This window comes from Somniosus microcephalus, chromosome 6 (genome assembly GCF_052327205.1).
Source record: "Somniosus microcephalus isolate GS21.2 chromosome 6, FLI_Smic_1.0, whole genome shotgun sequence".
NCBI classification, from domain to species: domain Eukaryota; kingdom Metazoa; phylum Chordata; class Chondrichthyes; order Squaliformes; family Somniosidae; genus Somniosus; species Somniosus microcephalus.
In genome coordinates this window covers 70,484,162-70,628,340 of record NC_140992.1, presented here as the reverse complement: position 1 = coordinate 70,628,340, position 144,179 = coordinate 70,484,162, and positions in this window count along the sequence as shown.

Genomic DNA, 144,179 nt, shown 5'->3' with positions numbered 1-144,179 from the left:
ACCCCTGAACGCTCCAGACTCTTCAGTTCAGCTTCCACAGCTGGGCGTATCGCGTATGGCACCGGTCTGGCTTTGAAAAATTTTGGGGTTGCGTTATCCTCAATCTTTATGGTTGCCTTTACTCCTTTTAGAGTCCCAAGTCCTTGTTGGAACACCTCTTCTCCATCAAATAGAATTTGTGACAGACGTCCAGGTGCGACGTCATCATCTTTTTTGTCAGTCACAGTTAGTGCCAGAATGGAATGCCAATCCAATTGTAGTCTTCGGATCCATTCACGTCCCAATAATGGTGGTCCTCCATCTCGTTATATATACATGTATAGTTTCTGTGTTTCCTTTCCGTTATATTCAACTGGCACCCTTATTTTTCCTCTGGGGTAGACCTTTTGCCCCGTGTATGTCTTCAATACAATGGACGTGTCCTTTAAGGGTATGTGTGAGAATAGCCGCTCATAGTCTTGTCGATTCATGACAGTTAGGGCTGATCCTGTGTCCAATTCCATCTTCACTGGGGACCCTGCTATCATGAGGGTGACCCAAATGGTTCGGTGATCTTCTTTTGCGATCACGTTGTGTAACTTTAAACAACTTAGTCGCCTGCTCCCGGAGCCCTTATCACTCTCCTGATCTTCTGAACTACCATCTGTCAGTTTCTTTACTTTCCTGTACTGTTCCTTAGTAGTTCTTGTCGTGTTGGTCTTCTTTCCCGACCTGCAGACTCTTGCTATATGTCCCATTTTCCCACATTGCCTGCATATTTTGTCTTTAAACCAGCAGTCCTTCTGCTCATGGGTTGTTCTGCCGCAGCAATAGCACTTTTCAGCTCCATACGCCATTTCATTAGCGCTGTATTCTATTGGTTTCTGTTGTATTTCTGCAGCTCCCCGTGCTGCTGCTTCATAGGACACTGCCACGCTGAAAGCCTGTTCTAGCGTCAGGTCCTTTTTTGAAAGTAGCCGTTTCTGGGTTCCTTCGCTCTGGAGCCCGCAGACAAACCTATCCCGTAAGGTGTCTGCCAGTCCTGCTCCGAACTGGCAGTGCTTCGATAACTTGCGTAGTTCCGTAAGATAGTCAGCATTGCTCTCATCTTTGTGCTGGTTTCTTTTATGGAACTTGAATCTTTCTGCTATCAGCACTGGTGTAAGGCTTAGGTGTTCCTGTAAGATATGAACAATCTCCTCAAAACTTTTCTCCATTGGTTTAGCTGGGGTAATTAAATTCCGCAATAGGCCGTACGTATTCGCACCCATCAGATTTAATAATACCGACGCCTCTTTCCATCGGCCACCTCATTTGCCTTGCAGTACACTTCGATTCTTTCTACATACGTGGTCCAGTCTTCTACCTCGTTGTGGAAAGCAGTGATACTGCCACTTTTCGGCATCTTGGGCAATTTTAAATGGCGCCTCCCGCGCTTTTGCTTCTTCCCCAACGGAATAAAATGGCGCCTCCCGCGCTTTTGCTTCTTCCCCAATGGGATAAAATGGCGCCTCCCATGCTTTTGCTTCTTCCCCTTACTGCCACGCTGCTCCTAGCGTTCTACGGGGTAATGGCGGCGACCCGTAGCTTCAGCGCATCTCGCTTTCCTTCCCCCCCGTTTAGTTTCTCTCCGCTGTCCTGTTCTCGAGCACCGACCGCGCCCTGTGCGCTCCACCCTCTCTCTCTTGTTTTCTTTTCCCGGCGACGCTGCGCGGCCCAATTTGTAGAGCCGCTCGATCAAGCTTGAGCCCGCCGCAGTCCGGAAGGGTCAGTGCGCTACCTGCTACCAGCACGATTCGCTGGAACCACAGTCTCTCCTGCAATTCTCCAAACACCGATGGATTCTTTGGGCGGTTGCCCTCGGTCGACGCCCGTTGCTCAGACTACGACCTTCCAGGACCTTCCTTTTAGGCAAGATCCCCGTGAGATGATGCCACACTGCAGGTGAGTTCGAACTTACTCGTCGCCACTGTAAAGTCCGTGCCTCAATAATACACGGACTTCGGGAGAACAGTTTAACAGGTACTTTGCTGAACAAGAGGCAGCTTGAAACTGAAACTACCGAAGCCTGCTAGGGCCTTTTATACAGGGGTGGTCACTGCCGGTACTGCAGCCTAAGACCAGTTATTCCCTTAAAGGTACATACACAACAGAAACAAAGATTAGAAAATAGACAACAAGGGAGTTTGGCAGTGCTAAATGGTATATACTTCAACGCAAGGAGTCTAGGGAATAAAGCAGATGAGCTGAGGGCACAGATAGCCACATGGGAGTATGATATTATAGCTATTACTGAGACATGGCTGAAAGATGGGCAGGAATGGCAGCTCAACATTCCTGGTTACAGGGATTTCAGATGAGATAGAGAAGGGGATAAAAAAGGAGGAGGTGTCGCAATATTGATTAAAGAAATGAGGCCATATGGGTTGAACTGAAAAGCAAAAAAGGGGCAATCACACTGCTGGGAGTGTACTATAGACCCCCAAATAGTCAGAGGGAGATAGAAGAGCAAATATGTAGGCAAATTTCTGAGTAGTGCAAAAATAGTAGGGGATTTCAACTTCCCTAATATTAACTGGGATAAAATTAGTGTGAAAAGTATAGAGGGAGCAGAATTCTTAAAATGCATTCAGGAGAACTTTTTTAGCCAGTGCATAGCAAGTCCAACAAGAGAGGGGCGGATCTGGACTTAGTTTTAGGGAATGAAGCTGGGTAGGTGGAAAGGCTGTCAGTGGGAGAGCATATTGGTGGTAGTGATCATAATTCAGTTAGATTTAGGGTAATTATGGAAAAGGACACGGACAGACCAGGAATAAAAGTTCTCAATTGGGGAAAAGCTCATTTTACTAAGCTGAGATATGATTTAGCCAAAGTGGACTGGAGACAGAAACTTCAAGGTAAATCAGTGTCAGAGCAGTGGGAGCCATTCAAGGAGGAGATAGTGAGGGTTCAGAGCAAGTATGTTCCCTTAAAGAAAAAGGGTGGGACTAACAAATCTAGAGCCCCCTGGATGTCAAGTGGCATACAGGGAAGGATAAAGAAAAAAAGGGAAGCTTATGACAGATACCGAGGACTCAATACTGCAGAAACCCTAGAGGAGTATAGAAAGTGCAGGGGTGAAATTAAAAAGGAAATTAGGAAAGCAAAGAGAGGGCATGAAAAGATATTGGCAAGTAAAATCAAGGAAAACCCAAAGATGTTTTTATAAATACATTAAGAGCAAGAGGATAACTAAAGTAAGAGTAGGGCCTATTATGGACCATAAAGATAACCTGTGTGTAGAGGCAGAAGACATGGGTATGGTTCTTAATGAATACTTTGCGTCTGCTTTCACAAAAGAGAGGGACGATGCAAACATTACAATCAGGGAGGAGGGGTGTGAAATATTATATTGTGGGGGACTACGGTCTCCCGCGTAAAGAAATAGGCAACACAGCGAGCTACAAGAAATAGGTCTTTACTCCAACTCTCACAATACAGTACTGAATTCGTAAAGCCTGCGAACCTGTGATGACTCATGGATTGGTCACCTGCTGGAACCTGATTGGTTTACCTTCTCTCACCAGCAGACAAGTCTGAACATGCTTTATTCCTCTCAGCTTGCAACTGTCTTGCGGGGGGAGGGGAATACAGCAGTTAAAAGAGGATTATACAGGTTTATCTACATACACACAGTGTTTCCCCAATGTGGCAACGCCACAAACGCCCCCCCAGAATCCTCGTTAACTGTAAAAGTCAGTCTCTGCGGAGGTTTGACCAAGCAGCCGTAGCGGCTGTAGTAGCCATCTGGCGTGTGAGGAGGGCTGTCTGGGAGGTCGGCCGGTTGGTTCATCGGCTGGTCTGGCGGCTGGTCTGCCGGTGGGCTGGCTGGACAGGCTGTCGGCGAAGGTGGGGCGGCGGCCGGGAAGTAAGGTTCTGGCGTGTCTTGGTCCTCTTGTGGGGCCGCCGCCAACGCGGGAGGTCTGCCCCGCCGTGGGGGAAGAGCCGGCCGAAACGGGAAGCTGAGGTCCAGGTGCGCCGGTTTGAGGCGGTCTACTGAAATAAGGTCCGGCTTCCCGCCGACGTTGATAAGAAAAGTTTTGTCCCCCGTCTCCAATACTGGGAAGGGGCCGGTGTATGGTGCCTGCAGCGGGCCTCTGTGCGCGTCCCAGCGCACGAAGACGAACTCCACATGTCGTAAGTCTCGAGGCACGTAGGACGGCTGCGGGCCGTGTTGCAAAGTGGGCACTGGACGGAATTGCTGGGCCGCGTCCTGGTGCAGGGAAAGCTGTCTGGCGGCCGACCATGGCTCCGTTGTCAGAGGGAGGAAGTCGCCTGGTACTCTGAGCGGTTGGCCGTAGACCATCTCGGCCGCGGAGGCGCGGAGGTCCTCTTTGGGCGCGGTGCGCAATCCCAGGAGGACCCAGGGTAGTTTGTCGATCCAGCTAGTGTCGGCCAGGCTGGCGCGGAGGGAGGCTTTCAAGGAACGATGAAAGCGCTCGCAGAGCCCGTTGGCCTGCGGGTGGTAGGCTGTTGTCCTGTGCAACTTGGTGCCGAGGCCGGCGTTGATGGCATTCCACAAGTGGGAAGTGAACTGGGGGCCTCTGTCTGAGGATATGTCGGTCGGCATGCCGAACCGGGCCACCCATGTTGAGATGAATGCTCGCGCGACGTCGGTCGTGGTGGTGGAGGCGAGGGGAACCACCTCGGGCCATCTGGTGGTGCGGTCGACGATCGTGAGCAGGTGTGTGAAACCGTGCGACGGCGGCAAGGAGCCTACCAGATTGACGTGGACGTGGTCGAAACGCCTCTCGGGCACCGGGAAACACTCCAATGGCGCCTTGGTGTGCTGCTGGACCTTAGCGCACTGACACGCCACGCATGTGTTGGTCCAGTCTCTCACATCCTTGTGGAGTCCAGGCCAGACGAACTTGGCGGACATGAGTTTCTGAGATGCACGCATCCCTGGATGTGAGAGGCCGTGGATGATGTCGAAAACTCGCTTGCACCAGGCGGATGGGACGACCGGCCTAGGCGAGGGGACTGAGACGTCGCACAGGAGGGTTGTGCCGGCTGCGTGGAAGTGGATGTCGGCCAGGGTAAGGCTGGTGGTTGACGTCCTGAGAGCCTGGATCTCCGCGTCGGCGGCCTGGTCTCTCGCCATGCTGGCGTAGTCGACGCCCAGGTGCACTGCGTGGAGCGAGGGTCTTGAGAGGCAGTCGGCCACCAAATTGTCCTTGCCGGCGACGTGGCGGATGTCCGTGGTGAACTCCGAGATGAAGTTGAGTTGGCGCTGTTGGCGCGCGGACCAGGGTTCAGTTACTTTGGCCATGGCGAAAGTGAGCGGCTTGTGGTCCACGAATGCGGTGAACGGCCGGCCTTCCAGAAGGAAACGGAAGTGCCGGATTGCCAGGAACAGGGCCAGGAGCTCTCTGTCGAACGTGCTGTAGGCCTGCTCATTCTTGCGCAGCTGTCGACTGAAAAATGCCAGTGGCTGCCACGCGCCTTCGACCCACTGTTGCTGGACAGCACCGACGGCGTAATCCGAGGCGTCCATGGTGAGGGCGGTCTTGGCGCCCGGGATGGGGTGGGCCAGTAGTGTGGCGTTGGCCAAGGCGCTTTTGGTCTGGTGGAAGGCTGTCGCCATCTCGCTGGACCAGGTGAGTTGCTCTTTGCCCGTTTTGCCCCTGGTGGCTTCGTAGAGGGGGTGCATGAGTGCGGCGGCCTTGGGCATGAACCGGTGATAGAAATTGACCATCCCCAAAAATTCCTGCAGCGCCTTGACCGAGGTGGGCTGGGAAAAGTCCGCCACCGCCTGCACCTTGGAAGGTAGGGGAATGGCTCCCCTTGGCGAGATTCTGTGGCCGAGAAAGTCAGTTTGGGCTGCTCCAAACTGGCATTTGGCCGGGTTGACGATTAGCCCGTGTTGGCTGAGGCGCTGGAAAAGGGAGCGCAAATGCGCGATGTGCTCGGCCTTGCTGGTGCTGGCCACGAGGATATCATCCAGATAGACGAACAAGAAGCTCAGGTCCCGTAGGACGGAGTCCATGAGCCGTTGGAAGGCCTGTGCGGCGCTCTTGAGCCCGAAGGGCATGCGCAGGAACTCGAACAGTCCGAAGTGGGTGATGACCGCCGTCTTCTGGACGTCTGCGTGGTGGACGGGAACCTGATGGTAGCCGCGAATCAGGTCGACCTTGGAAAAGACGGACTTTCCTGCTAGGTGTGCCGAGAAGTCTTGGATGTGCGGAATGGGGTATCTATTGGGCGTGGTGGCGTCGTTGAGCCGTCTGTAGTCGCCGCAGGGGCGCCAGCCACCACCCGGCTTGGGCACAATGTGGAGGGGGGACGACCAGGGGCTGTTTGAGCGGTGGATGATGCCCAGTTTTTCCATCGTGGCGAATTCTTCCTTGGCCACAGCCATCTTGGCTGGGTCCAGGCGTCTGGCTCGGGCGAACATTGGTGGTCCCGTAGTGGCGATGTGGTGCTCGACCCCATGCTTGGCTGCCGTGGCTGAGAAGGTCGGTTGTGTGAGCCTCGGGAAAGCTGCGAGTAGGCGGGCGTAGTCGTCATGCGCCGGGGCGGAGCGGGACCCGACGAGGGCCCCGGCGCATGACGACTACGCCCGCCGGGCTGTTGCTCTGCTGGCAGGCCAGTGAAGCGAAAGTTGCTGCGTTGATCAGGCGCCTGTCGCGGATGTCGACCAGGAGTCCGTGGGCGCAAAGAAAATCGGCGCCCAGCAAGGGATGTGCCACCGAGGCCGTCACGAAATCCCACGTAAATCGCTGGCCGTTGAAACAAACCTCGGCCCGTCGCTTTCCGAAAGTAGCGTTGGCTGCGCCATTTGCCGCCACGAGGGGTGGGCCGCTGCGGCCTGCCTGGATGTCGAGCTGGGGGGCAGGAATTATGCTGCATTGGGCTCCGGTGTCGCAAAGGAATCTGCGCCCTGAAAGAGAATCGGTTATGTACAGCAGTTTACCTGCGGTGCCGATGGCCATCGTGGCGGCGGGGGTGCGGTCGAGTGGGCCTAGGCGGCAGCGCGGGGCTGGTGCGTTGGGCCGGGCGGCCATCTTGGTTTGATTGAAAGAGCAGGGTGCTCTGCAGCGTTGGGCCTTGTGGCCGAAACGCGCATGGTAGTAGCATAGTTCTGCGGCCTGGCGTGGCGGCGCGCGCTCGGTGGTGTCGGGGAGCCTCGCGGCTGCACAGCCGAGTTGGGCGACGGCGAAGACTTTGTCCGTGGCGGCTGCCAGTTGTACGCAGTCCGTGATCGGGGACCCCGCGAGGGCAGTCTGTACCTGCTGAGGAAGCAGACTGAGGAAAAGGGCCCGAAACAAGAAGCACTGCGTTTCAGAGCCCAGGAGCGCAAGCATCCGGCTCATCAACTGGGTCGGGGTAGAGTCGCTGAGGCCTGGTAGTGAGAGAAGCCTGCGGGTCCTCTCCTCCCCGGACAGGCCGTAAGCCTGCAGCAAGCGGCCCTTAATGGTTGAGTACTTGCCGGTCTGTGGTGGGTTCCTCAGCATGTCGAGAATTTCGGTGGCGGTAGAGCTTGCTAGTGCTGAGACTATGTGAAGGTACCTTTCTTCATCGTCTTGAACCCTGCGAAGGGTGAATTGGGCCTCCGAGTGCGCGAACCAAGCTGGTGCTTGGTGTTCCCAGAAGGTGGGGAGCTTCAAGGACGCGGTGCCGGCCGACATCAGGCTGCTGCTGGTTGCCATTGGGTCGTTGCTGGCCTCTGTAGGGCTGCATGAGCCGGGGGCTTCGGCCGCCGACATTCGGGGTCACCAATGTGGGGGACCACGGTCTCCCGCGTAAAGAAATAGGCAACACAGCGAGCTACAAGAAATAGGTCTTTACTCCAACTCTCACAATACAGTACTGAATTCGTAAAGCCTGCGAACCTGTGATGACTCACGGATTGGTCACCTGCTGGAACCTGATTGGTTTTCCTTCTCTCACCAGCAGGCAAGTCTGAACATGCCTTATTCCTCTCAGCTTGCAACTGTCTTGCGGGGGGAGGGGAATACAGCAGTTAAAAGGGGATTATACAGGTTTATCTACATACACACAGTGTTTCCCCAATGTGGCAACGCCACAATATGAAATAAACATAGCGAAAGAGGAAGTATTAAGGGGCTTAGCATCTTTGAAAGTGGATAAATCCCCAGGCCCAGATGAAATGTGTCCCAGATTTTTAAGAGAAGTAAGAGAGGAAATAGTAGAGGCTCTGACCATCATTTTCCAATCCTCTCTGGCTACAGGTGTGGTGCTAGAGGACTGGAGGACTGCTAATGTGATACCATTGTTTAAAAAGGGAGAAAGGGCTAGACCGAGTAATTACAGGCCAGTCAGTCTAACCTCGGTGGTGGGAAAACTATTGGAAAAAATTCTGAGGGACAGGATAAATCTTCTTTTAAAAAGACACAGATTAATCAGGGACAGTCAGCATGGATTTGTAATGGGAAGGTCGTGTCTGACTAACTTGACTGTATTTTTTGAGGAGGTAACAAAGAGGGTCAATGAGGGTAGTGCTTTGATGTAGTCTATATGGATTTTAGCAAGGCTTTTGATAAGGTCCCGCATGGCAGACTGGTCACGAAAGGAAAAGCCCATGGGATCCAGGGCAAAGTGGCAAGTTAGATCCAAAATTGACTCAGAGGCAGGAAACAAAGGGTAATGGTCGAAGGGTGTTTTTGTGACTGGAAGGCTGTTTCCAGTGGGGTTCCGCAGGGCTCAGTACTGGGTCCTTTGCTTTTTGTGGTATATATCAATGATTTGGACTTGAATGCAGGAAGTATGATTAAGGAGTTTGCAGATGATACAAAAAGTGTCCCTGTGGCTGATAATGAAGAAGAAAGCTGTAGACTGCAGGACTGAAGGAAAAAACAGGGAGAGAGAGAGAGCAGAGCCCGAGCAGCAACCGGAGCACGGAGCCTGAAGCCGGAGAAAGGCCCGAGGAACCGGGCCGAGCGAGGCACCGGAGAGAAGGAGAGCGAGCAGCAACAGGAGTCGACCCAGACCGGGAGGAACGGCCCGAGCCAGTCAAAGAGGCGAGTGGAGAGGTAGGGGTGCCGGATCGGGTCGGGCCTGGAGAGCGAGCAAGCCCGGGGCCTGAAATCCGAGAAACTCCGGGGTCGGAGAGACTCGGCCGGGCCGGGACTGCACAGCCGAGCCGAGGGGCTGGGACCAGGGCAGAGGCCCGGAGAGCGAGCAAGCCCGGGGCCTGAAAACCGAGAAACTCCGGGATCGGAGAAACTCGGACAAACACCGGGCCGGGCGGGGACCAGGGCAGAAGCCCGGAGAGAGAGCAAGCCCGGGGCCCGAAACCCGAGAAACTCCGGGGTCGGAGAAACTCGGACAAACACCGGGCCGGGACGGGACTGCACAGCCGAGCCGAGGGGCTGGGACCAGAGCAGAAACAGCCTGAGACCGACGCGAGGAGAGAGAGGAAAACTCCGGGTCCGGAGGAAAAAAGCTATACCTAGATCTACCTAAATTTAGTTAACCTAGAAAAAGAACAACAAACCCGAAGAAAAAAAAAAAGAAAAAAAGAAAAAAAAGAAAGAAAGAAAAAAAAAGGAATAGAAACCAGAGAGAAACGATAAACAACCCGAACCAGGAACCTGTGAGAGAGAGAGAGAGAGAGAAACTTTTAAGAGCAGCTATATCAAAGATGAACCCCTGAAAAACTCTCAATTTTGGACCTAAAAGTGGGATAAGGTGGAACACGACACAAAAAAGAGAAAAAAAGTTATCTACCTGAGACAAAACAAACGACTACAATGAGCAGGGAAATGAAATATCCTGAGCAATGCACAAAAAATAAAGCAAAGGAAAAACACAAGGACATAACACTAAAAAGTAACCCAGAGGTCCTCTACGTTGACTATACCACACACAAAGGGATTAAGACGAAGAACAACCTCATATTCTACACCGACTCCATTCCCTCATGGAAGGAGACTTTACAAAAATACTACGCATACGTCTCCAGCGAAGGTATTGGCAGTGGAGGCAGACTGAAAATATGTAAAGATGGAAATCTAGATAAAGATGACCCCCTGCTAACCATAAGCTACTACAACAAAAAAGGAAAGATCATGATACAGGGGAATGTAGAAAGTCTGGACTCCTTCGAAAAGGAATTCCCCCAGCTGAAAACTAAGGCAGACACAAATAGGACCAATGGACAGGAGGCAAAAGAGAATCGAACAGAGGATGATGAGAGCCAAGCGGAGGAAGAAGAAGAGAGTCCAGCAGAGACACACACCTCCCTGACCATCTCCACCCCCCCCACACCTCTCAACGCAAACAAACTGCTGAAAGAGAGTCTGTCCAAACTAGAACTCGAATTCAACGAATACAGAGAAACACAGACCAAGAACTGGACGGAGGAATTCAAACAGCTGAAAATGGAAAACGAGTCCACCATCCACAATCTGAGAAAGACCGTAGAGGAACAAATAAATAAGATCCAAGAACTCCATACCCAACTAAACAAAATGACGGAGGCCGTAGAAAGGCTCAGCAGGCAACACAAACCTCTTAAGGTCCAAAAAACAACACACACAAGGACACAGAACCCGTCGGATGCCACCCCACACGAGGACACACCGAAAGCCACAAACCCCGCTCCTGCCACACAGCTCACCACAGAAACCCAGCCAACAACCAGCCCTCAGTCGAGTCCTGCCCAGACTACCGCTACCCAGTCCTCACACACAGGGACGCAGAACCCGTCAGATGCCCCCCCACACGAGGACACACCGAAAGCCTCAAACCCCGCTCCTGCCACACAACATATCCCAGAAACCCAGCCAACAACCAGCCATCAGTCGAGTCCTGCCCAGACTACTGCTACCCAGTCTGAAAAACCAGCCCCTCAGGCGGTCCTGCTGACCGACTCCAACGGAAAGTTTCTGGACCCCCAGAGGCTGTTCCCAGGTCATCAAGTCCTGAAAAAATGGTGCAGCAACACAGAACATGCAATGAAGATCCTGAACAAAGAATCCCTTGGAAGCCCCAAATGGCTTGTGATCCACACAGGCACAAACGACCTACGCACCCTACGGGAAGGCACTGCTAGGGCGGTGAGCAGGATGGCGGAAAAGGCCAGCAAGGAATTCCCCGAGGCGCGGATCGTGATCTCCACACTACTGCCCAGAAAGGACACCCCAGCCTATATAATCCACAACACCAACAGGGAGATCGACACGAGATGTTCTGTCTTCCCCAACGTCTACCTGGCCCATCATCCAAACATCAACACAAGGGACCTCTATGACGAAATACATCTACTCAAACAGCGGATGTGGGTCTTTGCAAAAAACCTCATAAACACTGCCAAAAGACGCAGCCCTCCCACCCCCTCTACCATTGGGAGCCGTAACCCAAACAGGACCACCAATGTCCCCCACCCCCCTTTACAAAACCAACAACAGAACCCAAGACCCCCCTCTAGACCACAGACTGTAGACCAAGAACTGAGAAAGATCATGACGATGCTGAACAGCCTGATAGAAAGCCGGAGAAATTATTAATATTGTTATTTATCATTATCATTATTGTTATCTTATCAGTATTATTACTACTATTAGATAGATATATGTGCATGCCTCATGAAATTTATACTAAATCATCATTTAGCATTATAGAAAATAGTGTTTCCACACTCATCCCACAAAATAGGTCCATTTTATTTCGTTTTATTGAACTATATAAATGCGTTCTTTCCACATAAGCTGCTGGAATATCCAGGGCCTCCGCTCCTCAACTTTTGGGATGAAGAGTACAGACCCTGAATTCCTAAAAGCTATAAAAGACATTGATATAATTGTGTTAACAGAAACATGGTGCCAAAAGGACATGCCGACCCACTGTCCCCCAATGTACCATGAAATTATTGTGCCTTCAGTAAAGAACATTAAGACACGCAAGGGCAGAACCTCCGGGGGAATCCTGGTGTGGTATAAAGGAGAACTGAACAAACACATCTCACCGATAAAACAGGGAAAATCACACGTATGGCTAAAATTAGATAAAAATATAGGAATAGAAAAAAACGATGTTTACTTATGTGCGATCTACATACCTCCAATAGAATCGCCATATTTTGAAGAGGAGATATTTGACACTCTCCACATGGAAATCAGCCATTTCCAGGCCCAAGGAAAGGTGCTACTATGTGGGGACCTAAATGCAAGGACAGGATGTGAACCTGACTTCATAGACCCACAGGGCAACAACCATGTGTTTGGCCAGACCCCTCTATATGTCACACCAGCCATCGCAAACCGAAACAACCTCGATTGTGAAATAAATAAAAGCGGTAGGGAGGTAGTGCAACTCTGCCGAGCCTTAGGCCTGTACATAGTTAACGGTAGGTTCAGAGGGGACTCCTTAGGGAGACTCACATATTCCTCAACTCTTGGGTCTAGTGTGGTGGATTATACAATCACTGACCTGGACCCCTGCGATATCAACGCATTCACTGTCAGGCAGCAATCCCCCCTCTCAGACCATAACCAAATAAATGTGTACCTTAAACTTTCTGCCCAAACTACAGACACAAAAAAGGAACCCAGTAAGCTACATAAAATAAACCAGACATACAGATGGGCCCCAGACAGTGGAGATAAATTCATCACAGCACTAAATTCACCTGATCTCACAAGTAAAATTTCAAAATTTAAAGAAAATCTATATGAGATCACCAGAGATGGGGTAAACATGGCCATAGAGGATATAAATATGATCTTTCATGAGGCAGCTGTAAAAGCCGACCTCGTGAAACAGAAGAGGAAGAGTCACAAAAGACAAAATAAAAATAAGAAATGGTTTGACCACGAATGCAAAAATGCCAGAAAAGACCTGAGAAAAATATCAAACCAAAAGCATCGCCAACCAAACAATCCGGACCTACGTACTAGATACAATGAAACCCTCAAAAGATATAAACACACCATTAGGAACAAAACACAAAACTATACCCACAAAATACTAGAAGAAATTGAAAACTCCACCAACCCAAAACAATTCTGGGAAATGTGGAATAACCTGAGTACAACACAATTGCAAGCATTACCAATCCAAGATGGCGACATCTGGAGAACACATTTTGAAAACCTCTACAAAGACATCCCAATAAACGAAACAAACCCAAGTCAACATCAGGTCACAGAAAACCTCCACACATTAGAAGCAACAATCAAAGACAACCAAAACCCTCTAGACTCCCCAATCACATGGAAAGAAATGGCCACAAAAACAAAATCTCTCCACCTAAAGAAAGCCTGTGGCCCAGACAACATCAAAAATGAAATGCTCAAGTTCAGCAATATGGAGATGCAGGGTGCGGTACTCAAATTATTCAACATCATATTACGTTCAGGCTGTTTTCCCGATATCTGGTGCCAAGGACTAATCTCCCCCATATATAAAAGCGGAAACAAATCAGACCCAAATAACTACCGCGGCATCTGTGTCAACAGTTGTCTAGGGAAGTTATTCTGCAGTATTCTAAATAGTAGATTACTTGATTTTCTTAACAAACATAATATCCTCAGAAAAAACCAAATAGGCTTTCTTCCAAAACACCGCACCGCCGACCATATCTATACCCTTCACACCCTCATTGAAAAACATATACACCAAACAAAAAATGGGAAAATATTCGCCTGTTTCATCGACTTCAAGAAAGCCTTTGACTCTATATGGCACGAAGGGCTCTATTATAAACTTCTTCAATGTGGAATAGGGGGCAAAGTCTATGACCTTATTAAATCAATGTATCTGAAAAACAAATGCGGGGTCAAAATTGGAGACAAACGCACCGATTTCTTCACCCAGAGAAGAGGCGTCCGGCAGGGCTGCAATTTGAGCCCGACCCTGTTCAACATATACATAAATGAATTAGCAGACATGCTGGAGCAAAGCGAGTCACCAGGTCTCCGTCTCCTAGATGGAGAAGTGAAATCCCTGTTCTATGCGGACGACCTGGTTCTGCTGTCTCCCACAGAACAGGGATTACAGCAACAACTAGACCTACTCGACAAATACTGCCAAAATTGGGCTCTAACAGTAAATCTAAAGAAAACCAACATCATGATTTTTCAAAAAAGGCCCAGATGTCAGGAAAACAAATACCAGTTTACCCTCAGTGATACCACTATAGGACACACTATGAGCTACACCTACCTTGGTCTAACTATTACAGCATCAGGGAGCTTCAGCATAGCAGTGAATGCACTAAAAGAAAAAGCCCGAAGAGCCCTATATGCAATAAAAAGAAAATTCTACAACATCCAAATCCCAATCAAAATCTGGCTCAAAATATTTGACAGCATAATCCTGCCCATTGCACTGTACGGTAGTGAAGTATGGGGCCCGCTAAATCACCAAAGCTACACTAAATGGGAAAAACATACAATAGAAGCCCTACATGCAGAATTCTGCCGAAGCATCCTTCGCACCCAAAGGAAAACGCCAACAAATGCATGCAGAGCCGAACTAGGCAGATACCCACTGATAATAAACATCCAAAAACGAGCACTAAACTTCCTAAATCACCTCAAATCTAGCTCCCCAGACACCCTTCATTTCAAAGCCTTTCAGACCCAAGAGCTAAACCCAGAAAAGAGTCCCCTGAGTCAGCTGCTACGGAAACTAAGTACTCAGCCGGACCCTGACCAGCCCCAGACCAACACAGCCGCCCAAACACCAATCCGAGTGAACCAAATCATTAAAAAATGCAAAGAAACCTACCTGGAACATTGGAACAAAATAACCGAAAGCCAAAGCAGATTAGAATGTTACCGGGCCCTAAAAAGAGAATATAAACTGGCAGACTACCTCACGACCATCAGAGACACAAAACAGAGACAGACCCTCACCAGGTACAGACTAAGCGACCACCAACTGGAAATTGAAAAAGGCAGATACAAGAAATCCTGGCAGCCTAGAGAGAATAGAATATGCGATCAATGTCTGGCTGGCGAGGTTGAAACAGAAATGCATTTCCTCCTAAAATGCAAAAAATTCAACACATCAAGAAACATATTATTCAACAAGCTAAGCCAAACAACCCCAGATTTCAAGGAATTGGATGATCTGTCAAAATTGAGATTAGTCCTAGGAGAAGGAGACAGACCATACCTTGGGGCCAAATATGTAACAACATGTCACAACCTGAGGACTGTTTAAAATTAATATTGAACGTACCAAATGAAGTACAAAGACTGTTTAAAATTAATATTGTTTAAAAGTAATATTGTATGTACCCAACAAATGTCAAATCGATTGACACCTACAGAATGTTGGAAAACTGTACCTTTTTGCTATGTAAGCTTTGGCAATATGGTTCTCTGTAAACTTTCATGCCAATAAAGCATTTTAATTGGAATTGGAATTGGATATCAATGGACTGGTCAGATGGGCAGAACAGTGGCAAATGGAATTCAATCTGGAGAAGTGTAAGGTAATGCATTTGGGGAGGGCTAACAAGGCAAGGGAATACACAATGAGAAGTGCAGAGGGTCAGAGGAACCTTGGAGTGCATGTCCACAGATCCCTGAAGGTAGCAGGACAGGTAGATAAGATGGTTAAGAAGGCACACGGGATACTTGCCTTTATTAGCTGAGGCATAGAATATAAGTGCAGGGAGGTTATGCTTGACTGTATAAAACACTAGTTAGGCCGCTAGAATACTGCGTGCAGTTCTGGTCACCACATTGCAGGAAAGATGTGATTGCACTAGAGAGGGTGCAGAGGAGATTTACGAGGATGTTGCCTGGGCTGGTTAATTTAGCTATGAGGAAAGATCGGATAGGCTGGGGTTGTTTACTTTAGAACAGAGGAGACCTAATTCAGGTGTATAAAATTATGAGGGGCCTAGATAGAGTGGATAGGAAGGACCTATTTCCCTTAGCAGAGAGGTCAATAACCAGGGGACATAGATTTAAAGTAATTGGTCAAAGGATTAGAGGGGAGTTGAGGAGAAACTTTTTCACCCAGAGGGTGGTGGAGGTCTGGAACTCACTGCTTGAAAGGGTGGTAGAGGCAGAAACACTCATCACACTTAAAACGTACTTGGACATGCACTTGAAGTGCCGTAACCTACAGGGCTACGGACCAATTGCTGGAAAATGGGATTAGATTGGATAGCACTTTGTCAGCCGGCACAGACACGATGGGCCAAATGGCCTCCTTCTGTGCTGTAAATTTCTATGATTCTATAACACGATACTGTAATAATAATATAAATTCAAAGGCCTAGAAATTGGGTTGGGACGCCAAAGTGGCGCCAAAGTCGCCTGAGCGCAGGATTTAGAGCAGCGTTTGAGGCTTTAGCGATCGTCAGATATTCAGTTTCATTGCCCCTAGAGGGAGACGGGGCGAGGCTCGAGGCGCTCCGCGTCCCTCTTAGGGCGCTGAAACTGAATATCGCAGCGCAACATGCCGCAGCGCCACACGTTGCGGCACGGCATGCTGCGGTACTGCAGGCCTTCCTCCCATTGTTAAGGGGGAGGGGCCTGCAACAGCGCGATCCCCGCTCGCGAGTGCCGGCAAACGAGCCCGGCACCAAGGAGAAGTGCTGGGCTCTCGGGAAACAGCCGGCAATGCCGCGGGGGGGGGGTCAGGAGGCCGGGGACGGAGGTGCTGGCAGGCGGCCGCCGAAAAAGGCGGCCACCCCGCACCTCCACCTTAACTTGCGCCGCTGCCGGCACAGCAAGGCCCCGTGAACCGGGCGCGGGTAGCGAACGCCGCTACCAAATATCACGAACGGGGCGCGAATGGGGCGCTGCACACACCGATGACATCATCGGTGGCGGCACAGCGCAAATGGCTAACGCCACCAGTAGCGCCCCTGCTGAATATTGCGGGAGGCACAGCCAGTGGCGCTACAGCCACTGACTGCCTCTTTAGGCGCTAACAGGTGGCGCTACTCACCCAATTTTTCCCCAAAGTATTACATATAAATAAGAACGGCAGATAGGACTTTTAAAATTGGGACTGAATTATGTTTGTGCACCCTGATTCAATTATCCCCTGCCCTCCCACCCTCCTGTACCTGAAGACTGTCGAGTGGAATCTCCTGTGTATTTGCGCCCAGAAACATGCAGATGTAAAGCAAATACCTGATGTAATAGATCGAGAAAACTCAAGCGCACATGTTATACATGTAATTATGCTACATTCAAATTTTAGGTGCAGCAGGAAACAATGTAGTTTTTCTGGCGTTTTATTGTGGGGTTTTTTTCATCTTTGCTGAGATCTGCACTGTTTTTTATTATGGCTCTTTGAATGCATCTTTATGGCATCAGTATGAGTCACATTAAAATTGAAACGCTTCCACAGTTGCATATATTTAAACCTGCTGTGCCTAATGTGCATGAATGATGGCTAGATGACTTGAAACATGAATTTTCATAGTTAAAGAAGGAACATATGGTGTAAGTTCCGTGCTTTCCCCGGGACTCCGACTGTTTATTGTGCTTTCTGATTGCTTACGCTGAATTGTACGTGTCAGCATATGCTAATGAGATTGGCAGAAAATGGGTATACAAATGGGCATAATTTAGGGCTTAAGTTTCCGATTATGTCCCCACAGGAAATTCCACCCCTGTAGTCGCCACAGGAAATCAACTAATATATCTTAATTTTTACAACCAAATACATGCTGCTCAACCATCTCAATTCACTGTTCCATAGCCCAACTTGTACTGAATTTTAGCCATGCTCTTTTGCATCATCTGTCCAAACCAAGGCATTGTGCAATAAAAAAGGACCAGTATCAATTCAGCAGTTAGATAATAAGGAATTCGCTCAGGATTTAAAATATTTATTAACTGGATTTCATTGTAAAGGATGTTACAATTAAATATTTTACTGTTAGGTGAGGGATTTGCTTTTTATTCTATTTTAAAGACACTTTTTTTCTCTCCTCTTTAATATTTTCAAACCATTATGCAGCATAGCAAGATGTATAAGGAGCCTTGCTACCAGGTCTTAGCCTTAGTTGAAGCAACCAAAGTTGAATGCATTATAAGAACAACTTGGTTGACTTAACTGCTGTGTTTTCCTCATTGCCTCCACTTGATGGGTTCCAAGTCACGCAGCTCAGAAATATGACCTGTGACCTACCGTGACCTGTGTCTTTGGTGCTGTGCAATGTACAAAGCACCAACATCCTGCACCTGTTGAGAATTTGCAGCATTTGACTGTAATTTGAAGCACTTTGCAATGTAGCACAAATCTTGAGCATGAGTGCTGAAAATCTCATAGCATCAGAGCCAATATCCGAAAAGCAGGGCAATTAAAACTGATACTGTTTCCCCAACCACATACCTCTTGGCACCATATTAAAGTTGTGTTCATTCTGTGCTTCATCTAAGGTTTCAAATACTGAAATTCACGGCATAAGGCTTTGATGCCTGAATGGCTTTAGATTTTAATGAGTAACAGTTGGTGCATTGTCATTGGACTGCTAATTAGAATGTTTAAAAAAATGCTTAAATAAGATAGTGAGATGAGACAAAAGATACAGTAAGAAGTAAATCGCAAATTAATTCAGTTGTGTTCAAGCAACTTTTGGTGAATTAATATTCACTGTTTGGTCCAATAGTTCTGTAATGTTGATTGGTACCATGGATTGAACAGTTTTTACTTTTTTCTCCTGACATCAAGTAGAATTATTAAATCTCAAGTGTCTGGAATATCAAGAAAGATTTCTTTCATATCCTGATTTACTCCTGCAGGCTCTGACCAGAAAACAAAATCTGCAACTCTTTATTCCAGTATTGCGTAAAAATTTAATTTTACTTGCATTATGTATTTTCTAATTATCTTTAGAAAATATTCTGGCTCTCCCACTCTATTTTATAAGCAACATTTCACAGTGTGAGGAATGAGTAGATGAGCCTAATAGTAAGACATAAGGACAAAAATCATAGGCATGCATGCAGCAAACAATTGACTCTTACCTTTTATTGATACATAATTTCACAAATTCATTGCAGCATATTTAGTTTTTTTTCACCCTTTCTGTCCCAAATGTGAGGACTCTGCTGGGATGTGGTATCATGGGTACCAGGACCTCATCCAAATTTCCATTCTTTATTTGCATATCTTGACAGTGTTGGCAAGCTCTTCAGTCATAGAGGATACCATAAGCAAGTCCAATCCTGTGCTCCTCAACATATGTACAAACACACACACCAACAGCAGCTTGCATTTTTATACCTCCTTTAATATAGAAAAACATCCCAAGGCATTCCACAGAGCTATAATTAAAAAAACAGACTCCGAGCCAAATAAGGAGATGTTAGGCGGGGTGACCAGACGTTTGGTCAAAGAGGTGGGTTTTAAGGTGGGTCTTAAAGGAAGAGAGAGAGTTGGAAAGGTGCAAGAGTTTAGGGAGGGAATTCCAGAGTCTGGGGTCTAGGCGGCTCCCAGCTTCACATTCAGGTAAGTATCTTTTATAAATTTACCTTTTGGGGGTGGTCTGTGGCCGTCCCTTTAAGGACCGCTGGTTATGCTGCATGTAGACCTGGTTTCCCTGAATGCAGCCCAGAGCCGACAGCATTCAGGGCAACCCAATTTTTCACAGGGGGGCCTCAAACAGACATTAGGTCCCTTATTGGTATATGCAAATAAGGGGCCTAATGACTGTTTCAGGCACGGTCTCTGGGCACCTATTTTTGCCTATACCAATATGGCGGGTGGCGCACTTCTGGCTTGTAATGAGCATGCGCTTTGTACCCACCATATTGTAAGCTTGGAGGCAATTTAACACCTGAAAATCTGACATAAGGCCATTGACTATCTAGGCTATTGTGCCTCAGATGTTAGCAGAATGCACCAGCAGATCCAGTTGACAGCTAACCTGTCTTCTTGCAGCCTTTGTTAGACCTGACTTACCCTATGACGTAAGAAAACTACTAGGCACTTGGTCTAAGCATTAAACAAAGCTTTAACCAACTGTTTTACAACATGGAAGTCTAGTTGTGTCCTTCACTAGTTCCTGTTAAAGAATGTTCCGAGCAAGCTGGGCCCATGCCCGAGTATTTATACTCTCCCTGGACAGCGCCACCAGCAGGCCGTCCAGTATTATTTCATAAGTCATTTCCACATGAATGACAAGATTCATGTCATCCTAAACATGGTTTTTTTTCTCCTATTCATTAATTCTGACCCTAGGAAGCAGAATCTCACCAGGCTACCATGGGAACTATTCCCGCAGACCTCAAATTTAAACCAGAAAACATGAGATTAATCATTAAAATATCCAAACTAACTTTCATTGTCTGAAGCAAGTTATTCAGATACTCTGAGTTCTAATCTGCATCTCCCAGCCCTATGAATTTAACCCCTATAGAGCTGTTTAACTCAATAGTAACATTGTTAACATATTTTACACCATGACCTTTCAATTGCCAATTGGCAGAAATCTCAAAACATGACAACCTTGATTTCTAGAAAACCTTTGATAAAGTGCTACGTGGGTGGCTATTATTGGGATTAGTGGTTAGATATTATAAGTGGAGTCTTCTTGGACTCCATGTTGGGACATTAATGGAACCATTAGCAAATTTGTAGATGACACAAAAATGTGCACAGGAGTTGGAAGTTAGATCAAATAAATAGGCTGCAAGCTGATTTAAATGTTAGGGAACTGCATCCATATGTGGCAGATACCATGCAATGTTGATAAGTAGAGTGTTATGTATTTTTGTCTGGCAAACTCCAGCCATATGCATATAATCCAGAAGCACCCTCTAACGGTTATTGAACAGGGAAGGGACTGGGGGTGGATCTTAGATAATACTTCATTGAAAGTCCACAAGCAGTTACAATACAAAGCTATGAACACTAAGACTGTACATGGCCTTAATGTGAACACACTTGGAATACTGGCTTGGAGTTTCCCCTTTGAGCGCAAACGGCGATCCGCGTGCAGATTGCACCCAAAATTGCATTAGTTTTAAGAAGTGTCTTTTTTTCTCAAGTTTCCCCTCACACTCATTTGCATATCGGTGAACGTAAAACCTGCCATGAACCAGCGCAATCGGGCAGAGATTTAGAAAGTAATTTTTTTTAAATTTTTGCTTTAAAAAAATATTCCTTGATATATTTCAGAGTGGTAATTTGGTGCAGTTCGATTAATACAGCTGAAAATCAGTTGATCATTAAACATAAGCATTTTAATCAGAGTGCACTGAAAATGACTTTAAAAAGCTATACAGAACCATTTGCTAGTTATATTGGTGTCAGTTCCTTAGTAAATTAAAAAAAATATATATTCAAAAGGTTTTAAAATGTGCCTATTAGTGTCCTTGGACCTAAAAAAAAAAAGCTTAATTTTAACAGCCTCCTCAAAAGCCTGCAAACGAGTACAATGAACGGAAACTCGCAATGGTGATTAATTTGATCTGGGGATGTGGCCAGTTTTGTGGGCGGGGCTGGCTTCCAGCGCAATGTTTTTTAAACCAGCGCAAAAGATTGCGGGAACTCGATTTGTACTGGATGTAATTTGCGCTTAAAATTTCTAAATCTTTTGTAATGGTTTGGCCAATTTCAGGCGAATTGTGCCAAAAAAATCAGCGCAACCGAGTGGAAACTCCTGCCCATTATGTCCAGTTTTGGTCCCCATGCAAAACATGGGGATATTGAAGGTACAGAGGAGGGTGCCTGAAATCATACACAGTCTCTGGGACCTTAATTCTCATTGTAAGCTAAAGGAGTTGAGGCAATTTTAATTAGATAAACATAGGCTTAGAGGAGATGCGGTTGAGGTTTTTAATATGATAATAGTATTAGATTCTGTCTGGCTGGATAGGTATTTGAGATGTATAGAGATGGGAGAACTAGGTGCACATCTATAAAGTACTTTATAAGGTGTTAGGTTAGACGTTAGAAAGTATTTCTTTTCAGAGTCATTGCTCTCTGGAGCAGATTAACGAAGCACACATGAGTATGGATTTCTCACAGTCCTTCCAAAGGAAGTTAGACAAATTTCTAAAAGAATTCCTGTTCTTATGTAGATAAACTGTACACACAAACAATAATGAATTGCCAGACCAGTTAAGTCTATTTTTGATTGAGAGAAGAATGTTGGCCAAGACGCTGGGAGAATTCGCTATTCTTTAAATAGTGCCATGCCATCTTTTACATCCACATAAACCACTGCAATAATGTGAATAACTGAAAATGTTTTGTGGGGAGGGAAGTCAGAAGGATGGAAAATAAATAAGGTAAATAACTGGGACTAAGTTTTTAGGGAGGGAAGAGTAAAGTTGGTTGCATCTTAAGCATGTTTTCTAAAGTGGTAGGTAAATATCACTACAAATCTATCTGTGAGACCTATATCTTTCAGCATCAATAACATGTGTAATATGTTTACGTCATGTCAGTACATGATATATTGCTAATCAGTTTGTTATTTTATAGTGATAGGCAAACCTCCATAGTGTTTAGGCTACTGCAGAGACATGGTAAGCATCAGAACCTACATTCCAGGTCCTGGACTACATCACAAAAGATCTACAATATTGTCTAACCATTGCAAGATTATACAGTTGAAAACAACCCTGGGGTTTTAAAGAGTTAAAAAAAGTCTCCTGCTGTAGCTGATCAAAAATATTGATTTAATGGCTGTACTGCGAAATATATGGACTACCTAATGATGAAATAGTATGCAGGTTTGTGAGAATTAAATCAACTTCTTTCCCTGTCAGTGTTTCAAAATAAATGAGCCTCCTGGGTGATAAAGTGATTGCCTTCCTTATATTGTCATGCTTTCACTTTGTAGTTTAAACCAGCATTGTAGAACTTGACCTTCTCTCTGTTAGAAATAATTTTATTTTATGCCAGCACGACCTTCAAGCTGCATAGTCATGACAATATTTTCCAGTCACATTCAGATCCATTCGTCAGTCAGCGATTTACAAAAATGGGTCTAGAAATTGGTTCGCACTGGAAATGGGCGCAGAGAATGATCTCTACACCGGAGCAGATCGGCCCAAGTCCCACCCGATATTGAGCCTCGGGCCACATTTATATAAGGCCGGCGAGCTGCAGACACCTGCTGGGTATCCCCAGGAAGCTTGTCAGAGAGGACGATTTGAATTTCAGTCTGGCAGTGGGCCTCAGGTAGGTCTTGGAAGAGGGAGGGGAGAAATGATCAGGGGTTGGGTGATTGGGAGAAGGTGGGGAGGCAATTGGGAAGGAAGAGGGGGGTGGCACTGCTCTGCATTTTTTAATTTGGAGCCTGGAGCGTGCAGATGCAATATGATGTGTCACACTTTCAGCTGATGGCACATATGTCATACTTCTAAAACAGCAGCAAACATGATCCAGTGAACAAAATCTACTGATAAAAAAGGCAAACTGAATGAAGCAAATTACTCAAAAAGTCAAAATCCTTTTCGGCACAACAAATCAGAATTCAGTTACTAGGAAACTGATATAAATGCCTCAATTTAAAAAATTGAGCCAAATCACTCATGTTTTTTTTTCAGAAACCTCTCATCAGGCATTTTTCTTTCTCGCAAACTCAAATATCTGGAGCTCAAAATAAGATTTCTAATATAATTCTTTCAGTGCACCTGGAGGTGTGTCTTTCCTCAGGCTATTATGGTACCTATGGGGTAGATCTTGACTTTGTACGATAGTGTAAAACGGGTGATAGTGAGTCGGCAGCCCAAACCTCTCCCAAATCAGGGCTGCCTACTCACTATTTTCCGGTTTACACTATCGCACAAAGTCCAGATTACCCCTATGTGTTTGCTTTACTGAATGAATCCAAATCAAGCTTGACCAAGAATTTTTGAACCAATTTTCAGGTAAATATTTTGAAATGCTTTTTTTTTACTACAGTGGGAGAGGTTGGTGAAAGAGGCAGTGGAAAAATGATGATTAGAGCAGCTGAGCTTTATATTTTTTATGCTGAGATTTCAAAATTAATTATTGTTTACACAAAGATTTGCTAAACTCTTTATTTCCAAGGAACTAATGAAAGTACACCTTCTTCACCTTCTCGTGGCAGAGGTCTTAGAAATCTCTTTCCAAATTGTGCACCTCTGCCCCCTTTCTGCAACACAACAGCCCTCCCCCTAACTCTCTGTGAGCAGTGCCACGGTAGGTCGGCTATGTAGCCTAGAAGACCAACTATGTTCAATAAGGAGTCCTTGGGAGGACATAAAATATTCAATATTATAACAAGAAAATATCAGGAGAAAGATATTCAAGTTTGGTGAATATCAATTAGTCTCAGTGATGGGCCGGAATTTTCCGAGGGGTCAACAGGGGGATCGGTGCCAAGTCGGGTGGGAAATTTTATTTTGTGACAGTGGTTTGGGAATCCGTTGTCATCCCACTGCAACGCGCCTTCCCCAATGGCGCGTCTGTGATCTCAGATCGGACCCGACCCGCAAAGGCGGGCAACCCAATTAAAGCAATTATTGACTTGTTGACAGACCCTTGATAATGGTTTTAACCTTACCTTTTAAATTTAACTGCTCACCCACGGGGTTCACACTGCTCGTGGACCACATCTGTTAACCTGAGGCAGGAGTTGAATGGCCATTGAATCAACTCATTAGTTAACAGCTTGAAATGTACTATAAAAGCTCCCAACTTACAGCTGTTCACGTTCTAAGCGCAGAAGCTGTTGCTTACTCCATTTGGAACATAGATTGAGCTTTACGCAGGCCGCAACTTGTTTGGAACAAACTCTCCATCCACTCTCACCTCATTGGAATAATCTCTCTCACCATTGACAGATTGCTTCTGTCATCTCAAGTTCACCTGCCATCTATTCCATCAGCATGGGTACATTTTATACTATTTCACCTTGGTCCTCAGAATCTGACCATGAACAGCCCCACCACCAGCAGCACTAGCAACAACAGCAACCTTCTCCGCAATCACCTGATGCTGCACAGAACAGAGGACATCAGCACCCGACCACATTGCTGCCCGGGACGCTAGGGATGGCCTCATCATGGCCAGATTTACTTCATTTTACGCTGTACATCCTGGCTGCCACATGATGCGCCAGGTTGGCACCACCCCACACCAACACCACAAAGCATCCCTACAATGCCCAAGCCATTCCTTTCATACTCATCTCCATTGCAGGGGGTACCATTATGTCTCACCATTCACTGCAACTCACTGAGCCACTTCCAAAGGTGCACACAAATCTGCCCAAGAATGCAAAGTGTTGAAAATAAACGTTTCAATGTTTGACAACACACTAACAGAAACTTTACATGAACATTGCATAAAACACTCAAGTGTCTACCCTTGTGTGTTGTTAGTTGGTATGATTGGACTGGGATGAGGGTGAGTGTGAGGGGTGGCTAGTGAGATGGGGATATGATAATGTAGATAGATAGAGAGGGATGGGTGGAGGTGCAAATTTAGTTGGTTTGTGTAAGGATGTGCAGGAGTAGGGTAGGGAAGGCAGAGTGATGGTGATGTGATGAGAGGCACAGCAGGATGAAGGTGAGTGTGGCTTTGTACTCATGTTTCCTGAGCTAATGAGATCAGTGAAAGGTTTGCACCACTGGACCCAGGTCCTCCTGATGATATCCCTGCTTGTGACCTCATGTGCAATGTGCAACCAGGCTGTGTTGGTGTCCTGGGAAAGTCTCTTCCGCCCATCGGAAAGGAAGAGGACCTCCCTGCATGCTCTGACTCCCTCCATAAGCTAATGGAGGGAGACATGGGAAAACCTGGGTGCAGCTGTGCACCTCTGTGCAGTGATTGTCAGTGTTTGCAGCACGTCAATGCTGTAGAACACTGACAGCACAAACGTCAAAGGTAAGGTGGCCATGGTTCCTTTAAGGAAACCGGCTCAAGACACATCATGAATGACGTCACCAGACCCGCTCCATCTAATTGGACCAGGAAATGCACTGGGTGGACTTAACAAGCCCCATTGAGCGTGGAGCAGCGGAGGTGGCGGCAGCATAAAGGGAGCTGAGAGGAGAAGGCCCAGAACACAACGCGGACTTGAGCGGGAGTGGCAGCAGCAGAGATGGTGGCAGCATAAAGGGAGCTGAGAGGAGACTTAAAAAGAAACAAGGAGTGACGTCACAGGACAGCAGGAGGCAGAGTATAAATTGAGCGGGAGGACCTGAGAGAGCGCAGACTGGAGCAGCAGCGGCAGTGAGGAGGCAGAGGATAAATTGAGCAGGAGGACCTGAGAGAGTGCAGAATGGAGCAGCAGCGGCAGCGAGGAGGCGGAGTACCTCCAGTGAACACAACAACAATAAAAGCAACAACTACAAAACAACTCAAGTGACGTCACAACCAGGGAAGGAGATGATTGGTGAGTAGCTGGTAACTGTTCCTAGTTAATACTCTATTAAGTAAAGGCATGGCAGGGCAGCTGAGTCCCGTGGAATGCACATCCTGTGCCATGTGGGGTCTCCAGGATGCTTCCCGGGTCCTGGACAACCGCATGTGCAGGAAGTGTCATCAGCTGGAGGAGCTCGAGCTCCGGGTTTTGGAGCTTGAGCAGCAGCTGGTGTCACTGCGTTGCATCCATGAGGCTGAGAGCTTCATGGATAGCACGTTTCAGGAGGTGGTCACCCTCAGATAAAGACTGTGCAGGCAGAAAGGGAATGGGTGACCACCAGTCAGAAGAGGAGGGCCAGGCAGTTAGTGCAGGAGTCCCCTGAGTGCATCTCACTCTCCAACCAGTATTCGGTTATGAGTACTGGTGAGGGTGATGGTTCCTCTGGGGAGTACAGCCAGAGCCAAGTCTGCGGCACCACGGATGGCTCAGCTGTACGGGGGTGGGGAGGAAGAAGAGTGGGAAAGCAATAGTGGTAGGGGATTCAATAGTTAGGGGAGCAGACAGGCGTTTCTACGGCCGCAGACGTGACTTCAGGATGGTATGTCACTGAGCGACTGCAGAAGATTCTGAGGCAGGAGGGTGAACAGCCAGAGGTTGTGATCCATATCGGTACCAACGACATAGGTCGAAATAGGGATGAGGTCCTGCAGGCAGATTTTAGGGAGCTAGGAAAGAGATTAAAAAGCAGGACATCAAAGGTAGTAATCTCTGGTGCGACGCGCCAGTGAGTATAGAAATAGGAGGATAGAGCACATGAATGCGTGGCTGGAGAGATGGTGCAGGAGGGAGGGCTTTAGATTCCTGGGGCATTAGGACCAGTTCTGGAGGAGATGGGGCCTGTACAGGCCAGACGGGTTGCACCTCAACAGGGCCAGAACCAATATCGTCGCAGGCAGGTTTGCTAGTGCTGTTGGGGAGGGTTTAAACTAATTTGGCAGGGGGATGGGCACCAGGGTGTAACATTAGAAAGGGGAAATAAAGTGCTCAAAGGATTGGGAGAGGCCAGAGAGCACTAAAGTAAGAAATAGTAAGGTATTGGGGGGTATCAAACTAAGAGAGAATTCAGGATGTGTTCACAGTGTATGTCTGTGAACGCACAAAACGTAGTAAACAAGGTAAGTGAGCTGCAGGCACAAATAGCCACATGGGAATATAACGTTGTGGCAATAACTGAGACCAGGCTCAAAAAAGGGCAGGATTGGGTATTAAATATTCCTGGTTATAAAGTGTTCAGGAAAGATAGGGAAGGAAAGATAGGAGGTGGTGTCGCAGTATTGGTCAAGGAGAATGTTACAGTGCTGGAGAGGGAGGATGTCCTGGAGGAGTCAAGGACAGAATCTACATGGCTAGAGTTAAGAAATAATAGAGTTCCATTACACTACTAGGTGTATTCTATAGCCCACCAAATAGTGGGAAATATGGAGGAGCAAATTTGCAGAGAAATTACAGAGAGGTGCAAGAACTATAGAGTAGTAATAATGGGGGACTTCAACTATCCTAATATAGACTGGGATTGTAATAGTGTTAAGGGCAGAGAAGGGGAAGAATTTCTGAAGTGTGTTCAGGACAACTTTCTTGATCAGTGTCGTGAATCTTAACCATTCATGTAGAAATGACTCATGAGATAACACTGGGTGGCCAGCTGGTGGCGCCATCCAAGGAAAGTATAAATATTCAGGCATGGGCCCAGCTTGCTCAGGATGTTTTTGTAACCAGGAACTAGTGATGTAACTCGAACTCATGGTTGTGAAACAGTTGATTAAAGCCTTGTTTTATACTCAAACCAAGTGCTTAGTAGTTTTCTTATGTCAACCAGTATGTTTCTGGCCCGACGAGGGAGGAGACATTGCTGGATCTGGTGCTAGGGAATGAGGTAGGTCAAGTGGAGCAAGTGTCAGTAGGTGAACATTTAGGGAAGAGTGATCATAGTGTCATAAGGTTTAGATTAGCTATGGAAAAGGATAGGGAGCAATGTAGAGTAAATGGCCTAGAAATGCAGTGGGCTGCGCCACCCGTTAGCGCCCAAAGAGGGTACTGAGTGGATTTTGCGCCATTGGCCACGCCTCCCGCTAAATTTAGTGGGACGCTAATGGCGGCGCTAGCCGTTAGCGCTGTGCCACTACCGATGATGTCATCGGTGTGCCCAGTGCCCCGCTACTGCCCCGATCGTGAAATTTGGTAACGCCCCCTGCTTTAACACCGGTCGCAATTTGTGACCGGTTCAGGGGGGCCTACCTGCAGTGGTAGAGGCGCTGAGGTGCGGGGTAGCCATTTTTTTTGCTGGCCGCCTGCCAGCACCTCTCCGTGCCGCCGTCCCCGGCCTCCTGAACCCCACCCCCACGGAGTGCCGGCTGTGTTCCATGAGCCCGGCACTTCTCCTCGGTGCCGGGCTCTTTTGCTGGCACTCGCGCTCTTTGAGTGCACTGCAGCAGGCCCCTCCCCTTTAAGAAGGGGAGGAACGCCTGCAGTACCGCAGCACGCCGTGCCGCAGCGTGTGGCGCTGCGGCACGTTGTGCTGCAAACTTCAGTTGCAGCGCCCCAAGAGGGATGCGGGGCGCCTCGAGTAGTGCCGCGCTTCCCTCTGGGGCGCGCAAACTGAATTTGCGACGGGCGGCCGTGACTTCTTCCGGGGCGCTACTTCTGGTGCCCTGGCGAGGCCAGTGAATTTCTAGGCCAATATGTTTAACTGGGGGAAGGACAATTTCAATGGGATGAGAACAGATCTGACCCAGGTAAATTGGAACTGAAGATTGGCAGGCAAAATTGTAATGGAACAATGGGCTGCCTTTAAAGAGGAAATAGTTCAGGTACAGCTGAGGTACATTCCCACTAGGGGGAAAGACAGGGCAACTAAAGTCAGGGCTCCCTGGATGACAAAAGAGATAGAGATTATGATGATGCAGAAAAAGAGTACGTATGACAGATGTTAGGTTGCAAATACTTCTGAGAATCAACTTTATGACACCTCATCGGGCCGGAAACATACCAATCAAGAAAGTTCTCCTGAACATACTTCAGAAATTCTTCCTATATATAGAAAGGTCAGAGGAGAAGTGAAAAAGAAAATAAGAGGGGCAAAGAGAGGGTATGAGAATAGAATGGCAGCCAACATAAAAGGTAATCCAAAGGTCTTCTATAGGCATATAAGTGGTAAAAAGGTAATAAGAGGAGGGGTGGCACTGATTAGAGACCAAAAAGGAGACCTATGCATGGAGGCAGAGGGTATGGCTGAGGTACTAAATGAGTACTTTGCATCTGTCTTCATCAAGGAAGAGGATGCTGTCATAGACATAGTAATGGAGGAGGATAAAAATTGATAAAGAGGAGACATTAGAAAGATATTAGAACCAGAACCAGATATTAGAAAGGCTGGCTGTACTTAAAGTAGATAAGTCACCAGGAGCGGATGGGATGCATCCTAGGATGCTGAGGGAATTGAGGGAGAAAATCGTGGAGGTACTGGCCATAATATTCTAATCCTCCTTAGATATGGGGGTGGTGCCAGAGGACTGGAAAATTGCAAATGTTACACCATTGTTCAAAAAAGCAACTACAGGCCAGTCAGTTTGACCTCGGTAGTGGGGAAACTTTTAGAAACAGGGACAAAATTAACAGTTACTTGGACAAGTGTGGATTAATTAAAGAAAGCCAGCACAGATTTGTTAAAGGCAAATTGTGTTTACCTAACTTGATTGAGTTCTTTGATGAGGTAACAGAGAGGGTTGATGAGGGTAATGCAGTTGACGTAATGTACATGGATTTGCAGAAGGCATTTGACAAAGTGCCGCATAATAGGTTTGCCAGCAAAGTTGAAGCCCATGGAATAAAAGGGATAGTGGCAGCATGGATACAGAATTGGCTGAGTGATAGGAAACAGAGAGTAGTGGTGAATGGTTGTTTATCGAACTGGAGGAAGGTACACAGTGGCGTTCCCCAGGGATTGGTTCTAGGACCACTGCCTTTCTTGATATATATTAATGACTTGGACGTGGGTGTACAGGGCACAATTTCAAAATTTGCAGATGACACAAACCTTGGAAGTATAGTGAACAGTGAGGAGGAGAGTGATAGACTTCAGGAAGACATAGACAGGCTGGTGAAATGGGCAGACACATGGGAGATGAAATTTAATGCAGAAAAGTGTGAAGTGATGCATTTCAGTAGAAAGAATGAGAGGACATATAAACTAAATGGTACAATCCTGAAGAGGGTGCACGAACAGAGAGACCTGGGGGTATGTGTGCACAAATCGTTGAAGGTGGCAGGGCAGGTTGAGAAAGCAGTTACATAGGATTACATAGGATATACGGCACAGAAACAGGCCATTCAGCCCAACCAGCCCATGCCGGTGTTTATGCTCCATACGAGCCAACTCCCATCTTTCCTCATCTAAATCTATCAGTATAACCCTCTATTCCCTTTTCCCTCATATGCTTGTCTAGCCTCCCATTAAATGCATCGATACTATTCGTGTCAACCACTCCCTGTGGCAGCGAGTTCCACATTCTCACCACTCTCTGGGTAAAGAAGTTTCTTCTGAATTCCCTATTGGATTTCTTGGTGACTATTTTATATTGATGGCCTCTCGTTTTGCTCTTCCCCACAAGTGGAAACATTCTCTCTGTTGCAGGGGTTGTTGGTTGGGTGGTCGGTTTGGCCCAGGCCTGACCCAGTGGACGTTTTTGAGGCGTCCCCACACTCCCACTTAGTTCTGACACTGGGATCCTACCAGGCAGCTGATGCGCAGAATAACAAGCTCGAGACAGACAAGCAGGTGAAAGGTTAAAATAATAACGGTTTTATTGAGAGAAAAATAAACCAAAACAAGCAAGCAGAGAAATTAATTGGTTCAACGATACTAAACCAAGGCTACAGCTCTATACACTTTAAAAAGAAAAAAAAAAGGAATACTATATATTCAAAACAGAGGGCACACGAGTGCGGGAAGGAGTACGACACATCGAGGGGTATCACACATCCCCACCTCCTACACTATCCCTAACCTAGGTCGAACTAAAGGGGGGTCAGACTCTCATGCTCACCCAACGCATTGGAACAAAGGCCTTTAGGTTGTCCTGGGATTGCAGCTTTAGTTGGTCTGGCCTGGTAAAGTTCGGTGTGCACTGGCCACACACTCTCCCGTCAGTCAGGTAGTGGATCTTCCTCCTTGGCTGGGCGAAAAGTCTTCCCTCCTGGGTCGGGCTGCGCCGTTTAGCGAGGCCCGCGCTGGGCTCCGGTCCGTACCGGGATGGTGCACTCCGTCCCGTGTCTTCCTGGTTCCACTCTGAATCCCTGCCTGAGGTGGTGGGCACGGGGGCGGGAACAGTCAGGTTTAAATCGGGAGGCAGTACGGACCGGGAGCTTCGCCTGCTTACCAAAGCATGGGCCTGCTGCGCATAGCCTTCCCCGTCTTGGAGACTGCTTCTCCCAGTAGAGTCCTTGAAGTTTCCCTTTTGCAGCGAAGTCCCAGGATGAAATCGAAGTGAAGTGTAGAAGCTGTCTCTCCTGAAGTGTGTTCCAAGTCGAAGTGTCTCCAACTGCCCTTTCTGTCTGCTTACTAAAAACAGTTATACTCTCTCGATCTGCCTTGCCTCCCCCAGATCGAGAGGTGTCCCAGGTTACTTCGTTAACTGTAAGTGGCTGCAAAACGGCCGATTTCCCACTAACGGCCTTATCACCGGCCCTCATTGTTTTTGGTTTCAGTCACACAATGGTGTCTCTGGTGCCTAGTCCTCTAAAACGGTTTCTGATATGATTGGATCTGTTAGAGAAATGGGCCCGATGATGGTTTTAACTAGCTTAACCCTGATTGCAGTGCAACCAGGTTCATTGTTGTTACCGGCCTACTGGCGACTTGCTATTACATATTCAATTCCATGTCTGGCCTGGAATCCACATAGGGACTGTGGAATTCCAGGCACTGTCTCCAGTCTTGTTGCTGGGGAGAAAAATGACTCGCTTCCAGCAGCTTTCTGGTCACGTGTCCCAGAACTCCATTTTGTACGTTTAAAAAGTGGCCAACTTTGTTTGATTCGGAAAGCAGGCGAGGTGGGGGAATTTTGCAAACTCCCTACACTGTATCCACTATCAAAATTTTTCATCATTTTAAATGTAAAGTCTGTGGGTTGTGCAGTTAATAAATACACAGACTTCAGAAATAACAACAAAACAGGTCTTTACTATTCGAAGGTCCGGGCGAATCTGCCCCAGCAATCATGCCACAACACTTATATACTGGTGTGGTCACTATCGGTATTACAGTATACAGAAGCCAAACAAATAGTGCCACACCTAAAGTAGTTCCCTTAAAGATAGACGGGTACATACACTACAATCCTCCCTTTTTAGCTTATTACTTACAGAGTCCCCGTTAAACATACATATCTTCAAATTTCTATAAAACAAATTACAGATATAATCTTGGTGGAGTCAATGTCATATAAAACAATTTACAAATATAATCTCGGTGGAAACAGTTCACAGGTTCAGTCTCTGCGGAAACAGTTCATAGATTCAGTCTCTGATCTTGACTCGTTCCGAACAACATTTCTTTGGTGTAGCCGGTTCACCTGGCTAGCGTGACTCCTCCATAGCCTTTTTCTTGACGTAACAGCTTGAACTTTCGTCCTGTTGAACCAGCAGTGCGGACTTTTACAACCAACTGGCTGTCTTGACATTTTCCAGTTTTTCAACTAATTTAGCTCCTTTCGTAATGTCCCGCCTGGAATGGTAGAAGTGCTAATATTTTAGACAGTTATTATCTTCTGCTTCTTCTTTTTCTTTTCTGCCTTTTTGGAACTCTCGGAGCTCCTTTCTCGGCTGCCAGCTGTAGCGCCACCAACTCTCTATGTTCCTTAGACCTTAAGTGCTTCATCCGGATTTCAGCACTTTGAGAGTTTTCATCACAAGCTGGGCAGACCACATCCTCGTAATATTCAGTGTCACTCAACAGGTCATGGTAATATTCAGGTTCGTCCTGAGTTAGGTCAGCGAGAGAGACTTCTTCTTCCTCCTCACCAGTCTGGACGTTAGCTGACGGTGGTTCCTTCCCTAAACATCTTTCTTGAAAAGCCTTCTTCATGCATTCATATTCATCCCTCTCTTCCTGGGTTATCTGCCATTCCTTCACGACAGACCTCATTTGTGAGTTCAATACCTTCCTTTCCATCGGTAATTGCGTTATCAGGCTATTTAACCCTTCTACTGAAATAACGGTTTCCACATTCTTCTGTTCACCTTGACGTGATTCAATGTACTTTTGGCATCCTTGTAAAATTTGTGTTGCCACCTCAGCTATCTCCGTGACTTTTGAGAGCTCCGAACTCGTTCCCCCTGAAGATTGAAGCTCGTGTTCAGATTGTTCCCCTTGCCAAGTCTTGTCCTTCAGCATATGAAGGAGTTGGCCGACCGTTAACTCTTCCCTGGGAACACGGTGGATCAGAGTCTTCTCCATTTCATCCACCTCTTTCTCCAATACTTCCACCTTATGTTCCTCTTGAACTTTGGCTTTCAGCGCTCGGCAAAGTTGCGCCCTGATGCTCTCTAGTTCATGTTCAGGGACCATTCTTACATTGTCCTGTTCTTCCACTGAAAGGATTCCCAGTTGAATCTGTTCTTCAAGTTGTTGCACCTCGGTCATTGCCGCCTCATACTTGTCTTGGGTGTCCTTCAATGTTTTTATAAGTTCTTGGACATCCTGTCTTTCATGCTCTGCCATGATTTTCACCTCTAATTGCTCATCTATGGATGGAGCTTCTATCGATGAGTCTGTCTTGGCCTTGAGTTCATCAAGAATTTCCTGCAGCCTTTGGACTTCTTGCTCATGTTCAACCTTTAGTTGTTCATATGCTTCTACTGAAACTAGCTTTTCAGAGGCTGCCGAGTTAACCCCCTCCAGAATTGTAGCCTGGGCCTGTTCATACTGTTCTTTCAACTTCTCACACTCTGCTTGTAAGGAGTCGTAGAGAAGAACTGGAATAAAATCCTGGCTCCCTGAAGATTCCTCTTCCTTTGGTTCATTCTGTAAATATTCTAGTTCCTGAACAGCATCAGGGGAATGTGATTGGTATTTGACCATGATGGCTCGATGGTCGCTCTCTGCTTGAGCTAGCTGTCTCTGTAGTCTTTCCAAGTTCCCCCATTCGGTGTCCCAGAACTTTTCCATATTTTTCATCTCCTGTACGAGACGGTCACTCAACTGTTCTAATTGTTGTCGTACTTTGACATAAGTTTGCGTCCGAGCTCGGTGTTCGTCCGTCATGGATGAATCCTTTGCTTGAACAGGCTCAGAATTCTCTGTCAACCTGGAGTTCTGCTCTGCAGCTTTATTCTTCTTGGTACCATAAGTCCTTCTGCATGTCTTCGTTTTCTTTCCCATCGTCGGCAAGTCCCTTTTAGCCTTGTCTTCCATTTCCGACTTGGTCTTATCATCATCCATTTCAGAATCTGAGCTAATAGCTTGCACCGAGTCCTCCCTCATTATGGCTTTTAGGTAATGCCATTCCATGTCTATTTTCTTAATCCACTCCCGTCCTAGAAGTGGTGGTCCTCCCTCAGATAATACGTACAAGTTCATTCTTGGGTGTTCTTTACCCCTATCCCTCACCTTGACTCTTATTTTCCCCACGGGGTATACGTTATGCCCTGTGTATGTCTGTAATACGAACTTGGTATTTCTTAAAGGTATGTGAGAGAATAGCCGGTGGTAGTCCCTTCGGTTGATGACTGATAGAGCTGATCCAGTGTCCAGCTCCATTCTTACTTGGACGCCAGCTATTTTTAGTATGACCCAGATGGCCTGTAGATCCATTGCTTTACCCACATTGTGGATTCTCAGACTACCCAGCTCCTGGTTGTTTGGGTCTGAGTCTGAATTCTGTTCGTCTGAACTCTTCTCAGCCACCTTGTGTACCTTGTTGTACTTTTCTTGTGGTGGCTTCCTTTGATTATTGGTCTTTTTCCCGGACCGGCATACCTTCGCGATGTGACCCAGTTTGCCACACTTCCTACACTCTTGGTTCTTAAAGCAGCATTGATTCTGGTCATGCGTTGTCTTCCCACAACGGTAGCATTTTGTTGTGCTTGAAGTAATTTGGTCCACCCCGAGTGCCGCCGCCTTTAGTTGCATTTCCACCGTTCCTTTCGCTGCGGCTTCGTGCGATGCAGCTATAAGGACAGCCCTGTCCAGTGTGAGGTCGTTCTCTTCCAGTAGTCGCTTCTGCGTCCCTTCTTTGGACAATCCGCATACGAACTTGTCCCACAGCGCTTCTGTCAGATTCCCTCCGAACTGGCAGTACTTCGCTAGCCTACGCAGTTCGACCAAGTATTCCGCATTGCTTTCGTCTTTCTTCTGCGTTCATGCGTAGAATTTGAATCGTTCAGCCAGCATCAGCGGTGTGGGGTTCAAGTGGTCCTTCAGCACAGCCACAATCTCTTCGAAGGTCTGATCCGCTGGTTTATTTGGTGCTATTAGATGCTTCAAGAGCCCGTATGTTTTTGCCCCCATCGAGTTTAGCAATGTTATCGCCTTGTCGTCTTCCTCTATTTTGTTGGCTTCGCAATAGATCTCTATGCGTTCCACGTACGTGGCCCAGTCTTCTATTTCAGAATTAAAGTCGTTAATATTCCCTCGCTTAGGCATTTTTCTTCCCTTGGGAGCAGCACCAGTATTTCTTTAAGTATTCTTATTTATTTGTTTGTTTCTAAGATGGCGGTTTTCCCGCAAAATCGGCGGTTTCCCGCTCTTTCCTTCTCTCCCCGCCCACTTCAATGGCGGTATGTCAATCAAGATGGCGGTTTTCCCGCGAAAATGGCGGTTTCCCGCTCTTCCTTTCTCGCCCCGCCCACTTCAATGGCGGTTTCCCGCTTCTGGCGTCTTCTCCGCCTAATGGCGGCTTCCCGCGTTTCTTCCCGGTGGAAGGTGTACGCTTCCCCCACAGCGGACAGGTTCAGCCGCTGGCTGGCTTCCGCACAGCTCCCCTTACTCGGCTATGTCTTTTCCTCCCGCCCGCACGGCCCAACCGGCGCTGGGTACACCCCGTTAACGGAGGATAGTTCAGCCGCTGGACTGGCTCTCGTGCAGTCTCTCTCTCCGTACCCGGCTCTGTCGCTCTCTCACCCGCACGTTCGGTGCTACCGGCCCTGGGTACCCCGTTGGTGGAGAACAGTTCAGCCGCTGGACTGGCTCTCGCGCAGTCTCTCACCCCGTTTTCGGCTGTGTCTCTCACCCACTCCCGCACGTTTGGTTTTGCCGGCTCTGAGTACCCCGTTGGTGGAGAACAGCTCAGCCGCTGGACTGGCTCCTCGCAGTCTCTCTCTCCGCACCCGGCTCTCACCCGCACGGTTCCCGTTCGCCTCCCCAGCCCTCTCGCAGACCGGTGTTTCCCTCCCCGGCTGCGGCTGGGTTTCTCTTCCCGTGCCTACTCGCAGGCTCAGCGCTTCGTGGCTGCGGTCGCTGCCCGGATTTTTCCCGCCGATCGCGGTCCGGCTGTCACCCAACGCCGTTGGACCCGACTTTTGACCGGCTCAGCTCCCCCTCGCCCGAGGTCGAGTGCTCTGCCCTTATCCTCCGGATATTCTCTACACCTTCCCCTACTCACAGTCTCTTCGGCCGCCTTGTTCCCTGCTGATCGGCTCACTCTGTACCGTGGTAGAAGGGTAGTCAGTGCCTGTTGCTAAAGTCTTCCACCTTTCTCCTGCTGCAGCCTCGTGTTTTCTTCCAGCAGCATGACGAGGGCGGTTGCCTCTCTTCGACGCTCTTCTTGCTTTGGTAATCTTGCCGCAGGGTACGATCGGACTCGTCGCCACTGTAAAGTCTGTGGGTTGTGCAGTTAATAAATACACAGACTTCAGAAATAACAACAAACAGGTCTTTACTATTCGAAGGTCCGGGCGAATCTGCCCCAGCAATCATGCCACAACACTTATATACTGGTGTGGTCACTATCGGTATTACAGTATACAGAAGCCAAACAAATAGTGCCACACCTAAAGTAGTTCCCTTAAAGATAGACGGGTACATCCACTGCATTAAAGACCTCCATTAGGTCACTCCTGAGCCTTCTTTTTTCAAGAGAAAGGAGACCCAGCCTGTTCATCCATTCCTGATATGTATACCTTCACATTTCTGGTATCATCCTTGTAAATCTTCTCTGCACCCTCTCCACTGCCTCTATATCTTTGTTATAATATGGTGATCAGAACTGTACGCAGTACTCTGTCATTCAAGGTTCGATACAGGTTTAGCATAACTTCCCTACTTTTCAGTTCTATACCTCTAGAAATAAACCCTAGTGCTTGGTTTGTTTTTTTATGGCATTGCTAACCTGTGTTGCAACATTTAGGGGGAAAAATTAAAGTGGATTAAAATTAAAACTAACTTTGCTGGGGCACTAACCCCAGAAAAATCAGTGTCTCCGTGGCCGAAATTGAGTGGTAGCGTCCCAAGAGGGCAGCGGGGTGCTACTGGAAGCACCCTGCCTCCCTCTTGGGGTGTTGTGCGGGAATATTGTGGCGCTACGTGCCGCAGTATTGCAGGCCTTCCTCCCCTTCTTAAAGGGGAGGGGCCTTGCGCAGCACGACCCAGGTCCCAGCTGGGCCACCGGGGTTCGGAGTGCTGGCAAAGGAGCCCGGCACGCAAGAGAAGTGCTGGGCGCACGGAGCGCAGCCGGCACTTGGCGGAGGGGCATGTCAGGAGGCCGGGGACGGGAGCAGAGGCAGGTGCTGGCAGGCTGCCAGCAACAGAAATGGTTGCCCGGCAACTCACCTTTAATTAACGCTACCCCAGTCGCAGGTAGGCTCCCCTGACCCCGTCGGACTCTTAGGGCGCTAACAGGAGGCGCAAAGCAACCGAATGTTTCCCCCTTAGTGATTTACGTATTTGTACTCCAAGATCCCTTTGTTCCTCTACCCCACCTAGACTCCCTCCAAGTGATAAGTGACCTCCCTATTCTTCCTACTAAAATGTAATACCTCACATTTATCTGTGTTGAACTTCATTTGCCAATTATATGCCTATTCTGCAAGTTTATTAATGTCCTCCTGTAATTTGTTGCAATCCTCCTCAGTATTAACTATCTCCACCCCCCAATTTGGTGTCATCCGCAAATTTAAAAATTGCGTTTTTGATTCCAAAATCTAAATCATTAATGTAAACTGTGAACTACGGTGGTCCCAGCACTGATTCTTGTGGAACACCACTACCCACCTTCTGCCACTGTGAATAGCTATCCTTTACTCCTACTCTCTGCTTTCTGTCCTGAAGCCAGCCAGCAATCCATTCTGCTACTTGTCCCCTGACTCCGCATTCTCTGACCTTGTTAAAAAGGTTTATGGGATCCTGGGCTTCATGTATAGAGATATAGGGCTGGATTTTCATTGAGGAGTCGGGTAGGCGGCAGGACTCCAACTTTCAGGATTGTAGTCCCACCTCCATCAAGTTCTAGCCAACCCATGCGATTTTGACTTGATTGACCTTGTTGAGCCCACCCAGCGGGCTCAGCAGGCCAATTAAGGGCCACCCGGCAACAGGTGACGTCACAGTATGATATTTCATCTGTCAAGACCTTTTGACAGATAAAATATCAGCGTTTCACAGCTGTTTGAAGCTGTCAAACACTGACAATCTGTACTCTAAGTTAATTCCTTCCTCTCAGGATGATTTAGAGATCTCCCCGGAACAGAAAGCTGAATGCTGGAACTTTTGACAGATCGTGGCCATTCTGCTTTCTGTGCCGGTGAGATGAGGGACTCCCGAGACCTGAGGGAAGGAAGGCTGTAAAGGTATGTAAATGTAAGTAAAACTTCTTTAAACACTTTAAACACACCAAACACACTTACCTCTGCACTCATGCACCCATCACTCACCTGAAGACTGGACATCTCGACCCCTCCAAGCCCTTCATCCCGATGGCCCGCCTCCTCTAACTTGGCGTGGTTTGGAGCCGTCGGGAAACCCACATTTCAACAATGTAAATAGGGATTAGGCTAAAAACTGCCTGTTAACTACCTGTTAACAGGCAGTTAATTGGCACTAATCCCCTTCCCGCCTCGGGGAGGCGGGTCCCAGTGCGGGTTGGGTACCCGCCTCCTTTGAAACTGGCATGGAGGCGGGTTGAGGGTGGGATGGGTTCGTGCCCCCCGATTTCAGGATTTTAACCCCCCACCCGCCTCCAGTCCCGCCTCCACGGCCCAATGAAAATCCTGCCCATGGAGTACAAAAGTGTGGACGTTATGATGAACCTGTACAAAACGCTGGTTCGGCCCCAACTGGAGTATTGTGTCCAATTCTGGGCATCGCTCTCTAGGAAGAATGTGAAGGTCTTCGAGAGGGTGCAGAAAAGATTTACGAGAATGATTCCAGGAATGAGGGATTCAGTTACATTGATAGACTGGGGAAGCTGGGATTCATTTCCTTCAGGCAAAGAAGATTGAGAGATTTGATAGAGGTGTCAAATCATGAGGGGTCTGGACAGAGGAGATAGAGAGAAACTGTTCCCATTGGCAGAAGGGTCGAGAACCAGAGGACACAGTTTTAAGGTGATTGGCAAAAGAACTAAAGGCGATGTAAAAAAAACTTTTTTATGTAGCGAGTGGTTAAGATCTGGAATGCACTGGCTGAAAGGGTGGTGGAGGCAGACTCAATTACGGCTTTCAAAAGGAAGTTGGATAAGTATCTGAGGGAAACAAAATAGCAGGGCTACGGGGAAAGGGCAGGGAAGTGGGACTAGCTGAGTGCCCTTGCAAAGAGCCGGCACGGGCTCGACTGGCCGAATGGCCTTCTTCTGTGCTGTAATCATTCTATGATTCTATGATTCTAAGTTCATTTTAGGCAACGGGATGGAGCCAGCAGCGAAGTCGCGACCCACCACCGACACCGGCCGCACCAGATCCACCAAGGTGAGCAAAATCTCGGCCATGTTATATTATTTTTTATCTACCAAAGCTATTCCTTATGTGAAGTAAGTAACAATTTGCAGTTTCTTAAAGATTTTGTTTAAACAAGTGAATATTGTAGTGTATGTATCTTTAAGAGAGAATTACTTTTACAGCTCCTGTATACTGTAGTACCGGCAGTGACCACACCTGTATATAAGCCTTGAGCATGCCTCTGTACCCCCAGTCTTGAGACTACGCTACTCCAGTAAACACCTGTTGATTGTTAAGTTACAGCATCCGTGTAGTTATTGAAAAACATCATACTCTCAGAATCACGGATCGAACAGTGGCAATGAGTGTCGATTCGAATCTACCTGCAACTCTGCATTTCCCTTCGAGGATTCGCTCCGGGAGGGCGGTGGAAGAAAGTCGAGGCCAGAAGCACGGGCGTCGACCACGAGCAACCGCCCAGTCGCCCGGCAGAGAGTGAACATTGCAGGGGAGGCTGTGGAGAGCCGGGCTTGGTTCCCCAGCCACGACGATCAGCAACAGACTGACAACAGATACAGCGCAGACCCTTCCCGGACAGCGGCGGCTGGAGCCGACCGACGCCAGAGAAAAAGCCAAGCAGCGTCGATGGGGTAAGGGAGAGGGTGAAGCGCATAGGGCACAGCCGGGGGTTGAAAACCGAGTGGCGTCGATAAAACAAAACGGAGAGAGAGAGGGTAAAGCAGCAGCCGGGTTCAGGACCGAGCGGCGGAAACAGGAAAGGCGCACAGAAAAAAAACGCACAGAGCACAGCCAGGGCTCAAGGGCTGAACAGTGTCCGCGGGGAGAAGAAGGGAGAGCGCGGGAGACGCCATTTTTAGAAGCCGCAGCGGAGCAGAAGGGCGAGTGCGGGAAGAAAGGAAAGCACAGGAGACGCCATTTTGTGCCAGCGGAGAAGAAGGGAGAGCACGGGACACGCCATTTTGACAGTTAAATCACACCCAGGGATGCCGACGAGTGGCAGTATCTCTACGTTCGACAATGAAGTCGAAGATTGGGCGACATATGTGGAACGTATGGAGGTGTACTGCAGGGCGAATGAAGTGCCAGATGCTAGGAAAGCACTGGTTTTGTTAAATTCCATGGGTGCAAAAACTTATGGGTTACTACGAAACCTAATAACCCCAGAAAAGCCCATGAATAAGAATTTCAAAAGCATAGTAGAAATCCTACAGGACCACTTAAACCCCACACCGCTGCTGATAGCAGAAAGATTTAAGTTCCATAAAAGGAACCAACATAAAGACGAAAGCAATGCTGAGTACTTAACGGAACTGCACAAGCTATCGAAACACTGCCAGTTTGGAGTGGGACTAGCAGATACGTTAAGGGCCAAGTTTGTGTGTGGGCTTCAAAGTGAAGGAACCCAGAAACGGCTTCTATCAGAAAAGGATCTTACGCTGGACAAGGCTATCAGCATGGCTGTATCACACGAAGCAGCTGCAAGGGGCGCTGTAGAGATACAATGGAGACCGCAAGAATATGGCACCAATGAAATGTCCTATGGAACAGGGAAGTGTTATCGCTGCGGCAGAACAACACACGACAGCGTCAGCGGGAATCCTGAGCGGCAGAGCGGGGCTATAAAAGTCCCAGAGACCAGGTAAGGCCTCACAGCGTCGGCGGGAATCTCGAGCAGCAGAGCGGGGCTATAAAAGTCCCAGAGACCAGGTAAGGCCTCACAGCGTCGGCGGGAATCCTGAGCGGCAGAGCGGGGCTATAAAAGTCCCAGAGACCAGGTAAGGCCTCACAGCATCGGCGGGAATCCTGAGTGGCAGAGCGGGGCTATAAAAGTCTCAGAGACCCAAGTAAGGCCTCACAGCGTCGGCGGGAATCCTGAGCGGCAGAGCGGGGCTATAAAAGTCCCAGAGACCAGGTAAGGCCTCACAGCGTTGGCGGGAATCCTGAGCGGCAGAGCGGGGCTATAAAAGTCCCAGAGACCAGGTAAGGCCCCACAGCGTCGGCGGGAATCCTGAGCGGCAGAGCGGGGCTATAAAAGTCTCAGAGACCCAAGTAAGGCGTACCAGTCTCCAGTCTGGAAGGAGAGAGGTAAAAAGTAATCCAAGTGTGACGTCACCAGAAAGCGGGTAAGTGATTGGTTGGTAAGTATTTCTCCCTTTTAAGCTTAAATCTCTTTGGTTTATAGTTTCTAAGGTGTGATATTCACCATCTAGAATCGGGGCAGAGGATATTTAAGAATAATATTAATAAATTTAATTAATTACATAGAATGGGAGATCAGGCGATGTGTTGCTGCTGAAATATGTGGGAGCTGGTGAACACCATTGATGCTCACAGTGATCACATTTGCAGTAAGTGTTGGCTGCTCGAGGAACACTGGCTCCGTGTTGAAGAGCTGGAGTCCGAGCTGCAAACACTGAGACACATCAGGGAGGGGGAGAGTTACCTGGACTCTGTGTATCACGAGAAATCACACCAATTAGATTAATTAATTCAGATGTAGTCCGTGGCCAGGGTCAGGATGGTGTGACTAGAAGTGAGGCAGGTACGGGGATCCAGGAGGTAGTGTTGGAGGAGCCGCAGCCCTTGCACTTGTCCAACAGGTTCGAGGCTCTTACTCCCTGTGGGGACAGGAGCAGGGACTGCAGGGAGGATGAGCAACCTGGCCACAGCACCGTGGAGCAGGGGGCCATTCAAGTGGGGGGAGTTAAAAGAAATGTCGTAGTGGTAGGGGATAGTATCGTTAGGGGGATAGATAGAGTTCTTTGCAGCCGAGAGCGAGAGTCCCGAAGGCTGTGTTGCCTGCCCGGTGCCAGGGTTAAGGTCATCGCCTCTGGACTGGAAAGAAACTTGGAGTGGGAGGGGGAGGATCCAGTTGTCGTGGTCCATGTTGGTACCAACGACATAGATAGGACAAGGAAGGAGGTTCTGCTGAGGGAGTTTGAGCAGCTAGGGGCCAAATTAAAAAGCAGAACCACAGGGGTAAGCCACGAGCGAATTTGGCTAGGACAAATAAAATTAGAGAGTTAAATGCGTGGCTCAAAGACTGGTGTGGGAGAAATGGGTTTTGCTTCCTGGGACACTGGCACCAGTACTGGGGCAGGAGGGAGCTGTTCCATTGGGACGGGCTTCACTTGGCCAGTGCTGGGACTAGAGTCCTGGCGGATCATATAACTAGGGCTGTAAAGAGGGCTTTAAAATAACTAGTGGGGGGGAGATTCCTAGAGAGCAAATAATAAAAATGACAACAGAGAAGGTCATAGACTTAGGTAGCAGTGGGGAAATTAAAAACCAGAGCGTGTCAGGAAGGGGCAGAAGGTATGGAGTAAAAGGTAAAGTAATAAAAAGGGCAAAAGCAGGAACTAAGTGTCACAAAACATATTTGAAAGTTCTCTATCTGAATGCACGTAGCATTCGTAACAAAATAGATGAGTTAATGGCACAAATAACTACATATGGGTATGATCTTGTGGCCATTACAGAAACATGGCTGCAGGGTGACAATGCCTGGGAATTAAACATACCAGGTTATTTAACGATCAGGAAGGACAGGCAGGAAGGAAGGGGAGGTGGGGTGGCTATGTTAATAAAGGAAGGAATCACTGTAATACAGAGAAATGATATTGGGTCAAAAGATCAGGATAATGAAACAGTTTGGGTGGAGGTAAGGAATAATAAGGGGAAAAAAACACTAGTGGGCGTAGTCTATAGGCCTCCGAACAGTGGCAACTCTGTTGGACGGAGTATCAATCAGGAAATAGTTGAGGCTTGTAATAAGGGAACATCTATAATTATGGGGGATTTTAACTATCATATTAATTGGACAAATCAAATTGGGCAGGGCTGCCTTGAGGATGAGTTCATTGAGTGTATTAGGGATGGGTTTCTTGAGCAGTATGTAACTGAACCGACCAGGGGGCAAGCAACCTTAGATCTGGCCCTGTGTAACGAGATGGGATTAATTAAAAATGTCCTAGAAAAGGATTCCCTTGGAATGAGTGACCATAACATGGTTGAATTCCATATTCAATTAGAGGGTGAGAAGGTTGGATCTCAAACAAGCGTGCTAAGCTTGAATAAAGGAGACTATGAAGGTATGAGAGTGGAATTGAGTAGAGTGGATTGGGAAAATAGATTAAAGGGTAAGACGATACATGATCAGTGGTGTACATTTAAGGAGTTATTTTACAACTTCCAAAAAATATATATTCCACTGAGAAGAAAAGGGTGTAAAAGAAAAGACAGCCATCTGTGGCTAAGTAAAGAAATTAAGGATAGTATTCAACTAAAAACAAGGGCATATAAGGTAGCCAAATCTACTGGGAGGATAGAGGATTGGGAAAACTTGAAAAGACAGCAAAAAATAACAAAAAGATTGATTAAGAAAGGGAAGATAGATTATGAAAGTAAATTAGCAAAAAATATAAAAACAGATAGAAAGAGTTTTTATAGTTATATAAAAAGAAAAAGGGTGGCTAAAGTAAATGTTGATCCCTTAGAGGATGAGACTGGGAAATTAATGGTGGGAAATATGGAGATGGCAAAAACACTGAATGAATATTTTACATCAGTCTTTACAGTAGAAGACACAAAGAATATCCCAACACTGGACAAACAGGGGGCTAAAGGGGGGGAGGAGCTAAACACGATCAAAATCACTAGGAAGTGGTACTCGGTAAAATAATGGGACTCAAGGCGGATAAATCACCTGGAGTTGATGGCTTACATCCTAGGGTCTTGAGGGAAGTGGCGGTAGGGATTGTGGATGCATTGGTAATAATTTTCCAAAACTCCCTGGACTCGGAAAAGGTCCCGGCAGACTGGAAAACTGCTAATGTAACACCCTTATTTAAAAAGGGCAGTAGACAGAAGGCTGGAAACTATAGACCGGTTAGCCTAACATCTGTGGTAGGTAAAATTTTGGAGTCCATTATTAAGGAGACAGTAACAGGACATTTGGATAATCATAACTTAATAGGACAAAGTCAGCATGGTTTTATGAAGGGGAAGTCATGTTTGACAAATTTGCTGGAGTTCTTTGAAGAAGTAACGTATAGGGTGGATAAAGGGGAACCAGTGGATGTAGTGTATTTAGACTTCCAAAAGGCATTTGACAAGGTGCCACACAAAAGATTATTGCTTAAGATAAAAAATCACGGGATTGGGGGTAATATTCTGGCATGGGATAGAGGATTGGCTATCTAACAGAAGGCAGAGAGTTGGGATAAATGGTTCATTCTCAGACTGGCAATCAGTAACTAGTGGTGTTCCGCAGGTGTCAGTGCTGGGTCCCCAACTCTTCACAATCTATATTAACGATTTGGAGGAGGGGACCGAGTGTAACATATCAAAGTTTGCAGATGATACTAAGATGGGAGGGAAAGTAGTGAGTGAGGAGGACATAAAAAACCTGCAAGGGGACATCGACAGGCTAAGTAAGTGGGCAGAGATTTGGCAGATGGAATACAATACTGGAAAGTGTGAGGTTATGCACTTTGGCAGGAAAAATCGTAGAGCAAGTTATTATCTTAATGGCAAGAAACTGGAAAGTACTGAAGTACAAAGGGATCTGGGGGTCCTGGTGTACGAAACTCAAAAGGTTAGTATGCAGGTGCAGCAAGTGATTAAGAAGGCCAATGGAATGTTGGCTTTCATTGCTAGGGGGATAGAATATAAAAATAGGGAGGTATTGCTTCAGTTGTACAAGGTATTGGTGAGACCGCACCTGGAATACTGCGTACAGTTTTGGTGTCCATACTTAAGAAAGGACATACTTGCTCTCGAGTCAGTACAAAGAAGGTTCACTCGGTTAATCCCGGGGATGAGGGGATGGACATATGAGGAGAGGTTGAGTAGATTGGGACTCTACTCATTGGAGTTCAGAAGAATGAGAGGCGATCTTATTGAAATATATAAGATTGCGAAGGGGTTGGATCGGGTGGATGCGGGGAAGATGTTCCCGATGATGGGTGAAACTAGAACTAGGGGGCATAGTCTTAGAATAAGGAGCTGCTCTTTCAAAACTGAGATGAGGAGGAACTACTTCACTCAGAGGGTGGTAGGTCCATGGAATATGCTGCCCCAAAAAGCTGTAGAAGCTACATCATTACATAAATTTAAAACAGAAATAGACAGTTTCCTAGAAGTAAAGGGAATTAAGGGTTACGGGCAGGAATTTGGACATGAGTCTAGGTTTGGATCGGTCATGGCCCTGTGGGTAGCGGAGCGGGCCCAGGGGCCGTGTAGCCTGATCCTGCTCCTATTTCATGTGTCTAATTCTGTTAGATTCAGGAGATGGTTCTGTGATAGTGGATTGGCGGTTAGGATCAGATCAGCCATGATCTTATTGAATGGCGGAGCAGGCTCGAGGGGCCGATTGGCCTACTCCTGCTCCTATTTCTTATGTTCTTATGACCAGAAGGATTGTTGGTTCAAGGACCAAGTGTGCAGACAGTGTGGAAAAGCAGGACACATAGCAAGAGTCTGCAGGTCAGGGTAGAAAACCAACAGCAAGAAATCTCCACAGGAGAAGTACAAAAAGATACATAAGGTGATGGACAGTAGTTCAGATGAACAGAAAAGTGATACAGACTCCGGAAGCAAGGAGCTGGGTTGTCTGAAACTACATAAGGTAACCAAAATGGAGGATCACCAGACTATCTGGGTTACACTCAAGATAGACGGAGTCCAAGTGAAAATGGAATTGGACACAGGATCAGCCCTAACAGTCATAAACCAAAGGGACTACAAGCGGCTATTTTCACATGTACCCTTGAAAGCTACAGAGATTGTCTTGAAGACGTACACGGGGCAAAAAGTCTACCCCAAAGGAAAAATAAGGGTGAAAGTGATATACAAAGGCCAGGAAATACCTAAAATGGAATTATATGTATTGCCAGATGGGGGACCACCACTACTAGGACATGAATGGATCCGCAAGATACAATTAGATTGGCATTCCATACAGGCACTGAAGGTTGAGGCCAAAAAGGATGACGACGTCACACCTGGATGACTGTCAAAAATGCTAACTGACGCAAAAGAAGTGTTCCAGGAGGGACTCGGAACACTAAAAGGCACAACAGCAATGATTAAAATAGAGGAAAATGCAAGCCCAAAGTTTCTTAAGGCCAGACCAGTGCCTTATGCGATCAGACCAGCCGTCGAAGCAGAGCTGGAAGGGTTGGAATGTTCAGGAGTACTGTTCAAAGTGGACTGGAGCGAGTGGGCTACACCCGTCGTTCCTGTAATGAAGAAGTCATTGAGTAATACGCCTGGGGAACCAAAGAAGGTCCGCATCTGTGGGGATTTGAAGGTGACAGTGAATCCAGTCCTTCACACAGTACAATATCCGCTTCCACGAATTGAGGATATTTTCGCCTCACTATCTGGAGGTAAACGCTTCACCAAAATTGATCTAGCCCAGGCGTACTTGCAAATGGAGGTAGAAGAAGCCTCGAAACAATACCTCATGATCAACACTCATAAAGGTCTCTACCAATACAACCGGCTGGTGTTCGGGGTAGCATCGGCTCTGGCTATTTGGCAAAGGGCGATGGATCAAGCCCTGCAAGGGATTCCAGGGACCCAGTGTTATTTGGACGACATCCTGGTCACGGACGAAAATGACAGTGATCACCTCGCCAACCTGGAGAAGGTGATCACCAGATTAAAGGAATATGGGCTACGAGCTAATCGCCACAAGTGCGAGTTTTTCCAGAATCAGATCTCGTAATGTGGCCACGTTATCGATGAAGAGGGGTTACATAAGTCCCCTGAAAAGATTGAGGCAGTAGTCAAGGCTCCAGCACCGGAAAATGTGTCACAACTGAGGTCGTTCCTCGGGCTGGTAAACTACTACCATGAGTTCTTACCAAATTTGTCTATGGTATTACACCCACTGAACACCCTACTGCAAACAGGGGTACCATGGAAGTGGAATGACAAACGTAAATGAGCTTTCCAGAAGTGCAAAGAATTGATCACATCAAAAGAGGTGTTGGCCCATTTCAACCCAGCACTACCAATTCGTTTGGCATGTGATGCATCACCCTATGGTATCGGAGCGGTGCTGTCGCACAAATTCCCAGACGGGTTGGAGAGGCCAGTAGCCTTTGCGTCTCGGTCACTAACCTCAGCCGAGCGCAACTACGCCCAGATTGACAGGGAGGCCGTCAGCCTAGTATGTGGAGTAAAAAAATTCAACCGCTATCTGCACAGGCAGAAGTTCACCTTGCTGACTGACCACCAACCACTTGTCTCCATCTTTAATCCAAAGAAGGGCGTTCCAGTGATGACTGCACAACGGTTACAAAGATGGTCCATGTTTCTAGGGGTGAATCAATATGAAATAGAATATAAAGGCACGAAACAGCATAGAAAAGCTGATGGGCTATCACGCCTGCCACTGCCTACTGTGGAGGAAGCACCAGCAGTGGACCCTATCGAGATATTTTATTCATCAATAATTGAACGATTGCCAGTAACTAACGTGGATATAGAGAAGGAGACCCGCAATGATCCGACGCTGTCTCGGGTATATGATTTGACGGTGAGGGGATGGCCGACACATGGCGACTCACTGTTGCCAGCAGTCTCACCCAGAAGAGAACAGCTGTCAGTATGCCAGGGGACAGTGATGTGTAGATCCAGAGTGGTGATTCCACCCAAGTTAAGGGAAAGAGTGCTAAATGAGCTTCATGAACGTCATCTGGGAGGGGTGAAAATGAAAAACCTTGCTAGGGCTTATGTGTGGTGGCTGGGAATCGATCAACAAATCGAGGACCTAACCAAGAGCTGCTCAGGATGCCAGAAGGTCCAAAATGCACCACCACATGCCCCTCTACACCCATAGGAGTGGCCCTCATCTCCACGGCAACGGGTGCATATTGATTTTGCTGGTCCATTCATGGACTCAATGTTCTTAATAGCAGTGGATGCTCACTCGAAATGGCCTGAGGTGATAAAAATGTCCTCAACCACTACAGAGAAAACGATTGTAGTCCTATGGACCATATTTGCCAGGAACGGCTTGCCAGAGCAGATTTGCTCTGATAATGGACCACAGTTTGTGTCCAAAGAGTTTCGGAAATTTATGAGAAGGAATGGGGTAAGGCATTACACACCCGCCCCGTATCATCCAGCCACAAATGGATTGGCCGAGAGGTTAGTACAAACCTTTAAAAGGCGATAAAGGCCATGTGCGACGATGAAATTCCACTACAGCATAAGGTGGACAATTTCTTATTAGCCTACAGAAATACGACACATGCAGTTACCAACCAGACCCCGGCCATGATCTTCTTTAACCGAAGGTTGAGATCTCGTCTGGATTTGCTCAGACCAAATGTGCGAAGAAATGTTGAGGATAAACAATTCCAGCACATCAATGAGAAGCCGACAAGGAGCTTCAACTTAGGACAACCAGTCTTGGCCCGTGACTACCGAACAGAGAAATGGCAACCCGGAATGATATGCGTAAGGCAGGGGCCATTAATGTATACAGTGGATGTCGGGGTGAACATTGTGAGACACCACGTCGATCAGATCTTAGCGTCACAGGAACGAGTCAACCCCATGTCTCACGTACCTGGGGATGAACCCGACATACCGGTAGCATCTACCTCAGAACCAGTAGCAGTGGAAACCGATGAACTAACTGACGAAAAGGGGCCAGAATCGCCTCCGCACCAAGAACAAGAACCGCAGGAAAGGCGCTATCCCGAAAGGATCAGGAAGCCGCCCCAAAGACTGAATCTATAAATGGACTATTGTTGTTTAATGTGCATGTTAAAGTGTTAATTGTTATTTGAATATTATGGGTACTGCTAATCTAAAAGGGGAGGAATTGTAGTGTATGTATCTTTAAGAGAGAACGACTTTTACAGCTCCTGTATACTGTAGTACCGGCAGTGACCACACCTGTATATAAGCCTTGAGCATGCCTCTGTACCCCCAGTCTTGAGACTACCCTACTCCAGTAAACACCTGTTGATTGTTAAGTTACAGCATCCGTGTAGTTATTGAAAAACATCATACTCTCAGAATCACGGATCTAACAAATATATCCCTCTTTTCCTAAGTAACATAAATCACAGGCACTTAAGCAGATCATTGCTACTACTGTCGCCTTCTTTGAAAGAAGCAATCGATCCATGATTTCATTTCCTTTGTATTTTAGATCCATTTTTTAATCTGTATGGCACATTGTTCAGACAAATGACATAAATATTGCCTGGAGTGCAACTATACTTCGCGGCAACAGTGGGCATAGGTGGCAGAGCAGGTCAGTGCTAGAAGCATTGCTCCAAGGACATGACTGCAATGCAGAAAAAAGTGCAATACCCTGACAAAGGTGACGAAGGCAAGGCTCCTAACTCATATCTTTCATTACTCTCTGTTTAGCCCTGCATCACCTTGTAGCCTCAGCACTCATAACCCTTCCATCTCCCATTTTACACCACTCTCCACCAATCACTGCAGTACACTTCCCTCCACCTCCTCCCACTGCTACTCCTTGAGCCACGTTTCCGTAATCCCAACCAAATCATATTCGTTTACCTCTATTTGCGCAGCCAATTCATCTACCTTATTACAAATGCTCCTCGCATTAAGACACAAAGCCTTCAGGCTTGTTTTTTTAACGCTCTTAGACCTATTAGAATTATTATTTACTGTGGCCACGTTTGATTTAAACCGTTGATTTCTCTGACTGCCACTTTTGTTTTTCTCCTTCCTATCTTTTGCTTTATGGGCAGTATGGTGGCCTCACAGCGCTAGGGACCCGGGTTCGAATCCGGCCTTGGGTGACTGTCTGTGTGGAGTTTGCACATTCTCCCCGTGTTTGCGTGGGGGTGCTCCGGTTTCCTCCCACAGTCCAAAGATGTGCGGGTTAGGATGATTGGCTATGATAAATTGACCCTTAGTGTTAGGGGGATTAAATACGTGGGGTTACGGGGATAGGGTGGGATATGTGTTGGTGTAGGGGTTACGGGGATCGGGTGGGATATGTGTCGGTGCAGGCTCGATGGGCCGAAATGGCCTCTATCTGCACTGTGGGGTTTCTGTGATCCTTGTTTTCCTTTCCTCTGTCTCCCTGCTCAGGTTCCCAACCCCCTTCCATTTTAGTTTAAACCCTCCCCCACAGCACTAGCAAACACTCCCCCTAGGACATCGGTTCCAGCCCTGCCCAGGTGCAGACCGTCCGGTTTGAACTGGTCCCACCTCCCCCAGAACCGGTTCCAATGTCCCAGGAACTTGAATCCCTCCCCCTGGCACCATTCCTCTAGCCACGTATTCATCTGAAGTATCCTTCTGTTTCTACTCTGACTAGCACGTGACACTGGCAGCAATCCTGAGATTACTACCTTTGAGGTCCTGTTTTTTAATTTACCTCCTAACTCCCTATATTCCGCTTTTAGGACCTCATCCCGCTTTTTACCTATATCGTTGGTGCCTATATGCACCACGACAACTGGCTGTTCACCCTCCCCTTCCAAGATGTTCTGCAGCCGCTCGGAGACATCCTTGACCCTTGCACCAGCGAGGCAACACACCATCCTGGAGTCTTGTTTGCGGCCGCAGAAACGCCTATCTATTCCCCTTACAATTGAATCCCCTATTAGCATAGCTCTACCACACTTTTTCCTTCCATTCTGTGCAGCAGAGCCTCCCCTGGTGCCAGGAAGTTGGCTGCTGCTGCCTTCCTCTGATAAGCCATCCCCCGCAACAGTACTCAAAGTGGTATATCTGTTGGAGAGGGGGATGGCCACGGGGGATCCCTGCACTACCTGCCTGCACCTAGTACTCCGCCTGTTGGTCACCCGTTCCCTTTCTTCCTGTCCAACCTCAACCTCTGGTGTGTCCAACTCCCTAAACGTGCTATTCACGATGTCCCGAGCATCGTGAACACTCCAGTATGCATCCAATCGCAGCTCCAGCGCCGCAATGCGGTCTGTCAGTAGCTGCAGCTGGGTGCACTTCCTGCACATGTAGTTGTCAGGGACACAGGAAGTGTCCCTGAGTTCCCACATCTCGCAGGAGGAGCAGATCACGGGGCCCGGCTTTCCTGCCATGACTTACCCTTTAATTAATTGTCCATTATAAAAGATGTAATAGCAGAGCACTTGGAAAGCAGTGACAGGATCGGACAAAGTCAACATGGATTTACAAAAAGTAAATCATGCTTGACTAATCTACTGGAATTTTTTGAGGATGTAACTGGTAAAATAGATAAGGGAGAACCAGTGGATGTGGTGTATTTGGACTTTCAGAAGGCTTTCGATAAGGTCCCGCATAAGAGGTTAGCATGCAAAATTAAGGCACATGGGATTGGGGGCAAGGTATTGACTTGGATAGAGAACTGGTTGGCGGACAGAGAGCAAAGAGTTGGAATAAACGGGTCGTTTTCCGAGTGGCAGGCAGTGACTAGTGGGGTACCGCAAGGATCGGTCCTAGGACCCCAGCTGTTCACAATATATATTAATGATCTGGACGAGGGAATTGGATGTAATATCTCCAAATTTGCAGACGACACAAAGCTGGGTGGGAGGGTATGCTGTGAGGAGGATGTCATGAAACTCCAGTACGATTTGGACAGGTTGGGTGATTGGGCAGAAACATGGCAAATGCACTATAATGTGGATAAATGTGAGGTTATCCACTTTGGTGGCAAAAACAGGAAGGCAGATTATTATTTGAATGGCAATAGATTGGGAGAAGGGGAAGTGCAAAGAGACCTAGGTGTTCTTGTGCACCAGTCGCTGAAGGTAAGCATGCAGGTGCAGCAGGCGGTTAAGAAGGCAAATGGTATGTTGGCCTTCGTAGCAAGAGGGTTCGAGTACAAGAACAAGGATGTCTTGCTGCAGTTGTACAGGGCCTTGGTGAGACCGCACCTTGAGTATTGTGTGCAGTTTTGGTCACCTTACCTGAGGAAGGACGTTCTTGCCATGGAGGGAGTGCAGCGAAGATTCACCAGGCTGATACCTGGGATGGCAGGAATGACGTACGAGGAGAGATTGTGTCAATTGGGCTTATACTCACTGGAATTTAGAAGATTGAGAGGGGATCTCATCGAAACCTATAAAATTCTGTCAGGTCTGGACAGACTCGATGCAGAAAAGATGTTTCTGATGGCCGGGGACTCCAGAACCAGGGGTCATAGTCTAAGGATAAGGGGTAAGCCATTTAGGACTGAAATGAGGAGGAATTTCTTCACCCAGAGAGTGGTGAACCTGTGGAATTCTCTGCCACAGAGGGCGGTGGAGGCCAGTTCATTAAATATATTCAAGAAAGAGTTGGATATATTTCTTGAGGCTAAAGGGATCAAGGGATGTGGGGAGAAGGCAGGGACAGGGTACTGAATTTGGATGATCAGCCATGATCTCATTGAATGGCGGAGCAGGCTCGAAGGGCCGAATGGCCTACTCCTGCTCCTATCTTCTATGTTTCTATGTTTCTATGCAGCACTCTGCACCTGCTTCTGAACACATTATAACTTCCCTCACCTCCACACAACTGTGCCCTCTTTCACACACCTGCAATACTATTCTACCCTGACGTGCACAACCTCAAAACATCTCATCACTCCCTTCTTTCTTGCAGGAAGATGGTACGCAATAACAGAGGAGGCCAAGCATCTATACACATGTTATCCCCTCTGGAAGAGACCCTCATAGACATTGTAGGCAGGGGGGGCGTGTCAAGAGTGTGGTTGCTGGAGGGGCTGGAGGAGAAGTCCTGCAGGATTTTTAGCCATCTCACCTCTATCCCTTCGCTTTGAAATCTCACCCTCACACAGTATGCATGACAAAGTACTGCTGTTTTCCAGTTCCTGTGCACCCTCATGGTGTAAGGTCTCCTCTGCCCTTCCCCCCTTCACCTAGCAGACATCCTCTGCTACCTTTCCTGCTGCCAGTGCTGCTGGCCCTGCCCTTCATGTCACAGCTCCAAACACAGACCAAACAGAATACCCATGTTGGGAATGCAATCCTTTGACAGAGTGCAGGACCTCCCAAAAATATCTCTCCGAGTTCAGCTCTGTGAAACAGGAGCCAAAAATACTGTCAGAAATCACCGAAACACTCATCGAGTCCAAGCTTACCTTAATGGGGGTGAGTATCCCTTTAAACTGTGCTTCTGTAAATGAAAGTCTACTAATGTTATACTACTATTGATTTCCCTTTATATTGTAGTAATGTTAATCTTTAGCCTTTGCCTGTTTAGCAGGGAAATCTAAGTCAATATAAATTACCACTGGGCTGCTGGGCTAAGGCTGTCCCTGCAGCAATGGTCAGTTTCAGGATGAAGTAATAAGAAACTTTAGTAAAGTGAGACTTTTAAATGCTTCTAGTTGCACCGTGGCCTCCTACTGAGCAGCCCGAACCAATATGGCAGGCAGTGCACTTTCAGTGCAGAATTAGCACATGGACAGCACCCGCCATATTAGACCATCAGGTGCCCATTTTACTGGCGTAAAACCTGTGCACTGCAATTGAATGTCTAGGGCATAATCTCGAGAGTAAAGGTTTGCAAAGTCTGATTTCATAAAAACAGTTATTTACCATTACATTTTTAAAATAAATGGCATAGCTGCTGGCAATTTACACACCACAGTATGTTTCTTGATTGTAAAATTACAGAATTGATGGGTTTAGTGCACCCATTGTAATCCAACCATAAAACTGATAAAAGTTACATAAATCAAAGTATTAAAATATAGTAATTACAGTATAATTACTTAACTACATATTGTTCATCGTAACCAGCCAAGGGCATTAGAAAAAATTACAAGCATTAAAATTCTAGTTACAAAATACAGCAAAGTTGAGTTTTTTATGTTATTTGATGTATTTGCACAGATAATATCTGACAAACAAAACAACTACCATAATGGAAAAATCTCTGTGATTGAGTGCAATGCCTGAAAAATACTATATCAATGCCAACCTTTTATATATCAAGATCCAGCCACTAGACCATGAATTATTTCATGTACCTAATGTATGGTTGTTTTTTTAACACAAGCTCTGGGCAGTGCAGTGGATTAGAGCACAGGTCTTTCACCTCTAGAACTTGAGTTTAATCCTGCCCAGACTGACAAGATGAAACTTCTGATGACTGCAAGGTGTTCAGAGAGAAATGAATTTGAGCAATCTCCTATTTGTAAGTCACTAAGAAATGACGCATCACCGTAGTAATTTAAAATCTAATTTTTGGACTGTCAACAAACGACAGTCCTCTAGAGTTCTTTTTTAAAAATGGACATGCTGTGAATGGTTAATGTGTCAGGCTATACATCCATGAGTATTCTATTCAGCACTGAGCATAAAATTGTCACTTTAATAGCATTAAAATATATTGGATTTTCATCAAATTTGACAACTATCTTTAACTTATCATTCTTTGTTCCTTTCAGCAGTAGATGAAAATGAGAAAACTGTGGCAAATGGATTTCAATGTAAGCAAATGTAAGGTTATCCACTTTGGGCCTAAAAAGGATAGAACAGGGTACTTTCTAAATGGTAAAAAACTAAAACAGTGGATGTCCAAGGAGACTTGGGGGTTCAGGTACATAGATCATTAAAATGTCATGAACAGGTACAAAAATAATCAAAAAGGCTAATGGAATGCTGGCTTTTATATCTACAGGGCTAGTGTACAAGGGGGTAGAAGTTATGCTGCAGCTGTACAAAACCCTGGTTAGACCACACTTGGAGTACTGTGAGCAGTTCTGGGCACCACACCTTAGGAAGGATATATTGGCCTTGGAGGGAGTGCGGCATAGCTTTACCAGAATGATACCCGGACTCCAAGGGTTAAGTTACGAGGAGAGATTACACAAATTAGGGTTGTATTCCCTAGAATTTAGAAGGTTCAGTGGTGATTTGATTGAAGTTTTCAGGATATTAAGGGGAACAGATAAGGTAGATAGAGTTAAACTATTTCCGCTGGTTGGGGATTCCAGGACTAGGGGACATAGTCTAAAAATTAGAGCCAGGCCTTTCAGGAGTGAAATTAGGAAACAATTCTACACACAAAGGGTGGTAGAAGTTTGGAACTCTCTTCTGCAAATGACAATTGATGCTAGGTCAATTGTTAATTTTAAATCGGAGATTGATAGCTTTTTGTTAACCAAAGTTATTAAGTGATATGGGCCAAAGGCGGGTATATGGAGTTAGATTGCAGATTAGCCATGATCTCATTGAATGGCGGAACAGGCTCAAGGGGCTGCATGGCCTACTCCTGTTCCTATGTTCCTAATGGAAATGAAAATCGGGCAGGGTGTAAAATGAGCAGCTGATTTGCTATCGCCCATTTTGCGCTATAGATGAAGACTAATTTCACCCCCATGAGATATCAATAAGGTGAAAACAAATTTTGTTGAAGAGCAAATTTAATCCCTATAGCCTGACATCATTTTAACTAGTTCTGCTTCATAATTTTTCAGTATCTCTTCACTGGTTTCTAATGAACAAAATGGAGTCAATTTGTACTCCAGTGCACAGGCACATTTTCAGTGTTCACAGAAGGTGATTGTCAGCACATTCTTAACAATGAGCAGAGATTTCACCTTTACTTTCGCATTCCCAACATGGACAGGAGATACAATAGGGTTTAGTCACATCTTCAGCTTGAGAAACTGTACGGAGATTAGATTCATCAAGTTCAGATCTGTGTACTTGAATGTTTGAAATTCATAATATTCAAATGTACCTGCTGCCTCTTCTGCCAAGACCAATGTTTTTTAATTGACACAAGATTATCAGAAAAAAATGTGTTGGGAAGAATTGACAAATTACAAGAGCTCTGATTTTAACTTGGGGCGGGAATCGGATGGGCAGGGGCCTGGGTGAGATAGTTTAAATCACCCCTATTTATTCTGGGCATTTATTTCTTTAAAATTCAGCATTTCCTGGCAGCATTCTACACAAATGTTTCATGCATGTATTTTTATTCATGTGAATTATTATTTCTTCGTTGCCCGACAGCCATAATAAAAACTTAACATTTTTTGATGTGCGCAGATGTAATTCCAATCTATTTCCGCTTAGGGGTAAAGATTACATCTGGGCCCATCTTCTGTGGGTCCTGGAAGAGAGAGGCCCGAGGCTGGCCCACAATTAGGCCTCGTGCCTCTTCTACACATTTCAAGGCTATTTTGGAGGTCAGGATAAATCATTTTATTTCATGGCCCATGGATCCCAGGGACGCATGCGGTGCAGAAGCATGAGCCTGGTCCTCCAATCACAAAGCAGAAATCTATTTTAATTATTTCCGAAGGGAATCCCCCAATTAGATATAATGGAATCCTGAAACATGATCTAATTATAATTTACAGAATTGGAATTCTATTCGTAATTAAATTCATTCCACCAAACTCACTAAAAATTATTTTTTTTGATAATAATTTTAGACATCATTAAAACTGTAATCCAGGCCAATATTTGAAGAAACTCATTTGATTCAGTGTATGTGTATAATTTACGATATGAATCTGTTTCAATCATGCCTGAAAAATCCTCTTACACTGATGCAAACAGGCGCTGATGCAAACAGGCCCTGTCCCTGTTTGCATCAACCATAAAATTTCCACGCGCAATTGCTGGCCAGTCAGTGGCCAAATAGCCCAACTCTGTGCCAGCGATTGTTTTTTTCGTGGCCCATGCAGCTGGCTTGTCAACGTGTACATTGACAGAATGCAAGTTCCGGATTTCACACATGCACAACCGCATGCGTAAATCCGGAACTTGCAGTGGATTTCAAAGAAGGTATGGTGGGATACTCTGAGGGAAGAGTGATCATAATATGTAGAATTTTATATTGAGTTTGAAAGTGATTTAGTTAAGTCCAGAACTAAGGTCTTAAATCTAAACACCATAAACTATATAGGTATGAGGGTTGAGTTGGCTAAGGTAGATTGGGAAACTACATTAAAAGATATGATGGTAGATAAGCAATGGCTAGCATTTAAATAATTAATACATAATATACATCAAATATACATTCCTTTAAGGCACAAAAACACCACAGGAAAAGTGGTCCAACTGTGGCTAAAAGACAAGTTAAAGATAGTATTACATCAAAGGAAGTGGCTTATAATGTTGCCAAAAAGAGTAGTAAGCCTGAGGATTGGGAGGATTTTAGAATTCAGCAAAGGAGGACCATCAAATTGATAAGGAAACAGAAAAAAGAACGTGAGTAAATAAGCAAGAGACACAAAAACAGATTGTCAACATTTCTATAGGTTTGTAAATAGGAAGAGATTAGTGAAAGTAAACGTGGGCCGATTGGAGGCAGAGACAGGAGAAATTATAATGGGCAACAAGGAAATGGCTGAGAAATTAAACAAATACTTTGGCCGCGATTATCTCATTGGTGTCGGGATGGGGTGGGTCAGCTGGTTTCCGGGTTCCAGTCCAGCCCCCAGCTGCCTCCACTCTACATACGTGATTTTCCCTTGATTGGCCTTGTTAAGCCCGCCCTACAGGCCAATTAATAGGAAGCAGGTCTGATGACATCATTAGCTGATACGTCATCTGCCGGTTTCCTTAAAGGGACCATGCACAATTTTCTTTTGATAGTTGATTTTTCAGTGTTTGACAGCATTGAGGTGCTGAAAACATTGACAATCACTGCACAAAGGTGACCTCTTGCACCCAGCCTCTCCATTGACTCCAATGAAGGTAAATCAGTGTCAGAGCAGTGGGAGGTATTCGAGGAGGAGATCCGGAGGGTTCAGACCAAATATGTGCCCTTAAAGAAAAATGGTAGAACTAACAAATCTAGAGCCCTCTGGATGTCTAGAGACATACAGGGTAGGATAAAGAAAAAAGGGCGGCGTATGAGAGATACCGAGGGCTAAATACTCCGGAATCTTTAGAGGAGTACAGAAAGTGCAGGGGTGCAATTAAAAAGGATATTAGAAAAGCAAAGAGAGAGCATGAAAAATTCCTGGCAAGTAAAATCAAGGAAAACCTAAAGATGTTTTATAAATATATTAAAAGTAAGAGGATAACTAAAGAAAGGGTAGGGCCTATTAGAGTTCATAAGGGTAGTCTGTGTGTGGAGGTGGGAGACGTTGGTAGGGCTCTTAAAGAATACTTTGCGTCTGTTGTCACAAAGGAGAGGGGCGAAGCAGACATTGCTATCAGGGGGGAGGAGTGTGAAATATTAGATGAAATAAACATAGTGAGAGAGGAAGTATTAAGGGGTTTAGCAGCTTTAAAAGTGGATAAATCCCCAGGCCTGGATGAAATGTATCCCAGACTATTAAGCGAAGCAAAAGAAGAAATAGCAGAGGCCCTGACCATCATTTTTCAATCCTCTCTGGCTTCAGGTGTGGTGCCAGAGGACTGGAGGACTGCTAATGTGGTACCCTTGTTTAAAAAGGGAGAAAAGGATAGACTGAGTAATTACAGGCCAGTCAGACTAACCTCGGTGGTTGGAAAATTATTGGAAAGAATTCTGAATAACAGGGTAAATCTTCATTTAGAAAGACATGGATTAATCAAGGATAGTCAGCGCGGATTTGTTAAGGGAAGGTCGTGTCTGACAAACTTGATTGAATTTTTTGAGGAGGTAACAAGGAGGGTAGATGAGGGCACTGCGTTTGATGTAGTGTATATGGACTTTAGCAAGGCTTTTGATAAGGTTCCACATAGCAGACTGGTCATGAAGTTAAAAGCCCATGGGATCCAGGGCAAAGTGTCAAGTTGGATTTAAAACTGGCTCGGAGACAGGAAGAAGAGGGTAATGGTTGATGGGTGTTTTTGTGACTGGAAGGCTATTTCGAGTGGGGTTCCACAGGGCTCAGTCCCTTGCTTTTTGTGGTATATTTCAATGATCTAGACTTGAATATAAGGGGTATGATTAAAAAGTTTGCAGATGATACTAAAATTGGCTGTGTGGTTGATACTGAAGAAGGAAGCTGTAGACTGCAGGAAGATATCAATAAATTGGTCAGGTGGGCAGAACAGTGGCAAATGGAATTCAATCCGGAGAAATGTGAGGTAATGCATTTGGGGAGGGCTAACAAGGAAAGGGAATACACATTAAATGGTAGGACACTGAGTAGTGTAGAGGAACAAAGGGACCTTGGAGTGCATGCCCACAGATCCCTGAAGGTAGCAGGCCAGGTAGATAAGATGGTTAAGAAGGCATACGGAATGCTTGCCTTTATTAGCCATGGCATAGAATACAAGAGTAGGGGGGTTATGCTTCAACTGTATAAAACACTAGTTAGGCCTCAGCTAGAGTACTGCGTGCAGTTCTGGTCACCACATTTCAGGAAAGATGTGATTGCAGGGTACAGAGGTGATTTACAAGGATGCTGCCGGGAGTAGAGAATTTTAGCTATGAGGAAAGATTGGATAGGCTGGCTCTGTTTTCCTTGAAACAGAGAAGGCTGAGGGGAGACCTTATTGAGGTGTATAAAATTATGAGGGGCATAGATAAAGTGGATAGAAAGGACCTATTTCCCTTTGCAGAGGGGTCAAAAACCAGGGGGCACAGATTTAAAGTAATTGGTAGAAGGTTTAGAGGGGATTTGAGGGGAAATTTCTTCACCTAGAGGGTTGTGGGGGTCTGGAACTCACTGCCTGAAAGGATGGTAGAGGCAGGAACCCTAACCACATTTAAAAAGTACTTGGATGTGCACTTGGGATGCTCTAACCTGCAGGGCTACGGAACAAAAGCTGGGAAGTGGGATTAGGCTGGATAGCTCTTTCTTGGCCAGCGCAGACATGATGGGCAGAAATAGCCTCCTTCCGTGCTGTAACTTTCTATGATTCAATAACTGCCTCGATATGCTTATGGAGGGAGTCAAGGGCGGAAGAAACCTCCCCAGGACACCAACTTACCTTGTACCTCCACCCAACCCTCTCTATCTACTTTATCACTTCCCCATCTCACTAGCTACCCCTCACACTCACCCTCATCCTACTGCAAGCATACCACTAACAATACACAAGGGTGGGCACTTGAGAGGTTTAGCCAATGTCCATGTGAAGTTTCTGGTAATGTGTTGTCATACAGTGAAATCTCGTTTTCAAAAAGTGCCCCTTATTGGACAGATCTGAGCGCACATTGAGAAGGGTCTTACTGAGTTCCAGTGATTGTTCAGTCATAACTCCCCCCCCACCCCCACCCCACCACACCCGCCCAACTATATTGATGTGTGTGCATGGAATGGCTTGGAATGGGATGCTTCACGGTGCTGGTGTGGGATGGTGCCAAACTGGCGCATCATGTGGCAGCCAGGGTTTACAGCATCAAGTGAAGAAAGTCTGGCCATGGTGATGCCATTGCTGGTCTCCTGGCCAGCAATTTTATCAGGGGATGATGCCCTGTGTCCAGTGCAGCATCAGGAGATGGCGGCAAAGGTTGGTGATGAGGTTGGTGATGTTGGTGTTGGGGATGATTGTGGAAGGATTCAGAGGACCAAGGTCTGTATGTTTCATTGGCTCTGATGTTGCTGGAATAGATGGCAGCTACAGATGAGATGACAGAAGTGATCTGCACTGGTGAAAGAGGTTCTCCCATTGAGGTGGCACTGGACATACAGTTGGATTTAAAAACTTGTAAGCTAAAGAAATCTCTATATGTATTAAAAATGCAATAAACAACATTTTCTTTGCTCTGAAACTCACCATGTGCAACATGGCATCCTTGACACCACTTCTGCAGCTGTCATCTTTTCACAAACATCAGACCAGACTCAAAACATGTCACACTTACCTGGCGTGTTGTCTGGACGTTGTAAAACCCGACCCAGAAGCTGGAAAATCGAAAAAGACCCTAAAAACTGCTCACAAGTACCTGGTCATAGGCAGTTAATTGCCTTTAATCCATTTCCCGCCGCTAGGTGTCGGGTCCATTCGCAAATCGGGGACTCGACACTTGGGAAGGTTGTGTGGAGGTGGGATGACAGCAGGTGTGGAGCCCGCCGTCAATCAAAATGACTTTAACCTCTGACCCACCTCCAAACCCGCCCTCTGAGTGCCGGCAAAATCGTAGCCTTTGTGTCTGTCTTCACAGTAGAAGACACAAAAAACATTCCGGAAATAATGGGAAACTAAGGGGGAGAAATTCAGTATCGCCCTGTTTGGGGGCGCAATTATCGGCCGAGCGCAAAAATTAGCGCATGGCACTAATTATCGCCTCCGACTGCAAACTTGGCTTTTATCGCCCCTGGAGGTGATTGGAGCGCTAAATCAGGCGCTACACACCTCTCTTAAGGTGCTAAGGCCGAGAAGCGAGGCGCTACCTCAGAGCGCGGGTGCAGCGCAGGTGCTGTCAGTTACCGATTGAACATAGACACACTGGCGCCGGTCAGTTCTTAAAGGGGAGGGTCGATCTTGCTCTCCAGCCACACCCTGCTCATTGGAGCCTTGACTCTTGGCCTGGACAGACCTGTGCCTAAATCTTCCAGCCAAGGACTATGGAGAGGGCCAGGGAGCGAGCACAGCGCTTCTGCGAGCGGACATTGGTGGCTTTGGTTGGCGCGGTGGAGCGCAGAAGATCTATACTGTACCCAGAGAGTGGCAGGAGGCCTTTGCCACGCGAGTACAGAAGAGTGTGGAGGGAGGTAGCTCAGAGAGTCTCCTCAAGCAGCATGGTGACCAGGACCCATATCCAATGTAGAAAAAAGTTCAACGACCTCACTCGGGTCGTCAGGGTGAGTGGCCTTTTTTCAAAACCTCTCCATCCCTCCATCTCAACCTCACTCTATGGCCAGAAGGTCTTAAAAGCCCCAATGCCCAACACTCATCCAACACCTATGGCCCTTTCATCAAACACACACGCACATTCCACACGTTGCATACAGTAAGGGCTATTCAACTATGGGAGGCACATCAGGCAAGACCATGGCTGCATAAAGTAAGGGCTATTCAACTAAGAGAGGCACATCAGGCAAGACCATGGCTGCATACAGTAAGGGCTATTCAACTATGGGAGGCACATCAGGCAAGACCATGGCTGCATACAGTAAGGGCTATTCAACTATGGGAGGCACATCAGGCAAGACCATGGCTGCATACAGTAAGGGCTATTCAACTATGGGAGGCACATAAGCCAAGACCATGGCTGTATATTTACTCAGACGCCGTCCTTTTTCTTGCAGGCCAAGCTATCTCATAATAGGAGAAAGCAGCAACAGACAGGTGGAGGGCGGCCTCAGCTGCAACCCCTCAGCGATCTTGAGGTGCACGTCCAGAGGATAGTGGCAAGCCGGGTGATCGGTCCCGTCGCCACTGGAGACGCCGACCCCATTCTGGACAGCAATGGTAAGGTCATCATCTTTTTGTCTTCTCTCCTTCCACTTGTTCCTCACAACACCAGCCTTTGACACTTTCAATCCAACTTACTAAATCGCTGGACTCATTCCTCCCTTGCTGCCACCCTGTCCTCATGCTAAAGCCACTCTTGTACCTCCCTGCTTTCAGATGGTGATTCACCAGTTGAGGAGAGGGGCCCGCAAGCTGCCAGTGGGAGTGAAGCTGATGGCAAGGAGGAAGAGGAAGCCGGAGCATCAGCACCACCCTCTCCCGAGGACACGCCTTCCCTGGAGGGGAGCAGGGGGGAGAGGTCTGATGAGGGTGAAGCTCCAGGACCCAGCTGTAGTGTATGTACCTTTAAGAGAGAACTACTTTTACAGCTCCTGTATACTGTAGTACCAGCAGTGACCACACCTGTATATAAGCCTTGAGCATGCCTCTGTACCCCAGTCTTGAGACTACCCTACTCCAGTAAATACCTGTTGATTGTTAAGTTGCAGCATCCGTGTGGTTATTGAAAAACATCATACTCTCAGAATCACGGATCTAACAGTGGCGACGAGTGTCGATTCGAATCTACCTGCAACTCTGCATTTCCCTTCGAGGATTTGCTCCGGGAGGGCGGTGGAAGAAAGTCGAGGCCAGAAGCACGGGCGTCGACCACGAGCAACCGCCCAGTCGTCCGGCAGAGAATGAACATCACAGGGGAGGCTGTGGAGAGCCGGGCTTGGTTCCCCAGCCACGACGATCAGCAATAGACTGACGACAGGTACAGCGCAGACCCTTCCCGGACAGAGGCGGCTGGAGCTGACCGACGGCGGAGAGAAAGCCGAGCAGCGTCGACGGGGTAAGACAGAGGGTGAAGCGCACAGGGTGCAGCCGGGGGTTGAAAACTGAGCGGCGTCGAGGGAAAACAAAACGGTGAGAGAGAGGGTAAAGCAACAGCCGGGTTCAGGACCAAGCGGCGGAAACGGGAAAGGCGCACAAAAAAAAAGAATGCGCAGAGCACAGCCAGGGCTCAACGGCTAAACAGTGTCCGTGGGGAGAACAAGGGAGAGCGCGGGAGATGCCATTGAGCCGCGGAGAAGAAGGAAGAGCGTGGGAGACGCCATTTTTACAAGCCGCAGGGGAGAAGAAGGGTGTGGTAAACCACTTTTATCGTTCACTATCGTTACACTATAGTTATCACTGTTATATCGTTACTCTATGGTTATCACTGTTCACACTGTTGTATCACTATACGAGGTCGCCTCTTGTCACGCTGTTATACCTGGGCTGACCACTGCTGACTCCGCCCACGGCTCCACCTACCTGCCCAGGTATAAAGGTGGTCGACTGGCTGGTATTCCTCCTTGTTGGATCCGATCACCCACGAGGGTGGGCTCTGTTATTTAGCCAATAAAAACCTATAGTTACTTTCTTAACTCGTCGCTTTTCATTGGATAAATTGATAGGTATATCAATTTTATTGGCTAAATTTTAAAATGTCGTTACTTGAGCAGCCAAACGAGCAGCCAGACGAGCAGCCAAACGACCAGCCAGACGCCCAGCTACAACAGCCACAGCAGCCGGCTTGGCTGCGAGCCCTCCGACCACCGTACCTGGATCTAAACCCACAGGCAGCAAACTCAGCCCTCGACTTCGAACACTGGCTGAGCTGTTTCGAGTCCTACCTGGGAGAATCCGGCGTGCCTCAGAAATCCAAGCTAAGAGTTCTGACCGCCCAAGTGAGCCCTAAAGTATTCGCACTCATCCGGGACCTTAAAACATATGAGGACGCCATCAACCGGCTGAAACGACAGTACCAGAGCCCGGTAAATTCCATGTATGCCAGACACCTCCTAAGATCCCGCCCGCAACAGCCAGGAGAGTCTGTAGATGAATTTTTACAGGCGCTACAAGCACTCGGCAGGGACTGTAACTTTAAAGCGGTAACGGCGGCAGAAAATACTGAAGACAATGTCCGCGATGCCTTCGTGAAAGGCCTGCAGTCCGACTACTCACGGCAAAGACTGCTTGAAGCAATGGACCTCGACCTGGACAAAGCTGCAGCCCTCACTCGCTCCCTAGAAGTGGCCCATCGGGACCTCGAGGCATATTCCAGGTACTGTAATTTGCGACCCTGGGACTCGGGACCGACCCCGACCGCAATACCCCCCGCAGCACCCCCCCTGGGACCTACCTCAGCGTCGGCGTCCCGGACCCGATCGGGACCGCCACCCCCAGTACCGGCTGCGACATCGGACCCCTGCGCTCGGGCCACTGGCTGCTTCTTCTGCGGCCAGGCGAAACACCCGAGGGCGCGCTGCCCAGCCAGAAACGCGACCTGCTCGAGCTGCCTGAAGAAAGGCCACTTTGCAAAGGCCTGCAGAGGGAGATCAACAGAGGCCAGCAGTGCCTCATGCGAGCTGTGGGGGCGGCCATCTTCCATCAAGGCCACAGAGGCCAGCATCCCCACATGTGAGTCATGGGGGTGGCCATCTTTGATCCAGGCAACCGACACCAGCAGTGCCTCATGTGAGTTGTGGGGGCAGCCATCTTCTCCGCCATTTTGTCCAACCTCGTGGGCGCCGCCATTTTACCCACCACGCTCGACCGCCACCGTGCCTCCAGACCCGACCACCGCCTCACCCGCAGACGACAGCAACTCGCTCAGCTATACACTAGCCTCCGTCACACTGGATCAAGCCCGCCCGCACCACCTGTCCAAGTCCATGATGGACATCAAAGTAAACGGCCACGCCACGACCTGCCTGTTCGACAGCGGAAGCACGGAGAGTTTCATCCACCCAGACACGGTGAGCCACTACTCCCTCACTGTCCGGCCAACGCACAACCGGATCTCGATGGCATCGAGGTCCCACGCCACAGACATCAGCGGCTACTGTGTTGTGACCCTGTCGGTTAAGGGCACGGAGTATAAAAATTTTAAACTCCTCGTCCTGCCCCAGCTATGCGCTGCCGTCCTACTAGGTCTAGACTTCCAATCCCACCTCCAAAGCGTCACGCTAGCATACGGCGGACCCCTCCCCCCACTCACAGTCGACAACCAACAGATTTTAAACCGCCCACCGCGTAACACCTGCGGCCTATCCACCCTCAAGGTCCCGCCACCTTCCCTGTTCGCTAACCTCACCCCCGACTGCAAACCCGTCGCTACCAAGAGCAGGCGGTACAGCGCCGGGGACAGAGCTTTCATTAGCTCCGAGGTGCAGCATCTCCTGAAGGAGGGCATCATCGAGGGGAGCACCAGCCCCTGGCGTGCCCAGGTCGTGGTCGTTAAGACCGGCAATAAAAACCGCCTGGTCATCGACTACAGCCAGACCATAAACAGGTACACCCAGCTGGACGCATACCCCCTTCCCCGCATATCTGATATGGTCAATCGGATCGCACAATACCGAGTATTCTCGACCATCGACCTTAAGTCGGCCTACCACCAACTCCCTATCCGCCCTGAGGACCGCCAGTATACCGCCTTCGAGGCGAATGGCCGCCTCTACCACTTCCTTAGGGTTCCCTTCGGCGTCACCAACGGGGTTTCGGTCTTCCAAAGGGAGATGGACCGGATGGTTGACCAGAACGGGCTGCACGCCACGTTCCCCTACCTAGATAACGTCACCATCTGCGGCCGCGACCGGCAGGACCATGATGTTAATCTGGAGAGATTCCTCCGTACGGCCCAATGGCTGAACCTCACCTACAATAAGGAGAAATGTGTGTTTAACACCTCGCGCCTTGCCATCTTCGGCTGTGTAGTAGAGAACGGAGTCATCGGCCCTGACCCCGAAAGAATGCGCCCCCTCATGGAGCTACCCCTCCCCCACTGTCCAAAGGCACTAAAGAGAACCCTGGGGCTCTTCGCCTACTATGCCCAATGGGTGCCCAATTATGCGGACAAAGCCAGACCCCTCATGAAGTCCACATCCTTCCCCCTTACGGAGGAAGCGTGCGCAGCCTTCTCCCTCATTAAGGGAGACATTGCCAAGGCCACAATGCACGCAGTGGATGAGTCCATCCCCTTCCAAGTGGAGAGCGATGCATCCGACTTCGCCCTAGCCACTACCCTTAACCAGGAGGGGAGACCAGTGGCCTTCTTCTCAAGGACCCTACAGGGCGCTGAGATCCGACACTCGTCGGTCGAGAAGGAGGCCCAGGCGATTGTGGAGGCGGTACGATGCTGGAGGCATTACCTGGCAGGCAAACGATTTACCCTCCTCACCGACCAGCGTTCGGTCGCTTTTATGTTTAATAACAAGCTAAGGGGCAAAATCAAGAATGACAAGATCTTGAGGTGGAGAATCGAGCTCTCCACCTATGATTATGATATCTTGTACCGGCCAGGTAAGCTGAACGAACCCCCTGATGCTCTTTCACGAATTACATGCGCCAGCGCGCAAATTGATAGACTTCAGACCCTCCACAACGACCTCTGCCACCCCGGAGTCACCAGACTTTACCACTTCATTAAGGCCCGCAACCTGCCCTACTCCATCGAGGAGGTCAGGACCATGACCAGGAACTGCCAGACCTGTGCCGAGTGCAAACCGCACTTCTTTAGGCCGGACAGAGCAAGCCTGATCAAGGCCACCCGCCCCTTCGAGCGCCTGAGCATCGACTTTAAGGGGCCCCCCCCGTCCTCTGACCGCAATGTGTACTTCCTCAACATTGTTGATGAGTACTCCCGTTTCCCCTTTGCCTTCCCCTGCCCAGACATGACCAGTACCACGGTCATTAAATGCCTGAGCGACATCTTCGCCTTGTTCGGGTTCCCAAACTATATACATAGTGACCGGGGCTCCTCCTTCATGAGCGAGGAACTCCGTCAGTTCCTACTAGCGAGAGGTATCGCTGCAAGCAGGACCACCAGCTACAACCCCCGAGGGAACGGGCAGGTGGAAAGAGAGAACGCGACGGTATGGAAGGCCGTCCTCTTAGCCTTAAAGTCTAAGGGCCTCCCAACTTCCCGCTGGCAGGAAGTCCTCCCGGCAGCGCTGCATTCCATCCGGTCACTACTGTGCACTGCCATTAAGGCCACCCCCCATGAACGAATGTTTGTTTTCCCCAGGAAGTCGACTACAGGAACCACGCTACCAACCTGGCTGACCTCTCCGGGGCCCGTCCTGCTGCGAAAGCACGTGAGGGCCCATAAAACGGACTCCCTGGTCGAGAGGGTGAACCTCCTGCACGCCAACCCCCAGTACGCCTATGTGGCATACCCAGACGGGTGGGAGGACACAGTTTCCTTACGAGACCTCGCACCCTCGGGCACTCCTGAGACACCACCGTTACCACCCCCCCCACCACCCCCCCAATGCCACCCGAGGTAGACGGCATGCCGGAACCCCACGAGCCTTCGCCGACCACGCAGACACCAGCATTAACACCGGATAATGCAAAACCGCCGCTGCGACGATCAGAAAGGCTTACGAGGCCTCCGGACAGACTGACATACCAGAACTGGTAGTACACTTCACCCCGCCGGACTCAAATCTAAACAAGGGGTGAATGTGGTAAACCACTTTTATCGTTCACTATCGTTACCCTATAGTTATCACTGTTATATCGTTACTCTATGGTTATCACTGTTCACACTGTTGTATCACTATACGAGGTCGCCTCTTGTCACGCTGTTATACCTGGGCTGACCACTGCTGACTCCGCCCACGGCTCCACCTACCTGCCCAGGTATAAAGGTGGTCGACTGGCTGGTATTCCTCCTTGTTGGATCCGATCACCCACGAGGGTGGGCTCTGTTATTTAGTCAATAAAAACCTATTGTTACTTTCTTAACTCGTCGCTTTTCATTGGATAAATTGATAGGTATATCAAAGGGCGAGCGCGGGAAGGAAGGAAAGCGTGGGAGACGTCATTTTGTGCCAGCGGAGAAGAAGGGGAAGCGCGGGAGATGCCATTTTTGACAGTTAAATCACACCCAGGGATGCCGAAGAGTGGCAGTATCTCTACGTTCGACAATGAAGTCAAAGATTGGGCGACATATGTGGAACGTATTGAGGTGTACTGCAGGGCGAATGAAGTGGCAGATGCTAGGAAAGCACTGGTTTTGTTAAATTCCATGGGTGCAAAAACTTATGGGTTACTGCGAAACCTAATAGCCCCAGAGAAGCCTGTGAACAAAAATTTCGAAAGCATAGTAGAAATCCTACAGGACCACTTAAACCCCACACCACTGCTGATAGCAGAACGATTTAAGTTCCATAAAAGGAACCAACACAAAGATGAAAGCAATGCTGAGTACCTATCGGAACTGCGCAAGCTATCGAAACACTGCCAGTTTGGAGCGGGACTAGCAGATACGTTAAGGGCCAAGTTTGTGTGTGGGCTGCAAAGTGAAGGAACCCAGAAACGGCTTCTATCAGAAAAGGATCTTACGCTGGACAAGGCTTTCAGTATGGCAGTATCACACGAAGCAGCCGCAAGGGGCGCTGCAGAGATACAACGGAGAACGCAAGAATATGGCACCAATGAAATGTCCTATGGAACAGGGAAGTGCTGTCGCTGCGGCAGAACAACACAAGACCAGAAGGATTGTTGGTTCAAGGACCAAGTGTGCAGACAGTGTGGAAAAGCAGGACACATAGCAAGAGTCTGCAGGTCTGGGAAGAAAACCAACAGTAAGAAATCTCCACAGGAGAAGTACAAAAAGGTACACCAGGTGATGGACAGTAGTTCAGACGAACAGAAAACTGACACAAACTCCGGAAGCAAGGAGCTGGGTTGTCTGAAACTACATAAGGTCACCAAAATGGAGGATCACCAGACTATCTGGGTTATACTCAAGATAGACAGAGTCCAAGTGAAAATGGAATTGGACACAGGATCAGCCCTAACAGTCATAAACCAAAGGGACTACAAGCGGCTATTTTCACATATACCCTTGAAAGCTACAGAGATTGTCTTGACGACGTACACGGGGCAAAAAGTCCACCCAAAGGAAAAATAAGGGTGAAAGTGATATATAAAGGCCAGGAAATACCTAAAATGGATATATATGTATTGCCAGATGGAGGACCACCACTGCTAGGACGTGAATGGATCCAGAAGATACAATTAGATTGGCATTCCATACAGGCACTGAAGGTTGAGGCCAAAAAGGATGACAACGTCACACCTGGACGACTGTCAAAAATGCTAACTGATGCAAAAGAAGTGTTCCAGGAGGGACTCGGAACACTAAAAGGCATAACAGCAATGATTAAAATAGAGGAAAATGCAAGCCCAAAGTTTCTTAAGTCCAGACCAGTGCCTTATGCGATCAGACCAGCTGTCGAAGCAGAGCTGGAAGGGTTGGAACGTTCAGGAGCACTATCCAAAGTAGACTGGAGCGAGTGGGCTACACCCATCGTTCCTGTAATGAAGAGGTCGTTGAGTAATATGCCTGGGGAATTAAAGAAGGTCCGCATCTGTGGGGATTTTAAGGTGACAGTGAACCCAGTCCTTCACACGGCACAATATCCGCTTCGACGAATTGAGGATATTTTCGCCTCGCTATCTGGAGGTAAACGCTTCACCAAAATTGATCTAGCCCAGGCGTACTTGCAAATGGAGGTAGAAGAAGCCTTGAAACAATACCTTAAGATTAACACTCATAAAGGTCTTTATCAATACAACCGGCTGGTTTTCGGGGTAGCATCAGCTCCAGCTATTTGGCAAAGGGCGATGGATCAAGTCCTGCAAGGGATTCCTGGGACCCAGTGTTATTTGGACGACATCCTGGTCACGGGCGAAAATGACAGTGATCACCTCGCCAACTTGGAGAAGGTGCTCACCAGATTAAAGGAATATGGGCGACGAGCTAATCGCCACAAGTGCGAGATTTTCCAGAAGCAGATCTTGTATTGTGGCCACGTCATCGATGAAGAGGGGTTACATAAGTCCCCTGAAAAGATTGAGGCAGTAGTCAAGGCTCCAGCACTGGAAAATGTGTCACAACTGAGGTCGTTCCTCGGGCTGGTGAATTACTACCATAAGTTCTTACCAAATTCGTCCACGGTATTACACCCACTGAACACCCTACTGCAAACAGGGGTACCATGGAAGTGGAATGACGAACGTAGACGAGCTTTCCAGAAGTTTAAAGAATTGATCACATCAAGAGAGGTGTTGGCCCATTTCAACCCAGCACTACCAATTCGTTTGGCATGTGATGCATCACCCTATGGTATTGGAGCGGTGCTGTCGCACAAATTCCCAGACGGGTTGGAGAGGCCAGTAGCCTTTGCGTCTCGGTCACTAACCTCAGCCGAGCACAACTACGCCCAGATTGACAGGGATGCCCTGAGCCGAGTATGGGGAGTAAAAAAATTCAACCACTATCTGCATGGGCAGAAGTTCACCTTGCTGACTGACCACCAACCACTTGTCTCCATCTTTAATCCTAAGAAGGGCGTTCCAGTGATGACTGCACAACGGTTACAAAGATGGTCCCTGTTTCTAGGGGCAAAGCAATATGAAATAGAATATAAAGGCACGAAATAGCATGGAAACGCTGATGGGCTATCGCGCCTGCCACTGCCTACTTTGGAGGAAGCACCAGCAGTGGACCCTATCGAGATATTTTATTCGTCAATAATTGAATGATTGCCAGTAACAAACGCGGATATAGAGAAGGAGACCCGCAATGATCCGACGCTGCCTCGGGTATATGATTTGACGGTGAGGGGATGGCCAACACATGGCGACTCACTGTTGCCAGCATTCTCTCCAGAAGAGAACAGCTGTCAGTATGCCAGGGCACAGTGATGTGTGGATCCAGGGTGGTGATTCCACCCAAGTTAAGGGAGAGAGTGCTAAATCAGCTACATGAAGGTCATCTGGGGGGAGTGAAAATGAAAAGCCTTGCTAGGGCTTATGTGTGGTGGCCGGGAATCGATCAACAAATCAAAGACCTAACCAAGAGCTGCTCAGGATGCCAAAAGGTCCAAAATGCACCACCACATGCCCCTCTACACCCATGGGAGTGGTCCTCCTCTCCAAGGCAACGGGTGCATATTGATTTTGCTGGTCCATTCATGGACCCAATGTTCTTAATAGCAGTGGATGCTCATTCGAAGTAGCCTGAGGTGATAAAAATGTCCTCAACCACTACAGAGAAAACGATTGCAGTCCTATGGACCATATTTGCCAGAACCGGCTTGCCAGAGCAGATTTGCTCTGATAATGGACCACAGTTTGTGTCCGAAGAGTTTCGAAAATTTATGAGAAGGAATGGGGTAAGGCATTACACGTCCGCCCCGTATCATCCAGCCACAAATGGATTGGCTGAGAGGTTCGTACAAACCTTTAAGAAGTCGATAAAGGCCATGTGCGACGATGAAATTCCACTACAGCATAAGCGGGACAATTTCTTATTAGCCTACCAAAACGCGACACATGCAGTTACCAACCAGACCCCGGCCATGATGTTCTTTAACCGAAGGTTGCGATCTCGTCTGGACTTGCTTAGACCAAATGTGCGAAGAAATGTTGAGGATAAACAATTCCAGCACATCAATGAGAAGCCGACAAGGAGCTTCAATGTAGGACAACTAGTCTTGGCCCGTGACTACCGAACAGAAAAATGGCAACCCGGAATGATATGCACATGGCAGGGGCCACTAATGTACACAGTGGATGTCAGGGAGAACATTGTGAGACGCCACGTTGATCAGATCTTAGCGTCACAGGAACGAGTCAACCCCATGTCTTGCGTACCTGGGGATGAACCCGACATACCGGTAGCATCTACCTCTGAACCAGTAGCAGTGGAACCCGATGAACTAACCGATGAAAAGGGGCAAGAATCGCCTCCGCACCAAGAACAAGAACCTCAGGAAAGGCGCTATCCCGAAAGGATCAGGAAGCAGCCCCAAAGACTGAATCTATAAATGGACTATTGTTGTTTAATGTACATGTTAAAATGTTAATTGTTATTTGAATATTATGGGTACTACTAATCTAAAAGGGGAGGAATTGTAGTGTATGTACCTTTAAGAGAGAACTACTTTTACAGCTCCTGTATACTGTAGTACCAGCAGTGACCACACCTGAATATAAGCCTTGAGCATGCCTCTGTACCCCAGTCTTGAGACTACCCTACTCCAGTAAATACCTGTTGATTGTTAAGTTACAGCATCCGTATGGTTATAGAAAAACATCATACTCTCAGAATCACGGATCTAACACCAGCGGGCTGCAGCAATGCGATGGGGGTAGGGAAGCTCGGGGCCTTCTCCCCAGAGGGAAAGTATGCCATCGAGTCCTACTGCACTGGACACAGAGGAGGAGCAGGTCCTCGCTGAAATGAGTGCCCAGGCGGAGCACAGACACACTGAGCTCATGGCTGCAGAGGCAAGGGTACCTGAATCCATTGAATCACTGGCAAGGAGTGTGGAGCACTTCACTGTAGCACAGGCAGATGCCACGCAAATGCTTAGTGCTGCAATGCAGTCACTGGCTGCTATGAGCCCACCTCAGACTACTCTCATGCAGACTCAGATTGAGGCCACGCGAGCACTGACTGCTGCCATCCTCGCTGGTTCGGACACATTTCCACGGGGCTCTCACCACACTGCAGCAGGCCAGCAATCTGTGCTCCAGCAGATTGCTCCAGATGCTGAAGTGCTGCCCCATGGGAGAGCCAGTGTGTCGGTCGAGCAGTGAGTTGCTGTCCTCTCTCAAGACGACAGCATTCCTGTTGCCACCACTGTCACTTCTCCACTGCACTTGCCACCGCCTGTAGGACAGACTGATGCCACCCATGCAGAGTTGGTGCAGTCTGCAGCCATGCCCTCCAGGCCCAGAGCTGGTCGAGGCCGTTCTTCAAGGGCATCTGCAGTCTCAGGTTGTGACAATCAGCAGCCTTCCACCAGCCTTGCTGCAGCCACTGGGCTCCCATTACGGAGGAGTTGCAGGGTGGGAAGGGGGGAACTGCACAAGGGAAGGAGATCACCCTCGAAAGGTAAAAAGTAGGAGGTGTGACAAAATGTTTTTCATTGTTTTATTAAAGGCCGAGGTTCGTGGTCAAATTTTTTTCACTGTTTTGGACATTGTCTCCAGGTTGTGAGAGCCAGTTATGTTAATGACTGTTTTTTGTTTGTGTTTCTTTCTATTAGTTTGTCATGCGGAAATGAGACACTCAGCCACCAGGCGGGCTTTGACGCATGTGGGGGGTTAAAATCGCAAAACCTGGGGATCGGGACCCCCCCCCCCCCGGCCTGGTTCCCGACACCTAGCCATTTTAACCCAGGCATGTCTGATGGTCCCGAAGCAGTCCCGCCTGCAGCAGGCGGGACTGGTCTTTAGGGCCCTTAAACAGCACTCATTGGCCTTTATAATCCCATTTTAACAGGCCCTTGCCTGTTTAACCCTTTTCCCACATAAAACACGCCTGGTGGGGTTCACGCCTGTGAAACTTGGCGTGAGCACTATTGGCTTGCTGACTATCAGCTGCAAGTCAACCATTAAAGAGGAGATTTGTTCACTCTTCATTTGCAGGTGGCAGGACTTTGTTGTCTCAGGCCTGGGGCAACTTTCACAGGTTAACCACACCTGTGGAAGGTTGGAGCCTCACACACTTCTCCAGTGTGACCTCCTGCGAAACCCCTCTCGCCAGTCTCACTCAGCGCTTCCTCAACTGAGGCATCTACCAGAAGCATGGGAGGCCTTTTTTCCCTTCCCTTCTCGGCATTAGAGGACCTCCAGCCCCATTCGCGAAATGACACACGCCACAACTGCAGAAGTTGCCATCAGAATTTTTATGCAAAATATACAACTGATGGCATTTTTACAGAATACACAGTATTTCACCCAAGTGACTCTACCCTTGTGACTATTTGTGCTTTATCTTCCTCTTACGCGTGCTCCTACGTAGTGGTTCTCCTGTGGCTTCAGCAGATGTGGAGGCCCCTAGCTCACTTTCCTGCTGCTCCTGTCTCGACACCTTTGGTGGGCGTCCTCTGGGGTGGCGAGCCTGTTAGGGCTTGTCAGCAGTCTGCTGCTCCTGCGACTGTGCAGGAGTTGAGACGTCTATCTCCGTTGGGTGTGGACTCCGGCGGGACTCTGACCAAGGGCTTTGCAGTGGCATGGAAGTGTGAGCGCTTGGAGAGGAGCCCCCACTTCCTTGAGGTCTGCCACCAACCTCCCTCTCATTGGTCAGGTCCCCTTCAGTGCCTGCAAGTGGCTTGAGAGCACCTTGCTGCACATCAGGGGGGCCATGGGGACCCGTATCTGCAATGGCAGTCCTACTCAGAAGGACTTCCATGAAGGTCTGGTTTCTCTGTTCAATAGATGCCCATCGCTCCTCAAGAGATGTCATTCTATTTTGAACACTCACCATGTTTTCCATACCCTGGCGACTAACCTCCTCCATGGCTGTAGCCCTCCTCTCCTCTACCATAGCCAGCCTTACCATGGAGGCAGCAAACATTTTCACTTAGGTAGCCATCCTTTCCGTGTTGATGCGTTCATGCGCCAATGACTCCACAAAGGCTCTGCTCATGTTTGCTATGGACTCCTCCATTTGCTCCACACTCGCAGCGACCCTGGAGACAAAACCTGCCAGAGACTCCTGCATCTGTGCATGGAGTTCCATCACCTCTGATCTTACGGATGGACCCAGAGGCAGAGGGTCAACATGCAGCTGAGCCGAGCTGGCAGAGTCCTGCGCCCTCCGATGAGGACTCTCCACTGCTGTCCCTGTCTCCACAATCTGCTGATGCTCACTTGTGAGCTGTGATACACCAGGTGACAACAGTACTCTATGTCCCGAAGGTCCCACCGAGGTGTGAGTGTCTGCGCTGGTGCTGGGAGCGCTTATTTCTGCTGACGCTGCACCCTCAGAGGTTGAAGATTCCTCTGAGGAGTCTGGTATCTCAGGCTCTTCCTCCTGCACACTGGGGATGGGGGCTCTCGGTGGTCCTGTGGGGGAGTCAAGAAAAAAGTTAGAGATGTGATGCCAAGGTTACATGCGCATTGCATTTTGCAGATGATCATAAGTCCATATGATGTAGCTTCAGAATCATTATCAGCGACTCATGCAATGCCAATGAGAGAGATGGAAAACTATTCTGTCACCAGTTTGTGGGGATGCACCTGTCTCTCCTTCCCCAACTTCCGCATCTCTGTCAGCCCCGACAATCTCCAGGATGCCTTCCGCCCAGGGGGTGAGCTGGGCTAATGAGGGCAGCCCTCCTCCTGTCCTGGCTCTCTTTCTCCTGTTGTGAGCTCTCTTTTCCTGCAATGAGGGAGACAAGTGGAGGTTGAGTGAGAATGAAGGAGTGAGTGCAGAGATTGCATAGCATAGATACTTAGAAGGAGACAAAGATGGAGTGAGGTTGCAAGACCAAGGGCCCTCCCTGTGTGTTGTCAGTTGTGTTCAAAGCATCAGAGTGAGAGGGAGGGTGAGGGCTGCATGGTGGAATAGTTATGTGAATGTGAGCATAGAGAGACAGGAAATGGGTAAGGGTGCATGGATGTGAGTGTCTAGTGGGATGTGGAGGAAGAGATTGCTAAAGCTGAGTGCTGGTGAGGAAAGGCAATGGGGATCAGATTGAGGGTGATGGAAACTTCATACAGTACTTACTTTTCCAGTTCGATGAAGGTCATGGAATCTTTTCCTGCACTGCATCCAGGTGCGCCGTGTGAGCCCCAAGGAGTTGACTTCACCAGCCACCTGTAGCCACACAGCCTTGGTCTGACTGGGAGGCCTCTTCCTCCCTGAAGAAGGGAACAAGACCTCCCTGTGGGCCCTAGCACCATCCAGCAATGCCTGGAGTGAAGCCAGATCAAATTTGGGGGAAGCTCTTGCCCTCCCGCTGGCCGTTGCTCCTGTAGGCTCCTGTGTCATCTCAATTGTGAAGTTTGGAAGCCTGCAGAAGAAGCAAGGCTTGCTGTGGACCTTAAAAGCAGCAGCAATGATGACATCATATTCTCCGACTTTCTGACTGGAAATACTCAATTGCCAAGGCTTCCCACACGTTGGAAATCAATTGGCCAATTGAGTGAAAATTGCATCAATTTCACAGACCCATTTAGATTTGTGTGGGAAACACTAAATTTGGGGAACCCAACAATTCCCCGCACCTGAGTTAAAATCGACCCCACAGAGTTTGTAAAATAAATAAGTTTTTGTATTCAAAATATACATGTTTGGTCTTTGCAATCATCGTTGTCTTGACCGGCTTAGGGGTTGCGGGTTGGTTTCATTCAGGTTGTTCTCAATGGCAGAAGCCATTTCCTCAGAAGGTGCCTAGAAGCAACTTGCTATGAGCCTTTGACGGACGGCCCTTCCACTTTGTACATTGTGTGCCTCCCTCCCACCTTGGTGCTGCTGATGATCATCCTCCTCATCTTCCTCCTCCTCTTCCACCTCCTCCTCTGGTGGTGCTCCAATGCCTGGTGGCATTGGCTGGGTCCTGAGGATTGCAAGGTTATGCAGCATGCAGCACACAACAACGAAGTGGGAGACTCGCTCAGGCGAGTACTGAAGGGCTCCTTCAGAATGGTCCAGACAGCGGAACCGTTGCTTGAGCACGCCGATTGTGTGCTCAATGATGTTCTTGGTAGCTTGATGACTCTCGTTGTATCACAGCTCAGCAGGGGTGTTGGGCGTACGGAGTGGTGTCATCAGCCAGGTGCACAGAGGATATCCTTTATCCCCGAGAAGCCAACCACCTGGGTGATGCGGTGCCTGGAAAAGGTCTGCCACAGATGTCTGGCGCAGGATGAAGGCATCGTGGCTGCTGCCAGGAAAGTGGGCATTGACAGCGAGTATCAGCTGTCTGTGGTCACAGACCAACTGAACGTTTAAGGAATAGAAGCCCTTTCGGTTGCAGAAATCCTCGGCATTCTCATGCGGCGTACGCAAAGCCACATGCGTGCAGTCAATGGCACCCTGCACCATGGGGAAGCCGCTATCATTGCAAAGCCCATTGCGCGTTCTTGCTGCTTGTCTGGGGTCATGGATCCAGGAGGGACTAGGAACACTAAAAGGCATAACAGCAACGATTAAAATAGAGGAAAATGCAAGGCCAAAGTTTCTTAAGGCCAGACCAGTGCCTTATGCGATCAGACCAGCTGTCGAAGCAGAGCTGGAAGGGTTGGAACGTTCAGGACTACTGTCCAAAGTAGACTGGAGCGAGTGGGCTACACCCATCGTTCCTGTAATGAAGAGGTCGTTGAGTAATACGCCTGGGGAACCAAAGAAGGTCCGCATCTGTGGGGATTTTAAGGTGACAGTGAACCCAGTCCTTCACATGGTACAATATCCGCTTCCACGAATTGAGGATATTTTCGCCTCACTATCTGGAGGTAAACACTTCACCAAAATTGATCTAGTTCAGGCGTACTTGCAAATGGAGGTAGAAGAAGCTTCGAAACAATACCTTATGATTAACACTCATAAAGGTCTCTATCAATACAACTGGTTGGTGTTCGGGGTAGCCTCGGCTCCGGCTATCTAGCAAAGGGCAATGGATCAAGTCCTGCAAGGGATTCCAGGGACCCAGTGTTATTTGGACGACATCTTGGTCACGGGCAAAAATGACAGCGATTACCTCGCCAACTTGGAGAAGGTGCTCACCAGATTAAAGGAGTATGGGCTACGAGCTAATCGCCACAAGTGCGAGTTTTTCCAGAAACAGATCTCGTATTGTGGCCACGTCATCGATGAAGAGGGGTTACATAAGTCCCCTGAAAAGATTGAGGCAGTAGTCAAGGCTCCAGCACCGGAAAATGTGTCACAACTGAGGTCGTTCCTCGGGCTGGTAAACTAGCCTATCTCGCAGCATTTCCTTCAGGTTGTTCCCATAATTGCAATCTTGTGCTAATTTACGCAACACCACTACATAGTCCATTACGCTCTCTTCCTCTTTCCTGTTCCTTGAATTAAACTTGAACCACTGTACAATCTCACTAGGCTTAGGGTTGAAATATTCTTTTAGCAAAGCCACTAATTCAACAAATGATTTGTCTCCAGGCTTTTCAGGACTGAGCAGATTCCTCATCAAACTGTAGGTCTGGCTTCCCACTGAACTAAGCAGAATGGCTTTCCTTTTTCCGGCATCATTTATTTCATTCCTTCGAAACAATAACCCCACACTTGATGGGCTGGATGGCCCCTCCCTTCAAGCAAGCCACAGCGCCTGCTTCTGTGGTCTGTGAACTCGCTCGTGCTGCAGGCTGAGGATCTTTATCCTCAGACCTTACCCCAACTGGCTGTTTTCCCCTTTCAGGCTGAAACAGTTTGCACTGGTTGATGTAACCAGCGGACTGTTTTAAAACCTGTGTGGAGGGCTCGCCCGCTGCCCCGAGCGGACCCTCCAGGGGCTGTCTTTTCTCTTTTCTCACCGGGACGGTCTTACAGATGGGATCTTGGATCCGGACCCACTTTGGGTCCGGGGCCAACACTACCACCCGTGTGCCTCCCTTGTCCCGGACTGCGGCTTCCGGACCTGCCCGACAGGGGTCCCGGGATTCTCCTTCCCCAGCCCTATCTATGGCCCTTTCTCCAGCGCGCACGGTCAGACCGAGGAATTTCATCTCCTGCTGGCCGATCTGCGCGTTCTTGGGATTCACTTTGAAACCCTTCTGCTCTAACAGCTCCAGCAGTTCAGCCAATAGTGGGCCATGCTCATCTTTCGAATCAGTGAACAGGAGCAGGTCATCCACATATTGTACCAACTGTCCGGGCTGACTAAAGTCCTTCAAACTGATTGCCATGCACTGGTGGAAGATGCTGGGGCTATTATGGAAGCCCTGAGTCAAGCAGTTCTATGTGTACTGTTGCCCTTTAAACATAAAGGCAAACTTGTACTGATCCTCCCTCCTTACAGGGACCAAAACCCATTGGAAATATCCAGCACCGTGAACGTGGTCGCGAATGCTGGGATGCTCCCTATCAGGTCGGCAACTGCTGCCACTGCAGGTGCACAGGCTGGGATGTTACTATTGAGCACCCGATAGTCCACTGTGGCCCTCCAAGAATTGTCCGGTTTTCTAACCGGCCACAACGGAGAGTTCACATGGGTGGCTATCGGCCTCAGAACTCCCTGCTGTACTAACGAGGATATGGCTGCTTCCATGTCCGGCTCTGCTTCCCTGGGGAAGTTATACTGTTTCTGTGGTCAGGCCATGGGGTCCCTGTCTACGCTGACCTCAAACCCTGTGACCCTCCCGCAGTTGTGTTTGTGAGTGGCAAATGCGGCCAGGTGGGCCTGCACAAATGCCTGGAACTCTGGTGGGGTGTTGCTGACCATGAGCCCGAGGTTATAATCCTCTTTGGGCTTCATGGTGCAGAGGGTCCCCTTCCCTTCCTTTCCCGGGATTACTACAATCTCACCGTTCTTTACCTTACCTGCCCCCCAGAGGCAGTGATTCCTTAAATCCACAAAGATCCCGTGACCTACGATAAAATTGGCCCCCAGGACCCCTCTTCCACCCTCCGCTTCCCAATTCATCAGGACACACGTCCACTTGGAGCGGAGCTGTCCTATCCGAATGGCGAGCGGGATGGAGACCGAGCCAGCCTGTTCCTTGCCCGTGAACCCCGATAGACTGTATGGGACGCCGCTAGAGAGAGGTGAGGTGGTGGGGTTAGCTGAGTAGATCACGGTGCGCGAAGCCCCCTTGTCCAACAGATAGGTCCCCGCTACCTTTTCCACCTCCATCTCCATCATGGGTCTTCTCCACTCATCGTATCAGAGTGAACACTGATACACAGGCTGCGCCGGCTCTAGTCATGGTTGTGGGTTGGGTGCGGCTGACGGGGTGAGAGCACTGAGCACCGGTGGTGGCTGCTACTCTCCCCTGGCCAGTCAGTAAGGACCTCATGGCGTCCAAAAGCGGCTCAACCTCTGCGGAAGGGGTCCCTACCCCTGTCTTTTGGGCTGGGGCTGTGGGATGCTTTCCCTTGTTATCCGTCCAAGGGTTCTTACACTCCTTCCACCAGTGACCATCCTTCCCACACCCGTAACAATTGGTCTTTGTGCTGGGGGGGTTACTCCCTTCCTGGTGCCACTCCTTCCTACCTGGTCCAGGTTTTACCTCATGCAGCTTACCCTTGGGTGGGTGTGCATCGGCTCCCCTACCGTTTTTATAGCCCAGAGTGAACTATCTAATTACCGTGACCTCTGTGGTCTGGGGATCTTTGGGGTCGAACCAGGCTTCTGCCTTGGCCCGGATCTGTGGCAAGCTTTTCGCCACTAAACAACGGAGCCAATGCGTCAGAGAATCCCCGTTCAGAAATCCCCGGTCCCGCGTCCCCGGGCAGGCTTTCCGGTATACCGGCCACAACCGGTCCGCAAAAGCCTGCGGGGTCTCCCCTGAGAGCTGTACCGTCTTCTCCACGCGGGAGAAAGGACTTCCCTCATCCATCCCCATGGCCTCCAGAACCGCGTCTCTAAGCTCCTTGTACCCGCTCTGTCCCCTCTTACACTCTTCAGAGAGGGATTGGAGGAGATTACTTTCCAGGGAGAATAGCAGCATCTTGGCCTTTTCAGCATCATCGCAGTCGTTGACGCTGGCGGCCTGGTCTATTTCCCTGAAGTGGATCGAGGGGTCTCCCTTGGTGGAAAGCTTCGGGACATGGTTGACCATAACCCTAAGCTGTTGGGTGTTAAAGGGTAATACGAACTGGTTTTTGAGGGGTCCCTCATCTTCGCCATTGGCGGGTGAGCCGAACCTCCGATGCCGCGCTGGGCACATCGGCTCCGGTTCCGACTTTTCGGGCGGGGGTTGTTCTACCTCCGCCTCCACCTCTGGCTCCACTCTGGGCTCCAGCCCCCTTTGCTGCCAAACCTCACTGAAACTTGGCGCTATGGGTGGTGGTCGTGAGGTCTCCTCTCTTTCAACCGGGTCATCTCTAGACACTACCGGTGACACAGGAACTGTTGTCCCCTCGTTCCCCATAAAATCTGCCGACCTGCCTTTGGGCTTATGAGGCACACCATGCCTTTTGCCTTCCGGAGGGCCTGGCTCAGATTTTCTATCCTCTCTTTGCAGGGGCCATGGTCTGCCTCCTCAAACCCCTGTTCATTAGTTAGCTTGTAAGCGGCTTTTACCTCCTACACTTTCTCTTCCTGTTCCCTAACTTGCCTTGCCATGCGGGCGTTCTTCTCCCGCAACCTTGACTCATTTCCCTTGGCCTCGGTGACTTGACACCGTAGTTTTTCCAACGGGGCCTTGTGTTCTCTTACTAGATGTATTCTTTCTTGGTTCAAAGCCTGCAGAGCTACTAACAACTTTTCCCCCGTGAGAGCCTTACCCTGGATCTCCAGGGCTGACTCCCTTAACTCGATTGCCTGTGCGGCAAAGAGCCCGTCGAGAAGCTGGATCTGCTTTTTAAAGCACATCAGCCAAACTCCTTTCTCTAAGGACTTCTTGTGTTCCTTTCCCTCTGTCCACTTGGGTGCTGCGCCTACCGGACGCCCAGCCTTTAACAGAGTGGTGATCAACTTCTTAGTGATAATCACCTTGCTAATAACATAATCAGAAATCCTTTCCTCCATCATGGTTTGCTCATCCGAACCACTGTCTACCGTATCACAACCTTGTTGCCGGTGTCCTGCCGCGGTCACCATTTCTGTAGGGGTTTTTTGCACAGGTGTGTTCGGGTCAGTCAGCTTTGCCTCTGACTACCTTCCTTGAGCGGTTCAAATCGACACCCCCTGGATTCTAGACACTGGACTTAGATACAGGCAGCGATACAGAGAAGACTCGAGTAGACATGTGGTTGGATGCAAACAAAACCAAGATTTTTATTGAAGAGGAAAACTTAATACAATCCTTTGGAAAATCACGAGTGTACACTTCTAAAGGCAAAAATTACAAGAGAGTCATAATAATGCTATATGCAGGGAAATGGGGAACACACGGCACATCAAGGGAAAACAATTATCTTAAAAATCTCCTTATCCTTATCCCAACAATCTCCTTATCCTTATCCCACCCCCTATACCTAACTAGGCTAAGCTATGAGGGGTCAGAATTCATGCTCACCAATCAAAAGGGCTTGTTAGACTCAAAACAGCGGTTGGGTTCGGGGTTCGCTCTTGGTGCTCTCTGGAGCTTGCCGTCGTCACGTGGGCTCCGGATGCTGCAAGGGCATTGTCCAGGTTCGAGTACCCCAAAGTTAAAGTCTCTGCTTGGGTACTTTGCCTTGCAGAGATGGTCCTTCGTCGACAGCTTGAGTTTGCATGAAGGTAGTCGCAGGTCAGCTGGGGCTGAAGGCCCGCTGATTCGAAGCCTACCCTCAGTTGGCCTTCCCTCCAGTGGTCTTCCCTCCTCCTCCCCTCATCGCATCCCACTTCGCCTGGCCTGAATTGCCCGTGTTCGCCCAACCCGGTGTCGGGGCTGTAGTGTATGTGCCTTTAAGACAGAACTACTTTTACAGCTCCTGTATGTTGTAGTACCGGCAGTGACCACACCTGTATATAAGCCTTGCGCATGCCTCTGTACCCCCAGTCTTGAGAATACCCTCCTCCAGTAAATACCTGTTTATCGTTAAGTTACAGCATCCGTGTGGTTATTGAAAAACAGCATACTCTCAGAATCACGGATCTAACAGTGGCGACGAGTGTCGATTCGAATCTACCTGCAACTCTGCATTTCCCTTCGAGGATTCGCTCCGGGAGGGCGGTGTAACAAAAAAAAAAGTCGAGGCCAGGAACACGGGCGTCGACCACGAGCAACCGCCCAGTCGTCCGGCAGAGAGTGAACACTGCAGGGGAGGCTGTGGAGAGCCGGGCTTTGTTCCCCAGCCATGACGATCAGCAAGAGACTGATGACAGGTCCAGCACAGACACTTCCCAGACAGCGGCGGCTGGAGCCGACCAATGGCGGAGAGAAAGCCGAGCAGCGTCGACAGGGTAAGACAGAGGGTGAAGCGCACAGGGCGCAGCCGAAGGTTGAAAACCGAGCGGCGTCGAGAAAAAAACAAAAACAAACTGGAGAGAGAGAGGGTAAAGCAACAGTCGGGTTCAGGACCGAGCAGCTTCGAGAAAAAAAAAAGAATGCGCAGAGCACAGCCAGGGCTCAAGGGCTGAACAGTGTCCGCGGGGAGCAGAAGGGAGAGCACGGGAGACGCCATTGAGCCACGGAGAAGAAGGAAGAGCGCGGGAGACGCCATTTTTAGAAGCCGCAGCAGAGCAGAATGGCGAGTGCGGGAAGGAAGGAAAGCGCGGGAGACGCCATTTTGTGCCAGCGGAGAAGAAGGGGAAGCATGGGAGATGCCATTTTTGACAATTAAATCACACCCAGGGATGCTGAAGAGTGGCAGTGTCTCTACGTTCGACAATGAAGTCGAAGATTGGGCGACATATGTAGAACGTATTGAGGTGTACTGCAGGGCGAATGAAGTGCCAGATGCTAGTAAAGCACTGGTTTTGTTAAACTCCATGGGTGCAAAAACTTATGGGTTACTGCAAAATCTAATAACCCCAGAGAAGCCGGTGAACAAGAATTTCGAAAGCATAGTAGAAATCCTACAGGACCACTTAAACCCCACACCGCTGCTGATAGCAGAACGATTTAAGTTCCACAAAAGGAACCAGCATAAAGGCGAAAGTAATGCTGAGTACTTAACGGAACTGCGCAAGCTATCGAAACACTGCCAGTTTGGAGTGGGACCAGCAGATACGGTGGCATAGTGGTTAGCACTGTTGCCTCACAGCGCCAGAGACCCGGGTTCGAATCCGGCCTCGGGCGACTGTCTGTGTGGAGTTTGTACATTCTCCCCATGTTTGCGTGGGTTTTCTCCAGGTGCTCCGGTTTCCTCCCACAGTCCAAAGATGTGCGGGTTAGGTTGATTGGCTATGATAAATTGACCCTTAGTGTTAGGGGGATTAAATACGTGGGGTTAAAGGGATAGGGTGGGACATGTGTTGGTGTAGGGGTTATGGGGATCGGGTGGGATATGTGTCGGTGCAGGCTCGATGGGCCGAAATGGCCTCTATCTGCACTGTGGGGTTTCTGTGATTCTTCTGTGATTCTGTGATACATTAAGGGACAAGTTTGTGTGTGGGCTTCAAAGTGAAGGAACCCAGAAACGGCTTCTATCAGAAAAGGATCTTACGCTGGACAAGGCTTTCAGTATGGCAGTATCACACGAAGCAGCCGCAAGGGGAGCTGCAGAGATACAACGGAGACCGCAAGAATATGGCACCAATGAAATGTCCTATGGAACAGGGAAGTGCTATTGCTGCGGCAGAACAACACATGACCAGAAGGATTGTTGGTTCAAGGACCAAGTGTGCAGACAGTGTGGAAAAGCAGGACACATAGCAAGAGTCTGCAGGTCTGGGAAGAAAACCAACAGTAAGAAATCTCCACAGGAGAAGTACAAAAAGGTACACCAGGTGATGGACAGTGGTTCAGACGAACAGAAAAGTGACACAGACTCCGGAAGCAAGGAGCTGAGTTGTCTGAAACTACATAAGGTAACCAAAATGGACAGAGTCCAAGTGAAGATGGAATTGGACACAGGATCAGCCCTAACAGTCATAAACCAAAGCGACTACAAGCGGCTATTTTCACATATACCCTTGAAAGCTACAGAGATTGTCTTGAAGACGTATACGGGGCAAAAAGTCTACCCCAACGGCCACTGATCTGTGGGAAAGCAGGCATAAGGATATCAATGAGAGTGAAACACTATGGCAGGAATTTTCAGGGGTGTCAGCGGGTGGGATTGGTGTTAGGTCGGGTGGGAAAGTGGTTTTTTTTGACAGTGGGTTGGGAACCCGCTGCCAACCCGCCGCAACGCGTCTTTCCCAAAGTTGGGTCTGTCGGCACTGAGCATACCCGACAGGCAGCAGAGTGTAGGGGGTGGCGCGTGGTGGTGTTTGGCACATATGCCCAGTCAGTTATGCCTTTGACTGTCTATGAGCAGTTCGAATCGGTCCCACGCCCCTGGGTTCTAGACACCGGACTTAGGTACAGGCGACGATACAGAAAAGACTTGAGTAGACAGGTGGTTTGGATGTAAGCAAAACTCAAGATTTTATTAAACAGAAAAATAACACAGTCTTATGAGAAGTTACCAGTGTAAAATTACAGGCGAATACAAATAACTATACTTATACAGGGAATGGGGAACACACGGCACATCAAGGGAAAACAACTATCTTAACAACCCCTTATCCTTATCCCACCCCCTATACCTAACTAGATTAAGCTATGAGGGGCCAGAATTTATGCTCACCAATCAAAGATCTGCTGAACTCAAAACAGCGGTAGGGTTTGGTGTTCGCTCTTTGTGCTCTCTGGAGACTGCCGTCGTCACGTGGTCTCCAGGTGCTGCAAGGGCGCTGTCCAGGTACGAGTACCACAAAGTTAAAGTCTCTGCTTGGGTACTTTACCTTGCAAGGATGATGGTTCCTCTTCCTCGGTTGGCAGTTGAAGTTTATATGAAGATAGTCACAGGTTAGCTGAATTGAAGGCCCGATCATTCGAAGCTTGTCTTCAAGCGTCTTCCCAATTCGGTTTCCAATTCGTCTCGCCTCCTCGCGTCCCACCTCACCTGGCCTGGAATGTCCGTGTCCGCCCGGTGCAATGCCGGGCATTTCCTGATGGAGTGGGGAAAGGCATGGGCAGAGGCCAGAGGGTAAGCGCGGGACGGGGAAAAGCAGCAACCACGAGGGCGAAGAGCAAGAAGAAGAGGCCAGAGAGCGAGATTGCTACCCGGGGCCTTCAGTTATACTCCTACGGATGGCCCTTATCTACGCACCAAATCAGGTTAGTTCTTCGTCTTAATCTTGGTGAGCTATTTTAAATAATAGTAGCAATCTACACTAACTGTTTTTAGATGGCCGGTAATCGCATCTACTGGCCTGATAATTGACTTGTTTTGTTATTAATACATCTTGATGGGCTTGTCAAGTCTTGATGGCTTCTGTTGAATCCGTGATTCTTAAAGTATGATGATTTCCAATAACTACACGGAGGCTGTAACTTAACAATCAACAGGTGTTTACTGGAGGAGGGTAGTCTAAAGACTGACAGTACAGAGGCATGCTCAAGGCTTATATACAGGTGTGGTCACTGCCGGTACTACAGTATACAGGAGCTGTAAAAGTTGTTCTCTCTTAAAGCTACATACACTACAATTCCTCTCCTTTTAGATTAGCAGTACCCATAATATTCAAATAACAATTAACACTTTAACATGCACCTTAAACAGAAATAGTCCATTTATAGATTCAGTCTTTGGGGCGGCTTCCTGATCCTTACTGGATAGCGCCTTTCCTGAGGTTCTTGTTCTTGGTGCGGAGGCAATTCTGGCTCCTTTTCGTCGGTTATTTCATCAGTTTCCACTGCTGGTGCTTCCTCCACAGTAGGCAGTGGCAGGCGTGATAGCCCATCAGCGTTTCCATGCTGTTTCGTGCCTTTATATTCTATTTCATATTGGTTCGCCCCTAGAAAAAGGGACCATCTTTGTAACCGTTGTGCAGTCATCACCGGAACGCCCTTCTTTGGATTGAAGATGGAGACAAGTGGTTGGTGGTCAGTCAGCAAGGTGAACTTCTGCCCATGCAGATAGTGGTTGAATTTTTTTACTCCCCATACTAGGCTGAGGGCCTCCCTGTCAATCTGGGCGTAGTTGCGCGTGGCTGAGGTTAGTGACCGAGACGCAAAGGCTACTGGCCTCTCTAACCCATCTGGGAATTTGTGCGACAGCACCGCTCCAATACCATAGGGTGATGCATTACATGCCAACCGAATTGGTAGTGCTGTGTTGAAATGGGCCAACACCTCTTTTGATGTGATCAATTCTTTGCACTACTGGAAAGCTCGTTTACTTTCGTCATTCCACTTCCATGGTACCCCCGTTTGCAGTAGGGTGTTCAGTGGGTGTAGTACTGCAGGCAAATTTGGTAAGAACTTATGGTAGTAGTTTACCAGCCTGAGGAACGACCTCAGTTGTGACACATTTTCCAGTGCTGGAGCCTTGACTACTGCCTCAATCTTGTCAGGGGACTTATGTAACCTCTCTTCATCAATAACGTGGCCACAATACGAGATCTGCTTCTGGAAAAACTCGCACTTGTGGCGATTAGCTCGTAGCCCATATTCCTTTAATCTAGTGAGCACCTTTTCCAGGTTGGCGAGGTGATCACTGTCATTTTCGCCCGTGACCAGGAAGTCGTCCAAATAACACTGGGTCCCTGGAATCCCTTGCAGGACTTGATCCATTGCCCTTTGCCAAATAGCCGGAGCCGATGCTACCCCGAACACCAGCCGGTTGTATTGGTAGAGACCTTTATGAGTGTTGATCTTGAGGTATTGTTTCGAGGCTTCTTCTACCTCCATTTGCAAGTACGCCTGGGCCAGATCAATTTTGGTGAAGCGTTTACCTCCAGATAGCGAGGAGAAAATATTCTCAATCCGTGGAAGAGGATGTTGTACCGTGTGAAGGACTGGGTTCACTGTCACCTTAAAATCCCCACAGATGCGGACCTTCTTTGGTTCCCCAGGCGTATTACTCAACAACCTCTTCATTACAGGAATGATGGGTGTGGCCCACTCGCTCCAGTCTACTTTGGACAGTACTCCTGAACGTTCCAACCCTTCCAGCTCTGCTTCGACGGCTGGTCGGATCGCATAAGGCACCGGTCTGGCCTTAAAAAACTTTGGGTTTGCATTTTCCTCTATTTTAATCGTTGCTGTTATGCCTTTTAGTGTTCCGAGTCCCTCCTGGACCACTTCTTGTGCGTCAGTTAGCATTTTTGACAGTCGTCCAGGTGTGACGTCGTCATCCTTTATGGCCTCAACCTTCAGTGCCTGTATGGAATGCCAATCTAATTGTATCTTTCGGATCCATTCACGTCCTAGTAGTGGTGGTCCTCCATCTGGCAATACATATAGGTCCATTTTAGGTATTTCCTGGCCTTTGTATATCACTTTCACCCTTATTTTTCCTTTGGGGTAGACTTTTTGCCCCTTGTACGTCTTCAAGACAATCTCTGTAGCTTTCAAGGGCATATGTGAAAATAGCCGCTTGTAGTCCTTTGGTTTATGACTGTTAGGGCTGATCCTGTGTCCAATTCCATTTTCACTTGGACGCCGTCTATCTTGAGTGTAACCCAGATAGTCTGGTGATCCTCCATTTTGGTTACCTTATGTAGTTTCAGACAACCCAGCTCCTTGCTTCCGGAGTCTGTATCACTTTTCTGTTCGTCTGAACTACTGTCCATCACCTTATGTACCTTTTTGTACCTCTCCTGTGGAGATTTCTTGCTGCTGGTTTTCTTCCCTGACCTGCAGATTCTTGCTATGTGTCCTGCTTTTCCACACTGTCTGCACACTTGGTCCTTGAACCAACAATCCTTCTGGTCGTGTGTTGTTCTGCCGCAATGATAACACTTCCCTGCTCCATATGACGTTTCATTGGTGCCATATTCTTGCGGTCTCCGTTGTATCTCTGCAGCGCCCCATGCGGCTGCTTCGAGTGATACTGCCATGCTGAAAGCTTTGTCCAGCATAAGATCCTTTTCTGATAGAAGCCGTTTCTGGGTTCCTTCACTTTGAAGCCCACACACAAACTTGTCCCTTAACGTATCTGCTAGTCCCACTCCAAACTGGCAGTGTTTCGATAGCTTGCGCAGTTCCGTTAAGTACTCAGCATTACTTTCGTCTTTATGCTGGTTCCTTTTGTGGAACTTAAATCTTTCTGCTATCAGCAGCGGTGTGGGGTTTAAGTGGTCCTGTAGGATTTCTACTATGCTTTTGAAATTCTTATCCACGGGCTTCTCTGGGGTTATTAAGTTTCGCAGTAAGCCATAAGTTTTTGCACCCATGGAATTTAACAAAACCAGTGCTTTCCTAGCATCTGGCACTTCATTCACCCTGCAGTATACCTCAATGCGTTCCACATATGTCGCCCAATCTTCGACTTCATTGTCGAAAGCAGTGATACTGCCACTCTTCGGCATCCCTGGGTGTGATTTAACTGTCTAAAATGGCGTCTCCCGCACTCTCCCTTCTTCTCCCCAGGCACAAAATGGCATCTCCCGTGCTTTCCTTTCTTCCCACGCTCGCCCTTCTTCTCCGCTGCGGCTTCTAAAAATGGCATCTCCCGTGCTCTCCCTTCTTCTCCCTGTGGACGTGGTTCAGCCCTTGAGCCCTGACTGTGCTCTGCGCGTTCTCCTGTGCGCCTTTCCCGTTGCCGTCGCTCGGTCCTGTACCCGGCTGCTGCTTTACCCGCTCTCTCTCTCTGTTTGTTTTCCCTCGACGCCGCTCGGTTTTCAACCCCCGGCCGCGCCCTGTGCGCTTCACCCTCTCTCTTACCCCGTCGACGCTGCTCGGCTTTTTCTATGCCATCGGTCGGCTCCAGCCGCCGCTGTCCGGGAAGGGTCTGCGCTGTACCTGTTGCCAGTCTGTTGCTGGATTGTCATGGCTGGGGAACCAAGCCCGGCTCTCAACAGCCTCCCCTGCGATGTTCATTCTCTGCCGGGCGACTGGGCGGTTGCTCGTGGTCGACGCCCGTGCTTCTGGCCTCGACTTTCTTCCACCGCCCTCCCAGAGCGAATCCTCGAAGGGAAATGCAGAGTTGCAGGTAGATTTGAATCAACCTCGTCGCCACTGTTGAATCCGTGAATCTTAAAGTATGATGTTTTCCTATAACTGCACGGAGGCTGTAACTTAACAATCAACAGGTGTTTACTGGAGGAGGGTAGTCTAAAGACTGACAGTACAGAGGCATGCTCAAGGCTTATATACAGGTGTGGTCACTGCCGGTACTACAGTATACAGGAGCTGTAAATGTAGTTCTCTCTTAAAGGTACATACACTACAGCTTCCTTAAGCTGTTCCCGATTATTTATGCAAACTGCTTGATGGCCTTAACTATATGCCTACCCGGGTTTTGATCTGTCTCCGACTTGGCCTAATACATAATTCAAAGTCCTGTCTGGTTTTCAAAATGCAAAGTCTCTCTTCACAGAAACTGCAGCTTTGGTTTCGATTTCTCCATGAGCTGCCTGTGCCGCAGAGTCAAAGTTTTTAAAATCTCACAGGCTTTCTGCTACGTGGTGCGGACACCACCTTGGGTACCCTTTTTAATTAAAATGTCCATGCAGGATCCCTTGTGTTAATAATAACCTTTGGGGAAATGTAGAAATTTTGCAAATCTTACACTCCCTCCTGTGATACTAAAACTTGCTTGAAGTATTAATCTTACAAGGTAAGCAAATTTTTTCTGACCCACCTTATTCAACCTTCCCCTGTAATTATCTATCTGACATACCCACGACACATGCACTTCCCATTCCGCGAAAATGTAGTGTACGTAAGCATACATAGGATAAAATTACAGACTTTGCACACATCCTAGCACAGAGGGGTCCAACACCCCTGCACCACTTGGTACACACACATCTTTCTTAAATGCATCGCAAAAAAAACAGAAACAAAAACCTTTATTAAAAATAACAAGCACAAAAACAACAATCTTTAATCAGAAATACAGGGAAAAAGACTTAAACAGGCGTATCTCCCTCCACCTTTACATAATGTTCCTTCCAGATCCTCTGGTTTCGGAATTCTGATCACTGACCTTTTCCCTTACATTGAATGCAAACTAAATACAACACTATCCCTAACTGACAAACCACGAGAATGTGGGAAGCCAGTCTGATCCACGAAGGGACCTCTATGTTATTGAAAATGTCCCACCAGGGTGGAATCACAATATCCAATATCTTAGTCCCTATCTCTACTGTTTTCTGCTCTAGAGTTTAAAAATATTTCTGCGAAACTATAACGGCTTTGAGTACTTTGGTAAGGTGTTCAGGGAGAGGGGGAATTTCATAGCCAAAGTGCGCTACGTACTTTTGCAAGTTCGTAAAATTCTCCTTCACAGTGAGGTGAACAGTGGAGGGTTCAGGAATGGGAACAATTCACTCCTGGGCCACTTGAACTTCTGCCTCGGGTTTAAAACAGAAGCTGCTGTCACTAACCGGACACCAACTATGCTGTCCATGCTGGTAGTGGGACGCGCCGGTGGTGACACAATGGCCCAGTAATTCCGGGCCCAACACGTGAGTACGGATGGGGTACTCACGCATGGGCCCGATGGCGGTTTTCAGCATGCACAGCGTATGCGCGGAAAACCGGCATTTCCTGTCCTCTGAACGCGTGCGCGCTGAAATTCCTTTTTTTCCCACAGGTTTGCGCATGTGTAAGGGCCTCTCCTTTTTACAAATGTAAAAAGGAGACGTAAGGACTTCATTCTTTAAGGTAAATGGTCTATTACTTAAAATTATTACATTTTTTCCACAGCTTTATTGTTTTTAAGGACTTTACAGTAAGGTAAGTGTAGTTTTAGACCCAATTTTTAAAAAAAATTATTTTTTTCAAAAATGTGATTATTTGTTTAAAATAGTTTTTTAAAGTTATTTATAGTTTATTTAATTATTGGGATGTTTTTTAAAATTTTATTTAAAGTTAAACTAGTCTTTTGGGCGCCCGTACTTTTCATGAGTTTGACAGATCTTACTATCAAACTCATGAATGAAGTTTCCCCTCCCCTGACTGGCTGCACAGTGCTCACCTGATCCCAGCCGGCACATCGAACTAACTACGCCGCTGGATCAGGTAAGCACAGCGCGCCGACATCTGAACCGGGCCAGTGACAGGAATGCCAAGCAGGCCCAGGCTTCAGAAGTCGGCGCGCCGGGTGAGTGCACATCAGGGGCTTGCACGCACGGCAAGCCCCCGAACCTAATTTCTGGGCCATTATGTCCCACCTCCTATATATGCTACCTGCGGGGGAACATGGCCTTGTGCCATTGCCTCCATGGTACAATTTATAGGCTTCGCGCCAGCAGCTCTGAACCCAAACTGCGGTTTTGAATAGGCATTCAAGTGCTGGGGACACAGGATTATGTGTGTTCCCCGGCTCCGGCACCCTGAGAGGTCACTACCTGTCATAGCATGCTCCCACTTTATGACGTAAGGCGGGACCGCTGTGAAACGAATGTGTGCACCCCCTTGAATGACTCCAATGTTCTCAACCCTGTATACCGGTGCGGGTCGGGCTGTCCTACCCATGACCGGCATCCTAACTACTACTCCCATGATTGTGTGGTTGGACCGCCCACAATCCACGGGGACTGGATAGGCTTCGGAGGCTAGCCGGAGTTGGCATGGGCTCAATGTATTCTCAAAAGGGTGGAGGACTGCGAGGTGCTTGTTGCTAATCCAGGAGGGGAGCAAACCCTCTTTTAAATCCTCCAGATTACTGCGGCCCTCGCCCAGTAACCACGCCCCTTATAACACGCACACCTCATTCTGCGCAGCCTGGTCAGAAACATTTCTGTCCTCCCTTATGAGAGCATTTACCGTCTTTGCGTGCTTTTCCAACTCGGCTGTGACCTCCTTTAAATGAACCGTCATGGCCTGGTCCTCATGCAACTCCAAGCCCACTACCTTGTTCTCATCCAGTAATATCCTTTTTAACTGTGTTTTAAACTGTTTATCTGGGTCTGCAGCTCTATGTCATCCAGACTGTTGATGACAGAGGACCCAGTATTAAACGCAGTAAAATCATCATTCCATTCACCCCTTCTTTGCCTCCCTGCATTACCCAAAAATTCTCGGTGTGTGGTGTACAGTTCGGTTTTGTCCACATGGGCGAAATCGAACTCGTAAAACTTCTTGAACATGTCCTTTAATAGGGCCTGGTATAGCTGCTCTGTTTCTTTGGGGCACCACTCCAGCATATGTACCTCGGTGAGATTTAAAATCATGGAGGCTACCGCATAGTGTACCCCCTGGTACAGCACCTGATCGGTGGTGATTAGTACCAACCTATTCCCTGGTCCCTTGGTAGTGGTGGGGTAACCTTCCCTGGATAACCTCGCCGCCTGCGCCGTGCGCGGGGCACAAGCTCAGTGGCATTGACTGGGATCGGGGTGTATGGGACCGCACACACCTTCAGGCTGGTATCCCACTTCGTCCCCTCCCTGGTGTCTTGCCACTGCCAGTGGAAAATAATGCATATGCCTGCGGGGTAGACCCACATACAGATATAAATCCCTTGGTCCAGTTCCCACCACTTGTCCCAACGCACGCTTAATCCTCCATGAGTCCCTGTAATCGTCCGGTGGGTGTTGTTCCCCAACCGTTCCCACTCGACTTCGGGGTTCCTCATGTCCTTGCTCAACTTTCTGAGCCACCACCACCTATCCAGTGGAATGTGTCCTTTACACGTTAAACATATTCGCTTTCCAATGGTGACGCTGACCCTCGTGGTAACGACTCGTACACTGGGGCACATGAGGGAGGCCTCCCCGTATGTGAATCTGGTTTGGCTGGAGTACTGAGGCGAATTGGACCACAGCCATCCTGGCCACCTTCCCTTGTGGACGTAGATGGCGGTTTCGTCCGCATCCCACTCACCGCTCCCATCGGTCGCTATGGGCGCTCTGTCTCCCAAACACCCGTAGATGTGGGAGTCCTGGACGTCGCCCCGTCTTTCGATGCTCATCCCAATCAGGGTGAATAGGATCACGATCCCTTCCATCCTGAAAGTCTTTCTGCAAAAAGATGTAAAAACATGCAGCCAGGTCCCCAAGAGATTCTCTGGCTTGGTGAAGCATGGTCGGGTCCTGCGACCTCGACCCAAACATACACACTCTTAACAGGTTATTTACTTGAAACTACCCATCACCTTATTTAACTTAAATCAAAAACACCCAAACTTAAGCTAAATAATTAAAATTTCCTGAAACTAAAATTTAAACGAAAACTATATACATCCGCCGCCCGTCTCCAGGCGGCCAGGTTAATCCCTGGTTGGACTGCAGCTCGCCGCTACCCCCGGCGTGACTGCACCGTTCTTCACTGTTGGTCCCTTGCAGCCCGAGGCTGCTGGCTGAGGACCTCTGTCCTTGGACCTCTCCCTGACTCGAGGGGCGGCCCTTGGTAACTGGAGGGCTGGTGACCATGGCTTTCTCGGCTGGGGCGTCCGTGGGGACCTCCTGGGGGCCTTGGTGGGTGGGGCTTTCTTGGCCGATGGGCCTTTGACCCGAACCACTGCTCCCTCAGGCTTGACCTCTCCCGAACCTGGGCTAGGGGCAGGTAACTCTTCGCAGCCTGCTGCTGTGAGCTGAGAGTCTCCGCCCCCAGATCCCATGGCTGGGTCCGGGGCGGGGTTTTCGACCTCAGGTCTCTCCCTCTCTACACCTGGGGTAGGGGCGGGGTTTTCGCCCTCAGGTCCCTCCCCCTCGTCTGGATCCCAGAAGAGTGGGGGAGTGTCCCAATCGATGGGCGGGATGGCCCCTCACTTCGAGCAAGCCACAGCGCCCGTCTGTGAACTCGCTCCTGCTGCAGGCTGAGGATCTTTATCCTCAGACCTTACCCCAACTGGCTGTTTTCCCCTTTCAGGTGTAAACAGCTTACACTGGTTGATATAACCAGCAGCCTGTTTTAAAACCTGTCCTAAAGGTTCGTCCGCTGCCCCGAACGGACCTTCTAGGGGCTCCCTTTTCTCTTCCCTTACCGGGACAGCCTTACAGACGGGATCCTGGGCCTGGACCTGCTTTAGATCCGGGGCAAAATCTACCCCCTGTGTGCCTCCCTTGTCCCGGACTGCGGCTACCGGGCCTGCTCTACAGCAATCCCATAACTTTATTTCACTGGCCCTCTGCTCGGCCACCTTGTTGGTCCTTTGGTTATCCTCCCGTGCGGTAGGGAGGGATCACAAATCTATGGCCAAAGATTTGGCCATTCCCCCAGCCTGCTCATTCCCTGTAGATCCCATTAGGCTAAATGGGACCTTGTTAGACCTGGGTAGATTGGTCGGGTCTTCCGAATGGACCGCCGTGCTAGAAGCTCCAGTGTCCACCGAATATCTCCCCTGCACTGTCTCCACCCGCATCTTAACACAGGGCCTGTTCCCCTCGTTGTTTGCAAAGGGACACAGGTCAACAGGCTGCGCTGGTTCTAGTCAGGGCTGTGGGTTGGATGGGGCTGACGGGGTCAGTGCACCGGTAGCGGCTGCTACTCTCCCCTGGCCAGTCAATATGGACCTCATGGCGTCCAAAAATGACTCGACCTCTGCGAGAGGGATCCCTGCCCCCGCCTTTTGGGCTGGGGCTGTGGGATGCTTTCCCTTGTTATCTTCCCAAGGGTTTTTGCACTCATTCCGCCAGTGACCATCCTTCCCACACCCATAACAATTGGTCTTTGTGTTGGGGGGGTTACTCCCTTCCTGGTGCCACTCTTTCCTACCCGGTCCGGGTTTTATCTCATGCACCTTTCCCTTGGGTGGCTGTGCATCGGTTCCCCTACCATTTTTGTAAGCCAGAGTGAGCTGCCTAATTACCGTGAGTTCAGTGGTCTGGGGATCTTTGGGGTCGAACCAGACTTCTGCCTTGGCCCGGACCTGTGACAAGCTGTTCACCACCAGGCAACGGAGACAATGGGCCAGGGAATCCCTGTTCAGGATCACTCCGTCCGGCGTCCCCGGGCAGGCCTTCTGTTACACCGGCCACAGCCGGTCCACAAAAGCCTGCGGGGTTTCCCCTGGGAGCTGGATCGTCTTCTCCACATGGGAGAATGGTCTTCCCTCGTCCATCCCCATGGCCTCCAGAACTGCATCTCTAAGCTCCTCATACCCGCTCTGCCCCCTTTTACACTTGTCAGAGAGGGATTGGAGGAGACTACTCTCCAGGGAGAAGAGCAGCATCTTGGCCTTCTCAGCGTCATCGCAGCCGTTGACACTGGCTGTCTGCTCTATTTCCCTGAAGTGGATCGAGGGGTCTCCCTTTTCAGAGAGCTTCGGGATATGGTTGACCATAACCTTAAGCTGTTGGGTGTTAAAGGGTAATACGAACTGGTTTTGGAGGGGTCCCTCATTGTCGCCATTGGCGGGTGGGCCGAACCTCCAATGCCGTGCTGGGCACATTGGCCCCGGCTCCGGCCCCTCGGGCGGGGTTTGCTCTACCTCCACCTCCACCTCTGGCTCCACTCCCGGTTCCACCCCCCCTTGCTGCCAAACCTCGCTGAAACTTGGCGCTACGGGTGCTGGCCGTGAGTTCTCCTCTCTCTCAACTGGGTCATCCCTAAGCACTACCGGTGATGCTGGAACTGTCCTCCCCTCATTCCCCATAAAATCTGCTGCCCTGCCTTTGGGCTTATGAGGCATACCATGCCTTTTGCCTTCCGGAGGGCCCGGCTCACATTTTCTATCCTCTCTCTACAGGGGCCGTGGTCTGCCTCCTCAAACCCCTGTTCACTCGCTAGCTTGTAAGCGGCTTTTACCTCCTGTACTTTCTCTTCCTGTTCCCTAATCTGCCTTGCCAAGTGGGCGTTTTTCTCCCGCAACCTTAGCACATTTCCCTTGGCCTCGGTGACTTGGCACCGTAGGTATTCCAACTGGGACTTGTGTTCTCCCACTAAATGCACTCTCTCCTGATTCAAAGCCTGCAAAGCTACTAATAGCTTCTCCCCTGCGAGAGCCTTATCCTGGATCTCCAGGGCTGATTCCCTTAACTCAACTGCCTGTGCTGCAATGAGCCTGTCCAGAAGCTGGGCCCGCTTTTTAAAACACATCAGCCAAACTGCCTTCTCTAAGGACTTCTTGTGTTCCTTTCCCTCTGCCCACTTAGCTGCTGCATCTACCGGATGCCCAGCCTTTAACAGAGTGGTGATCCACTTCTTAGTGATATTCACCTTGCTAAACACATAATCAGAAATCCTTTCCTCCATCATGGTTTGCTCATCCGAACCATTGTCTACTGTATCGCAACCCTATTGCCGGTGTCCTGCCGTGGTCGCCATTTCTGTAGGGGCTGGCATGTGGTGGTGCTTGGCGCGTACGCCCAGTCTGTTATGCCTCTGACTGTTTATGAGCAGTTTGAATCGCTCCCACGCCCCTGTGTTCTAGACACCTGACTTAGGTACAGGCGGCGATACAGAAAAGACTTGAGTAGACAGGTGGTTTGGATGTAAGCAAAACTCAAGGTTTTATTAAACAGAAAAATAACACAGTCTTATCAGAAGTTACTAGTGTAAAATTACAGGCGAATACAAATAACTATACTTATACAGGGAATGGGGAACACACGGCACATCGAGGGAAAACAACTACCTTACAAATCCCCTTATCCTTATCCCACCCCCTATAAATAACTTGATTAAGCTATGAGGGGCCAGAATTTATGCTCACCAATCAAAGATCTGCTGAACTCAAAACAGCAGTGGGGTTTGGGGTTCACTCTTTGTGCTCTCTGGAGCCTGCCGTCATCACATGGTCTCCGGGTGCTGCAAGGGTGTTGTCCAGGTATGAGTACCCCAAAGTTAAAGTCTCTGCTTGGGTACTTTACCTTGCAGGGATGATGGTTCCTCTTCCTCGGTCGGCAGTTGAAGTTTATATGAAGATAGTCACAGGTTAGCTGAACTGAAGGCCCGATCATTCGAAGTTTGTCTTCAATCGTCTTCCCAATTCGCCTTCCCAATTCGTCTCGCCTCCTCGCCTCGTCGCGTCCCGCCTCGCCTGTCCTAGATTGTCCGTGTCTGCCCGGTGCAATGCCGGGCGTTTCCTGATGGAGTGGGGAAAGGCATGGGCAGAGGCCAGGGGGTAAGCGCGGGACGGGGGAAGAGCAGCAGCCACGAGGGCGAGGAGCAAGAAGAAGAGGCCAGCGAGCGAGATTGCTACCCGGGGCCTTCAGTTATACTCCTACGGATGGCCCTTATCTGCACGCCAAATCAGGTTAGTTCTTTGTCTTAATCTTGGCGGGCTATTTTAAATAATGGTAGCAATCTACACTAACTGTTTTTAGATGGCTGGTAATTGCATCTACTGGCCTGATAATTGACTTGTTTTGTTATTAATACATCTTGATGGGCCTGTCCAGCCTCGATGGCTTCCTTAAGCTGTTCCCAATTATTTATGCAAACTGCTTGATGGCCTTAACTATAGGCCTAACCGGGTTTTGATCTGTCTCCGATTTGGCCTAATACATAATTCAAAGTCCTGTCTGGTTTTCAAAATGCAAAGTCTCTCTTCACAGAAACTGTAGCTTTGGTTTCGATTTCTCCATGAGCTGCCTGTGCCGCAGTGTCCAAGTTTTTAAAATCTCACAGGCTTTCTGCCATGAGGTGCGGACGCCATCTTGGGTACCCTTTTTAATTAAAATGTCCATGCAGGGTCCCTTGTGTTAATAATAACCTTTGGGGAAATGTAGAAATTTTGCAAATCTTACAAGAGGGCGACCCAATTAAACTCATTATAATGTACTTAACAAACCCTTAACAGGCTTTTTTAACTTACTTTTTAATTTTAACTTCATGGCCACGGGAAATTGCTGTTCAGGGAGCACATCTGTCAACCTGAGGTGGGAGTTCAGTGGTCATTGCTCCAATTGATTACTTGACAGCTTCAAATGTACTTTTAAAGCTCCCACCTGGCAGATCATCACTTTCCTCAGCCACAAGCTGTTTCTCAGTCCATTTCCAGGACCGATTCTGCAGGCGTTCCACTTTCCACTCTCCATCCACTCTCACCGCATTGGAAGAACTCACTCATCATTGACAGAATGTTTCTGTCATCTCTGCTTTACCTGCCATCTATTCCATCAGCATGGGTGTCATTTATACTGTCTCACCTTGGTCCTCAGAATCTGACCAGATCAGCCACAACACCAGCAGCACCAGGCACACCCGCTGCACCAACAACAACACCAACCTTCTCCGCAATCACTTGATGCTGCACAGGACACAGGGCATCAGCACCTGAGCACATTGCTGCCCAGGAGGCCAGGGATGGCCTCACCATGGCCAGATTTACTTCACTTGATGCTGTATACCCTGGCTGCCACACTAAGCCACTTACAAAGGTGCACACAATTCTGTCCAAGAACAGAAAGTGCTGAAAATAAAGGTTTCAATGTTTGACAGTACATTAACAGAAACTTTACATGAATATTGGATAAAACCCCCAAATGGCTACTCTTGTGTTGTTAGTTGGTATGATTGTATTAGGATGAGGGTAAGTGTGAGGGGTGGCTAGTGAGATGGGGAAGTGATAATGTAGATAGAGAAGGATGGGTGGAGGTGCATGGTAAGTTGGTGTGAGTAAGGATGTGCGGGAGTAGGGTAGGGAAGGCAGAGTGATGGAGATGTGATGAGTGGCACAGCAGGATGAAGGTGAGTGTGGCTTTGTACTAATGTTTTGTGATCTAATGAGATCATTGAAAGGTTTGTGGCACTGCACCCAGGTCCTCCTGACAACATCCTTGCTTGTGACCTCCTTTGCAATGTGCAACCACGCTGCGTTGGTGTCCTGGGGAAGTCTCTTCTGCCCTTGGAAGGGAGGACAACCTCCCTGCATGCTGTGACTCCCTCCATAAGCCTATGGAGGGAGTCATGGGAGAACCTGGGTGGAGCCGTACACCTCTGTGCAGTCATTGTCAGTGTTTGCAGCACTTCAGTGCTGTAGAACACTGACATCACAAATGTCAAAAGTAAAGTGGCCATGGTCCCTTTAAGGAAACCGGCTGATGAAGCATCATGAATGACATCACCAGACCCGCTTCCTCTAATTGGACTGGGAAATGTGCTGGGGGGGCTTAACAAGCCCTATTAAAATAAATTCATTTCAGACAGCGAGATGGAGCCAGCAGCATGGCCATGACCCGCCACCAACATCACCCGCACTGGACCCGCCGAGGTTAGCAAAATCCCGGCCTATGAAATTCCTGTTTATATCTCAGCTTCAATCTCTTGGAGGCTGGTAGAGGCAGCTCATTCAGTTTGGCACTCAAGGTGCTATGGCAGCAGGAAAGACGTTGCTTATAGCCCATGTCATATTAGCCCCACCAGCAGATCTCCTGGAGCTGCTACACACTATAGGGTAGACTACAGTGCTTCCTTTTCGTGTTTCACTCCAGCTCCTCCAACCACTTATGACTCCCTATATGTTTGCTTTCTAATGCTCCTCTGGGATGGTGCTTGGAGAAAAACAATGATTGATAGAATGGGCAATAAAGTGGTGGAACATGCAAAAGCAGCGGGGTCTGGCTCCTCTACTTCCTCCTTTGCTTCTTTTACCTTAGGCACAACTAAAGGAGGAAAAAAGAAGTTAGAAAGAGTTGCTGAGGAGCAACATTCACATGCTACTTTAGTAGGAGTGAAATAAAGATTTCAGCAAATAGTTTGCTCAAGGGAAATGCAGGCTACAAAGAATGAGAAGCAAGAAAAGAAACATTTCAGGATGTTCTTGCAGCTAGTATCAGCCCTCCTACTTCCTCCTTCTCCAACTTCCTTTACCACCTCATATCCAAGGAGTTTTGGGTCCACCGCTTGCTGTTGATCTCTCCTGGCTCTTTGGGGTTGACTTCCTCTACAAAAAGAAATCCAAAAGGGCCAAATTATCTTCAGTAACCATGAGATGCCGTAAAACATAGGTGCCTGCAGGCAGTCTTTAATCAGAGTGCTAACAAGTGAGTGCACAACAAGATTACATTTCAAATGAGGATGTTAATAGGGTGTTTGCAGGTAAGGATTGAGTGAAGAAATATTTGATGGTGGAGGGTATAAAAGGAACTGAGCCACCCCTTGGGCATTGATTAGTAAGCTCTTAAAGTACAGAATGAGAAGGTTGTAAATGGCAGATATACTTAGTACTGCAATTGGCACTGACTTCGCTGGCTGCCACCTTCTACTTCTCTGCTGCTGCTCTCCTTGGTCCCTCCACCAGTCAGTGCCAAAAAGCACCATCTTCCTGTCCCTGACCTCTTTCAGGGGCATTTTCATATCAGCTTCTGTGGGACAGGGGATGGGGAGGGGGTGGAGCAGGGGGGTTTGTAGTGGTGGGGGCTCGGGGCCCTGCAACAAACGTATCTGTATTTTCCACACACTTACAACAACAAGTGCACTGCAGAGTAAAATCCAGGCTTCAGTCTGATACTTAAGGTGTCCCTTGCTAACAGTTAGTAATATACTTGCATTGATAAAATAGATAGTAAGCAAGAATAGGGGATTCAGTTTCTTTTATTTCCTGTACTTTCGAAAGCCTCATTACCTAATCAGTTCACTTTTCCAACATAGCACTTCAAGTAACAGAATTATGCAAATCTATCAGTTGGATCTGTAATCGATCTTTCAGACCTTTGAAGTTATTCACCAGTGTTTCAGGCAACATTGAGTAGACTTTCTGAAATGTACTGAAAACAATAAAAAGAAAAAAATAGCCTTTCATTAAATTGGGAATGGTAATTGTTATTAGACTGCTATTTTTATATTACAGTAAGTGAAAATGTTAACTATTTTATTGCTTCCCTTGTAGATGTGGTGTTTTGATGATGAAAGCACCTTGAAATTCAATTTATGCTGGACAGTCTGCTTTTCAGAATTCAATTTAAAGTTAATATGAAGAGGTTTGTAGAGATCAGGTAAGACGTGATTTAATTGTTTCTGCATTCTAAATTATGTCAATGGTGGCTTCATAAGAACGCATTATCCCATTGCTCCAATGTAATTTTCAAAATTGTGATCAGTGCCAAAAAGGATGAAATTGCTAGGTTTTATAATTTATGTATCCAATTCTGGATGTATTCAGCAATATATTAGAAACGACAAAATCAGCCGATCTTGTTATCCTTTGTTTGGTTGAAATGAAGGGCGTATCATATTTCATTAGGTTTTCATTGTTGCCTGTTCTGCAGTAGGATGAAAGATTGGTTTTGTAACCATAATATAAGTGCCTGTAATAATTGGTACAATTTACTGTTTGGAGCTAAAACTGCTTATTTGTACATGAGTCAGCAACAATACTCTTGCACACTTCCAGTTCAATGTTTATGGGTTAGCTTGCCAGGCCAAAATTACTAAGAAACAGGTGTCATAAAAAAGAACAATATCATCCTGTGATTATATTCACCAATTGTCGATAATTCTCTACAAGAGTCAAATAAATGATATTGTTGATTTATACAAGGTAATCACAGATAACTAAACATGTCAGGGTTTGTGACTCACTAGCACACATGACTTCAAAGTGTTAATCTCTAGAAGAGCACGTTAAGAGCTTTTCATTGTGCTCACTGTGAATCAACTCACTTGGATTCAAGTTCAAAAATGAAATCTCATTTTCATCTTAAGTTGTTCTGTGAAAATCAAGCTACATATTCATTCATAGAAACATAAAGGTGCATTTTGCAACTTGTTCAGTTCAAAAATTCGAAAACAAAATCAGATATCCTTTTAAGAAAATAAATTCTACAGAAACATATAGGCAAATTATAATATAATATAATATAATCATTGTGGACTTCAGGAAGTCTAAAGGCGGAAGTCACACCCCCATCCACATCCATGGGGCTGTGGTGGAAAGGGTGGACAGCTTTAAGTTCCTCGGAGTCCACATCATGGAAGACCTCTCCTGGTCCCTCAATACCTCCTCTCTGGTGAAGAAGGCCCAGCAGCGCCTATATTTCCTAAGGAGGCTGAAGGGATGTAGCCTGTCACCCCTGATCCTCTCTAACTTTTACCGCTGCACAATAGAGAGCATCCTGACGAACTGTATCACAGTATGGTATGGCAGCTGTAGCTACTATGACTGGAAAGCCCTGCAGCGGGTAGTCAAAACTGCCCAACACATTACCGGCACCCGGCTACCGACCATAGAGCACATATACCAGAAACGCTGTTTACGGAGGTCACGGACCATCATCAAAGACCCTTCCCACCCCAGCCACAGTCTGTTCGCCCTCCTGCCATCTGGGAGACGCTACAGATGCATTCGCACCCGAACGACCAGATTTAGGAACAGCTTCTTTCCCAGGGCTGTCATCCTACTGAACTCCACAAATAAACTCTAAAGCCTGCACATCTGCCAATGCACTTTATTATGTTTATGTTAATGTATTACAAGCCAAATGAATGTTGAATGTTTAAATGTCTTAATCTAAATGTACACTCTCGGGAGCCGCAAGCCTACATTTCGTTGTACTGCACTTGTGCACTAACAATGACAATAAAGTTGATTATTATTATTATTATTATCTAATATTGTCTCTTGCCATAATAGATTCTTTTAGAGCTATGCCATCTAAATTCCATTAAATATTTTAATAAGGTTTTACATTCATTCAGAAGAAAACTACACGTAAGGATGAAGGAATTTGGGATTTTTAAATTTAAAAAGATCATTGTAGCTCAATAATCATAATCTCTTCTCCAGATGTTTACAGATTTGTTTTGATTTTCCTGCCACTGTTGTGGTAAGTGTGCGGTTCATTGTGACAGAACCTCATGATAGCAGAGGTTACCTTTCTCTACCTATCCCTACTATAAGCCTTACTCCTGTTAGCTGACCACCAATCAGCATTGGCTATGAATGACTCTCCTAATTCTAAGCAAAGCATACTATCCTGGAAAGCCTCGCTAACTGTACTGCACTACTGCTACAGGTGTATTCCAGTAAGAAGCAAATTCACTTTGCAACAACACTGTAGTTATAGCGTAAGTGCAACCTTAATCCAGAGTCAGAGCCCAACCTGACACCAGGAGGAGGGAGTATCACTCCATTTTGCTTCAGAGCCAGTTTACTGGTTTAATCTCCTTTTGCCTTGCACCATCATCCCTTTTGTCTCTTAATATCTCCTGCCTTCCATCCTATCACAGACCTTCCCTTTTGTTCTTTCCTCCCCTCCCCCCCTCTCCCTGCCCCTACACTTGCTTAAAAACCTGTTCCACCTCCAACTTTTTCCAATTCTGACGAAGGGTCATCGACCTGAAACATTAACTTTGTTTCTCTCTCTACAGATGCTGCCTGACCTGCTGAGTATTTCCAGCATTTTCTGTTTTTATTTCAGATTTCCAGCATCCGCAGTATTCCAATTTGCACCCCAAAAGTTTAGTGAAAGTGTGAAGTCAAAACTGTTTTGCACGAATACTAAACTTATGACATAAATGTACCCTAACTGTACTACCCTAAAAACGAAACCCTACCTCTTAGGTAGTCTTTTAACCATTTTGGTCCTTTTTCGAACTCCACAAATACATTTTTGGCTTAGGTGTACCATGGGGCCGATGAGACTTTAGTCTTTCTAATGAGTATCTCAGATTATTTTAGCAAGTGTTTGAGTAATATGGAAGTAAATTAAATTGCTGAAATAGGGGAACTGTGCCACCGTAAGCGGTCAGAAAATGTAATTATTAACACTTTGAACTGAGTATCCGTGTTCAATTTTTTAGATAGAAAGAGATTACTGTAATGTGGTATAATATTGTTCAAATTATTTATCTATTAGATTTTACTCCAAACAAACTGATTTGTGATTCTCAGTTAAATTCATTTTGAATGGCCCATATTTTCCTCTTGATGTAAATTTTTTATGAAAAGGTGCATAAACTGGGCAAGAAATCTGGTAGTTTTCACAAAAGAGCTGTGAAATGCATTTTCGTTGCTTAAATAAGGTTTTCTTCCTGTGTAAAAGTGCTGAACTCTAAATAACAAAAGCAGTCAAGACGCAAGGCTGATTAAATGCTTACTGATCGATTGTTAACGTCAGGAATATGCTTGTTGAGCCTTTTTGCAATGAAACATTTGATGCTTTCTCAATACAGAAACAATTCAAAAAGGATAATATCCTCATCTTTTCAGATCTGTCACTAATTTGTGATTCGTGAACAGCGATGAAACTGCAGGTATCAGCAGCCCGTGTCAGTTTTAGCACAACAGCTATGTGTTGTGACAGCCTCTACTGACAACCTTCAGCCAACCTCTGTTAGCAGCTGTCATCTCCCCTAGCAGTCTTTAACTCAGTCCCCACTACCACTACAAAACTTACCACATGATAGCCCTAAGTGAAATCTCCGATGTCAGATCACGTTGCTTCAATGTCAGACCATGCACTGCATTTTTTGGCTCTTTTCTGCTGCCTCTTTCTCTAGACATAAGAACATAAGAGCATAAGAAATAGGAGCTGGAGTAGGCCATTCAGCCCCTCGAGTCTGCCCCGCCATTCAATAAGATCATGGCTGATCTGATCTTGGCCTCAACTCCACTTTCCTGCCTGTTCCCCATAACGCCCCGTAGCTCAAATATTTGTCTATCTCCACCTTGAATATATTCACTGACTCCGCCTCTACAGCTCTCTGGGGTAGAGGATTCCAAAGATTCACGGCCCTCTGAGAGAAGAAATTCCTCTTCATCTCCGTCTTAAATGGGCGACCCCTTATCCTGAAACTATGCCCCCTAGTTCTAGATTCCCCCACTAGGGGAAACATCGGGGCGATTTTCCCACTGCAGGCGAGATGGAGGCGGGTTTCTGTTTGGGTGGGTTTGAAACTCGCCTCCACTGATAGTTTTCAAAATTTTGCGATTTTCCCATGATTGTCCACTTGATTTCAGAGGTGTGGGATGTCCTTGCTCAATTAGTGTTTTGGGACTGAAACTCGCCTCTGTTGACAGCACTTTTCCAGTCTGATGTTATGGCTTCTTGCTCCCTTGGCTCACTCCACAGCATTTCTGTGTCTCCAGCATCACCTCCAACATATTTTGAGAAACCTATGTCCAATTCCAAGGTAAGGGCCTACCCAAGGCTCTCAGATGAGGCGCTGCAAATGTTGTTTGAGGGCGTGAGAGCTAGCATGGAGGTGCTCTTCCACTCATCTCGGAGGAGGATGCCTGCCAAAGAAACCAAGGCTGTGAGGGTACAGCTGGCAAGGGATATAACCTCCAGATCTGTGTACAGATTGGGAGACTGTTTCTATGTATTGATGAAATGCCATCCCTATTGGAAAGCATTAAAATGATTTGAAGCCAAAATGTTGGCGTTATGGCATCTGTTCTTTCACCTTAGGCAGCTCCACATTGCGGGCACTGCCAGACTTGCATTGTCTGGTTGGTGGCCTGAGTGAAAGGAGGTCAGAGAGTTATGTCCATTGTTAATGAAGTCCTAGGATGGAGCTAAGGACATGTGCCAACTTGGGCAACCTATGCAAATATGGCCATGATAAGTTCATCCCTTGCATCCCTGGCAGCTTTGTGCTCACGTGCTGCCACTGCCGCTGGTCGATACACCGGCGCTCTGACCTCCTCCTGCTCCTCCTCCTCCTGTTCCTCTTCCTCCTCCTCCAGATCCTCCCCCTCCTCAGCCTCCTCCTCCTCATCTTCATCTGAGGAGGGCTGGAACTGAGCCACTTGCTCATCAGGATGCTGCAAGCCACGACGCTGTGCAATGTTGTGCAGTGCACAGCCGACCACGACCATTCTGGAGACCCTGTATGGTGTATACTGCAGGGCTTCACCTGATTGGTCAAGGCAACGCAAGCGCATCTTCAACAACCCAATGGTCTGCTCTCTGATGGACCTGGTCGAAGTGTGGCTGGTGTTGTAGGGCTCTTCAGCCTCGTTAGCTGGCCTCCTGATCGGTGTCATTAGCCATTTCTTCAGGGGCTAGCCTTTGTCACCAAGGAGCCATCCATTAAGTTGGTTTGGTGGATTGAAAAGCGGAGGAACATTAGAGTGCCGCAGGATGAAAGAGTCATGGCAACTTCCACAGAACTTGGCGCAAACATGCAAGAACTCTTTCTTGTGGTTACACACCAGCTGAACGTTGAGGGAGTGGAAGCCCTTTTGGTTGACAAAGATAACTGGGTTGTGATGGGGCACCCTAAGGGCCACATATGTGCAGTCTATGACGCCCTGCACCATTGGCATGCCTGCCATATTTGCAAATCCAACCGAACGGGCGGTTATACTTGCTTGATCCCTTGTGAACTTGTAGGGTACTCAAAATTCCCACATTCCCCAAAATTATGGCTAAAGGGACCCTGCATGTACAAGTTATGAAAAAGACAGGGGCCTAGAAATTCAGTTGCGTTCGCCAGCCGTTAGCGCCATAAGAGGAGTAGATCTCGAGCGCTAGGCACTTAGCGCCCGGGCGCAGACCGATCTGCGCCTACGCCCAACTTCAGTTGACATTTAGCGCCGGCGCAAAGTGTTTGCGCGCGCTCAGCTGCGCGCGCAGCTTATGACGTCATTTCGTCGTGCAACGCCGTTTGTGCGCCCCAAACCGGAACTTCAGTGGCGCCCGCCCAATGTGGGCGTGGCGCTGTTAAGAACTGTGAAGTGGAACGCAGCAGAGGCCCTGCGGGCCTCAGGGAGCGCTAATTAAAGGGCACTTAGACTGAACTATAAAGGCCAGCCATTTTGCTGCAATGACTTTAGTGCTACGGATTTCTGGACAGAGACCAAGGAAGAGACCTTACTGATTTGGGCCAACATAGGAGAGGTATTTTTGGCTTCTGGCCAGAGCTTGGAAATTTGACTCATTGTGATTTTACTGTTTGCAAGTATATTATGGGGGCTGCATGGGGTTCCAACCCTCAGTTCCAGCATTATGTGCGAAGGGCTCGCAGACGCTGTGTGAGAGGGGCAGCCATGCCTAGACGCAGAGGGGCCATCAGGCGTCGGCAACGTAGGCCTTACCCACTCAGGGAATACCGCCAGCAGGTGTCCTATCTCACCATGACTGCTGCGCATTGTGTTAAGAGGCTGCGCTTCAGAAGGGAGGTGGTTGCAGAGATCTGCCAGCTGCTTCACAGAGATCTGTGTCCACAGCTGATGTGCAGGACGTCTCTGTCGGTGGAAGTGAAGGTCACGGTGGCTCTGAACTTTTATGCAAGCGGCTCCTTCCAAGCTGCTGCTGGGGACATAGCGAACATCTCCCAGTTCGCCGTGCATCGCTGCATCCGGCAGGTCACCGATGCCCTTTTCGCAAGGAGACACCAATTCATCTCCTTCCCCATGACCCTAGAGAGGCAGGAGCAGCGTGCAGTCGGATTTGCGAGGATCGCCGACTTCCCCATGGTGCAGGGCGCCATTGACTGCACGCATGTGGCTATGCAGGCACCTATCGACAATGCCGAGGATCACCGCAACCGGAAGGGCTACCATTCCCTCAATGTACAGCTGGTGTGTGACCACAGGCAGCGCATCCTAGCTGTCAATGCCCGCTTTCCAGGCAGCAGCCACGATGCATTTATCCTGTGCCAGACTACTGTGGCTGACATGTTCCAGGCACAGCCTCCCCCAAGAGGATGGCTTATCGGGGACAAAGGCTATCCTTTGTGTACCTGGCTCATGACCCCGCTCCGCGCGCCCAGGACCCCTGCTGAGGAGGCATACAACGAAAGCCATCAAGCCACAAGGAACATCATAGAGCAAACGATTGGCGTCCTCAAGCAATGGTTCCGCTGCCTGGATCGTTCCGGCGGATCTCTACAGTATTCGCCGGATAGAGTCTCCCAGTTCGTCGTCGTTTGCTGCATGCTGCACAACCTGGCTATCCGCAGGACTCAGGCACTGCCGCCTCACGTTGGACCACCACCTCAGGAGGACGAGCAGGAGGACCATGAGGAGGAGGAGGAGGAGGAGGAGGAGTACCAGCCCAGGAGGGAGCCACAAGGTCCAAGGGCCGTCCGTCGGCGGCTTATTGAACGACACTTCTAGGCCCCCTGTCAGGGAATGGCTTGTGGCAATGAAGGCACATGAGTGCAGCCGCTCCGCAAGCCCTCAGCCGGTTAACGCAACAACCACTTGAAACATCACACATGGACAAGCTGAATAAGTAAAAAGCTTTATTGATCAAACTCAGGGCCCTTCCCACATGAAACCCAAAAACAGACAAGACCCCCAAAAAACAGTCAAAAACATATCTCACTCCCACAACCTGGGGAGGAATAACCAAACTTGTCCATCCAAATGGCCTTCATCCTCGGCCTTACCAAGACAAACCCCCCCATACAGAACACAAATACCCCCATATAAAAAAACATTTGCCTTCATCCTCGGCCTTACCAAAATAAACCCCCCCCATACAGAACACAAACACCCCCATATAAAAAAACATTTGGCAACACACTCTACTTTGTGTGCCGAGAGGGCGAGTCCTTGTCCAGGCTTTTCCGGCCCCTGCCCGACCTGCTGCTCCGCCTCAACCTGGGCCCTGTGGGTGTTGCAAGGCTGGGGGAAGGCTCCTGAGGGGCACAATGCGTGATGGCAGATGCCCTTGGGGGTCGGCCTAGACGAGCTCCGGCCCTGGAGGGGCCGGCTGCTGACTGCTGCAGCTGTGGCTGGGCAGCATCAGTCTCTCCAGCAGCTCGTCGCAGCTTTGCTGGGGGAGTGGCAGTGGCGGCTGCAGCAATGGGGGCAAGCTGGCTGATGCCAGGCGCTCGCTGGTCACCAGAGACACTGGCAGTCGGCCGGGCTGGCACTGCAGCAAGCGCAGCAATCTGGTAAAGGCCAGACCGCTGTGCTGCAGGAGCGCGGCGGGTGCCCTGGCGATGCGTGCGTGACACCGCGAGTGTGGCAGCAGTGAGTGCCCGTACTGCCCTGGTCTGTGCCCGCATCAGACCAGCCAGTGACTGCACGGCACCACTCGTCAACTCTCCACTCGCTGCCTGTGCTGCCCTGAATTCGGACCGACTCGCGTCCTGTGATGCCCTGAATTCTGCCCGACTCGCGTCCTGTGATGCCCCGAATTGTTCGAGACCCCTGGCCTGTGCTGCCACGAGTTGTTCGAAACCCCTGGCCTGTGAGGCCCCGAAATCGGCCACACTATGAGCCAGGGACTCAATGGCCTCAGGCAACTGTGCAACAACCCCCATGAACTCGGTGTGGCGACGATCCGAGTCCGCGGACATTTGATCAAGGAGGTGCACCTCCTGGGCGAGGACCGTCTCCGGACTGGAGGCCGGACTCTCCCTCTGGGGAGAAGGCCGCCGAGCTGGCCGACCCTTCCCGCATGGCTGGACGCCACTGGGCCCAGCAACTGCACTCCCCTGCAACACTTCCCCCCTCTGGGGAGAAGGCCGCCGAGCTGTCCGACCCTTCCAGCGTGGCAGGATGCCACTGGGCACAGGAGCTACACTCCCCTGCAACACTTCCCCCCTCTGGGGAGAAGGCCGCCGTGCTGCCCGACCCTTCCCGCATTGCTGGACGCCACTGGGCACAGGAGCTACACCCCCCTGCAACACTTCCCCCTGGCTCTCCTCCAGGCAAGACGTGTCCCCTCCATTGCCATCCCCTGGCGCGGATGAGGGTTCCCCCGATGTGCCGCCTTCCTCTTGCTCCTCATCGTCCTCCTCTTCCGAGGGACTGACACTCGCAGCTTCAGGGACCTCCTCCTCACCAGCTGAAAGCAGGAAGGCACAAGAGTAGCTTCAGAGTGAGGACAGGGCATCAGCGAGGGAGGCATGAGTGGTGGCATTATGCGCATTGGTCGGACAGTGGCAAAGGATGTAGATCTGAAGCGCAAGGGGAACGAGAGAGGTCCAAACGGTCATGTCCTTACCATTGGGGCCCAGCACAGGGTCGGCATCTCCAATTGCAACGGGGCCAATCACCCGGGCACCCATGAGTCGACCCACGCACTCCTCCAGGTCACTGAGCTCCTGGAGCTGGGCACGGCCTCCCCCGGTGACAGTCCGGCTCTTCAGATTCTCGGCCAGCTTGGCCTGCAAGAGGAAGGACGGCTTCTAAGTACAGTGTGGTGCCCTGTTGTTGTGTGCACTGCCTCCCATGGTCAAATAGCTTGGCCAGTGTGGTGCCCTGTTGTTGTGTGCACTGCCTCCCATGGTCGAATAGCTTGGCCAGTGTGTAAAGTGCAGAAAGTGCTATTGATGTTCATGCCAGTGCCATAGCTGCTGGAGGAGGGCTGGCCATTAGGCCTTTGAGGTCCCTTTGCCCATAATGTGAGGTGCACATGCAAGGATGAGGAGGACACTGGAAAGGGTACTCACCCTGACCAACCGAGTGAGGTCGTTAAACTTTTTCCGGCATTGGTCACCAGTCCTGGGGACATCGCTGTTGGCTGTGACCCTCTGGCCGATTTCCCTCCAGGCTCTCCTGTACAGCCTCTTGGGAGCCTTCTTGCCACTGTCCGGGAACAAGATATCTCTTCTCCTCTCCAAAGCCCTAACCAGCACCTTTAATCATGGCCAGAGAAGCGCTGCGCTCGCTCACGGGCCCTCTGCATCCTTGCTGGCACTATTTCTCTCCAGCAGCAGTGTTTAGGCCTAGCTGGAGGGCTGCAGTATCCAGGGCGTGGCAGCAGACCAAGTCGACCCTTCCCCCTTTAAGAGCTGGCCAGCGCCAGGGTGTCTGCTGTCAATCAAAACATGACCGCACCTGCGCTGCGCCCGGCCTCGGCGCTATCAGTCTGCACCGCCGGCTTAGCGCCTAAAGATAGGGGTGCAATGCCAGTTTTAGCGCTCGAGCAAACTCCTTGGCCAAAGCTACTGAATATCGGCGAAGTGGCCTCCACTTTCCGGCGGGCGCAAACTTTAGCGCCCGCCCGACTTTACCGCACCAAAAGTGGCTATACTGAATTTCTAGGCCAGTGTACCCAAAATGGCTTCTGCAACCTCGTGATCATAAGGACAGGATTTTAAAAGCAAGGCTCTGCAAGCAGGCAGACACCTTTTTTTCAAGCCTGGGACGAAACTTAAAATGCAGGAATCTGTGAAAAGATTCTGGAGCCAGACAGCCAAAGTTAACACAGAATATGCATTCATTCGCCTTGAAACAGATCAAGCTAGAATGGGCCTATAATTGAGGTCATTAGGTTTCTGCATATTTAATCGGTAACAGCTCGCAGAAGCCATCAAGTCAGGAAAACCCGATTAAGTCTCATACATAACCAACAACCAGGACATAGAAACCATTAAAACACAGAGACAGCCATTTCAGGGTCGTTAAAGTAAATGGCTGTAATCAGTTTAAACGAGCCCGCCAAAAGTTAGACAAAGGACTGACCTGATTTAGCGTGCAGATAAGGAATGAAGAATCGGGTATAATTGTAGGCCCATCGGTAGTGATCGGTCTCTCTTAGCTCTCTTATCGTGGTTGACTCTGAGCTCTTGCTCTTAGTTTTCTCAGGCCCTGGCCTCGTGGCGGGCTCTCTTCTCGCTCCCCACGCCGCTCAACACCAAGGACGCCCATTACTACACTGAGGGCCCGACGCAGGAGGAGAACGAGACCCGAGTTCGAAACCAAACAGGACACACAGGCCACAAACGGCCAGACGAGACGAAGAATTACGGTGGACCGATAAGAGCAGAGAAGGGCAGCGAAAGACACATTGGGGAAACCAAACGCCTGATTATAAGCTGGCGTTTTGTGAATAAGTTGGCGTTACATGCATGGACAGTGAAACCCCAATTTGAGAATAAGCTGGCATTCAAAGAGTGGGTAGCAAAAATCTAGACAAATGGCCTAGTTATAAGCTGGCGTTTGTCACATGGACAGTAATAGCCCAGTTGAAGAATAAGCTGGTGTTCCAAGCATAGGCAGCAAAGTCATTAGACGATAAAGACTGCCAACCGGCCCCCGACCACAGCAATACCGTCAGCCACCGCCCAAAGGAAAAGAAGGCCCATTGCGATGAAGTACTCGACAAAGACGTTAACGGAGAAAAAGGGAGGGTGCCTTTGCACCAACAACTTCAGTGCCACGCCCTGTAACCATGTGGTGACAGGATACCCCAAAGGACAGGAAGAGCGGACCTCAAACCCTAAAGTGACAGGTTTTGAATTGGTGAGCATGAATTCCTGGCAACTCATAGCGTAATCTAGTTAGGTATAGGGGGTGGGATTAAGGATAAGGGAATTTTTAATGTATTTGTTTCCCTCGATGTGCCGTGGGTTCCCCATTCCCATATAAGTGTTTTAACTGTTGTTATGCCTGTAACTATACCTAGTACTTCTCAGTAGTATTGGGTTTCATTCAGCCTTTTAATAAAATTTGGTTTTCTTCCACCAAACCACTTGTCTACTCGATTTTCTGTATCGCCGCCTATACCTAAGTCCAGTGTTTAGAACCCAGGGGGTGTGGAGCGATTCGAACCGCTCAGAGACAGTCAGGGGCAGGCAGAGCTGACTGGGCACACATGCTGTAGGGGGTGGTGTGTGTGTCAGCTTCACCTCTGACTCCTTTGAGTGGTTCGAATCGCTCCCACTCCCTTGGTTCTAGACCTGGACTTATTTGGGGGTTGTAGTGAAATTGCAACAGACAACTGAGTTGGTGAAAAGAACTTGGATTTTATTTGAGACAAGAAAATATACACAACACAACAAATCTTATCACTCTCAAAGGGGGAACATTTCGGAATATGCGAGGGAGAATGACAATAGACAAAAATACCTTACCCCTCCCAATCCCACTATACTAACTAGGTTGAATTCCAGAGGACCAGGAAATGCTCACCAAATGCAGGAATAGTTTGTAGAGTGGGAACAACTTACAGATCTTCGGTTTCTTCCAGGTTGGTTTCTTGTTGGTCACGGTGGCCCAGTATTACCTAGTTGTTGGTAATATTGTTGGTTGTTTGTTTCGTGGGGCCCTTGGTTGCTGCGATTCCTTCCGTTCTCCTTCTGTTGCCCCAAGGCTGATGTCTTTCGAATGAGCTGTGCCTTTTTCTGTGTCTGTCTGAACTGTACTGATCGAACCCATTGAATGAACTGCTTTCTTGTGGAGACAGGTCTTTAGTTTATATGAAAACATAACCTGCTAATCTTGTTAGATTCTTGGCTGGCTCGTTAAGGGCCACTTGATTGGTCCCATTTAGTTAACTGGTTTCAGGATAGCTTCCTGAGTAGTTGAAGAAGGTGTAAAGTGGTTTTGAATGCCTCAAACAGTATTTTAATCTTAGATTTCCTGTAAGGCCTTCAAATTCTGTGCAGGTTCTTTTATGCATGGGTTTTAATGGGCTTTGGGCTTTAGGTGAGGCTGGGGTTTTCATTGATTTATTGATTGAATGAAATTCCCAGATAGGGGCTGAGTTTTGTTTATTGTTCCTCCCAGACAGTCTGGCTACTTTCGAATACACAAACTGTTCCTCTGCAGAGGTCAATCCCACATTCCTGTCGCAGCCTTTTCCTACAAGTCTGAACATGTCTTTTTTTAAACCAGCCAAATCTTCCTGGGATTTTGATTTAAATCCTTTTTGCCCAATAACTCTGAAACCATTCCAAAAATCTCTTCCTTAAATTAAACTCTTTGAAATCCTTCTGTTTGGCCCAACCACACTGTTGTCTTTTGTACAGATTTCTTCTGTGATGTTCCAAAATCACTTTAAAAATGACCTTTCCTTCTGTTCTGGGGTTGTGCAGAAATTTTGAGAACCCTATACTCCCTCCTGTTGAAACTAAACTCACTTTAAGTATCATACTTTCAAGGTGAGCAAAATTTCTGATCCTCGGGAGCCAAACTTCCCATGTATTACCTAAACTAATAATACCCACAACAAAACACTCTCCCATTCCCTTTAAAAATGCAGTGTACATAAGTATACATAGGCAAGAATACAATTATTTACATACATCCATGCATGGAGGTGTCCAACACCCCTGCACCACTTGGTACTCATACATCTTTATTAAAAATAACAAATCAAAGTCTTTATTAAAAAAATAACAAAAACACAAAAAAACAACAATCTTTATTCAGAAATACAAAATAAAAAGATTCAAACAGGTGTATCTCCCTCCAGCTTAATATAATGCTCCTTCCAAGTCCTTTGGTTTCAGAATTCTAGTATTTGGCCTTTTCCCTTGCACTGAGTGCACACTAGGTAATCAAACTTGTAAAATTTCCTAAACATCTCTTTTAACAGGGCCTGGTATAGCTGTTCTGTCTCTTTGGGGCACCACTCTGGTAAGTGTACCTCAGTGAGATTTAAAATCACGGAGGCTACCACGTAGTGTACCCCCTGGTACAGCACCTGATCTGTAGGCACTAGTACCAGCCCATTTCCTGGTCCCTTGGTGGTGGCAGGGCACCCCTCACTGTGTGTCCTTGCTGCCTGGGTCATGGGCAAGTGCTTTCAGGGGTGGGTTACAAGTTCAGTGGCATTGACTGGGATCGGGGAGTATGGGACCGCGCATGCCTTCAGGCTGGAATCGCACTTCACCCCCTCCCCGGCATCTTGCCACTGCCGGTGGAAAATGATGGATATGCCTGTGGGGCAGACCTTCTCTGACCCCCACATACAGATATAAATCCCTTGATCCAGTTCCCACCACTTGTCCCAGCACACACTTAATCCTCCGTGAGTCCCTGTAATCGTCCGGTGGGTATTGTTCCCCAACTGTTCCCACTCGACTGCGGGGTTTCTCATATCTTTGCTCAGCTTTCTGAGCCACCACCACCTATCCAAAGGAATGTGCCCCTTGAACGTTAAACATACACGTACCCTATGGTGACGCTAACCCTTGTGGTAACGACCTGCACCCTGGGGCACATGAGGGAGGCCTCCCCGTACGTGAACCTGGTCTGGCTGGAGTACTGAGACGAATTGGACCCCAGCCACCCTGGCCACCTTCCCTCGTGGACATAGACGGCGGTTTCCTCCACGTCCCGTTTGCCACTTCCATCGGTCACTATCGATGCTCTATCTCCTGAGCACCCATAGATGTGGGATTCCTCCACATCACCTCTTTCCAATGCTCAGTCCTATCAGGGCGAGTAGGATCATGCCCCCCTTCATCCTGAAAGTCCTTCTGCAAAAGATACAAAAACATGCAGCCAGGTCCCCAAGAGATTCTCTGGCTTGGGTGAAGCATAGTCGGGTCTCGCGACCTCGACTCAAATACACACACTCTTAGCAGATTACTACTTAATTAAAACTACCCATCACCTTACTTAACTTAAGCTAAACACCCAAACTTAAACCAAATACCTAAACTTAAATTACCTAAACTATGTACATTCGCCGCCCGTCTCTGGGCGGCCAGCCTAATCCCTGTTAGGGCTGTGGCACACCACTCCCTTTGGCGTGGCCGCACTGTCCTGCACTTCCGGTCCCTCGCAGCCTGCGCCTGCTGGCTGGGGACTTCTGTCTTTGGACTTACCCCTGACTCAGGAGGCTGCCCCTTTAAAATGGGGAACCGGTGACCAGGGTTTCCTTGGCTGGGGCGTCCGTGGGGACCTTCTAGGGACTTTGGCGGGTGGGGTTTTCTTGGCTGGTGGGCCTTTAATCCGAACCGCCGTCCCCTCCGGTGCGGTCTGTGGGCTTACCACTGCCGTTGGCTGGGGATCTTCTTCCTCAGGCTTTACCTCTCCCGAACCTGGGCTAGGGGCAGGTAACTCTTCGCAGCCTGTTGCTGCAGGCTGAGAGTCTCCGCCCCCAGGTCCCAAACCTGGGTCTGGGGCGGGGTCTTCGCCCTTGGGTCCCTCCTCCTCTAAACCTGGGTCAGGGGCGGGGTCTTCGCCCTCGGGTCCCTCCTCATCTGGAGCCCAGAAGAGTGGGGGAGTGTCCCAATCGGTGGGTGGGATGGCCCCTCCCCTTAAGCAAGTCACAGCGCCTGCCTGTGCAGCCTGTGAACTCGCTCCCGCTGCAGGCTGAGGATTTCTATCCTCATACCCTACCCCAACTGGCTGTTTTCTCTTTTCGGGTTTAAACAGTTTACACTGATTAATGTGAAACCATTTGGTACGCCGAGGCATCTTAACGGCGTATACCATGGGGCTGGCTTTATCTACAATGCTGTAGGGCCCCATGTATAATGGTTCCAGACTCCCTACGCGGGCATAGTTCCTCACCATGAACTGATCTCCTACCTCCCACTCATGATGTTTACGGGATTTCAGCAGCAATCGGTTGCTCCGATGCTGCTTTCCCATGTTCCCAGCCATCTGCTCGTGGACCTGTTTAAGGTGCTCAAAGAGGTTTCGGGCAAACTTGTCCCGGTTTACCTCTCTGTGCTGACCTTCTGTGAGCACCGGGGCTAGTACATGGGTGGGGGTCCGCATAACCCTGCCAGTCATCAGCTCGTATGGGGAGTACCCCGTGCTTTTTGACTGGCTGGCCCGGATCCCCATCAGAACCAATGGTAGGACCTCAGCCCATTTATGGAGTGAGTCCACCGTCTCCTTCCTCAACCTCTCTTTTAGAGTCCTATTCATTCTCTCCACAATCCCTGATGACTGTGGGTTGTGGGCCACATGCCACTTCCCCTCGATGCCTAGCAGCATAAGAGTATTCTGCATCACCTGTCCGGTGAAGTGACTCCATAGCTCGGACTCCACATACTGTGGTAGCCCCCACCATGAGAACACCTCCCGGACCAGGATCCTGGCAGTACCTAGAGCTGTGGCTGTTCTGCAGGGGAAGGCCTCTACCCATTTCGTGAAAACATCCACCAGCACTAGGCAGTAAAAGTAGCCTCCCTGGGCGGTGGGTAGGGGCCCGATGTAGTCGACCTGTATCGACTGCCATGGTCCCTCTACCCTCCTGATATGTCCCATGGTCACCTTCCTTTTGTGGGGGTCAGGGTTATTAGCAGCGCACACAAGACAGCCGGCGCAGAATTTGTGGACATCTTCCCTGAGTCCTGGCCACCATCCCGCCTGTTCCATCCATTGCCAGGTGGTCTCAAGCCCGGGATGCCCCGCTCCTGGACCCTCATGGGCCAGTTGAAGGAATTCCCTCCAGTGTTGCTGCGGCACAACCCACTGCTCCCCCCAGAACAGCATGCCCTCTTTGACGGAGAGGGTTGCTGTGCCATAAGGACCCTCTACCCTTTTTCCCTCAGTCACTGCACTGAGGACTGCTTTGAGGATGGGGTCTTGAGCTTAAAGCGTCTTAAAGTCTGGGGCTAAAGCTACCCCTGCACTCCCTTGGGTCCCGTCCCTACCTCTGACTGCTACCATGGGCCTGGACCCATATGGGTCCCAGAAAGTGCCTGTGCAGGCACCCTACTTGGCGAGCATGTCAGCCTGCTGGTTGCCTTGACTGCGGGGTTCTGTGGAGTAATGGGCCTTCACCTTGTGAATGAAAACCTACCCTTCCTCCCCCACTGCTGCCAGGATTTTCTCCAGCAGGGGTTTTACTGTGAGGGGTCTCCTGTCAGCGGAGGTGTATCCACAGCAGGACCAGATGGCCAGGTACTCCGTACATGAATTGCACGTAAACATGCTGTCCGAGCAAATCGTGTATGGGGTAGGGAAGATTTCGGGGTGTGTAACGACGTACATTACCGCAGACAGTTCAGCCTGCTGGGCGCTCATGGTGCTGGGAAGCTTAATTGCCAGGGCAATGTTTGCCGCTGGGTCATAAACTCTACACCCCGTGAGGCGCTCGCCAGCAGATACCGTGCTGGAACCGTCTACATAGATCTCGCGGCCCGTGGGGTGTATCCCGGCCTGTAAACCTATGTTCACTTCCCAAACCCTTCTATGGAACACTGGTGGGCTGTTCCAGGATATACCAGGTTGGCTGCGAGCTTTGGCTCGCAGAGACCCTTCATCTTATGATCCATCTGTGAGAGGAGCAGGGTCCAGCGGGCAATGCGGGCACTGCTCACTGTTCCATCCTTGATCCTCCCATCCAGAAGCATCTGGGTGGGTGTGTGATGGGTGAGGAGGGTAATGGGAGAGGTGCCTGTGAAGATCAGTGATCTCTTCACAGCCCAATGTGTGGCCAAGAGGTGCCGCTCACAGTTGGAGTAGCTCCTCTCCACATCTGTGAGTATCCTGGCGGAGTAGACCACCGGCCTCAGCCTGCTGTGCTGCTCTTGGAGCAGCACAGCACTCAGGCTATCTCCGCTGGCTGCTACCTCCAGGAAAACCTCTTTCCCCCCATCTATGGCCCCTAGAGCTGGTGCAGTCTGCAAGTCCTTCTTGAACCTGACAAATGCTGCTTGGCAACCCTCATCCCAAACCCACTCCACTCCCTTGTGTAGGAGTCGGAGCAGAGGGGCCACTGTGGCTGCACAGTCTTCAATGAAGTCTCTGCAGTACCCGGTTAGCCCTAGAAATGACCTCACACCCGTGTCTTTGTTGGGGACTGGTAACTCTTGTACCGCTTCTCTCCTAGCCTTATCTATGGCCCTTTCTCCAGCGTGTATGGTCAGGTCTAGGAATTTCACCTCCTGCTGGCCGATCTGCACTTTCTTTGGGTTTACTTTGAAACCCTTTTGCCCGAGCAGCTCCAGCAGTTCGGCCAATAGTGGGCCATGCTCCTCTCTCGAATCGGTGAAGAGAAGCAGTGTAATGTATATACCTTTAAGGGGGGGACTATGTTTTACAGCTCATGTATACTGCAGTACCAGCAGTGACCACACCTGTATATAGCACTGAGTAGTAATCTGTACAGATCAGTTCCACTGTGAGCCACGTTGAGTAAACACCTGTTGTACCGTTCTCCTGCAGTCTGTGTCTTATTATACATGGACACAACATTGGCGACAAGGCAAGTTCGAACCTACCTGCAACTCTGCATCACCTCCCGGGGATTCGTTCCTGGAGATCAGTGGATTGGAGGTCAAGGCCACAGACTCGGGCGTCCACCACGGGCAACCACCCAGTCATCCAGCAGAGACTCGAGAATTGCGGGGGAGGCTGTCGAGAGCCAGGCTTGGCTTTACAGTTGAGGTGGTCCAGCGAAACGGGCTGGCAACAGGTAGTGCGCAGACCCTTCCGGGACAGCGGCGGGCTAGAGCCCGACCGAGCGACACAGCAAAGGGCTGAGCAGCATCGACGGGGGAGAGAGAGAGAGGGCAGAGCGCACAGGGTGCAGCCGGTGTTCAGGGGCCGAGCAGCGTCGAAGAGAGGGAGAGAGAGAGAGACACGCAGAAACCCGCGAGGCGCCGCCATTGCCACGAGGACCGCCGAGAGCGGCGTTGGCAGCAGCGCAGGAGAAGCGCGCGAAACCTATAGGGCACCGCCATTGCCACGAGAACCGCCAGGAGCGGCGTTGGCAGCAGCGGGGGAGGAAGGAAAGCGCGGGAGACGCCATTTTAAGCCATTGGGAGACGCCATTTTAAACCACACCCAAAATGCCGAAGAGTGGCAGTATCACTGCATTTGACAATGAAGTCGAAGATTGGACTACATATGTCAAACGAATAGAGGTGCACTGCAAGGCAAATGAGGTGTCAGATGACAAGAAAGCGTCGGTATTGTTAAATTTAATGGGTGCAAAGACGTATGGTTTATTACGAAATCTAGTAACCCCAACGAAGCCAATGGAAAAGAGTTTTGAAGACATAGTAACGATACTACAGGAACATTTAAACCCCACACCGCTGCTGATAGCAGAAAGATTCAAATTACACAAACGGAACCAGCATAAGATTGAAAGCAATGCTGATTATTTAACAGAACTGCACAAACTATCGAAACACTGCCAGTTTGGAGCGGGACTGGCAGATACCTTAAGGGACAAGTTTGTGTGTGGGCTTCAAAGTGAAGGAACCCAGAAACGGCTTTTATCTGAAAAGGACCTTACGCTGGAAAAGGCTTTCAGCATTGCGGTATCATATGAAGCAGCAGCACGGGGCGCTGCAGAGATACAACAGAGACCGCAAGAATATGGCACAAACGAAATGTCATATGGAACAGAGAAGTGCTATCGCTGCGGCAGAACAATACACAACCAGAATGATTGCTGGTTCAAAGACAAAGTGTGCAGACAGTGTGGAAAAGTAGGACACATAGCACGAGTCTGCAGGTCGGGAAAGAAAACCAGCAATAAGAAACCTACCAAAGAAAAGTACAAGAAGGTACATAAGATGATGGAGAATAGTTCAGATGAACAAAAGAGTGATATCGACTCCGAAAGCAGGGAACTGAGTTGTCTGAAACTACATAATGTGATCACAACGGAGGATCACCGAACCATTTGGGTCACTCTCAAGATAGCAGGAGTCCAGGTAAAGATGGAATTGGACACAGGATCAGCCCTAACAGTCATAAACCGATGGGACTACGAGCGGCTATTCTCACACATACCCTTGAGAGACACAAAAATTATTTTGAAGACGTACACGGGGCAAAAAGTCTACCCCAAAGGAAAAAAAAGGGTGACCGTTATATATAACGGTAAGGAAACACCAAAACTAGACCTGTATTTATTACAAGATGGAGGACCACCATTACTGGGATGTGAATGGATCCGGAAAATACAACTGGATTGGCATTCCATAAAGGCACTGACTGTGGCTGACAAAAAGGATGACAACGTCACACCTGGGCGACTGTCAAAGATCCTAACTGACGTGAAAGAAGTTTTCCAGCAAGGACTCGGAACACTAAAAGGCATGACAGCGACGATTAAAATTGAAGAAAACGCAAGCCCAAAATTTTTTATGCGATCCGCCCAGCCATCGAAGCAGAGCTGGAGAGTCTGGAACGTTCAGGTGTACTGTCCAAGGTAGACTGGAGCGAGTGGGCTACACCCATCGTCCCTGTGATGAAAAAGTCGTTGAGCAGCACGCCTGGGGAACCAAGGAAGGTTCGCATCTGTGGGGACTTTAAGGTAACAGTGAACCTGGTCCTTCACACCGTACAATATCCACTTCCGCGGATTGAAGATATTTTCACCTCACTATCTGGAGGGAAACGCTTCACTAAGATTGATCTGTCCCAGGCATATCTGCAAATGGAGGTAGAAGAAGCATAAAAAAAACCCTCACAATCAACACCCATAAAGGTCTCTACCAATACAACTGGCTGGTATTCGGGGTAGCATCAGCTCCGGCTATTTGGCAGAGGGCAATGGAACAAGTCCTGCAAGGGATCCCAGGGCCCAGTGTTATTTGGACGACATCCTGGTCACGGGCGAAAATGACAGTGATCACCTTGCCAACCTGGAGCAGGTGCTCACTAGATTGCAGGAATATGGGCTCCGAGCTAACCGCCCCAAATGCGAGTTTTTTAGAAAACAGATCTTGTATTGTGGCCACATTATCGATAAAGAGGGGTTACATAAGTCCCCAGAGAAGATTGAGGCAGTAGTCAAGGCTCCAGCACCGGAAAATGTGTCACAACTGAGGTCGTTTCTTGGGCTGGTAAACTACGACCATAAGTTCTTGCCAAATTTGTCTACAATACTACACCCACTGAACGCCCTACTGCAAACTGGGGTGCCATGGAAGTGGAGTGACGAATGTAGACAAGCTTTCCAGAAGAGCAAAACACTAATCACATCGAAAGAGGTATTGGCCCATTACAACTCAGCATTACCAATTCGGTTGGCACCTGATGCATCACCCTACGGCATTGGAGCGGTGCTGTCGCACAAATTCTCGGACGGCTCAGAGAGGCCAATAGCCTTTGCGTCATGATCACTAACCTCAGCCGAGCGTAACTACGCCCAGATTGACAGGGAGGCCCTCAGCCTAGTGTGGGGAGTGAAAAAGTTCAATCACTATCTGCACGGGCAGAAATTCACCTTGCTGACTGATCACCAGCCTCTTGTCTCCATTTTTAATCCGAAGAAGGGCGTTCTGGTGATGACTGCGCAATGACTACAAAGATGGTCACTTTTCCTAGGGGCGCACCACTATGAGATTGAATATAAGGGCACGAAACAGCATGGAAATGCTGATGGGCTATCACGCCTGCCACTGCCTACTGTGGAGGAAGCACCAGCAGTGGATCCTGTTGAAATATTCCATTCGACTATAGTTGAATGCCTACCGGTAACTAACGCTTGTATCGAAAACGAAACCCGAAATGACCCGACACTGTCTTGGGTATATGATTTGACGGTGAAGGGATGGCCAGCACATGGCGACTCACTGTTGCCAGCATTCTCGACAAGGAGAGAACAGCTGTCAGTGTGCCGGGGACCTTGATGTGTGGATCCCGAGTGGTAATTCCACCCAAGTTAAGGGATAGAGTGCTCAATGAGCTTCATGAGGGTCATCTGGGAGGGGTGAAAATGAAAAGCCTAGCCGGGGCTTATGTGTGGTGGCCAGGAATCGATAAACAAATCGAGGACCTGACCAAGAGTTGCTCAGGATGCCAGAAAGTCCAAAATGCACCACCACAGGCCCCTCTACACCCATGGGAGTGGCCCTCATCTCCATGGCAATGGGTGCACATTGATTTTGCTGGTCCATTCATGGACTCAATGTTTTTAATAGCCGTGGATGCGCACTCGAAATGACCTGAGGTCATCAAAATGTCCTCCACCACCACGGAGAAAACTATTGCAGTCCTACGGACCATTTTTGCCAGGAATGGCTTGCCAGAACAGATTTGCTCCGACAACGGACCACAGTTTGTGTCCGAAGAGTTCCGGAGGTTCTTGAAAAAGAATGGGGTACGGCATTACACATCCGCCCCGTATCATCCAGCCACAAATGGATTGGCTGAGAGGTTCGTACAAACCTTTAAGAAGGCAATAAAGGCTATGTACAATGACAACATTCCGCTGCAGCACAAGGTGGACAATTTCCTGTTCGCCTACCGGAATGCGACACATGCAGTCACCAACCAGGCCCCAGCCATGATGTTCTTTAACCAAAGGTTAAGATCTCGCCTGGATTTGCTCAGACCAAACATACGAAGAGATGTTGAGAGTAAGCAATTCCAGCACATCCATGAGAAGCCAACAAGGAGCTTCAATGTAGGGCAACCAGTCTTGGCCCGCGACTACCGAACAGAAAAATGGCAGCCAGGAACGATATGCACACGGCAGGGCCCATTAATGTACACAGTGGACGTTGGAGAGCACCGTGAGACGCCATGTTGACCAGATCCTAGAGTCACAGGAACAAGTCAACCCCATGCCTCGCCCATACGTACCTGGTGATGAACCCGATGTACAGGTCGCATCTACCCCAGAAACAGTAGCATCGGAAGCTGATGAACCAACCGACGACAGGGGGCCAGAATCGCCTCCGCACAAAGAGCAAGACCCTCAGGAAAAACGCTATCCAGAAAGGTTCAATAAGCCTCCCCAAAAACTGAATATATAAATAGACTTTTTTCAGCTAATGTTGCATGTTAGAAGTGTTAATTGTAATTAGTTTGATATTTAATTGTTAAATGATTGTTATGGTACTGTTAATCTAAAAGGGGAGGAATTGTAATGTATATATACCTTTAAGAGGGGGACTATCTTTTACAGCTCATGTATACTGCAGTACCGGCAGTGACCACACCTGTATATAGCACTGAGTAGTAATCTGTACAGATCAGTTCCACTGTGAGCCACGTTGAGTAAACACCTGTTGTACCGTTCTCCTGCAGTCTGTGTCTTATTATACACGGACACAACAAGCAGGTCATCCACACATTGTACCAACTGTCTGGGCTGACTGAAATCCTTTAAACTGTTTGCCATGCACTGATGGAAAATGCTGGGGCTGTTATGAAAGCCCTGAGGCAAGCAGTTCCACGTGTACTGTTGCCCTTTAAACGTAAAGGCAAACTTGTGCTGATCCTCCCTCCTTAAAGGGATGGACCAAAACCTGTTGGAAATATCCAGCACCGTGAAAGTGGTCGCAGATGCTGGGCTACTTCCTATCAGGTCGGCAACTGCTGCTACCGTGGGTGCACAGGCTGGGATGTTACTGTTGAGCACTCGATAGTCCACCGTGGCCCTCCAGGAATTGTCCGGCTTTCTAACCGGCCACAGTGGAGAGTTTACGCGGGTGGCTATCGGTCTCAGAACCCCCTGCTGTACTAGGGAGGACATGGCTGCTTCCATGTCTGGCTCCGCGTCCCTGGGGAAGTTATACTGTTTCTGTGGTCGGGCCATGGGGTCCCCATCTACACTGACCTAGAACCCGTTGACCCTCCCGCAGTCGTGTTTGTGTGTGGCAAATGTGGCTAGGTGGGCTTGCACAAATGCCTGGAACTCCTGTGGGGTGCTACTGACCATAAGCTCGAGGTTATAACCCTCTTTGGGCTTCATGGTGCATAGGGTCCCCTTTCCTTCTTTCCCTGGAATTATTACTACCTCGCCATCCTTTCCTGTACTTGCCCCCCATAGGCAATGATTCCTTAAATCTACTAGGATCCCGTGGCCTACAATAAAGTCAGCCCCCATGACCCCTCTTCCACCTTCCACTTCCCATTTCATCAGGACACAGGTCCACTTGGAGCAGAGCTGCGGGAGGGATTCCCGCCTCCGCCTTTTGGGCTAAGGCTGTGGAATTCTTTCCCTTGTTGTCTTTCCAAAGGTTTTTGCACTCCTTCCGCCAATGACCGTCCTTCCCACGCCCGTAACAATTCGTCTTTGTGTTGGGGGGGTTATTCCCTTCCTGATGCCACTCTTTCCTACTCGGTCTGGGTCTTACCTCATGCACCTTCCCCTTGGGTGGGTGTGCATCGGTTCCCCTACCGTTCTTATAGGCTAGGGTCAACTGTCTGATCACCGTAAGTTCGGTGGTCTGGGGATTCTTGGGGTCGAACCAGACTTCCGCCTTGGCCCAGACCTGTGGCAAGCTGTTTGCCACCAGGCACCGGCGCCAACGAGCCAGTGGATCCCCATTTAGGAACGCCCGGTTAGGTTTCCCCGGACAGGCACTCCGGTACACCGGCCATAACCTGTCCGCGAATGCCTGTGAGCTGGACCGTCTTCTCCACACGGGAGAAAGGACTTCCCTCATTCATCCCCATGGCCTCCAGAGCTTCATCCCTCAGCACCTCATACCCGCTCTGCCCCTTCTTACACTCGTCAGAGAGGGAGTGGAGGAGCCTACTCTCCAGGGAGAATAGCAGCATTTTGGCCTGCTCAGCGCCATCGCAGTCATTGACGCTGGCTGCCTGCTCTACTTCCCTGAAGTGGATCGAGAGGTCCCCTTTTTCGGAGAGCTTTGGGATATGGCTCACCATAGCCCTAAGCTGTTGGGTGCTATAGGGTAATATGAACTGGTTTTGGAGGGGTCCCTCATCGTCGCCATTGACGGGTGGGCAGAACCACCGATGCCGTGCTGGGCACATCGGACCCGGCTCCGACCTCTCTGGTGGGGGCTGTTTCACCTCCGCTCCCACCTCTGGCTCCACCCCCGCTTGCTGCCAGACCTCGCTAAAACCTGGCACTACGGGTGGTGGTCGTGACACCTGCTATTCCTCAACCGGGTCGTCCCTGGGAACTACCAGTGATGTTTGAACCGTCCTCCCCTCGTTTCCCATAAAATCTGCCTGGCCTGCCTTCGGGCGTATGAGGCACACCATGCCTTTTGCCTTCCTCAGGGCCAGGCTCAGATTTTCTATCTGCTCCTTGCAGGGGCCATGATCGGCATCTTCAAACCCCTGTTCACTCGTTAGCTTGTAAGCTGCCTTTACCTCTTTTACTTTCTCCTCCTGCTCTCTAACTTGCCCTGCTAGGCGGGCGTTCTTTTCCCGCAACCTTAACTCATTACCCTTGGCTTCGGTGACTTGGCACTGTAGGTATTCCAACTGGGCCTTATGTTCTCCCATTAAATACAACCTCTCCTGATTCAGGGCCTGCAATGCTACCAGTAACTTCTTCCCTGCTAGAGCCTTGTCCTGGATCTCCAGGGCTGACTCCTTTAACTCGGCTGCCTGTTCTGCAACGAGCCTGTCCAAAAGCTGGACCTGCTTTTTGAAACACATCAGCCAGACTGCCTTCTCTAAGGACTTCTTGTGTTCCTTCCGCTCCGTCCACTTAGCAGCTGCATCTACCGGATGCCCAGCCTTTAACAGAGTGGTGATCCACTTCTTTGTGATGTTCACCTTTTAAACACATAATCAGAAATCCTTTCCTCCATCATGGTTTGCTCACCTGAACCATTGTCTACTGTATCGCAACCCGGTCCTGCCACGGTCGTCATTTCTGTAGGGGGTGGTGTGTGTGTCAGCTTCACCTCTGACTCCTATGAGCAGTTCGAATTGCTCCCACTCCCTTGGTTCTAGACCTGGACTTATTTGGGGGTTGTAATGAAATTGCAACAGACAACTGAGTTGGTGAAAAGAACTTGGATTTTATTTGAGGCAAGAAAATATACACAACACAATAAATCTTATCACTCTAAAAGGCAGAACACTTTGGAATATGCAAGGGAGAATGACAATAGACAAAAATACCTTACCCCTCCTAATCCCACTATACTAACTAGGTTGAATTCCAGAGGACCAGGAAATGCTCACCAAACGCAGGAATAATTTGTAGAGTGGGAACAACTTGCAGATCTTCGGTTTCTTTCAGGTTGGTTTCTTGTTGGTCACGGTGGCCCAATATTACCTAGTTGTTGGTAATATTGTTGGTTGTTTGTTTCGTGGGACCCTTGGTTGCTGCGGTTCCTTCTGTTCTCCTTCTGTTGTCCCAAGGCTGATGTCTTTCGAATGAGCTGTGCCTTTTTCTGTGTCTGTCCGAACTGTGCTGATCGAACCCATCGAATGAACTGCCTTCTTGTGGAGACAGGTCTTTAGTTTATACGAAAATGAAACCTGCTAATCTTGTTAGATTTCCTATAAGGCCTTCAAATTCTGTGCAGGTTCTTGTATGCATGGGTTTTAATGGGCTTTGGGCTTTAGGTGAGGCTGGGGTTTTCATTGATTTATTGATTGAATGCAAATTCCCAGATAGGGGCTGAGTTTCGTTTATTGTTCCTCCCAGACAGTCTGGCTACTTTCGAATACACAAACTGTTCCTCTGCAGAGGTCAATCCCACATTCCTGTCGCAGCCTTTTCCTGCAAGTCTGAACATGTCTTTTTTTTTAAACCAGCCAAATCTTCCTGGGATTTTGATTTGAATCCTTTTTGCCCAATAACTCTGAAACCAGTCCAAAAATCTCTTCCCTAAATTAAACTCTTTGAAATCCTTCTGTTTGACCCAACCACACTGTTGTCCATTTTACAGATTTCTTCTGTGATGTTCCAAAATCACTTAAAAAATGACCTTTCCTTCTGTTCTGGGGTTGTGCAGAAATTTTGAGAACCCTACAACGCCGACACAAAACCCCCTACAAACTGGATGTAATTGTGGGCCTTAGCAAAAAGGGCATCGGTAACCTGGGTGATGCAACTGTGGGCGGCTGACTGGGAGATGCCACTGATGTCTGCTGATGATCCCTGGAAGGAACCTGAGGCAAAGAAGTTGAATGCGGTGGTGACTTTGACAGCCACAGGTAAGGGTTGTCCACCCATTCCTCTGGGCACCAGGTCTTACTGCAGCAGGCCGCAGATCTCTCGGACAACCTCTCGCAAAAGCCTCAGCCTCCTTTGGCAATGCTGCTCACTTATGTTGAGGTAGCTCATCCTTTGTCTGAAAACCCTCTATGTGGGGTATCTCCTGCGGCGAGGTGCCTTGATGTGCTGGTGCCTTCTTCCCTGTGCAGCATCAGGTGGCTGAGCAGGAGGTTGGGGCTCCTGCTGATGTTAAACATAGAAATATAGAAGATAGGAGCAGGAGTAGGCCATTCGGCCCCACGAGCCCGCTCCGCCATTTAATGAGATCATGGCTGATCATCCAAATTCAATACCCTGTCCCTGCTTTCTCCCCATATCCCTTGATCCCTTTAGCCTCAAGAAATATATCCAACTCCTTCTTGAATATATTTAATGAATTGGCCTCAACTGCCCTGTGTGGCAGAGAATTCCACAGGTTCACCACTCTCTGGGTGAAGAAATTCCTCCTGATCTCAGTTCTTAATGGCTTACCCCTTATCCTTAGACTGTGACCCCTGGTTCTGGACTCCACCACCATCGGGAACACCCTTCCTGCATCTAGTCTGTCTAGTCCTGTTAGAATTTTATAAGTTTCAATGAGACCCCCTCTCATTCTTCTAAACTCTAGCGAATATAAGCCTAATCGACCCAATCTCTCCTCATACGTCATTCCTGCCATCCCAGGTATCAGTCTGGTGAATCTTTGCTGCACTCTCTCCATGGCAAGAACCTCCTTCCTCAGATAAGGCAACCAAAACTGCACACAATACTCAAGGTGTGGTCTCAGCAAGGCCCTGTACAACTGCAGCAAGACATCCTTGCTCCTGTACTCGAATCCTCTTGCTATGAAGGCCAACATGCCATTTGCCTTCTTAACTGCCTGCTGCACCTGCATGCTTACCTTCAGCGACTGGTGCACAAGGACACCCAGGTGAGCTGCCTGGTTCTGCTGCTGCCCTGGATGATCCTCATCCTCATCTGAGGTCCATGGTGAAAGAAAATTAATGGTTCCCATGCTGCTTATAGATGCCTCCTTTGGGGAAGCGCTCATTGCAAGCGAGGAGAGGGTCTTCCAAGGAGGTCCCACAGTTAATGGAGTCAAGCTGCAGCACCTCCAACTTCGGAAGGCCTTCTAAAAGTGCTCAGAGACCCTTTAAAGCCACGGTCTGGCACCTGCAAGTAATCCTTGCTGCAGTAAACGATGTCTTGTTAGACCTGCAGCAGTGAGGAGGGCACCCACGAGTCAACCCGCCAGGTTTACCTGGCGTTGTTCAGGAGTTATGTGGAGCATGCCAAAATGCTGGAAAAATCACGAGGGCCTCTCAAAATAGGCTTAGAGATGCCCTTAACAAGCATTTAAGGAAATTAATTAGCGCAATGGCCAGCTGGAGGTGGGGGCGTTTCCCGACCTCCAAAACCAGCACCGGCAAAATCCCACGGAGGCGGGTTGGAGGCGGGTTCCGAACCCGACCTCTTTGAATCTAATTTTCCCCCATTTCCCTCCTCCAAACCCGCCTCCTCCGACGTTAGAAAATCGACCCATCCTCTCAGCATCTACCCTGTCAAGCCGCCTCAGAACGTTATATGTTGCAATAAGATCACTTCTCATTCTTCTAAACTCCAATGAGTATAGGCCCAACCTGCTCAACCTTTCCTCATAAGACAACCCTTCTCTATTTTAGATTACTGTTATAAATGAGCCTTAGCTCCTTGTAATCTTGAGAGTACATTCACTGGCCTTGATAACTAGACACATTTTCCATAGCAAACCCTGGGTAACAAACAGAAAGTTTTTCTGTGAATTGCTTCAGCTACAGGATCTATCCTGTGCCTCTACAGAATCGTTCTCATCTCTATGAAACTTCAGGCCTCATTTCAGCCTTTACCAAACAAAAATATTGAATAGATGTACAAATATGTACAAATTTAAAGAAAGTATACTAACCAGCAGCTCGAATGTAACAACATATGGTCACAATCTATATGTTAGTAGTGAACCTTTGTATAGACAGTATTCTTTTCTTCTTCTAGTCTTTCCAACTGTTGTAGCTAAACTGGCCTGACCTGTCTTTTTGAAGGTTCCAAGGGGGAAAAATTTGGTTGGTTTGCGCCTCCCATTAGTGCCTTAAGAGGGCGCTAATAGGCCGCAAAGCAACTAGCACTCATGCGCGGCGATGTTCGCGCCGCTCACGAAATTAACTAGACATTTTGCGGCGGCACTAAACACTACCGCCACGATCTCCTGTGCCGGCAGATTATGACATCAGTCGAGTGTGCAACGCCCTGGTAGTGCCTCGGACTGGATATTGAGTGGCGCCCCCTGTCTTACCACCTGCTGCTAGAAATGACAGGTTGAGGGGAGCGTTTTGCAGTCGGGAAGGGATTGGAGGAGCGCTATTTAAAGGTGTCCGCTTCCTGCCTTTTTTTGTCAGCGAAATTTTTGCACCACGAATTCTGAGTGAGAGAGAGAGACTGCAGGAGATATTCAAAGCTGTGTTGAGGAGTTTTGGGTACTGAGCAGCACTTTGCAGGTTATTTCTTATTTGATCTTCCTTGCATCGATTTAAAAGAGAATATGGGGGCTGCACTCTGAGCTCTTTCCCTGGGCCTCTCCTTTGTTCTTTCCTACAGATTTGATGTACAGGTCTCTCCAGGCTGAGATTCAAGGCTGCAATGAGCAGGGTGTGGATGGAGAGCAAGATCGACCCTCCCATTTAAGAACTGGCCGGCGCCAGTGTGTCTGTGTTCCATCGCTAACTGACATCACATGAGCTTCGCCAGCGCTCTGAGGTAGCGCCTCGCTCCTCGGCCTTTGCGCCTTAAGACAGGTGTGTAGTGCCTGATTTAGTGCTCCAATCACCTCCAGGGGCGATAAAAGCCAAGTTTGCAGTTGGAAGCAATAATTAGCGCCAGGCGCTATTCTTTGCGCCCGGCCGATAATTGTGTCCCAAATGGGGCGATACTGAATTTCTCCCCCCAACTGACTTAATTCAACTCAGATTGCTGAATAGCTCTTGGTTATTAAACACCCCCATAAACAGTTGGCAGGAGTTCCTAGATTTGAATAACTGTCAGTTACATTCAAAAGTAACAAAGTCATACACATAACTGAACAAAATACAAGGACAATTTTCAGCTAGCACCCAGCCAGCATGGTGGCATAGTGGTTAGCACTGTTGCCTCACAGTGCCAGGGACCTGGGTTCAAATCCGGCCTCGGGTGACTGTCTGTGTGGAGTTTGCACATTTTCCCCATGTTTGTGTGGGTTTTCTCCGGGTGCTCTGGTTTCCTCCCACAGTCCAAAGATGTGCGGGTTAGGTTGATTGGCTATGATAAATTGACCCTTAGTGTTATGGGGATTAAATATGTGGGGTTACGGGGATAGGGTGGGATATGTGTTGGTGTAGGGGTTACGGGGATCGGGTGGGATATGTGTCGGTGCAGGTTCGATGGGCCGAAATGGCCTCTATCTGCACTGTGGGGTTTCTGTGATTCTGTGAAAATGGGAGTGAAGTTAGCAGAGCAGTGACAGCGCCCACCTGTTCTAGCAATGTGAGGCCTGAACTATTTTGAAATCCGGGCCTCATGCTCCCAGCAAGGTGCGAGTGCCCCACTGCAGCTTGCTGATTCTGGGAGGGTGAAAAATGGTCTGTCTCCGATGCTGAGCCAGCCAACAGGTGAGGCCTGGGGAGGGGAGACAATCCGGGGGGGGGGGGTGGAGGGGTAACAACCTCGAATGGTGCAGGCAGCGGGTCAGAGTGTTCCGCCTGGCCCTACCAAAGAAAAACAAAATGGCACGTTTTTTTGGCCATTTCGTGAGGGGTCGTCAGCGGCCCTTAAATGTGTGGTAGAACTGAGTGGAGCGTGCACCCGCATGCCCCGCCCATTTGTACCTGAACATTGCAATCGGGATCCTACAACTGGCATAGGACCCGATTTGCATATTTAATTGGACTGCTCACCCATTTACAGACCCCCCTGAAAATTTCACCAGGTGGGACTTGGGCATCAATGGGGCCCCCACCCTCATTTTTATTTGCTGGCTCTTTTTCACATGAAACACTGATTCCGGCAGTTGAAAATTGCCTTCCACGTGTCTGAACGGGATTTGGCTCCTCCCTCAAGCTTTGGGGACAACCAACAAATATTCATAACATTAATATCAAGTAAGGCTGGGGACATGAATCTCATTGGATAGCAAAATACTGCGGATGCTGGAAATCCGAAGTAACAACAGAAAACGCTGGAAAAACTCAGCAGGCCAGGGCAGCATTTGTGGAGAGAGAAACAGAGTCAATGTTTCAAGTCGATGACCTTTCGTCAGAACGAAAGGCCATTGAACTGAAACATTGACTCTGTTTCTCTCTCCACGGATGCTGCCCTGGCCTGCTGAGTTTTTCCAGCATTTTCTGTTTAAATCTCATTGGAGTTCATTTTAAAATGCTTGGCCAAAGTTTTCAGCTTCTACACTTACCAAACCCACGGTGTTCTGCCCATTGACCTCAACGGGCGGGATATGATGAGCTGACAGGTGCAGAAGCAGAAAAACCCATCCCTCAAGTCTTGTGACTGAGTTAAAGCTCAGACTAAACAAAAACGATTAATTTTTGTCACATACTGAAATGAATGAAGCTGCGGCTAACTAGTCGGCTGTGACTTAATTTGTTGTGTGTGAGAGTTATTGATAGTTTCAAAAAGAGAGGAACCAATCAATAACTCTCAAGCACAGACAAATTCTCATTCATTTCAGTGTGTTGGCAAACATAAAAGATGGATGGATCTCTCATCAAAGGTTTTGCTGGAGGCTAATCACAGGATAAGTCGTGCAGTGGTAGTCGGAGACTGTAAGGTGAGGACCAATATGGGGAGGGAGCTGACAGTTGCTAATAGTTGTAGAGTGCACAAATGTACCTAAAAGTGAACATACATGTCCCGGGCACTGAACCAGAATGTACAAAAATTTCTCGGTAACAGTAGGGTAGATGTTCCCTCCATGTAACCTTCAGGGAGCTGACTGGATGAGCCTGCTAATGGACAGCCCAGTCCAGTTTGAGAACTGGGCCTCATTAACATAGGCCTGATGCAGAAAGTGAGCAATCTGCCAGATTAGGGTTGCCACAATTTCAGGCAGCCCGGTTGTCCGGTACTGGATAAAGGTAGGTCGGAGTTGGAGGGGGTGGGAGGGGAGGGTTGGCGGGGAGGGGGGGTGGTCTGTTCTTTGTTGGGGGGGGGAGGTTGACCTGGTGTGGCAGCGGCCCAGATTATTTTCGTGCAGCCTGGAGGAGCACTCCTGCTCCTCCTGGCCCCACAAATATAAATAAAATCTTAAATTTGAGCTCTTTATCAGCTGGACCGCCAGCTGATACTGAGCAGAGAGTGGATGGCGCAAACGCTGTCCAGATGAATCTTAAAATGGCAATGTAAGAGGCACATAGAAAAATGGGGGGCGATTTTCTCACTGGAGGCGAGATGGAGGCGGGTTTCGGTTTGGGTGGGTTTGAAACTCGCCTCCACTGATAGTTTTCAAAAATTTGCGATTTTCCCATGATTGGCCACTTGATTTCAGAGGTGTGGGATGCCCTTGGTCAATTAGTGTTTTGGGACTGAAACTCGCCTCTGTTGACAGCACTTTTCCAGTCTGATTTTATGGCTTCTTGCTCCCTTGGCTCAGGATTTCGGCCTATCCTGCACCTCCTGCAACATAGGGCTGGATTTTCTCAATGGAGACGAGTTGGAGGCGGGACTGCTACTTGTCGGATCAATGTCCCGCCTCCATCATCTTCTGACCAACCAGAGGGATTTTCCCCTGATTGACCTTGTTAAGCCCACCCTGCAGGCTCAGCAGGCCAATTAGGGGGACGTCACTGACAGAACATGTCAGCGTCTGACGTGCCATCTGTCAAGACTTCTTGAAAGAAGAAATGTCAGTGTTTGACTGCTCTGTGAAGCTGTCAAACACTGACATTCTCTGTAGTTTGATGAGGCCTTGTGTTCAGGACTCATCAAACCTTTCAACTTTGTCGATTTCAGATGGCTGCTGGGTCAGAGGATCCAACAGCCAGTCTGTGAAATCGACAAGGAAGATGTCGGGTCTCCCGATCCAGGGTGGATGAAGGCTGTAGGAAGAAAACAAGATAAGTGAACATTTTTTAACACTTATCACTCACCTTACATATTTACCACTCCACACTTGCACCCATCACTCACCTCTACATCTTACTTCCAGGTGCCTCCGACCCCCGCAGACCTCCTTCACGTCTCCTCTAACCCGGTGGGGTTCTCCGAGGTCGGGAAGCCTTCACCTGAGAAGGCAAAATGGCACTAATCCTTTTTTCTTAAAGGATTTAATCCCTTTCCCGCCTCCAGGAGATGGGACCTGAAGCAACACATCTTCCCGCCTCCTGGCAAAAGGGCATGGAGGCGGGATGGGGGTGGGTTTGCCATCCACCCACACTTTCTGCTACTTTACCAGCAGTCCTGTCTCCATGCCCGCCTCCTCGGGGCTGAGAAAATCCAGCCCATATTTTGAGAAACCACTATGTCCAATTCCAAGGCAAGGGTCTCCCCGAGCCTCTCGGATGAGGCGCTGCAAAAGTTGTTTGAGGGGGTGACAGCTAGCATGGAGGTGCTCTTCCACTCATCTGGGAGGAAGAGGCCTGCCAAAGAAACCTGGCAAGGGATATAACCTCCAGATCTGTGTGCAGATTGGGAGAATGTTTATGTGTATTGATGAAATGCCATCCATGTTGGAAAGCATTAAAATTATTTGAAGCCAAAATGTTCTTTCACCTTAGGCAGCTCCACATTGCGGGCACCGCCACACTTGCGTTGTCAGGTTGGTGGCCTGAGTGAAAGGAAGCCAGAGAATCATGTCCATTGTAAATTACGTCCTAGGCTGGAGCCAAGGACATGTGTCAACTTGGGCAACCTATGCAAATCTGGCCAGGATAAGTTCATCCCTTGCATCCCGGGCAGCCATGTGCTCGCGTGTTGCCACTGCCGCTGGTTGATACACCGGCGCTCTGACCTCCTCCTGCTCCTCCTCCTCCTCCAGATCCTCCTCCTCCTCCAGATCCTCCTCCTCCTCCAGATCCTCCTCCTCCTCCTCAGCCTCCTCCTCCTCCTCCTCCTCCTCCTCATCTGAGGTCCATGCAGAAAGAAAACGAATGGTTTCCATGCTGCTTGCAGATGGCTCCTTTTTTAAATAGCCACCCTCCAATCTGCAGGAACTTTTCCATAATCTATAGAATTTTGGGCAATTTCTGCTTGCCGACACTATTGAATTCTTGAGGCAAGAATCTGACTAGAAGAAATCAGTGAGGAAGCTGCTGGCTTGATTGGCAGGTGATAAGAGATATTGAAGAAGTTTAATAATTATATCTAAAGAAGGAAAATGAGGGCCAAAGTGCTTTCTGATATTATTTTCTGTATATTCTGTCCTTTGCAATGTAATGCTGTAGTGATACTGCCAGATCTGTCTGCCCACTTTAACATTCCCAGTTTTTAGTATTAAAATGATAGAGATCCAAGGTACGTTTAGTAGGAAAGGCTACTTTCTTGTACAGCATCAGCCATTACCGTATCAAATGGATCGCTCGTGGCGAATAAACCATCAGAATTGTAGCCCATGCTATTGGACAAAAATAGCACCACTTCACCAGTGGCAACAGTCGTATAACTGCAGCACTCTGAAGCTGGCTAACTTTTAAAAAATTAGTCGAACATAGTTTTGATGGCTGTTATAAATGAAAATTAGCACTAACAGCTTATACATTCTGCACATTCACATTCGGCTTAAAGCTGCATCAGTTGAGAATAATTTGCTCAAGAAAGTAAACTCAATCTAAGCTGTGACTGACTTTAGAGTACAGCCGAGTAATAAATTATTGATGCTCTTTGGGGAGGCTTTCCAGACATTCCTCCCTAACCAATCTGATTCAGTCAGAATAAAGAAAACTGCCTGAAGAAGGAAATGTTATGCTAGAGCAAGAATCTTCTATGGCCATTTACATCATTTAAAAAAAAGAATGAAGTAAAACACAATTCTTTGCAAAAGAAACACAAAACTACATTAGCACATTTCTTAAAACCTCCTAATCATGTGTATTCCCTTAAGGGCATAACCTTGAGACCACTGTGCTTGATTATACTCAGCACCCTATCAATTCAGACACATATCTAGCATGACAGGTTGCTCACTGAGGAGAAGCCTAGCATGAATACTGATTCCAAATCAGATCAGTGTCATTAAAAATTTACTGAACAGAAGTAGAAGGCTACTGCTTTCTATTAAAAATTGATAAGTTAAGAATTGATTAGGTTAAGATTTCAGAACTGGATTCTGGAAATTGCGTAATACATATATAGAATATATGGACCTGATCATACACCACTAAATAGAATGACTGGCAACCATTTTGAAAATATTGCCGGTGAAATTGTTTTTTGACGGCAGAGAATCGGCAGCCATGAGATCAATGGAAAAGAAAATTGGGTGGGGTTAAATTGTGCTATTGCCAAAAACCAATTGTGTTTCCTGGTGTCAATCAGCAACTTTTAAAATTCTTTGTGTCAAATACACTTTGTAGGTAATTGCTATTGATGTTGCTACTCAGTTCACCTCCTACTGTGATAATTGCTAATCTTGCTTTGGACTTTTCTTTATTTCAGCCACGAGGTTGAACTAAGACTGGCACAGTCCAACCCTTCCTCTGTAGCGAGGATCCTGGACACAGGAGGCCCAGGTAAATGATATTTTTTTTAATGTAAGGCTCCTTCCGGCCCCACAAGGATTCCTTGGGCCTCCCCTTACCTGGGCTTCCACCCCCACTCCCTGATTGCAGATTTGCTGAACCCCCCTCTCCCAACCTATACTTATGTTGCCAGAGGCTGATTTTGGGGGTCCCTGGCAGCAGACTGAGCCCCCACGAATTTTGACTCCTGCCTGCCGGTGGTGAAATTATTCCAACCAGCTGCAGATGGGTCAGTGTCAAAGCATATAAATGAGGCTCAGAAGTTAAAATCTCCCAGGCTGCACACTCTGGGGGGCCAGATGGTTTACCCCCTCCTCGATGCCTCCAATCTCCCCTCCAGCCTTCAGCGTCCAATCTCACCACTCCCCTCCCCCAGGGATGGCCTCACCATGGCCAGATTTACTTAACTTTACACTGTACACCCATATGGCTACCACATGCTGTGCCCGGTTGGCACCACCCCACAGCAACACCATCAACCAGCCCCACAATGACCAAGCCATTCGCCATTGGTGGAGGTACAGTTATGTCGCACCATTCACTACAACTCACTAAGCCACTTCCAAAGGCGCGCAGGAAGGAGCCTACAGTTGCCGTCACCTGCGACATGGTGAAGCTCATGTTGGAGATGGACTCCTCCATTCTCTGAACATTTGCAGACATCGTGGTTGCAAGACCTGTCAGAGCCTCCTGCACTTCTTCCTGCACCTCCAGGATCTCCCTCTTACTGATGGACCCCGAGGCTCAGTGTCTGCATGCAGCTGAGCAGAGCTAGGAGCACCTTGCTCCCTCCGGCGAGGAGTCTCCACTGCTGTCCCTGTCTCCGCCATCTGCTCTTGCTCACTTGTGAGTTGTGAGACACCAGGTGACAACACTACTCTATCTTGCGTGGGACCCACCGAGGTGCGCGTATCTGCGCTGGTGCTGGATGCATTTAAGTTTGGTGATGGTGCACCCTCAGAGGCTGGAGGCTCCTCTGAGGAGTCGTCTTCCTCTTTCTCCTGTACAGTCGGGGGGGAGGGGGGCGCTCTTGGTGGACCTGTGGGAGAGTAAAGAGATGAGATAGATATGTCATATGAAGAATGGGTACAGATACCATTATGCACATGATGACCATTCAGTGGCTGATGACATCAGTCCCCATATGTTGGTGTGAGTAATGATGTGAAGGAGTAGAGTTGGGAAGGCAGAGTGATGGGGATGTGATGAGAGGTACAGCAAGTTGAAGTTGAGTATGGCTTTGTACTCACCTTTCCTGATTTATTGAGATCATTGAAACATTTCTGGCACTGCACCCAGGCCCTCCTGAACACATCCCTGCTGTTGACCTCCTCTGCAATTTGGAGCCAGGCTCTTTTTGTCTCCTGGGGAGGTCTCTTCCGTCCATTGGAAGGGAAGAGGACCTCCCTGCATGCTTTGACACCCTCCACAAGCATATGGAGGGAGTCATTGGAGAACTTGGGTGCAGGGGTCTGCCTCTGTGCAGTCATGTTTCCAAGGGGCGATTTTCCCATTGGAGGCAGGTGGGAGCAGGTTTTGGGGGCGGGCAGGTGCCGAAACCGCCTCCACTGTCAGGTGGGAAAAAGTTGGGATTTTCCCCTAATTGCCCAATTAACTCTGGGCGTGTGGGTTCCCCTGGGCCAATTACTCTTTTTGGACTGAAACTCGCTTCTGCTGACATCACTAATGCAGCTTCATTTAAGGGCTGCTTGCTTCCTTGGCTGATTTCACTGCTGTTTTGTGGCTGCTGAACACTTCGCTGAGGAGAGATGGCCAACTCAAGAGCCAAGGCCTCCCCGAGGTTCTCAGATGAGTCTCTGAGCATTTTGGTTGAGGGGCTGAGGGCTGGCAAGGAGGTGCTCTTCCCCTCATCTGGGAGGAAAAAGCCTCCCACACAAACCAAGGCTGTCTGGGTGCAGCTGGCACGGGATGTAACCACCAGATCTGTGTGCAGCAGAACATGGCTGCAGTGCCGCAAGAGGTTCAATGATTTTGTAAGATCAGCCAAAGTGAGTATACCATCAGCTTGAACCTCGTTCTGCTCCCCTTCTCTCATCACCAGCACTCTGCATTGTCCACCTCCTCCTTCACATCCCACTTTACCCTTACAACCATTGCACCCTTAACCATCCCTCTCACTCTATGAACACAATCATTTCACTATTCGACTAAGCTGCCCTCACACTCCCTATCAATGTTATGCAATGACAACGACTAACAACACACAGGGAGGGCCCTTGGAAATGGAACCTCACTCCATCTTTGTCTCCTTCTAAGCATCTATGCTCTGGACTCTCTACACTCACTCCATCGTTCTCACTTAAACTCCACTTGTCTCCCTCATTGCAGGAAAAGATAGCCCACAATAAAAGGGAAAGAGCGAAGACTGGAGGAGGGCCACCTTCCCTCGCCCATTTGACCAATGCTGAAGAGGCGGCCCTGGAAATCATTGGCGCTGAGGAGGAGGTGGAAGTGGGGGACGGACAGATGGGCACAGCAGTGCAAGCTGGTGACAGAATAGTTTTGCATCGCTCTCTTTTACATTGCAGGAGTCACTAAAATGGCTGCTAATGTACATTTATAGAATGGCAATTGATCATCTGCGCTATTGCATGTGTATGACACACTACCGTAACATCTCTAACTCATTCCTTTACTCCCCCACGGGACCATTGACAGCCCCCCTCCCCACTGTCCATGAGGAAGAGCCTGAGGCGGAAGACTCCTCAGAGGAACCTGCAACCTCTGAAGATGTAGCGTCAGCAGATGTAAGCGCACCAGCACCAGCGCAGATACGCACACCTCAGTGGGACCTTCGGAACATAGAGTAGTGTTGTCACCTGGTGTATCACAGTTCACAAGTGAGCATCAGCAGGTGGTGGAGACAGGGACAGTAGTGGAGAGTCCTCGGCAGAGGTTGCAGGACTCTCCTAGCTCTGCTCAGCTGCATGTGCACCCTGTGCCTCCAGATCCATCCAGAAGGAGAGCAGTGCTGGAACTCCAAGAACAGGTGCAGGAGTCTCTGACAGGTTTTGTCTCCAGGGCTGCTGCGTGTGTGGAGAGGATGGAGGCGTCCAACTCGAATATGACCAGTGTCTTTGTGGAGTCATTGGCCCATGAGCACATCTCCTCAGAAAGGTGTGCTACCTCCGTGGAAGTGATGTCTACCTCCCTGGTATCGATGGCTGCCTCTGTGCAGACGATGGCCAGGGCCATGGAGGAGATAAGTCACCAGAGTGTTGAAAACATGGTCAATGTTCAGAATAGGCTGACATCTCTGGAGGAGAGATGGCCAGCTATTGATCAGAGAGACCAGAGCTTCATGGAAGTCCTCAGCAGTAGGACTGCCAGTGCAGAGACTGGTCCTCATGGCCCCCATGATGTGCAGCAAGGTGTTGTGAAGCCAGTTGCCAGCGCTGAGGTGGGGCTGACCCATAAGAGGGATGTTGATGGCAGAGAACAAGGAAGTGGGGGCTCCTCTCCAAGCACTCACACTTCCATGCCACTGCGTTGCCCTCGGTCAGAGCCCCACCGGAGTCCTCACCCAACTGAGATGGGCGTCTCAGCCCCTGCACAGCCGCAGGAGGAGCAGATTGTTGCCGAGCCCTCACAGGTCCACAAACCCAGAGGACGCCCGCCAAAGGTGTCGAAGCAGGAGCAGCATGAAAGTGAGCAAGGGGGCTCCACATCTGCTGAAGCCACAGGGGCAGCACCATGTAGGAGCACGCGTAAGAGGAAGATAAAGCACAATTAGTCACACGGGCAGTCACTTGGTGTTTTTTTGTGTTTAATGATTAAATGCCATCCCTTTGTCAATGTATTAAACTCTGGTGATGGCAAACTGTTGACGTTATGACCCCTCTGATTTCGGTTTTGGAAGTTCCACGTTGCAGCCTCAGCGAGACTTGCTTGGTCAGATTGGTGGTCAGAGTGAGAGGAAGCCAGAGAGTCATGTCCATTGTCTATCTTGTGCTAAGAAGGAGCCAAGCACATGTGCTAGAATGGGCAACCTAAGCTAATCTGGCCAAGATGAGTGTATCCCTTGCATTCTGGCCAACAATGTGCTCGCATGCTGCTGCTGCTGCTGTTTGATGCACCTCCGCTAGGTAATCATTCTCCTCCTCCTCTTCATCTGAGGAGGCTATGTATTGAGCCATTTGCTCTTCAGGAAGCTGCAAGCCACAATATTGTGCGATGTTGTGCGGCGCACAGCAGACCACAACCATTCTGGAGATCCTGGCTGCTGAGTACTTCAGGGCTCCAGCTGATCGGTCGCGGCATCTGAATCGCACCTTCAGCAAGCCGATGGTTTGTTCGATGATGGACCTGGTCGAAATGTGGCTGGCATTGTAGCGTTCCTCAGCTTTGTTCAATGGCCTCCTCATTAGTCACATCTTCAGGGGGTAGCCCTTGTCTCCAAGTAGCCATCCGTTAAGTTGGTTTGGCGGATTGAAGAGCGGAGACACACTGGACTGCCGCAGGATGAACAAGTCAAGGCAACTGCCACAGTACTTGGCGCAAACATGAAAAATCTCCTTCTTGTGGTTACACACCAGCTGTACGTTGAGGGAGTGGAAGCCCTTGTGGTTGACAAAAATAGTTGGGTTGTGATGGGGTGCCCTAAGGGCCACGTGTGTGCAGTCTATGATGCCCTGCACTATTGGCAAGCCTGCCATATTTGCGAATCTTATCACACGTGCACTTATACTTGCTTGATCCGTTGAAAAGTTGATGTAATTATGCGCCTTTGTGAAGAGGGCATCGGTAAACTGCGTGATGCAGCTGTGGGCGGCCGACTGGAAGATGCCGCTGATGTCTGCTGCTGATCCCTGGAAGGAGGTGGCCATTGGGATAGTGGATGCATTGGTTGTCATCTTCTAAAATTCTATAGATTCTGGAACGGTTCCTGCAGATTGGAGGATAGCAAATGCAACCCCACTATTTAAGAAAGGAGGGAGAGTGAAACGGGGAACTACAGACCTGTTAGCCTCACATCAGAAGTTGGGAAAATGCTGGAATCTATTATAAAGGATGCAATAACTGGGCACTTAGAAACTGATAGTAAGATTGGGCAGAGTCAACATGGATTTATGAAAGGGAAATCCTGTTTGACAAACCTATTGGAGTTCTTTGAGGATGTAACTAGTGGAGTAGACAAAGGGGAACTGGTAGATGTGGTGTATTTGGATTTTCAGAAGGACTTCGATAAGGTCCCACACAAGAGGTTGGTGAACAAAATTAGGGCACATGGAATTGGGGGTAATATACTGGCATGGATTGAGAATTGGTTAACAGACAGAAAACAAAGAGTAGGGATAAACGGGTCTTCTTCAGGATGGCAGGCTGTGACTAGTTGGGTACCGCAAGTGTCAGTGCTTGGGCCCCAGCTATTCACAATCTATATCAATGATTTGGATGAGGGGACTAAATGTAATATTTCCAAATTTGCTGATGACACAAAGCTAGGTGGCAGTGTCAGTTGTGAAGAGGATGCGAAGAGGCTTCAAGGGGATCTCAACAGGCTCAGTGAGTGGGCGAGAGCATGGGAGATGGAATATAATGTGGATGAATGTGAAGTTATCCATTTTGGTAGAAAAAACAGAAAGGCAGAGTATTTCCCAAATGGTGAAAGATTGGGGAATGCAGATGCTCAAAGGGACCTGGGTGTCCTTGTACATGAGTCACTGAAAGTGAATGTGTAGGTGCAGCAAGCCATTAGGAAGGCAAATGGCATGCTGGCCTTCATTACAAGAGGATTTGAGTACAGGAGTAAAGAAGTCTTACTCCAATTATATAGGGCCTTGGTGAGACCACACCTGGAGTACGGTATACAATTTTGGTCTCCTTACCTAAGGAAGGATATACTTGCCATAGAGGGAGTGCAACAAAGGTTCACGAGATTGATTCCTGGGATAGCGGGACTGTTGTTTGAGAAGAGATTGAGTAAACCAGGCCTATATTCTCTTGAATTCAGAAGAATGAGAAGGGATCTCATTGAAGCATACAAAATTATTACAGGGTTTGATTGGGTGGATGCTGGGAGAATGTTTCCCTTGGCTGGGGAGTC